The 136,945-nt window shown below is 49.1% G+C and overlaps 2 protein-coding genes across 2 annotated transcripts; both read left to right on the top strand.

Moving 5' to 3' along the window:
• The first annotated feature begins 22,519 nt into the window (after positions 1 to 22,519).
• PADI1 (peptidyl arginine deiminase 1) lies at positions 22,520 to 62,823 on the top strand. Its single transcript, XM_003413135.4, has 16 exons — positions 22,520 to 22,974; positions 38,447 to 38,627; positions 40,069 to 40,141; positions 40,840 to 40,901; positions 42,163 to 42,280; positions 42,382 to 42,507; positions 44,633 to 44,805; positions 44,925 to 45,028; positions 46,134 to 46,257; positions 46,664 to 46,771; positions 48,742 to 48,893; positions 55,454 to 55,598; positions 56,544 to 56,637; positions 57,883 to 57,962; positions 58,743 to 58,868; positions 62,146 to 62,823. The coding sequence occupies exons 1-16, from the start codon at positions 22,883 to 22,885 to the stop codon at positions 62,377 to 62,379; spliced, it is 1,992 nt and encodes a 663-aa protein (XP_003413183.2). The 5' UTR covers positions 22,520 to 22,882; the 3' UTR covers positions 62,380 to 62,823.
• Positions 62,824 to 63,673: 850 nt separating this feature from the next.
• Positions 63,674 to 103,274, top strand: PADI3 (peptidyl arginine deiminase 3). The gene is made up of 16 exons (XM_003413443.4): positions 63,674 to 66,769; positions 76,799 to 76,979; positions 79,446 to 79,518; positions 82,603 to 82,664; positions 84,311 to 84,428; positions 85,734 to 85,859; positions 88,672 to 88,850; positions 89,082 to 89,185; positions 89,283 to 89,394; positions 92,121 to 92,228; positions 93,343 to 93,494; positions 96,209 to 96,353; positions 96,467 to 96,569; positions 98,726 to 98,805; positions 99,737 to 99,862; positions 101,859 to 103,274. The coding sequence occupies exons 1-16, from the start codon at positions 66,678 to 66,680 to the stop codon at positions 102,090 to 102,092; spliced, it is 1,995 nt and encodes a 664-aa protein (XP_003413491.1). The 5' UTR covers positions 63,674 to 66,677; the 3' UTR covers positions 102,093 to 103,274.
• The last annotated feature ends 33,671 nt before the right edge of the window (positions 103,275 to 136,945 follow it).

Below are 136,945 nucleotides of genomic sequence, written 5' to 3' on the forward strand. Positions count from 1 at the left end.
GTTCATTAGATAATTCTAGCCGGTTCAAATGTTTTAAGAATTAACGCCAATTCTACACAATCTCTTTCAAAAAACAGAAAAGAACATTTCTCAATTCATTTTTTAAAGTCAGTATTACCCTGCTATAAAAAAATATAAGGCTAACATTGGTTGAACTCAGAGAATCCAACACATCTACTATTACAGTGGGAGGTTTTAGCACATTTCAGTAATTGATAGCTACATCCGGCCAAAAAAATTGGTAATCAATGGAAGATTTGACAGATACAAGTAATTCTATCTGATCAACATATACGTGACACTGCACACATGTCCTGTTCAATCACGTGGATCATGTATGGAAACCGACTGTGTGGGTACTGGGCATAAAGCAGGTCTCAACAAGATTGAAAGCAACCGTATATCCAGACCGCATCCTCTGACTCTAACACAATTAACTTAGAACTCAGTAAGGATTACAAGAAAAATTCATTCATTCGGAAGTTTAAAAACAGTCTTTAAACAACTCATCGGCCAAAGAAGACATTTTGTGATAGAAATTATGAACTGAAAAATAGTAAAAAGACAACATGAGAAAACTCGTGGGCTCGGCTAAAGTGGCACGGAGAACAAAAACATTCTAACCTAAATGTTTAGGTTAGAAAAGAAGAAAGGCAGAAAATTAATGAGCTAAGCACATAACTTGTGAAACTAGAAAATTACAACAAAGTAAACCCAAAGAAAGGAAAGATAAATATAAAAATGGAAAGGGTAAAAAAAAAAAAAAAGATAGGATAATAACTTTAGAAAAGCTAAAAGTTGGTTCTTGGAAAGGACTAATTAAATTGATAAACTCTGGCAATATTATTTGGGAAAAAAGAGAGAAGATATAAATGAAGGGATTTAGAGATGCAGTGAGATTATAAAGACATGTAATAGGAAACGGAGGGAAACCAGCTTCGTGCCTGGAGGGGTCAGGTGCCATCTCAGGTCTGTTGGCCTTTGAGGGGACACCCACTGTCGTGGATTAAATTGTGTCCCCCCAAAATATGTGTCAATCTGGTTGTCCTCCATTTTGTGATTGTAATTTTACGTGAAAGAGGATTAGGGTAGGACCGTAACACCCTTACCCAGGTCACATCCCTGATCCCTTGTAAAGGGAGTTTCCCTGGGGTGTGGCCTGCACCACCTTTTATCTGTCAAGAGATAAAAAAGAAAGGGAAGCAAGCAGAAAGGGGGGACCTCATACCACCAAGAAAGCAGTGCCGGGAGCAGAGTATGTCCTTTGGACTTGGGGTTCCTGCACGGAGAAGCTCCTAGTCCAGGGGAAGATTGATGACAAGAACCCTCCTCCACTGCCAACAGAGAAACCTTCCCCTGGAGCTGACACCCTGAATTCGGACTTCTAGCCTACTAGACTGTGAGGACATAAATTTCACTTTGTTAAAGCCATCCACTTGTGGTATTTCTGTTATAGCAGCACTAGATGACTAAGACACCCACCTCCTTCCATCTTTATGGGGACTAAGCTTGTGTCTCTGGGAGCTCCAGGTTCCTACCTGCAATACGCAGAAGCCTAGGTCTCCGAAAACTCCCCAAAGAGGCAGCCTCTTCCTTCTGCACCTCCTCCCGCTGCACCCTTCTGTCCTGACAGGGCGTAGACTACAGAGGCTCATTGTCAGTTAAACATTTTGCGAGCAGCATGGGGTATTATTATAATCAGAGGAAACAGGTGACTTCCCATAAAAATATAAAAATAAAATTTAATTGATTTTATTTTTTATTGAGGTATAATTCACATACCATAAAAATCACCCTTTTACAATCCAATGTCTTTCAGTATATTTACAGGTAGTGTGTATCTATCACCACTACCTAACTCTAGGACATTTTCACCACTCCAGAAAGAAACCTTGGACGTATTAGCAATTACTCTTCATTTATCTACCCTACCCCTTAACTGGGTTTGGGTTTACCCCTGTGTCTATGGATTTGTCTATTCTAGACATTTTATATAAATGAAATCATGCAATATGTGGCCGTTTGTTTCTGCTTTCTTTCACTTAGCATAATGTTTTCAAGGTTCATCCATGTTGTAGCATGTATCAGTACTTCATTTCTTCTTTATGGTTGAATAATATTCCATCATATGGCTATACCACATTTTGTTTATCCATTCTTCTGCTGATGTTGATGGACATTTGGGTTGTTTCTACTTTTTGGCTATTATGAATAATGTTGCTATGGACACTTATGTATAAGTTTTTGTGTGGCCATATGTTTTCAATTCTCTTGGGTATATACCTAAGAGTGGAATTCCTGGGTCATATCGGCAGTCTGAACCCACCAACTGCTCCATGAGAGATAGATGTGGCAATCTGCTTCCATAAAGATTACAGCCTTGGAAACCCTGTGGGACAGTTCTACTCTGTCCTGCAGGGTAGCTATCAGTTGGAATAGACTCGATGGCAATCAGTTTTGGTATGTGTAACTTGAGGAACTGTCAAACTCTTTTCCGAAGTGACTGCACCATTTTACATTCCCACCAGCAATGTATAGGGGCTACAATTTCTCCACAACCTTGTCAATACTTATTATTGCCTGTCTTTGGTTATAACCATCCTAGTGGGTGTGAAGTGGTATCTCATTATGGTATTGATTTGCATTTCCCTGTTGACTAATGATGTTGAGCATCTTTTCATTTGCTTAATGGCCATTTGTATATTTTCTTTGGAGAAATGTCTATTTAAATCATTTGCTCATTTTTTATTTGGGTTGTTTGTCTTTTTATTGTTGAGTTGTAGAGTTATATATTCTGGACACTAGATCCTCATCAGATATATGATCTGAAAATTTTTCTCCTATCCTGTGGGTTTTATGTTACACTTGTTCTTTGAGGCACAAGAGTTTTAAATTTTGATGAAGTCCAATTTAAAGAAAATATACGCCAACAAATGTGAAAACTTGGATAAAATGGACAAAATCCTACAAATATAACCTTCCCATACAACCAGTGGTATGCTTTTAAATGTTTAACAACTGATTTTCCAAACCAAACAGATACACAAATAACCCCCCCACTCCCCACCCCCCCAGTTTGTAGCATTTACCAATTTCCATGGTGTAAATACTCCCATCATGGTCAGTTTCAAGCTACCAAACATGAAATTGTTGAACGTAGAGTTGGGCTCTCCTGAGCCTGCTCCCGCTGACTGCTGAGCTGTAATACAAGAAAAAGAAAACCCAAATAGTTCTATAACCATAAAATAAGCTGAATCAGTGGTCTAGCCCTCTTGTTCTGTACCCCATAAACTCCAGAACCTGCTGTATCTTCCTGTAAATGAGGCCCCACCAAGCACCTTCTGCCGTGATAGAGTTGCTGATGCTGCAGGTTGTGAAGGATGACATCGGCAGAGTTCTACAGAGAGAGGTGGCCTAGCTCACACCTACTCTTGGCCTGGCTGCTTCACCCCTACCCCCAGTTCCCCTTCCTGAGCAATGGTCCTCTCTGAACCTCTGAACCTATGCAGGTGTGTGGAGACTCATGGTCTCACAGAATGTCAGAGACCAGAGAGGGCCAGCACCATGCCCAAGGTCAAACAGCAAGACATGGTAGAGTTTGACAGAAAGCCAAGCCCCTGCACTCCCATCCCAGCCTTGGAACTGTGCACGCTTGAGTCTTGGCCCAAGGACTCTCTTTTGCTGAGTCCCCGAGCTCTTCAAGCTGGCTGGAGGATGGGGTCGAGTATACCCCAAGGCCCAGGGGATCCCAATGGGTCAAGTGTACCCCAAGGCCCAGGGGATCCCAATGGGTCAAGTGTACCCCAAGGCCCAGGTCTGACTCTGCCCACCCTATTTTTCTTCCTTCAAGGAGTTGAGACCCCAAGGCCAAGGCTACAGCTGGGGAGCTGGGGGCAGCAAGGCCAGCTTTGAGCCATAAGCAGAGCCCATCTCCCCTCTCTGCCCACTGCCAGCAGCACCAACTGAATCAGTGGGATGAGGTTGACAGGTTGCTCTGGGCACTCCCTGGAGGAGGTAGGCATCCCCTGGGGGCCCTTCCAGAGGCTGCAGGCACAGTGGAGAAATGCAGCATGGACTTCGGAAGCAGACAGAGCTGGACTGGCATGCCAGCTCCCCTCGTAGGTGCTGTGTGACCTTGGGCAAAGTGTTTCAACGTCTTCGAACCTTCATTTCCTCTTGTGTAAAGTGGGCAATAATAGAGGTCTTCATCTCACAACAGTTTATGGCTCGAATGAGGTAATGTTGTGTTCAAGTGCCCTGTGCTGGGCTGGGTGCTCAACAGATAGGAAGGTCCCCTCCTTGCCCAGCCACAGCAGCTCAGCTACTGCAGCAGGGCCCCTTCCTCTGCTTAGGTTGACTAGAGGGATGTGATCTTACCCCCTTCACTGAACCACCATCTGGACAAATTCCCACCATGGTCAGGTCTTGGGCCTGCCTCCTCTGGGGATGTTATGGGGTGGGCAGAGCCAGGAGTGGAATCCAGCCTCACGAAAGACGAGTCCCCAGATACGTCCTCCAGTGCAGAATGTCCTTCTGACAGCCTGAGCTGACCCCACCAGGGCAGCTTAAGGGGAAAAGCTGCTACATCTGGCCCCAGAGAGGAGGCGAGTGGTGGGAATGCTTGTGAGAGCCCTGGCTGCGGGTCAGGAGGCCGTGTCAGAGCCCAGCTCTGCTGCCGATGTGCTGTGTGGCCTTGGGCAAGTCATTGCCCTTCTCTGGTCCTCATGGCTCCCTTCTGTAAAAGGCAGGGCCTGGGCCAGCTTGTCCCTGGGGTCCTCTGGCCCTGACCATTGGAATTCCCAGCTCGCACCAGCCCTGACCTTCAGAGAAGCTGTGGCAGGGCCAGGGCTGAGCCCAAATGCGCGTTTCCTTGGCTCACACAGAAGCTGTGCCTCAGGCTCCCTGGTCCAGACCAATAAACCTAGCTCATAAACACCTGGTGGGGCAGCAGGCCTCCCTCAAATAAAAAAATGTTTTCTAAACAAGATTGAGAGAGTCTGGCTCCAGGCAGCCCTGAGGCAGGCCGTCATCACAGAGGCACTGGGGCATGGGGAGCCTGACTGCTGAACCTTTCTGGGCTGAGGGTGTGGGGAACGAATTCCCTTAGTCTTCCTCCCTCTTTCCCTGCCTCTCTCATTCCCTCCTTCCCTCTGGAGATCAACCTGGGTTCTTGTCCTACCTCACAGGGTCATCTCGGCTCAGTCACTTCTCCCTCTGGGCCTCAGTTTCCCTATCTGTAAACAGGAAGGCTATATATATATACAGCCTTCCTGTTTACACACACACCCACACACATTGGACTAAACCTTATTTAACTTCAAGACTAAACTTTCTTAAATTTGGACCTTGTCTTGTGAGTAGAAGGATAAAGAACCTCCTAGAACATCATGATTTTTTATCTGCGAAAACATTTTCAACTTGACAACCTGCACACACACACACACACACACACACACACATGCAGCATGGAAGTCAGTCCTGGCTGGCCTCACTCCTGGACTGTGATGAGTCTCAAGGGAGGCAGTGCATGAAAGCTCTTTTCAAGAACTGAGCAAGCCTCCAGTCTGAGAGTGACCTTCAGCTCCCTAAGGTGACCCCCAAGTGCATACCGTGCCCCTCCCCCAAACCTCTCATCTTGGCTCTAATCTCCCACCCTGGCCCAGAACCATGTGCCCAGAGGAGCCCTACACACATGGGCAGGGAGGGGAGGCCTTGGGACCTGGTCACTGCCTGTCACCCTGCTAGGTGTGCTGCCTCTTCCATTAGAAAGGGTCTCTGAGGGCAGGGGCTGTGTCCCCAGAATCGGGCTGGAGGCTTCCCAAGGACTGGAGCTGTGGGCAGAGCGGCTCTGGCTCCACCATCAGGAAGAGGTGGGTCTTGAGAGCAGTGGTGAGCCCCTTCCACTGACAGGAGGAGATTTTCCTGAGGGCTCCTCTATTCAACTGGAGACTGCTCCAGAACAGGGGCTGTGTCTCCCCCATTAGATTAGAAGGTTCTCAAAAGTGGGATGTGGCTCCCCCATCAAATGGAAGTTCCTGAGGGCAGGGATTGTGTCTTCTCCATCAGACAGGAAGATTTTGGGGAGAAGGGCTTTGCCAGCCCCTCAGATTGGGGCTGGTGTAAGATAGGGGCCATGTTTCTCCCATCAGGCTAGATGATTCATGTGGTAAGGGACTGTGCCTCTCCCATCAGACTGGAAACTTCCCAAGGGCAGAGGCTGTGCCTCCCCCATCAAAGGGGAAGCTCTTGAAAGAAAGGCAGTTTGCCTCTACCCTCAGTTGGGCGGGGGCGGGGGGGGGTCCCCACAGAGCATGGGCTGCGCCTTCCACTTCAGATTGGGGCCTTCACTATTCGCCATCTTTCTTCTTCACAGCCAGCACCCAGGAGACCTTGTGTGGTGGGCAGCTGCTGGCCACACATTGGCCCTCGGGGATCAGCACTGGGTATCTGGGGAGAAAGAAGGCCACACGTGTCAGGAGGAAGTGGAACAGGAAACACGTATTAAGGCAAAGCAGTGGCTCGAAACTGCTAGGCCGAGCTGGCACTGCTGAGCTCCCGGGGCACAGAGCCAGGGTCAGGCAGGTGATTCAGGCCTGGGTTGGGACTGGTTGGCTCTCAGATGCAGCCCAACCCCACTGGCCTCACTGTAAGCCACTTGGGGAGCACGAGGTTGGGGGCACTGAGATGCTGTGGGGCAGAAGGTGGCGGAAGGGGCAGCAGGAGGTAGAGGTGTAGGCCTTGCTCAGGTTCACTGAGTCACAGCTGGACTGGGATCAGCTACTGAACTCCTGAAACCACAGAGGGGGCAGGGACTTGCCTAAGGTCGCCCAGCCAGTTTGCAAGGTGTTAGCCCTGGAACCCAGGGCCCCTGACTCCTGGCCCAGTGCTCTTTCCATTCTGCCTGCTTACTTCTTGAGGAGACCCAGCCTGTGCCATTAGGGATCCCCCTATCTGAGGTTGGATATAACCCCTCACCCCAGTGGTAGCACCGAGCTTGGATGTCCCAGGGGGCAGGTCTGGGACCTGTCTGGGATTCTTCTGGTATCATTCATCTTTCTCCTTCCCCCTTACCATTCCCCTCTGGCCCCATGATCCAGCTACTCTTACCAAGAACACTTTACATGAGGCTTTTCAAAATTTATCCCAATAAAGGTACAGGTGGATACATGCCCTGGAGAAGCCCTGGGGTTGCACCCAGGAAAGCTGGCTGTGAGCACAGAATCTCCTGGAAGCCTCCCATTTCATAAAGATCTCATGTGAATTTTGAGTTCTACTCCATGAAACAGGGCTGCTGTGAACGGTTGGACAGGTTGTTCTCTGTACACAGACACACACTCGAGGGAAAGCTGGGGCTGATATCCTGAGTTCTGCCAGCCAAGCTGTGTGCCTGGTGTGGGGCTGTCTGTCCTAAAGAAAGGCCACTTCTTTCCCTACTTTGCACAAAGGTACCATATGAGCTGGTAGTGGCCCCGCCATGACACAGCCGTAGTCAACATTTTAAATACATTTTAAAATACTTTTTTCCTCCCAGATTGTTGAGTAAATTGATGTTGCTGCTTGAGAAACTCAAATTGATTCCAGATGGAAGCTTCCTGCTTGGTAAATTAAAGAGAATGGATTGGCTTAATCTGTAAATATTTTTCGTTAAACTGTACCTTTAAAAGGAGCCCTGGTGGTACAGTGGTTAAAGCAATTGACTGCTGACTGAAAGGTTGGTGGTTTGAAATCAGCAGCTCCATGGGAGAAGGATGTGCAGTCTGCTTCTGTGGAGATTTACAGCCTTGGAAACCCTGTGGGGCCCCTGTGAGTTGGAATCGACGTGATGGCAGTGGGTTGGTACCTTTAAATCCCTTTCAGTGAGTGTTGCTTCTGGAAGCTTCCTTGATGCTACAAGCCCCACCGGCTGGACATGTGAGTACCTGTTGATGTTTCCTCCAGTATCCACCCAGATTTTGAGTTTTCACTATGTGGGAAAAAATTTTCAATTGTTTATTTAAGTATCATGTACTTAAAGTGCATAAATGTTAAGTGTATAGCTCAGTGCATGTTTACATATAATTATGTCTGTGTAACCACCACCCAGATCAAGGTACAAAATATTTCCAAAACCTAAAAGGCTCCTTCATGCCTGCTGACAGTCAATACCCTCCCTACAAAGTAACCACTTTTCTGACCAACCATCAAGGATTGGTTTTGCCTGTTCTTGAACTTCATATAAATGGAATCCTATAGTATTTAGTCTTTTGTGTCCAGATTCTTTCACTCGCCATTATGTCTACGAGATTTATTTGTGTTGTTGCATGGAGCTGTAGCGTGTTTGTTCTTCTTCATCACTGCATGGTATTTCGTCGTGTAAACATACTACAATCTATTTATCTATTCTTCTGTTGATAAGCATTTGGGTTATTTCCAGTTTGGGGTTATGAGAAAGAAAGCTGATACAAACATTCTCGTACACCTATCTTTTGATGGAAAATGCTCCTATTTCCCTTTGGTGTCTAGGAGTTGAATTGCTGGGTCACAGAAAAGGCATATGTTTAGCTCTAACAGATACTGCTAAACAGTTTTCTAAAGTGGTTCTACCAATTCACACTTTCATGAGGAGCGTCTTAAAGCCCTAGTTGCTCCACATCCCTGCCAACACTTGGTATTATCAGTCTTTTTAACTTTAGATATTATGGTAGGAATGTAGTGGAATTTCCTTGCAGTTTTTTGTATATCCCTGGTGGCTAAGGAAGTTGAGCATCTTTTCATATGCTCATTGTCCATCGGAATGTCTTCTTTTTTAATGAAGTGCATGTTCAAATGTTTTGCTCATTTAAAAAAATCAGGCGATTTATCTTTTTAGATGTGAGTGTGTCTTGGTTTCTTAGTGTTGCTATGGTAGAAATACCACAAGTGGGTGGCTTTAATGAACAGAAATTTACTTTCTCAAAGTTCAGGGCACTGGCTCTAGGGGAAGTCTCTCTGTCTGTTCAGGTAAGAAATCCTTGTCTCAGCTTCTGTAGCCCCAGTGTTCCTCAGTTCCTTGGCGATATCCACATGACATCTATCTCTCCCCTATTTGTGCTTACTTGTCTCTCTGCCTAATCTGCTTTTTTTTTTATATCTCAAACACGATTAAGTTTAAGACACACTTTACACTGAAATGGCCTTTATTAATACAACAAAGAAAATCCTATTCCCAAATGGGATTACAACCACAAGTACAGGGGTTAGAATTCCCCTGTTGGGGGAACACAATTCAATCCATAACAGAATAAATTTCTCAGAGATATGGATTGTGAGTATACGGAAATGTAACCCACTCCTCTAGTCATCAAATCATTTCAGGTGCATCAGTAACGAACGGGCCAGGCCACTGTGCTAGGAGCTGAGGGTATCAAAATACATACGACGTGATCTCTGGCCTTGAAGAGAGCTCACCTCTGTCGGAGGAGACAAACTTAACAGACAGACATTTAGAAAGAGAAGGAAATGAAGGACGTTGTTGAAGGGCCAGCTTCCCTCACTCAGCTATTTGCTTTACAAAAGTTTCATTCAGGAGAACCTCTTCAAAACCCAGGTGAGGTGAAAAGAAATGTTTCTGTGTTTGTTTTCTGGGCTGAGTCCTTAAATCCCTTGCAGTAAGTATTACTTCTAGAAGTTTCCTTGACTCTACAAGCCACACTGGCTGAATGTGTGCTCACCTGCTGACTGCTCCCCTGGTTTCCACCCTGGTTTTGGGTACACTGCAGCTGGACCCACCAGGACGTGGTCTAATTCTCTCTGCCAGGAACCTGGTTCCTGGTTCTCAGGAAAGATGAGTCAGACTAAGCCAGAGAGGTGAAGGCTTTGGCAGAAGTGTGGGTGGGGTCAGGCCTGGTGGGTGCTCTGAAAAGCTGGGTCTAGTTTAGAAGTCCTCACCTGACCTCCCCACCCTGAGTTACCCAGGATAGGAACTGTCCTGGTGTCAGTGGTACTATGTCAGGCAAAACCAGGCTCCCATCCCACCATGAAGGGCTGCCCACCCTGAAGGGGACTCAGGAGCCTGTGAGCAGGACAGAAGGACAGAGGTCGACGTGTTGGAGCAAAGGAGCCGGGCTGAGGCCAGATGCGATGGGTATGGCATGGAAGCCTGGCCCAGGCCTCAGAAGAAAGGCTCAGTTAGGAAGAGCACAGATGGGGGGTGCTTGGCAGACTGGAGGACAGTGTGCCCAGGAGTCTGGCAGTGGGCAGAGAAGGGCAATGCAGAGGGTCCTGGGCAGGGAGCCAGGCACCTGGATTATAGCCCTGGGCCCCATTCCTGGCTCAAGCCCTAACCAACTCCTCTCCCAGGGCCTCAGTTTTCCTGTCCGTGCAACACAGCATGTGTCATTTAAGGCTGCTGCCCGATCTGCCATGCTCTGATGTTTGTCTGAGGAGGCGTTGTGAACACCTTGGAGCAGGTCGTGGGGGCCCCACTTTGGGGTATGGCAGAGGCCCAGAGGAATGACAGGGAACCAAGGGCATGCTTGACTCAGGGCCAAAGACCCAGTCCTGAGACATGAGCTCTTGTGCCTTTGTGCTACCACCCCAGCGTCGCTTCCTATAGGCAGCCTTCCAACCCCAGACTGGACCGAGGGCCCGTGTTATTGGGGGTCTCTCTTTATTTATCCTTGCTTTGTAATGAGTTGAGTAGTAATCTCTGCATCTGTGTTAGACTTCCCCACCCCCACCCCCACCCTCACACCCTGGGAGCTCAGCGAGGGCACAGACCCTGTCCCACCCCCAGCCCTGCACAGCGTGGGAGGCAGCGATAGAGGGACGCATGGTACATCCATAAGCATTCTGCAGGCTGACTGACTCTGCGCCAGCCCCTCGCTCTCAACCCCTCACCTTCTGACTCCCTCTGTTAGGAAGCTTAAGTTTCCAATGGGGCTGGGGTAGGGGGGTGGGCAGACCACGACACTCATGTCTAGATGCCCCCTACCCCCATGCCCCTGGGCTCTGTCTCCTAAAGTCCCTAAAATCCCAGGATCAGCCTGTAAGGCATCATTGCCACCTTGGAAGGTGGAAACAAGAACCCTGGGTCCCAGAGGGCATGTGGACAAGGTGAGGCTCAGAGAGGCAAACCTGTGCCCCACCCCCTACTGTGATGCAGATAGGACAACTGTGGCTCAGAGAGAGGCTCTGACTGCTCTGAGGCCCCACAGCCAGGGCGTGTCTACCTCTTTGCAGCCCATCTTTCTGACTGCCATCACCATAGATTAGTTTTGCCTGTTGCTGAGCTTCATATCAATGGAATCCTACAGTGTTTAGTCTTTTCTGTCTGGATTCTTTCACTCATCACTGTGTCTGTGAGATTAATTCCTGTTGTTGCCTGAAGCTGTAATGTGTCCTTTTTCCTTGCTGTATAGTATTTCATTGTGTGACTGTGCTATGACATACTGCAGAGGTGCCTGTTGTTTCCCAGGGCACAGGGTTTGTGTGCACAGGGGCAGGGGGTATGGGGCCAGGAGGCCCACACTTCGGATGTGGATGGGACGGGTGCAGAGTGCATGACAGCTGCACCCTGGGTCATGGCAGGAGAATGGGCTTTCGGCTGGATGGCTGTCCCCAATCAACGGTGTGACCCTGGGCTGGTGGTGTCTCTTTTCTGAGCCATACTTTGTCCGTCTATACTCAAAGGAGCCTTGAATTTAATCATTAGGCTCTTAGGTCTGGTTACCAAAAGATGTGATGAGTCTTTTTAGTAATTTTTTCAAATTCTGTTCATATTTTTAAGGATCCTTGGTGGCCAGTTGATTGGACTGATTTGCCTTTCAAAACAATTTGCACGTCTGTGTTTCCAATGCTGTGTCTCCTTTGTGTTTGTTCTTGGTCTGGTGACATTTCTGAAGGCTTGAATTCTTTTTTTTATAATTCGCCTTTTGCAGGGAGGTCACACTCAGAGGACTACACATTTGCCTCTGCCATCCTGATCCTCCATTTCATCACTGACTTCCTTTGTGGCTTTTTATCTGGAAACCAGCATTTGTCCAGGTTAGAGATTTGAACCTGCCCTGAGGTGACTCGGTAGATACCCCCGATGATGTGCTTCTGAAAGGTCACAGCCTTGAAAACCCTATGGGGCAGTTCTACTGTGAAACACATCGGGTTGCCAGGAGTTGGAATCGACTCCATGGCTAGTAATGATAAGACTACAACTTTATTAAAGAATCCTAATCAGAAGGGGGGAAAATGCAGAACAGAATTTCAATTTCTGATGGACTTCAGACTCTCTGGAGCCATGGAGGCTGGATGAGCACCAGAAACTATTGCCCTGAGATAGTCTCTAAACCTTATACCAAAAATATCCCTTGACATCTTCTTAAAACCAAACAATAGTTTAGTTTAACTAGTGAAAAATGTCTGCCTTGAGCATTAGGCTCTTTTAAAACTATCTATATGGGATCAGTGGAAACCCTGGTGGCGTAGTAGTTAAGTGCTACGGCTGCTAACCAAAGGGTCAGCAGTTCAAATCTGCCAGGCGCTCCTTGGAAACTCTATGGGGCAGTTCTACTCTGTCCTGTAGGGTCGCTATGAGTCAGAATCGACTTGACGACACTGGGTTTTGGTTCTGGATATGGAATCAAAGTGACAATGGCAACTTGAAGGATTAGATAGGAACCTTAGGGGCAGGGAGTTTATGGTAATGGGGGACGAACAACTCAGAAAAGGAGGGTGAGAATGGTAGCACAACTCAAACAATGTAATAATTGTCACTGAATTGTACAAATAGAAGCTGTTGAATTGGTTTATGTTTTGCTGTGTATATTCTCAACAAAAACAAAAAAACCCAACTGCAACAGTCTACCTTGCCGGGCTGCAAGAGGCTACCATTAGCAGAAGCTCGGTGCTTTTCAGCACGTTGGTCCTGTCTCCCTTCCTCCAGGGGGCCTAGGACTTTGTGGAGAGACTGAGCAGACACTTTGCTGATGTCACAGTTGGGGCGGGGGGTGGTGCATAAATGTAGAGGGTAAACAGTCACCTGCCTCTCATAGTTCTGCAGGGGAGTATGGGTTGCAGCTCAGGTGGTGGGGGAATGGAGATGCCCTTGGCTCTCTCCTGGTTCTGAGGAAAGAGGGCAAATTTGGGCAACCCCAGAGTTGTCCTTTCTGGGAAACGGAGCGAAGGTGGGCGGGTGAGCGAGGGAGCAGGCAGGTAAGGATGATGGGGCAGCCATGAATAAGACCTGGAGCCTCCTTGCCAAAGACTTAATGAGATTGATTCTGTTTTCTTTGGAGCTAGGCAAGATGCCAGGGAGCTGGCTTCCAGCCTCTGCTTTGCTGCTGGCTGCTGTATGTCCCGGAGCCAGGCACTGGCCCTCTCTGGTCCTCAGTCTCCCTATCCACAGCTTTCCCACCTGCACCCTAGCAGTGGTGGATCCAGTTCAGTGGTTGAGTCACTTGATTACTCCCAGCCTCAGTTTCTTCTTCTGCACAGTGAGACCAGCAGAGCCATCACCTGGGAGACGCCAAGGAGGGTGGGTCCCTGGAGCCTCAGCACCTGGGCCAGTGCACAGTAGGTGATCATTGCATGTAGGGAGCAGGAGGGGGAGGAGATACCCTTCCATAGGCCCCAAGCAGGGAGTTGAGAGGGGACCATCCAGCTCTGGGGACTCAGGGAGCTCCCAGGTTCTGTGCCGCCTCATTCATCCGGCTCTCTCCTCCTCCCCACACAATGTATCTCTCTGTTCTCTTCCTTTCTGTCCCTCTGCCTGTCTTTCAGCTTGTCTCTTTCCATCTGAGTCTCTGGCTGTCTCTGTCTCTCTCACCTCCCTGTCTCTCTGTCCTAGTCTCTCTCTGTCTCTGCTTGCCTTTCTTTCTCATGCTCTCTCTTAATCTCTGTTTCGGGCTCTCTTTGCTGCAGTCTTTCTCTATTTTTCAGTCTCTTTTGTTCTGTCTCTATTTCTCTGTGTTTCCCTCTCTCCTCACTCTCTGTCCTCTCTAGAGACCCCTCTAGTTCCATCGAGCCACAAGGTCAGGTGGGAAGGGGGAAACAGAGCCTGCATCCAGCAATGCTGGGCTCCCTGAGGCCGCCAGCCAGGCTCCAGGGCCAGGGGTACGGAGGCGGGGCATCCCAAGGGACAGCCCAAGAGCTCTGTCAAGGGGTGGCTGAAACCTTTCACTGGAGAACATGGAAACTGTTGGCTGGCATGGGACTGGTGGCCGAGAACTCTCTGTCCCACTGCAAGTCTAGATTTTTTCACCTAAGCCACATCTTTATCCCCAGCACTGAAGGCCTGGCTGGTCCTGTCCCTCGGGAATGTGCGGTCTTGCCAGAGTAATGAGGGGAATGGGGCTGAAGCAGGCAGTTTCCCGGGGCTGAGCCTGTGGGACTACTAGACCCAGAGCATCAGTGGGGGCTTCATGGGGAAGAATCAGGAGGGGGATGGATATGTGCTGAGTGCTACCAGGTGCCTGGCCTGTGCTGGGTACTTTATAAAATTTGACTCACGTGGTCTTCACCATGAGCCCATTTCACAGATGAGGCAAAAGCAGCCACAGAAGGGTGAAAGGGCTGCAGCGGTCACACAGCCAGTGAGTGGTGGAGCAGGGTTTGGCCTGCTCCCTGGTTGGGACAGCCTGCTGAAACACAGACCATTGTTCCACCTCCCACTCCCATCTGCCCTTCTGGGGTATGGTGGAAACAATGTGCTGTGTGGCCTCAGACCAGCTGCTTGCCCTCTCTGGGCTTCCTCATCAGAGACAAATCAGGCCAGTGGCTTTCTGAGAGGTTCTTTGAAGCCCCAGGCTCCTACACAAGGGCTACAGGAGCTGCTAGAGGGGGAAGAGGTGAGGAGGCACTGAGCTGGTGGGCTTTGAACCCCACTCTGCTTGGCCCTGAGCATCTCTTCTTTTATCTGTTTTATATGCGTAGCTCTTTGACCTCCCCCTCCAGGACTTTCTGGGAGTCTGTGACCCCCATTCCCACACTCCAGCCGATAGGGTCCTCTCTGAAGTGGGCATTTTTCTTGCCCCCAGGCTATCGCCTGAGCCCCAGGACTCAGGCCAGACCAAGGCTAGCGGGGGCCAGATCACCCACACCCATGTCCTGGGAGGCTCCAGAGCTAGAGGGGGATCTGAAGAGATGGGATCAGGCAGTCAGTCCCCTGAGGGACCTGATCCTCCTGCCTTCAGGCCTCCTTGCAGAGGGGCTTCCTGGGACCAGCAGGCCAGACACAGGACAGCCACACCTTTCCCAGGGCTAAAGCTGGGGTGCATGTGAGGTAACAGGAGGAGCTGAGGCCAGCGCCCCCTGCAGCCTATAAATGCCAACAGTACATGAGGTGCAGCAAGAGCTCTGTGGCTTCACTCTTCCAGGAGGCAGTTGAGCAATTAAAATTCATGTTCTGGAGCCCATGGACTTGGGCAACCTTGGACATGCTGCTGAGCCCCTGAGAGACCAGGGTTTCCTCCTTTGCAAAGTGGAGACAATAGCAGTGCCCTCCTCCTAGGATCAAAGACAATGCCTGCAAAGTGCTTAGCCTAGAGCTGGCATGCTGTAAGTGCTTGATAAATTCCCCTTAGCATCATTCCTTCCCTCCATGCATATGTCCCCGGCCATCAACACACCCCTTCATTATGGCTCTCACAAAACTCCCTCCTAACGATGTATTCACACTTCTACCTAGACTCTGCCCTCCCCTCAGGCATGCAGGGACCAGGTCTTACTCACCTTCTCTGCTTTCTGCCAACTTGTGGCCTGGCCCATTGCGATGCCCAAGAAATGTTTGTTGAATAAATGAGTGAGTGATTTTGGGAAAGTTGCTGAGCCCTTTTGTACAGTTTCTCCATTGGGAGTCTTGGGAGATGACGGCTTGTCAGCAACATAGATTGTGAGAACCGCTGGAGAAGCCAGATCTAGATAGGGTTTCTATATTGGCCAGAGCAGCCTCTGCAAAAAGAAAAGAGTTTTTTGAGGAACCATGGGAGACAGCCAGAGAATCCAAGTTTCTAACATTAGGGTTAATTCTCTCTCTTTTACCCACTGTTGCCTGTGTATTTTGAGGGAAGTTGCTTCCCGTCTGTGGGCCTGCATGTCCCCACCTGCTCAGTGAGGCAAGTGGACCAGGTTTTACAGAAGGACCTGCCCTGATGTGAAGTCTGCTTTAGGCGATGCCTGGCAGAGGTTCTTCCTCTCACCCCCTTTTCCAGACTTGTTCCCTAGTTCCAAGGGAGTCAATAGAAGGTTCTGGAACCAGGCTCTCAAAATGGGACCTCAACCCCAGGTTAGCTGACCGTGGAAGATGTTGGAGCTCCCCTCCAGCTGTTGAAAGGAAGAGCCATCATTAGGGAAGGAAATCCCAAATTCCTTGCCACTCCCTGTTTAATCAAAGATTTGGGTAAAACTTAAGAATACTCATGGAGGAGAGTCTGAAAGACACTCCACCCCAAAATATACCTGTGGATCAAGCCAGACTTGACTACGGGATGCTGTGGATTACATAGTTCAATATTCCACACTTGCCTCAATTATTAAACCCCACCCAGAGGGGTGGGCACAGATGGGAATTTTCTCTCAGATCTTAGGGCAAGGAAGAGCTGGGCTTCTCTTCCTCAACTGGTTTAGTTTTACTTTGTGAGTACCATGATTCATGTTATCTATGATGTAAAAAAAAAAAAAAAATTTTTTTTTTTATGATGTTTCCTTTTTTTTGCCTTGGCCACTAGGGAACTCACATCTAAATCTACCAACCAGACAGGATGAACTCAGAGAAGTTAAACCATTTGCTCAGAGTCCTGAAAACTAAGAAATGGTTGAGCCCAGACTGGAACCTCAGATGGTAAGGCCCCAGAGTCTTGCCTTTTTTCACTTGGTCACCCCCCTTTACCCTGGGCAGGGGAATGAGGCCATCAGATGCTACTGCCTGCGGCATGGAATGCAGTGGCCCTGGGGCTGGGAGACCAGGAGGCTCTTGAGGTCACCAGCCAGAGATGGTGGTAGTTGGGACTAGGGTGGTGAGGCTGGGGGTGAAGAAGAAAGGATGGAGCCAAGAGATGCTTCAGAAGTAGAGCTGTCAGGTCACGTGGGGTGACTGGATGCTGGAGTGAGGGAGGGGGAGGACCAAAGAGGTTGCCTGAGTTTCTGGCTTGGGCAGTGGGGCGGAGGCAGCACTGTGTGCTGAGAGGGGAAAAAGCCAGTTGGGGGCAGGAAAGGAGGTGATGTGCTTCTAGGGAGGCTGCTGAGTCGGCCACCCATGGGGCTGATGAGGCCTGATTACAGCCCCCAGGGCAGAGTCTACCACCTGCTCAGTGGGGCCTGCACCGTGCCCAGCCCTGCCACGCACACGGTGTCATTAGCTCTGCTGATGTTGGCACGTGAAGCCTTGGATGTCCCCAGAGACCAGGAGGGAGGCGGTGATTCCTGAAGGTCCACGGTGCCCAACAAAGACCTGAGCCTAGGTTTCAGGCTCCAAGGGGACAGTGCAGGCTGAGCTAGGTGACTCATGGCCCTCGCCACTTCCTGCTATTAGAGCCACCAGTAGCCCCAGGCCACCTAGCCTGTGGGAATTGGTGGGTGCCCTAATTTCTCACAGTGGCCCAGTCAGGTCTCCCAAGATTCCTCCCCCACCCACCAGGGGGTCCAGGATCCTGCCCTGGGTGCCAGGGGAATAGGGAGATGTCTGGGGTCACCTGGGGAGACTCCAGAGGGATGAGCCAATACAAACAGCCCAGAGAACTCAATTGGTGGGGAGAACTCTGACTTCTAGAACCACACCTGTATACAAATAATGGTAAATAGATATTTGTTGAATGAATGAATGAGTGAAAACCTTGGATCCAGACTTTTCTCCCTGTAACTTTATTGTGTCACCGTGGAGCCTTGGTTTACCCAGTTGGAAGATAAAGGAGCTGGACTGACGGCCGCCAGGGGCCCTTCCAACTTGAAGCTGGAGATTCTGGAGGGCAGGTGGAACTGTCCTTGTAGTGCTCAGAGGTTCTGGGGTAGACAAAGGCCACAGGGCAGGGTATCCTGAGAACTGGGCTCTGTTAGCTCCCTAGCTCCCTCCACGGCTGTCCTGGGTAAGCTCAGGCAGAGGCAGTGGAAAGAGCCTGGTGCTGGCGTCAGTGATCACAGGAACAGCCCAAAACACCCTCTGACTGGTCAGAAGGTATGAAGCAGGTATGCTTCTTGCCCTGGTGCCAAAGCTCACCTGAGCCCAGGTACCTTAGCATCCTTCACGGGCATCACATGACCCCCCAAAAGGGTTAACTACCTCTCTTCACCTTTAAACCAAAAAACCAAACCCACCACCATTGAGTTGATTCTGACTCATGGTGACCTCATGTGTTACAGAGTGGAACTGCTCCATGGGGTTTTCTCGGCTCTAATCTTTTATGGAAAAAGATCATCAGACCTTTCTCCCGCAGAGCTGCTGGGCGGGCTCAAACTGCCAGCCTTTAGGTTAGTAGCTGTGTGCAAACCGTTTGCAAACCCAGGTGGCCTTTGTCAATCCATAAATAGTCAATGATGGGGTCTCACACTAATGGCCCACAGGTCCCCAACCCAGTGCCGTCGAGTCGATTCTGACTCATAACAACTCTATAGGACAGAGTAGAACTGCCCCATAGAGTTTCCAAGGAGCGCCTGGTAGATTCGAACTGCCAACCTTTGGTTAGCAGCTGTAGCACTTAACAACTATGCCACCGGGGTTTCTGCCCAAGGGCCAGGTCTGGCTTAAAGATGGATTTTGTTTGACCCCACAATGTTCTGTTTTTCAGAAATGTTGAAATTTAATGTGTTAGCCAGTGCAAACTCTATTCCCTTTGCCACAGTTGCCACCTCTTCCTAGTGCCTTGCACCTGGCAGCTTTGCACAATTATGTTACCTGCCTGACCCCTGAAGGTGTTTGAGTTTGAAATTCTGATCTAGCATAATAGCCCCATTTTACAAATAAGGAGACTGAGGCAGATGGGAGACATACCTAGGCTAATGGAATCCTAGATTATCTAAGGTTGGAAAAGCCCCTAAGATCACCAAGGCCTCGTTTTCAGATCTCTGCTCCAATATTGTTTTAGATAGGCCTTCTCTGATCACCTTACCCAAAACAGCACCCCCTGTCGCCCTCTCTCCCTTTACCCTGCTTTGTTTGTCCCCATCACTTCCTGACATCGCAGTCTCTCTCCTGTCCGACCTATCGCCTGTCTCCTTTGCTGCTCTGTATACCCCCTGCGAACTGGTTCTTTGTCTTGTTCACTGTTGTATCCCTGGTGCCAAGAACAGTGCCTGGCACGTGGTAGGTGCTCAAAAAACTGTTATAGTATGAGGAAAGTGAGGCTCTGGACATCAAAGGCCCAGCGCCAGATACCATCCCTGGTATAGCTTCCGTGGATTGTTTCAGAGACACCCTGGAGCCTTCCGAGAGCCCCACGGTCACCCAGCAGCTAGTAGGCCTCTTCTCCATGCACGGGGCTGCGTCGTAGGCTAATTCCTGTGGGCCATCCCAGTGGTATGTTCTACCTACAGGTGAGGGGTTGGGGGTAGAGTGAATGAGGGTGGAGGAGAGATGATGTCACACAGCTCCCCCACCCCTGCTCCTTATCCGAAATCTGACCCTTCAAGCCTGGAATCTCAAGTTCAAACAGACCTCAGCAGAATTGAGTCGGATATGCTGTTTGTGGGTTGTGGGCAGGGCAGGGGCCCCAGCAGCTCACGGTGTCTTAAAAGAAATGTTCTTAGAATTTAAGGGAAGAGGAAGGAAGGGAAGGAATAGCAGGGGTGGGTAGAGAGGCCAAGAGAAGGGAACTTTTATTATTTTTCCTCAGAGGCAGAATAATGAAGGCTGCATAATCTTTTTTCAATAGTAAAAATATAATTTTCTCACTGACCCTATTCAAACTATAAACAAAAGCATGAGGATGAAGGTGCAAAGGATCCAATATTCTACCTCCCAGGGATCTAGTACCAGTGACAAACCCACCTAGGTCCAGATGGACTGAACTCAACTCCTGGCTTAGCCACTTCCCAGCTCTGGAGCTTGGGAGAGTCCCCTAACACCTCTGTGACTCAGTTTCCTTGTCTGTAAAATGGAGATAGCGGCAGTACCTGCCGCCTGGGACTGTTGAGGGCATTAGATAGGTCAGTATACGCAAGGGCTTAGAACAGTGCCTGGTGCACGGCGAGAACTAGCATCATCGCCATTGCTATCATCATCATCATCACATCATCATCTTCATCTTTGCAGATGCTCTTTATGCACCAACCCCCTTCCTACCTTTTCCCAGTCAGTTCACCCATCCACCCACCCCTCCACCCCCCCATCCACCCACCCATCCATCCATCCATCCATCCATCCATCCATCCATCCATCCATCCATCCATCCATCCATCCATCCAGTCTTTTCCAGTGGGAACATACTCAAGTGCTCTTCAGAAACCTACTTTTTCCACTCCACATTATATCGTTATGCAAAATGGCCCAGGTCCTGGTTAACAGGGGAGGTAGGTGGTGGAAACCATTGCCATCCCTGAAGTGCTGTTTTGCTGGGCTCCGTATCCATGGGGTAAACCTAGATTCAGCCTTGATGTCTTTAGGTGTAATGAACTTTACAGATCAAGAGCATTTGCAATCAGATGCGTTACCAATATAAGAAAAGGACCTCATTCCAGAAAAAGCTTTGAAATAAGAAATAACCAAATAGATGTCTATGCCATTTTTGTTTCCTGTCTCCCTAAGCAGGCTGGGGGCTCCCGGAGGCAGGGATTGTGTCCTCTGCACCAGACTGAAAGTTCTCCAGGCAGGAAGTGTTCTTCTCTCTCCATCTCTCTCACTGCAGCCTTCCTACCCCAGACCTGTGGACAGGGACGTTCTGGTTTGTGTGTCCTTTACCCCGCTTTCTATGATGGCCTCCTGGACTAAAAGAACCCCATGACTGAGGAGGCATGCCCTGTGATTTCTGGAGGACACACCTCTTCATCACCCCCAAGGCCCATTTTAGAGGGGACATGTCACCTACAATTTGTCATCTCTACTCAAACGTCAAACGTCTAGTAGACATTTCACATTTAACAGGTCCAACATGGCCCACCTCTGGTCTTTTCCACCTCACTTGATGACAACCCCATCCTTTCAGTTCCTCCCACCAAAAACTCCAGTAGTCCTTGACTCCTCTCTTTCTCTCACAGCCACATCCAATTCCTCAGCAGAACTTGTCAGCTCTACCTTCAAAATATGTTCAGAATCCCTGGGACTCTCACCACCCTCCCTGAGACCAAGCCACCGTCATCTTTCTCCCAGATGATGAAAGAGCCTTGTTGCACCATCTAACCTGATGCACGTTTTACTTATTTACCTGTTTGTTGTCGGTCTCCCACCAGAATATAAATGCCAGCAGAGCAGGGATGTGGTCTGTTTTAGCCATAGCTGTATCCGCCTTGCCAAAAAGAGTGTCTAATGCGCAACAACATTTTTCAAATGAATGAATGAAAATCTACAAACACCCTCAGAACAGGCTGGAGCCAGAGCTTTCGGTTTTGAGTTGAAAGGAAGGGGATTCTAGAAACAGATCTGCCCTCCCTGGCCCACTGATCTGAGCTCCTTTTCAAGTTGCCTCCTCTCTGGTTGGCCAAGGATGCTCACCTGGGATGGCTTCTGCCATCTCTGGAGTCAGGGCACCTTTTGGGGCGTGGCAAAGTGTGGTGGGTCAGGTGGATGGGTTCAAGTTCTACCTCTATCACTTACTAGCAGTGTAATCTTGAGCCATGCTTCTCTTACCTAAAAAGTAAAGATACTAGTAATGGTTGCTCCACTGCTCGTTTGTCAGTTTGTCGTACTGTGGTGGCTTGCATATTGCTATGATACTGGAAACTATACCACCAATATTTCAAATACCAACAGGGTCACCCATGGTGGACAGGTTTCAGCAGAGCTTCAAGACTGAGACGGAGTAGGAAGAAAGGCCTAGTGATTTACTTCTGAAAATCAGCCAGTGAAAACCTTATGGATCACAACAGAATATTATCTGATAAAGTGCTGGAAGGCACTCAAACTATACTGTGGCTGCAACAATGGACTCGGGCATACCAGTGATCATGAAGATGGTGCAGAACAACGTTTTGTTCTATTGTCCAAGGGGTTCACGAGCCAGAGCTGCCTAGCAACTAACAACAGTAATGGTTGCTATCATTTCTCATGGTGGATACTAGGTGCCAGGCACCGTGCTAATCGCCTTACACTTATCTCATGTAATCCTTACATCAACCCAGTGGAACGGGCACTATTGTTACAACCACTGTTTTGCATATGAGGAAACTGAGCCACAGAAAGGTTAAGTAACTTGTGCAAGGTCACACAGATTGTAAGAGGCAGAGCCAGGATTTGAACTCAGGCAGTGAGTCCACTGTAATTTATAGGCTCCCTGACATGTTAGCATATGAGATAAAATCTTTAAACTGCCTAGCTGGTGCCTGGCACATAGTCAGCCCCCAGGAAATGCTGATGATTGTCATTATGCTGTGGATTCAGGCTCACCCACTGCTCAGCCTGAAAAAAAAAAAAGAAGAGTGAGGATAGATAGAGGCAAAGCTGGAGAAGAAGGAGCTGGGTGTTGCAGGGGAGCTCCTGCTCCACTGGGGGACCCTAGATGAAGTAGCCCCTTTTCCCCATTCCCCAGAGAGGCCTCGGACTGGTGGATGGGTGGATGCCTTCTCCCGGGCCTCCCAGATTGACAGGCTTGAAGAGGGCCAGGCATGGAGCCAGGAGGTGGGGACTCTAGGTCACAGGGTGAAATTAAAAGGGAGGAGGAGAGCATCAGCCCATTAGAACTCACATATCTTCCTGGTGAAAAGGTGCCCAGGAGAGGAGCTTGGGGCCAGGGTGTGCGGCCAGGGAGTCAGGGCCGGAGCTCATCTTGGAGGTCGGTGGCTGGGAGACAAGATGGCTGCACAGAGAGCTGTGGAGCTGTCCCTGAAGAAGCCTACCTATGCCGTGTGTGTGGTGGGAGTTGAGACGCTTGTGGACATTCACAGGTGAGAGCTAGGAGGTGCCCACCTGACTGCAGAGGACTGGGCTAGAATGGAGGTCTCTGAGGCAATGGGGTGGGCATCCGTAGATGAATCAAGCCTGTTGGAGGATGCTGGCAGGAGGCTGGTTGTTTCGATAGCAAAAAAGATGGAGTTGGCTGTGGAGCCTGAGAGGGAGGGGTAGGGTGCCAGGTCTGCACCTGGGCTCCGGCTCCTGGGCACTGTGGTTAGGATTTTAACCTTGGGCCCCCGGATCTGGGATCTGGCCTCAGGTTTCTATCTCTGAGCCCTGGGCTCCAGGCTCTGGTCCTTGGGACCAGGCTTTGGGGGTCTGGGCTCTGGGTGCAGATGTCTGAGTGGAACTTGTCATTTGTCTCACCTGGGGTGTCAGAATGAGTCGTTGCTCAGGAATTGAACAGGAGTGGGCCTCCCCTCCTCTTCTTCAATGTCTTGCCTCAACTCTGAGGCTGGGTGGGAGCTGAATCCTTGGAGACCAGCCAGGGGCAATGAGGGTGATTGGGATGAGGAGGGAGTGGTTAGGGGACTAATCCCTCATATGGGCTCATACAGGAAGAAAACTTGGAGCGAGGCCTGGCACTTGCTGTGATCAGAGACGGATTACCCAATAAGCAAGGTACGCACGGGCTTACCTGTGCTTACTCACTAATCTGTAGTGCGTAATTTCACCCATTTTTTTTGCCGTATCAAGGATGTAGTGAAACCCTTGTGAAATTGTGCACTACAGATTAGTAAGTAAAAACAATTAAGCCTGTGGGTACCTTGCTTACTGTAATCCAGCGCACACCCTGCCTACTGGTTAATCCACTCCTGGCCATGATGGTGATGACGATGGCAGTGGTGGGGGCAATGATGACCTCTGAAGGGACAGCAGAAGCATCAGTTTCTGTTGGCCCAAGTTCTTCTGTCTTGGCTGAGCCTCAGTTTCCCCACCTGGCCACTGGAGAGTTGAACTTGGTGATCTCTGGGGGCCTTTATAGCTCTGAAAGACTGTCTATGGCTTCCATCTCTGCTGGACCAGATGGGGCTGGGCCCCTGTGGGTGGTGGCCTAGATGGGCCCCACTCCAAGAGGAGCTGGGGGTTCCGCAATGAGTCGTCAGAGCTGTAAGCACCTCCGATTTCTGGGGCACCCACCATGAAAGACCCTTTACAGACATGGTCTCATTGATGCTCCTTCAAATCCTATAAGATTGGTGCTATTGTTTTCCCATTTGTCAGATGAGGAAACTGAGGCTCAGCCCCATAGCTTTTAGACCTGTGCTCTCCGAGTTGGTTAAGTTACGTTGGGCCCTGCTCCTTACCTGCCCTCAGATCAGCCTCTTTGGGGAGTTGCTCTGCCCCAGAAGTCTTTCCTGCCCCTCTCAGGAAGTGGCCTGAGGTCCCAGTGGCAGGGCTGGAGAGAAAAGTCAGGAGTCCTGGAGACCAGACCTTGACTTTAAGTCGCTGGTGGGATCCCTACTATGTGGGCTGATTCTCTAGGACCAGAGGAGATTCCATTTTCTCCTGCCCTTTTAACATAGCAGATTTAGAAAAACAAAAAACCAGGATGCCCAGTTCAATTTGAATTTCAGATAAACAACAACAAAATTTTAGAATAAGTATATCCCAAACATTGCATGGGACATACTTATGCTTAAAAAAATTTTATTGTCTATCTGAAATGCCAGTTTAACTAAGCATCTTGTATTTTATCTAGCAACCTCACTTTAACACCAGGAGCAAAGAAGGGCATCTCTCATCTGAGGGGATGGCTGTTTCTGGAAGGTAATTTCAGAACCTCAGGCAGGCCCTCCATGGTGCTGCTGTCTAAGGCCAGAAGCATTTGGCTGGGAGCCAGGACACCTGGGTTCTGGTCGCAGCTCTGCCATTGACTTACTCTCTGACTTGGAGCAAGTCACTGGCTCTCTCTGGATCTCATTTCCTCAACTGAGCTCAGACAAGAGCTGAGTTCCCTTTGTAGTTCAGCTTAGAGGTAAAGAGAGTAGATTCTGGAGTTGGACAGATGTGGGTTCTAATCCTGGCTCTGTTTGTGGCTGTATGACCTTGGGACAAGTTGCTGTACTTCTCTGAGCCTCAGTTTCCTCATCTAACAAATGAGGGAACAAAAGCACTGATCTTAGTGGGCTTGGGGGAGCAAAAATGAGACAGTGTGTGTATAAGACCTTGCATGGTGGGTGCCCCATAGCTCTGATGGCTCTGTGGTCCCGTTTTCCTCCACTATCTGTTATTCCCACTGCACCTCAGAGGACTGAAGGAGCAGATGAGAGATCAGGATGTCTGTGGTGGGAGCACAGGGCAGGGCTGTCTATAAAGATACTTTGGAATTGCTAAGCCCTTTAGCACCCTCATATGTGGGGCCCTGACTCAGCCGAGGGGCGAGAGGAAGCTGCCTGGGTTGTTCATCACTGCTGTCCCTTGGCTGCCAGATTTAGCAAGGAAAAATACAGGACACCCAGTTAAATTTGAATTTCAGATAAACGACAAAAAATTTTAATATAAGTATATCCCAAACATTGTATGGGATATACTTACGCTAAAAAAACTTATTGTTTACCTGAAATTCCAGTTTAACTAATCATCTTGTATTTTGTCTAACGCCTTACTTTAATACAAGTAGCAGAGAGAGACGTCTCGCATCTGAGAGGATAGCTGGGAGAGGGGTGAGGAGAGGGGTGACTGCTTCAGGGTCCTGAGTTGAGTACTATGAGGAACTTCTACCCAAAAGCCCTTCAGGAAGCTTTGCCCTGGGTGTTGGTGATGAGTAGGGTCATAGCCACTGAGAGTCTCTAAACTAGAAACAGGAGCTTATTCTGCAGCAAGTTGGTTTAAGATTAGACTTAAGGAAGAACTTCCTGCCAGTGAGGCCGGGATAGGTGGAGGAAGAGGTCATGGAATTGTCAACCTGGGAGGGATTTAAAGAGGAGGCTGCAGCTCACTCCAGGAGGAAGGGGATACATTGATGATGAACTTGGGGCTCCCTCACCTGTGTTGCCAGGTGCCTGGCTCACGGTGAGGCCAGGCAAGGGGTTTCTAATAGCCTTGCTGCTAGGTGAGGGGAAGGCCTCAGACGAGGGGTGTGCCAGTCACCTGAGCTGCCCGAGTCTGAGCCCTCTGGGAGAGCCGGTGGAGATGGGAGTGGGGTGACATCACGGGAAGTGATCAATTCCCTGGGGTGCTGCATCAACTGGTTATTTGGAGAAATATTTGTTTTCGGGGTGGTTGTGCACCTCAAGGTGTCCCAACTTGAGGAACCTTTAGGAACCCCCTGACTCAAAATGTGTTGCAGATTGCACTCCCACACCCCAGAGGGCTAACTCCCTGCACTGGACTCTGGACCTCAGCGGGCTAGCACCACACCCTGACCCCACGGTGCAGTGAGCTAGCTCCCCACCCTGACCCCACACTCCAGCTAGCTAGCTTCCCATCCTGACCCCAAGCCTCAGCGGATTAGCTCCCTACCCTGACCCTACACCCCAGCAGGTTAGCTCCCCACCCTGACCCTACATTCCAGTGAATGAGCGCCCCATCCTGACCCTCATGTCTCAGCAGGCTTGCTTCCTACCCTTACCCCACATCCCAGGGGGTTAGCTCCCCACCTTGACTCTATACCCCTATGGGTCAGTTCCCTACCTTGACCCCCACACTTCAGCGAGCTAGCTCCCCACCCTGATCCTCACACTCCAGCAGGTTAGCTCCCTACCCTGACCCCACACCCCGACCCCACACCCCGGGGGGTTATATTCCCACCCTGAGCCCCTGGGTCTGGTCAGACTGCCCTGGAAGTCCCTTTGCTTGGAAGCTTTGAGGTGGCCCCAGAGGGCTCATGCCAACAGAAAGAGGGGACAGCATAAGGACCTCTCAGCAGTCTATCCTGTCCCTCCTTGTCCATCCAGAGGCCACAATGATGGGCATGGAGGAGAAGGCTGGCTGGGCAGGGCATGGGCATAGTCTCCTGGACTCTTCCCAAGCTTCCCATCCCAATAAAGCACCAAAAACTTGGAGAAGTACAGGGCGGATGGACTTTGCAGGGCCAGAGAGAGCCCCAGGCTGCTTCCACTTGCTTAGACTCCCGGTATTTCAAAAAACAAAAATGCCAAAACAGAGTTATAAAACTTGTGGTATATAAATTTTTAATGTTACACTGAGTAAATGAATGCTTTGAACTCACACAGAAGGACAATGAAGCATAATTGTGCTCCACACAGGATGATTACAGGATTGATGCCAGCAATAACTCACAGTGACTGACAGGCTCCAAGTACCGGGTTGGGACACGGGGTTAGAGCTGGGTGAGCACCTCTCTTCCTTGTGCCATCCTGTTGCGGCGTCTCTGCGACAGGAATGACACCCTTATTTGGAGGTAATGTTCAAAGTTTAAATTTGAGGGTTCCTGGAGAATATGAGGCCGGAGTCTCGCATAAGTTCCCTGAGCTTGTGAAAGCCCCAGGAGTTGTAGACTCTGGACTTGGAGTGGTGGAGTGCACCATTTTTGAATCCTACAAGATTGGTGGCATAGTAGCTAAGAGCTCAGCTGCTAACCAAAAGGTTGGCCATTCAAATTCACCAGCCGCTCCTTGGAAACCCTATGGGGGCGGTTCTACTCTGTCCTATAGGGTTGGTAAGAGTCAGAACCGACTCCACGGCACTTAACAACAAGATTGGTACCAAGAAGGGCCTCAGAGGTCAGCCACCCCTTAGTTCTGCACATGTCCTACTTCCCTGGGTCCCAGCTGCTCCCCGCCGTTTTAAGAGCATCTCTGATCCAGCTCAGAGCCCCTTGTCTTCACTCCATCCTTCCCTCTCCAGCCCCCTTGTCCCATCCCCCCCTCTTCCCATCATTTCTTGGATTCCAGTCCTGGAATCTGTCCTTATTCCTTCCCTTCTCCTCTTGCCTTCTCAGCTCCCATCACTTCAAAGCCCCAGTTCTCTCTTGGCCTCCCTAGCCCCTACCCTTCCTTTCACGAGGGGTCAGGGGCCAGCTAGGACCGGAGGGGCCCGAGATAAGCCAGACACAGACCCTGCTTTCCTGACCTGTGGACCCTGAGAGAAGATTCCAGATGGGAGGAATGGAGGGGGTGGTCGCTCACTTGTGATTTTATAGATTCTTTCCTAAATATTTTCCCTGAGATACTATTCTTTCCTTTGCTGTCTAAAGAAGCTCCCAGTCTCTTCTATATGGATTTGAGCAGCTTCCCACGTCTGCCAAGTGGTTCCACCCTTTAAAGATGTGGGGTGTGGGATGTGGGGTGGGAACAAATGGGAAAATCTGCACTTGGCTGAAGACAACAGCACCTAGTGAGGCCTGGGAGGTGGGCCCAGCTTTGAGCTGGGGGATTCCAAAACTCCATCCAGGTAGAGTGCCGGCACCTGGGCCCTTGGAGCTGGACTGCGGCTCAGGAAGCTGGGATTTGCTGGGTCCCCTTAGGGGCCTGGCCTCTCAGGCAGTACAGTACATTACCCCCACTCTCATGCCCTCCCCAGTCTCTGTCAGCCACAACCGGCCCCCAGGGGGAACAAAGGGAAAACCAAGCCAAAAGCAGGGTCAGGAGCTGGGGGACAGGGAGCAGATGACTGGGTATCTGAGCCACCCCCTCCCATTGCCCAGCCTCCAAATGCCCCCAGGCCCCAGAAGAGAGAACCAGAGGCCACTCACACTGCATTTGAGTCTAAGGTCCTCGAAGCCCTGCCAAGCCCTTCTCCATCACACCTTCCCAACCATGTTCATAAACACCCTCCTCCCCACGCCCCTGCCTGGGTCTCCAGCTCTGTACTTACTGGTAGGGGTGGGTGGGGGTAAGACCACAAACTCTGCAGTAGGATCCTGCAGAGGGTGCAGCTGGTGTGGTCTGAGCCCAGGCTGGGTGCCAAGGCTGCTGGACATAAGGGAAGGTGAGCTGGGGCTTTGACTTGGGCAAGGAGGAAGGAAGGCCGTTCCTTTCCCAAATCCACAGGCACCATCCTGACTGGTTCCATAGAAGGAAGCCCGTGGTGGAAGATCTGAGAGTTCAGTTCACTAACAGGATGGCCTCAGGCTAGGGGGTCAGCCTGGTTCTTACAAACTGTGTGGCCTTGGACCATTCACTTCACCTCTCTGAGCCTTTCTGCTACCTTAACCCACCAGTTGCCATTGAGTCGATTCTAACTTATGGCTGCCTCATGTGTGTCAGAGTAGAACTCCCCTCCATAGGGTTTTCAATGGCTGATTTTTTGAAAGTAGATCATGCCAGGCCTTTCTTCTGAGGTGCCTCTAGGTAGACTTGAACCACCAACCTTTCAGTTCATTAACTGTTTGTACCAGCCAGGGACTCCTCCCATGGTGGGTAGAGATAATATCATTTGTTGTTTGTACTATTAAAAGCTGGCATCTTTGTTTCCTTCATTGTATAGATGAGGAAACTGAGGAGTTTTGTAATTCACAGAGCACAGGCATGCTTTTCTCCACTTTACAGATGGGGAAACCAAGGCTGAGAGAAGTCACTCCTGATTCTGACTCTAAATTCAGGATCCTTTCAGAAAAGTTCTGTTCTTCAGCTCCCATCTACACCTTTTGGGGAGGCCAGTGGGTGGAAGCTGCCCACCATCCCTCCCCTCCAGCCTTCCTTCCTAGGTCTCTGGGTGTGTCCCTCCCAGAGCAATTAATGGGTCATAATGCACCCATGATGGTTATCTCTGAGAAGGAGGCAAGGAGGGAGCAGACATAGCCACACCCTGTGTGAGTCTAGCCTTTGGAGAAAATACCTGCCCATATCTATGGGGTGTCAGCCATAGTTCTCCCCGGCCTCTGTCAGCCATGCCAGCCCCTGGGGTGGACCAAAGGGAAAGCCAAAGCCAGGGTCAGGAGCTGGGGGGTAGACGATGGGGTGTCTGAGCCACTCCTCCCACTGCCCAGCACCCATGATTCCCATTACATATAACCTTCTGTGGCCTTTGCCCTATTGCAGTCATTTAACAAACCTGGGCAACTGCTGTGTGCCAGGTGCTGTGTTGGGCTCCAGCACTTGGAGATTAATGAAGCCTATGCCTGCCCGCGAAGGCTCCCATCTTAGTCAGGGAGATGAGAAAGATGCTGACGGTCAAAGCACACAGGGTGAGTGATATATGTGAAGAAATGCCAGGCGTTAGGGTCCCCCTCCCTTGGGGAAGAGGTGTCTCGGTCACCCAGGGCAGAAGAATGAATGGATGTACAGGAACCGGCCAGGACAAGAGGAGAGAGGTGGCCCCTGGCAGGGGGAATGGTGTATGCACCATCATCTGGGATTCTACTATGTTTCTGGGTCAGCACTGCAGGTGAGCTTTGGAGTTAGAGACAAGTGGGGCTAAACCCCAGCTCTGCCACTTACCCTCTGTGTGATCTCTGAATGTCAGTTCATTTTCTGTAAAGTGGAGAAAAGGATAATAACGTCCCTGCTCAGAAGCCAGGGGCCGTGAGGATGGAATCAGAATGGATTCTGTAGACTGTGATGTACCTGCCCTGTGTGAACCCCACAGGGGCAGGGGTGATTCAGCTCCGTTTTCCCAGTGCCCAGCACCGTGCCTGACACATAGCAGGTGCTCAGGGTGTGTGTTGAGGTAGAGCAGCTAGCAACACAAATGGAAGCCCCAGGTGCTCCTGGGGAGCTGCAGTCCTTTAGAACCGGAGTCCAAGGGGGGCTGGACCAGCACAGGGTAGAGAGGAACAAGTGAGGGAGTGAACTGAAAGAGAAGAGAGAGGAAGGGGTATTAGCAGATAAAGAGCTGTCTGCGAAGTTGAAGATGGTGATGGTGACAGTGATGATGCTAAAAAACACATATGTAGCCCTGACCATGTGCTAGGCTCTGTTCTAAACCTTGTATACGCTGACCTATCTAATCGTCACAACAGTCCTAGGTGGCAAGTACTGCTACCATCCCTGTTTTACAGATAAGAAAACTGAGACCCAGAGGAATTAAGGGACCCTCTCAGGTCCAGAGCTGGTAAGTGGCTGAGCCAGGATTTGCGCTCAGTCCATCTGGTCTTAGGTGGGTTTGTGATTGCTCACTAGATCCCTGGGAGATAGACTATGGGGACTTGGCTCTCCAGCCAGACCCTCAGCTCCCAGCAGAATGACTCATGGAGCTGGCTGAACTAGAAAGAGCTTGCCAGCCCTCCCCTCTTGCTCATGGGAGGCACCTCCGGGGCTTATGGCAGGTGGAGGCTGGCAGGTGTGCCAAGAAGCCATGGTGGTGGCTGGCCTGGTCTGCCCCAGGGTCACCCATTGGCTTGGTCTTTGGCCTTTCTGTCGGTTCTGCATTATGTTCTGGGTTATTCTCCCCTTGCACCCCTCCACTCCCTAAGCACAATGCCCTAAACACCCATCAAGGGCACACTGGTCCTCTGCCAACCCCACCCACCCAGCTGGAGGCTGGTAGCACCATTCTGCCCTCCCCGTCCCCAACCCTAGGCTTTGCTACCAAGGGCTGGTGAGGTCCAAGCTGCAGGGCAAGATGAAAGGCGTGGAAAGAACTTCCCTGAGACTGCTGTGTTTCTCCTTTCCGCAGGAAAAAAACCAGGTGGTAAATTTCCAAGTAGTTGAGATAAGGTGTGGCCTGCATAGCCCCAGAGGGTAGAAGCTTCTCGGGGGCAGGCTGCTACCGGGCAAAAGGGAACACTTTATACTTACCTGAGCTGTCAAAGCACAGGTGTGAGGTAGTGAGCTGTCTGTCACCAGAAGTGTTCAAGCAAGGAGTGCTGCACTGGGCTGGGGGCTGGGCAAGATGACCTGCGAGGCCCCTCTCTGACTCAAGGCTTAGAGCAGATGTACCAGTCTTGTCATCCTAGGAGGGGCAGGGGCCAGAAGATCATGGGTGCCATCCTCCTGACCTTTGCCAACCTCTCCCAAGGCCCCTGCAAGGTGTGGGGGTGGGGCAGGGTATGGTTTCCTGCTTGAGGCCTCACCTGCCTCTTCTGAGGAACCACACCGAAGGGCTTGTTTAGCAAAGTTTCAGCATTTTCCTCTTTCTTCCTCACACCCTCCCTGACTCCTTCTGCCCTCCAGTCCCCCACAGGAGCTTGCCAGGGCACACACATTCATTTTAATGTCCACTGGGACAGCAAAAAGATAGAAGACAAAACTGCTGCTCCTTCCTCCCTTTGCCAGCTGTGTGACCCTAGGAAAGTTGCTTAACTTCTCAGAGAAGATATCTTCATCTGTTACATGGAAACACTAACACCTACCTGGCTGGGTTGCTGTGAGGTTTGGGTGAGATCTTGGGTATCAAAAGCCCAGCAGGTGCCTGGCACATAGTTTAAAAAAAAAAAAAGCAAAAAACCTTTGCCATTGAGTTGATTGCAACTCATGATGACCTGATGTGTAGCAGAATAGAACCGCTCCATAGGGTTTTCTTGGCTGTAAATCGTTACAGAAGCAGATTGCCAGGCCTTTCTTTCTAGGTGCCACTGGGTGGGTTCGAACCGACAACCTTTAGGTTAGTAGTCAAGTACAAACTGTTTGCACTACCCAGGGGCTCTTGGCACATAGTAGGCTCTTGAAAATGTGGGCCCTTCCTCCACCCCAATATTACTGATGCTATCCTTATGCCGAAACTGGTGAGGGACACATACCTTGCCAAACCAAGTGGAGATGGCTGGAAACATACCACTGATTTTCAAATCCCTCATCCCACTCTCTGTGCCTCTTTTTGTGAGATTCTCTAAGAATTTACTCCATTCTCCCTGTAGCCTCTTTACCAAACCTGGTGTAGCCGGCCCTGAACTGGGAGGGGGTGCAGGGACATTGCAGGGTGAGTCAGGCAGGCTGCCGCTCTGGGTGGCACAGGCTGACTGGGAATGGGCCTCAAGAAAGGTCTGACCAAGTGTGCGGGGACACAGAGGGGAGCACATGGAATTTTGGCAGAGTGGGTGTTGGGGGTCTCTGGGAAGAGTAACTGTAACAGCAATGGTGTATTTAACATTTATTAAGCACCTACTGTGTACCAAATGGAGTCCCTGGGCGGTGTAAATGGTTTAACTCACTAGGCTGCTAATTGAAAGGTTGGAGGTTAGAGTCCTCCAAGAAGCGCCTTGGAAGGAAGGCGTGGTGATCTGCTCCTGAAAAATCAACCATTGAAAACCCTGTGGAGCACAGTTCTACTTTGACGCGCATGGAGTTACCGTAAGTTGGAGTCAACTCGACGGCAACTGTTTTGTGTGTGTGTGTGTGTGTGTGCACCAAACCTTTGAATGCATCAAAAAAAAAAAACCAGTAGCAGTCGAATGAATTCTGACTCAGAGCGCCCTATAGGGCAGAGTAGAACTGTCCCATAGGGTTTCCAAGGAGCGGCTGTTGGATTTGAACTGCTGACCTTTTGGGTAATCACTTTGCTACCAGGGCATTCTCTTATACAATCCCCCCAACAGCCCTAGGAAGTAGCTCTTTGAATTACATCTAGAGCAGGTGAGAACTGGATCTGAGGCCACCCTCCATGTAGAGCTCACGCTCCATGTAGAGCTCGCACTCCACTGCACGGAGGAGGTGGTGTTGGAGATGGGTCTCAAAGAATGCAAAGATTCCCCCAGCAGAGACAGGGGAAGGGTGCTGGCTCATCAGCAGAACAACGGATGGTGCTAGAGACGGTAATGATTACAAGCCTGGGCGACCCACTCCTGTAATGGTCATAGTTAGAGTCCCTTTCATTTAAAAGAAGCCCTGATGGCACAGTGGTTAAAGCGCTCAGACGCCAACCGAAAAGTAGGCGGTTTGAACCCACCAGCTGCTCCTTGGGAGAACGATGTGGCAGGCTGCTTCCATAAAGATTACAGCCTTGGAAACCCTGTGGGGCAGTGCTACTCTGTCCTATAGGGTCGCGGTGAGTCGGAATTGACTCAAGGGCAGAGGGTTTCTTTTTTGTTTTTGCTTTTTTCCATTTAAAGGGGCTCTTTCAAATCTGTAATCTCACTTGACTGTGGCTTTGAGGGTGTTCCAGGGCTGCACGCTTGGAGCTCGGCCAGGTCTGGGGGCTGCACCAGGACGCAGAAGCCAAGGGAAGCAACTGGGGAGGGCTAGCTTGAGAGGAGTCTGCAGGGCAGCTCCAGAGAGTTGGTGGAGCGGACTCCACTGTGGGCAGCCTGGGACTCACCCCAACTCCCATCCTTGCCGGTTATACCCCCTAGGGCAGCCCTTAATCCAAGGTCCCACCTGCAGATCTGGGGACCTCAGAGATGGGGGAAAGCAGTGTGAACCCCATTGCTGAGGTGGGGCTAGGATGCCAGCTTCTCTGGTGAGAAGCATCAGCTTCCTCCCTCCCATCCCCCTCCCTCACTGTCTTCGCATCTTCTGCTGGGATAACCGGAAGCTCTCCTGCACATTTTTCACTGTGAGAGGAAGCACGGTGAAGTTGACGTGGATGTGGCGATGGTGGTGAGCCTCCAAGGCAGAGGAATGATGAAGCTAGGACTAGGTCAGGCCCCTCCCAGAGAGCAGGTGAGACCTTCAGAGCAGGGACCTTGGCCCCGCCCATCAAGTGCCTCCTTCAAGAAGCCACCTTCCCCCAATGCCACCTAATGCAGGTGCTACCCACTCACCTGGCACCTCAGGGGAGAGAGAACAGAGACCATGAACCCAGCACCCCAGAGAGGGTGAAGTGAGTCATGAGCTACTGAGCAAGCTGGGGGAGCGGATCCAGCCTGCAGAAAGCTGTTCTGGGCTCGGAGGCCCCAACAGCCTTAGAGGAATTGCGTCGTTTCTTTTCTTTCCTCTTCGTTTATTTATTGGTTGATTGATTGATTGATTTGTCATTGTTGTTAGCTGCCATCATGCTGCTCCTGACTCATGGTGACCCATGCACAGTGGAACATAATTCTTCCTGGTCCTGCGCCATCTCCACGATCAGTCGCAGATCAGGCTGTTGTGATCCATTGGTTTTCAGAAGTAGATCACCAGGCCTTTCTTCCTGGTCCATCTTAGTCTAGAACTTTCTGGACTGCTGCCTCCAAGGATGTTGATCGTTGATCCAAGTAGAATGAAATTGTTGAGAACTTCGGTTTTTCTTCAAGATCAGATTTAATGGCAATACATTTATTGGGGAAAGAATTAACAGATTGGGATGCAAGCTCATTTGTTGAACCGTGGTTGAATTGTAGCCATAATTTGGCTATGGTTACACAAGAAGGCATTCTGTATGATCAATTGACTACAAAATTTACAGTAAAGAATGAACATATTGTCTTGGTTATCTAGTGCTGCTATAACAGAAATACCACAAGTGGATGGCTTCAACAAAGAAAAATTTATTTTCTCAGAGTCTAGGAGGCTAGAAGTCCAAATTCAGGGCATCAGCTCCAGGGGAAGGCTTTCTCTCTTTGTCGGCTCTGGAGGAAGGTCTTTCTTGTCAATCTTTCCCTAGATTAGGAGCTCCTCTGTGCAGGAACCCTGGGTCTAAAGGATGCGCTCTGCTCCCAGTGCTTCTTTCTTGGTGGTATGAGGTGCCCCCTCTCTGCTTGCTTCCCTTTCCTTTTATCTCTTGAGAGATATAAGGTGGTGCAGACCACACCCCGGGGAAACTCCCTTTACATTGGATCAGGGAAGTGACCTGGGTAAGGGCGTTACAATCCCTCCCTAATCATCTTTAACATAAAATTATAATCACAAAATGGAGGACAACCACAGAATATTAGGAATCGTGGCCTAACCAAGTTAATACACACATTTTTTGGGGGGATATAATTCAGTCCATGACACATATAGTGTATCATTACTGGTCTATTGTGTGCTACACGTCATTCGTATCTTTAACAGTTGTAATAAGCTTATGTATGGCACTGGGTGGGTGGGTTATGTATGTATGTATATGCACACATTTCCCAGTCAGAGAGCTGGTTGTTAAACCTGGGCTGGCACCCCTCTGCCTGGGCACCCCAGAGCTTGGAGGTCAGGGTGGGCCATGAGAAGGAGGCAGGAAAGGAGACAGGGAAGGAGAGGCCAGTGAGGTAAGCGGAGAGCAAGGAGAGGCTTGTGTCCCAGGGGCCAGGTGGCAAGAGTGTTTCAAGGAGGACAGACGATCACCTGGGACCAATGCCTCTGACAGGTCAAGCAAGAGGAGAGGACCATTTGCTTTGGCAATAGGGCAGTTTTGATGGCATGGCAGGGAGGAAGTCCGATTACAGGCAGGTTACAGAGCCATTGGGAAGGCCGAGCTGGACACTCAACTCCCAAGGAGTGTTCCTGTAAAGGGAGTCGAAGAAATGAGGGGATGGGCAGTCAGGAGAGAATTGGTTTTTTAGGATGGATGCAGTGTGTGCTCCATAAGGAGCCCTGGTGGCACAATTGTTGTGTTCTGCTGCTAACCAAAAGTCAGCGGTTTGAAACCACCACCACCAGCTGCTCTGAGAAGAGACCTGGCCATCTACTCCTGTAAATATTTCACTCTAGAAACCCTATGGGGGTAGTTCTACTCTGTCCTATAGGGTCCAACTCAACTGCACATAACAACAACGTACTCGATGAGAGAACGAGAAGGGACAAAGCTGGGATGATGCCCTTGAGTGGAGGTTAGGGGATGGGTCCAGAGCACCCAGGGAGGGTGAGAGCCCAGACAGTTCATCCACTGTCCCAAAAGGGCAGGCAGCAGCTGCTGGCTCAGCAGCAGGTGGGCTGGGAGATGAGGTGGGGGGACGAGGGAAGTGACCAGCTATGAGTGAGGGCAGGGTGGAGGTGAGCGAGGTTTCTAGAGGGAAGAGAAGGGATGGAATGGTTTTCTAGGGCACTGAAAGTGTGAATGGCCTGGGAAAGTGTTATGGGACTGCCGGATAGTGGCAAGGGCCACATGAGGTCAGTGGACACAAAGCTCAGTGAGCCGCCGTCAGCTGCGGGGGTACAAGTGCAGTGTAGGTGGGAGGTTGGATTTGTTTGTGGCTGGGTCTGGGACTTTGCCAGGCGGTATGACAGAGGGAGGAGTCCCTGGGTAGTGCCAGCGGTTAATGTGCTCGGCTGCTAAACGAAAAGATGGAGGTTCAACTTCACCTAGAGGTGCCTCAGAAGAAAGGCCTGGTGTTCTACTTCTGGAAAATCAGCCATTGGAAACCTTATGGAGCACAGTTCCACTCTGACACACACGGGGTCACCATGAGTCAGAGTTGACTTGATGGCAACTGGTCCTGATTTATGATGGAGGAAACGATGAGCAAGAGTTTAGGGTGGAGCAAGGGAGTGACTGCAAGGAGGGAACAGGGCATCTCGGCTGGCGGGGGGGAAAGAGAGAACATGAAGGAGTGAATGGGTGGGGAAAGGGGGTAGACAGTGTTCAGCCTTTGATGGGTGCAGGTCACAGTAAAGCTGAGAGATTGGTGGAGTCAGAGTATCAGAAGAAGTAAGGTAAAAGTTGAGGAGGTGGTGTCTGCGGCTTGTTTGTAGTGGGTGCAGTTCTCAGTGATCACCAAGTCTAGGGTACACGCGTGGGAGTGAGCGGCTGAGTCCAGGGAGGACAGGATCATTAAGAGAAAAGAGGTCAAGGGATTGAGGAGACAGAGCACCTCATCCCATCATCCACATGGTGACTAAACTAAAACGTGATGCCAGCAGCACTGGAGACAGTGGGCAGGACCTGCCACCCTCAAGGACTGAGGACAAAGTGACACAGGCTTTTCTGTAGATAGATGGTGGTAAAATTCACTTCAAAGCTGGGGGCTTATGGAGTAAAGGAAGGCAATGATCTGGAAGTGATGGTAAGGAGCAAGGGGGACCCCTGCGCACCTCTTGGCCCAGTGGTAGGAGAGAGTGGGGCAGAAACAGACAGCACTGAGGGGCCTGTCGGGAAGACCATGACTGCCGTGAGGGGCAGGTTTCTGCATGTAGGCCGAGGAAACACTTGCGTAAATGATGGAGAGTCGGGGGGATAGGACACGGAGTTGGATGAGAGGATGTGAGATGGGTGGTGATGGTGGCTCCAACTGCAATGACAGCAGTGGGAGTGGTGACAGGTGGTTGGCCAAGTACATTTCCTATTGGATTGGAAAGTGTGCAAGGGTCAGAGCAGAAAGAGACTTGGGGATAGGGGTAAGTGTGTGCACCAGTCTGGAGGTTTGCCATCTATGCTCTCTGGAGCCCTGGGATCCTGGGAGGTGCCTTAGAGGCTGCAGTGGGAGTGAAGGGATTAAACCACTGGGGTTCTGCCCATTCCCTCTCCCACCTAGCTTCCACAGGGCAGCACCCCTTTTGTCTGTCCCGGGTCCCACATGAGATTTCCTTTGACAAAAGGGCTCTGTGGCTTAAAGCTTAAGAACCATTGTGCTGATCCAACCTATTATGTTACAGATGGGGAGACTGAGGCCTGAGGGGAGTGGAGTGCCCAGGGTGGGTCACACAAGGAATCAGTGGAGAGCTGGGCTGGAGCCCGGGCTGCCTGAAGCCCAGCCAGGGTGGGTCTCCTGGCCAGCATCCACCAACACGGCTAGGGCTGCTGTCTGAATAGCCTGGCACCCAACCCCACCTCTCTCCCTCTCTGCAGGGATGTGCCCAAGGGTGCCAAGACCTTCGAGGTCACTGGGAGCTCCCAGGTGGAGGTCTTTGTGGTCTATGACCCGGCACGGGTGACGGAGCCCACGGGCAAGGCCCGCTGGCCCCTGGATACTAACGTGGATGTGATTGTGTCTGTGGACACAGCCAGTAAGGACTTAAATGATCTCAAGGTAAGAGGCCACTTCCTCACAGTAAGGGGCTAGATCTCCCACTCTACCCGCCATAGCACACCCCCATACACACATCACCCACTCAGCAAAACCCCACAAAGCTTCTCACACTTACATCCACATAACACATGCTAATACAGCCTCACAGATGCCAAAACACACAAACCGACCCACAGCCACAATGTCACATACACATATATACACAGGAATGTTGTTCGTTGCCAGTGAGTCAGCCCAGGAATCATAGCGATCCCATGCACAATGGAATGAAGCGCCGCCTGGTCCTGAGCCATCTCCACAATTGGTTGCGGATCAGATTGTTGTGATCCACAGGGTTTCCATTGGTGGATTTTTTGAAGTAGATCACCAGGCCTTTCTTTCTAGTCCTTCTTGGTCTGGGAGCTCTGCTGAAACCTGCTTACCACCATAGCAACACACAAGCCTCTGCTGACAGATGAATGGTGACTGCACATGAGGTGTGCATTGGCCAGGAATCGAACCCAGGTCTCTAGAATGGAAGATGAGAATTCTACCACTGAACCACCACTATCTGTATTCAGCCTACACACAGGCCCCCCAAAACAAGCACCTCCATATAGGCAGGACTCCATATCAACACCCTGTTCACACATATGCACAGACACATGTACATACCTTTACGTGTGCATGTCTCTCACACCTAAGCAAACCTTCTTTTATGCAGACAGCCCTAAGCATGGATGGTAGTCCGCACTCGGCCCAGCCCCAGGTACACACTCAGTGACCCAGTGAATCACTGATACAACCTTTTTCCTGACAGAGCAAAGGCCGGACCGTGCAATTGAGAACAGGGGCTCTGGAGTCTGCAGTGGGCTCAAGTCCCATCCCCCGTGTATTGGTTGCATGATTGCAGGCAGAGCCCTAGCGACCTCAGTACGAATGTGCTCTGTCTACTGGGGCCACCCTGAGGGCTAGTTTAGAGAACCTGGGTAGAGCACTTGGCTTGGGTGCTGGACCATGGTAAAGTTCAGTGACCATTGGCTGTTATTATGGGGTTGGGGCTATTGTTTCCATTTTACAGATGAAGAAACCGAGGCCTAGAGAAGTTGAGTAACTTATCTAAGACAAGATGACAGCTGCCTCTTCCCTGGTTCTCTCTGTCTGACATCCCCCAAAGGTCTAGCTGCTCCCCCTGGCATCTGCTCAACCCTCATTTCTCCACCCTGTCCCTGCCCCCTTGCTCCTCACACCAGCTCTGGAAACAGAAAGTGTCCACAGCCTCTCTTGTTGGAGCAGACAGCTCTGACTCCACACTGGGAGCCCACAAGTCTTGGTACCTCAGAGCCTGGGGGCTCCCACGCCTCCTCTCCTCTAAGAAGGGCTGCTGGAGTGTATCCCTCACCCCATCACCGCCTCTGAAGGTGATGGCCATGCTGGCTTAGGGTTGACCATCTCCCCACAGGTGAAGGTCTCCTACTTTGGGCAGCATGAAGACAGTGCCTTGGGCCATGGGGTGCTCTACGTCACTGGCGTTTGTAAGTACTACCTCTTCATATATCCCATCACCCCTCTAGGCTGGCTGTTTGAGGGTCTGAAGAGAGCCCTCTCCTTCTCTCGAGTGGAAGGCCCATGGCCAGCTTCTTCCACCATTGATGGAGCTTGGCTTCTACAGGAATCTTCAATCCACTCTAGAACCATGAGAATTGAGACCCAGTGATACATAGGGCTGCAAGAATCTAGAAACATCACTGCCCTTGGGCCAACAGTCGGACCCACAATAGACCTCCTCCACCCAGAGGTCCTTATATCATCCTTAATGGAACTCCAGGATCCTGCTCTGCAACTCTGGAGAGCCATGTGCGTCCCCCAGCCAGAACCCAGCCAGCTCCAGAACTGCAGTGTCTAGTTCTTTAGGGTATAATCACGAATCACCAGAGTCAAGGACCACCAACATATGATCTAGAAGTCTCAAGGCCACCAACAATTCAACCCCCACAGAGTAATTCAAAAGCCAAAGACTTGGGTCCCACCACACCCAGACCTATGAATGTCATCCACACCCTGAACCTCAGGGGGCTGCCACAAGGGTCTCCAGCTCTGGGTATTGTCCCCAGAGCAGGGCTTCCTGGTTCTCATGGGCTAGGAAGGCAGAGAAGCTTGCCCTGGCTAGACATTACGGGTATGAAGACAGGGCTGGGGGATCTACTGGCAGTCCATTTGCATCCCCTTCCAGACATCTCCCTCGATGTGGACACAGGCCGCACGGGCAAGGTGAAAAGAAGCCGAGGCAACAAGGTAAGACTCTCCTGGCTACCTCAAGACTGCAGAGGTGACAAGCTAACCTGCAGCTGGTCCTGGGACGCGGCAGGCCTTGTGGTATGCAACAGTAGCTTAGGATACCCATCCAGGGGCTGCCAAATTGCTGTAAGTGGGCATTAATCCATGCTGTGTGACTGGCATGCTATGTGGCTCCTAGAAAATAGCTTACATTCTCTGGTCTCCCTTGTGCCACCTTGGAATTGGGATTGGTTCTTTGGCTTGCTACCTTTTCTATTTTCTGATCTGTATTTGGACCTCTAAACATGGTAGATGTTTCGTAAATGGTTGTTGGATGACTGAATGAAGGCAAAAGAAGGCAAGGCTATTTCTAGGGGCTTGGTTGGAGGATGGCTGAGGCTTTTGGTAGAAGAGGCCGTGATGGTCAGCTCCAGCCAGACCCTGAAGATACTACCCTATGGGAAGTATCTAGAAGCTGTCCCGGGAGGAGTACAAGTTGTAGGGAAAGACCCTAGAGAGGCAGCCTGAATCATGAGACCTTATGGACAAGGTGGGCAGGGCTGCCATGGACGGCTGTGCAGGTTGTTCATTGCACAAGGCTAGCAGTAGTCCTGTGCTGCCCCACAGACCTAGGTTTGAATCTCATCTATGCAACTGGGCGCTAATCTCCTGGAGTTTCTCTTCTGTCTTCTATAAAATGGGGACGTGACCCCCACCTTGCAGGGTCTGGCAGGGGGATAAAGTGGAGGTGTGCCGGGGACAGTGTTGAACAGAGGCTGGTTCCAGCCATTTTTCCCACCTCAGCTTGGACCTCCTTACAGGGCCTATAGGACCACGGGTGGACATTAACTGGTCCTTGCAGGGGCCTCTGTAGGATGGGCCCCAGGAAAGTGCTGGGCATGAGGCAGGTCTCCCAGAGATTCTTCAGCCTCTCACTCCCATCAAGGTCAAGGTGGGGAGCCTCTGTCCCCCAGGCAGGGCCAAGTTCAGCAGGCTGGGGAGGGCCATTAATGGGAACGGTGACATCACCCTGGCTCCTCCAGTCTGAAGGCCAGGCAGGGCCACTGTGTATGGTTGGGCAGGTTGTTCACTGCATAAGGATGCAGTGGCTCTGGGTTTAGAGCCCTGGAGCTCCAGTTCCCAATCGATGATCTGTCTTTAAATCTTTAAACAAACCCAGATTATGAAAGTCCTCAAGCTAATAAAGCAGCCAGTTCCTGGCCAAGTTCAGAGTCCCCTCCAGTGTCCCACTGACCCTGAGCATTTTGTTTGGCCACAGAAAACCTGGCGCTGGGGCCCCGAGGGCTATGGGGCTGTCCTGCTGGTGAACTGTGACCGGGACAGTCTTACATCCACGGAGCCTGACTGTGCCGACAACCAGCTGGTGTCGCTGGCAGGTGAGTGACAGAGGGGTTGTATGGGGTGTTGAGGGTGGGGGATGAGAGGCGAGCCTGTGGGTGGGGTTGGGGGTTTTGTCTCAAGTGATCATTCTCCTCAGACCTGCAGGACATGTCCCCAATGGTGTTGAGCTGTGAGGGTCCCGACAAGCTCTTTGACAACCACAAGCTGATCTTGAACATGTCCTGGTCTGATTCCAAAAGATTGAGGGTCTTCTGTGCTCGAGGTGAGTGGCCTGGTGAGGCCTCTTCCCTCCTTGCACCATCTTCTGCTTCTCAACCCTTTCTTCCTCCATCTTATTCCTCACACCACCTTTTTGTAACTCTGCCTACAGCTTACAAACACAACATAAAAATCCCAAAACTAAGCCCATTGCTGTGAGTTGATTCTGACTCGTGGAAATCCCATGTGTTACAGAGGAGAATGTCTCCATAGGGTTTTCTTGGCTTTATGGAAGCAGATCTCCAGACCTTTTCTCCGTGGCACTGCTGAGTATGCTCAAACCTCCAACCTTTAGGTTAGTTGTTGTTGTTGTATGCTGTGCAGTCGATTCTGACTCATGGTGACCCTATAGGACAGAGTAGAAATGTCCCATAGAGTTTCCCAGGCTGTAATCTTTGTGGGAGCAGATCACCAGAGCTTTTCTCCCGTGGAGAAGCTGGTGGGTTTGAACAGCTGACCTTTAGGTTAGCAGCTGAGTGCTTAATCATTGCACCACTAGGGCTCCTTTTAGGTTAGTAGTACAGCACAAACCATTTGTGCCCCAGGGACCATAGTATATAACATAGTACCTTAGAAAGAGGTTCAACTATTAGCCCCATTTTACAGACAGGGGAAACTGAGGCTCAGATGCATGAATTCATTGTCTCAAGGCCACACATCTAGTTGGGGGTGGAGCAGACTTTTTTTTTTTTTTAATTAATTTTTATTGTGCTTTAAGTGAAAGTTTACAAATCAGGTCAGTCTCTCATATAAAAATTTACGTACACCTGCTATACATTCCTAATTGATCTCCCCGCTAATGAGACAGCACACTCCTTCCCTCCACTCTCTCTCCTTGTGTCCATTCGGGCAGCTTCTAGCCCCCTCTGACCTCTCATCTCCCCTCCGGACAGGAGATGCCAACATAGTCTTATGTGTCTACTTGATCCAAGAAGCCCATTCTTCACCAGTATCATTTTTCATCCCATATTCTAGTCCAATCCCTTTCTGAAGAGTTGGCCCCAGGCATGGTTCCTGTCTTGGGCTAACAGAAGGTCTGGGGACCATGACCTCCGGGGTCTTTCCAATTCCAGTCTGACCATTAAGTCTGGTCTTTTTATGAGAATTTGGGGTCTGGATCCCACTACTCTCCTGCTCCCTCAGGGGTTCTCTGTTATGTTCCCTGTCAGGGCAGTCATCGGTTGTAGCTGGGCACCATCTAGTTCTTCTGGTCTCAGGTTGATGTAGTCTCTGGTTTACATGGCCCTTTCTGTCTCTTGGGCTCATAATTACCTTTTGTCTTTGGTGTTCTTCCTTCTTCCTTGTGGAGCAGACATTTGAACACAGGTCTCTTGGACACCAAAGCCCTCCTCTTTCCACTGCCTCGACCCTGTCCCCTCCTCTGGTCATTCAGCATGGACTGCCTGTCACTGCGTGTCAGGCACTGTCCATGCAGGTTGAATGGGGCAGGAACCAACGAAGCTACGGCCAGGTCCTGCCTCAGAGAGCCCAGCTTGTCTAAACCCAGACATTCTGTCAGCATTTTTATTAATCAAAGTGTATGGGTTAAAAACAAAACAAAACACCCATCAATCCCTAACACTGAGGTGCACTTACGTATTTTTATAAATAGAAAGAAGCCTGCCCTGTCCCTTCCTTCTTCCCCTTCACCCTCCTCAGTTCAAATTGACCCAGAACTTGTTGTTCCGGCTAAAGGAGCCTGGCAGGAACTGGAATGTTCGTTCCTGTGTACCAGTGGTGGACGGTTAGGCAGAGGCCCCAACTTGGAAACACTTAACAGAATAAGCAAAGCCTCAACAAGTGAACTGACAGCCTTCCTTTAATGAACATGAGCTTAAGAGGGTGACCTTTCCCAGACAACCCTCAGGGGGAGGAGAAAGGAGCAGAGGCAGAACTACCACGTTCCAGGGCCTTTTATCTGTTTCCTGGTTTAAAGGGTACATCAACCCCATGGGAAACACAATAAACTGGCCCATTTTACAGGTGAGGAACTGAGGCTCAGAGAGGTCTAGCACTGAGCCAAGGTCACACTGCTCACGTGTGGGCAGAGCTGGAGAGCAACCCCAGTAGATCTCACCACAAAGATGGCTCTGCCCCCTGTTTCCTGGTTATGACTCTGGTTCTCCTAGGTGGGAATTCCCTCTCAAACTACAAGCAGGTGCTGGGACCCTACCACCTATCCTATGAGATTAAGCGGCAGCCAGGGGAGCGGGAGATCAGCTTCTACGTGGAGGGGCTTGCCTTCCCGGACACTGATTTCCTCGGGCTGGTCTCCCTCAGCGTCAGCCTGGTGAACACGGGGGTGTGTATAACATCAGGCAATGGGATGGGGCTGAGGGGCTCGGGGGTCCAGTGTGGAGCTCTGGGGCTAGGCAGCCTGGGGCTCCCTGCAGGGTCCATGAATCCTCCTTTACCCCTCAGACCCTGCCTGAGGTACCGCTCTTCACAGACACCGTGGCCTTCCGCCTGGCCCCCTGGATCATGACTCCCAACACCCAGCCCCCACTGGAGCTGTATGTGTGCAGGTGAGCCCCCCAACACCAGCCTCCCATCCTAAATTCCCTATACCAGACCCCACTGTGGACTTGCAGAGATATGAAGGTGAATGCTGGGTCTGAGGGTTCTGTCCTGCACACAGACTGGATGGATCCATGGAGGGCACCCTTGGTGCAGAGCTGGGCACAGTACAGCAGTGGGCAGGCTTGGGCTGTCAGTGCCTCCCTCCCCCCCGCCCCCATGCCCTGAGCTCTAAGGCCAAGGCCAAGCTCACCAGCTCTAGCTCTAGCACCAGTACCCCTGATTCTACTCTGTCTACCCTGAAGCAGCTGTGATCATCTTGGATTTAGTCTGGGCAGTGGGGCCAGGCCCTGGTGGCTGCTGGTGGCCTCAGGACACCGAGCCCTCACTCTGAGGTGGGTTAGCTCCTATGCCTGCTGAGGACATGGGAACCTGCCTCCGGAATCCACCGTGAGCCCTGGCCAAACTGGGTGCCTAGTCCTGCTGCCATCTCTGAGAATCCTTGTCAGGCCCTGGTGAGGGAGGGCTCAGCCTCAGTTGGCAAGGTCGTTTCAGGCCTCTGCGTCAGAGGTCAGAGCAGTGAAAAAGGCCACAGTGTAGTTGGACGTAAGTCAGAGGTCCGAGAAGGATGTGGCCAGACAGGTTTGTTCCACTCACCTGGGTCCATGTGTGTGCAGGTGTGTCCTTCCGTTTGCTTGCCAATCCACCCTGACCCCTTTGCTTAGCCTGGCTGGGTGAAACACAGGTAGATGGGGCTACCTGCCCCACCTCTACCACCTCAACCAGTGAGATTCAGTCCCCAGGTTACCTCCTCCAGTGTCTCCTCCCTGACTGTCCACTTAGGCATCCCACTGCTGGGCTTCACACCCCTGGGCTTATCCCTTGCATTGTCCCTATCACCTGATGTGATCTGGGGACACTACTTGTGTCCCCCATTAGCTCGTGGGCCGTTCCAGGGCAGGGACTGTGTCTGAACCCCACTGCCCTGGAGCCACACAGAGCCTAGCACAGACTGAATCGAGGTCACCCTGTCTACCCCTGACTCCAGGCCCCAAGGCCAAGGCCACAGCCAGAGGTCATTATTCTACTCTCTGCTCTCTGTCTTCTGCACAGTGTGATGGATGCTCATGGCTCCAATGAGAAATTTCTGGATGACATGTCTTACCTGGCATTGAAAGCCAACTGCAAGCTGGTCATCTGTCCTCAGATTGAAAACCGAAATGACCGCTGGATCCAGGTTGGGGCAAGAGCAGAGCCCAGGCCAGATGGGGGCTGCCTGGCGAGGCCTGAGCCCCAGTCCTTTCCCAAGCTATGGAACAGGTTCCTAACCAGCCTTAGTCTCCCTGGAGAAGCCAGGCCAGCCTGGGTGCCAGGACTCAGGGCATGTATCTTGGGGAAGGCCTTCCTGCTGCCCACAGCACCCCCGCCTCTCCTGCTTTCCTCTACATGCTCTGGTTCCAGCCCAGAGTCTCTCCTGACTAGAGTCCCAAGAGGCTTTGCTTCCGCCTCTTGCCCTTCACCCCACCGCCCAGGTCATGGGGAGGATCTGTCCCCCAGCCCCCCTGCCCTAGGCCTGGCGGGATCACTGTGTCTATAACCGCCCCCTGAGAAGGTCACCGTGGGCTTTCTTTCCCCCCTCCCAGGATGAGATGGAGTTTGGCTACAGCGAAGCCCCCCACAAATCCTTACCTGTGGTATTTGACTCCCCCCGAAACAGAGGCCTGAAGGATTTCCCCTATAAGAAGATTCTGGTATGTGGAAGAGGGCAGAGTGGGGAACTCTTGGGGGACCTTCCTATAATAGGACACCCACCAATGAGTCTTGCCTAACCAGTTGCCATCGAGTCAATCCCAGCTCAGGCCAACCCCAGGTGTGTCAGAGTAGAATTATGTTTTATAGGGTTTTCAGTGGCTCATTTTTCAGAAGTAGATTTTCAGACCTTCCCTCCAAGGCACCCCTGGGTGGATTTGAACCTCCTACCTTCAGTTAGCAGCTGAGTTCATTAACCGTTTGCACCACCTAGGGACTCCCAGTCTCGCCTGGGCCTGGTCTTTTTGGGCTGGGGACCAGGGTGCAGAAAGAAAGGACATAAACTGTCAGCAAACTGGAGAGCCACTGGGAGGTTTAGGCAGAAGATGCAAATGATATGGAAATAGCATGCAAATAGGCAACTACCCAGATTGGCTCTGGAAAGGCCAGGGCAACAAAGATCCCCTAGACAAGGGGCCTGTGGGCCCCAGGGGAAGTCGCCAGAGGAGTCAGTTCTGGGGAGACCAGCCTTGGGTAGACTAGTCTGCCTTTGCGGGGAATGTACCCTTGCTCAGTCTCACATTCTTTTGTTTTTAAGATGAAGGGGCCTCTATTTATGTAACAAATGTTTCCTGAACACCTACTGTGTGCCAGGCACTGTGCTACCTACTGCGCACACAGAGGCAAGAAAGAGCAGTACCAGTAACTGTGTACCGTGTCCCAGGCACTCTCCTCTGGCTGTATATGAGCTAACTCATTTAATCTACCAGACACTCCTGTGGCTAAATGCTATCATTATGCCCTCTTTACAGATGAGGAAACCAAGGCTCAGAGAGGTTACATAACTTGCCCAAGGCCACACAGCTAGTCACTGGTGGTACCAAGATGCACTTAACTGAGTGGTTAAACTGCCTCTCGAGGTGGCCGGGGGCCTGGAGGACACTGTCACAGAGCCCACAGTCAGCCTGTTTACCTGCCCTACTCCCCCACTGCCGGGGCAATGCCATGGGTAGGAGCTGTGACAGGGAAGTCTGGGAGCTTGTGGGCACACAGAGCAGGGACTTTCAACCAGGAGGGTCAGGGACCAGTCCCAGAGGAGGTGACAATGAGTGCTGCATGGTGAGTCTGCGCTAACCAGGGGCTAACCAGGGGTGGAGCGGTGCTGGGGAGGTGGGATGGGCCTGACCCCAAGCTCCGGTCTTCACCTAGTAGAACCAGGGGCATTTTCCACTGATTTTTGCTCTTATCTGCTTTATTTCCTTTCTTCAGCTTTCTTTGGGTTTAATTGGCTGTTCTTTTTCTAGCTTAACATGGAAGCTAAACGGTTTCAATCCTTTTTTTCTCTTTGTAATATATGTGTTTAAAAGGAGCCCTGATGGTGCACACAGTTAAACGCTCGGCTGCTAACCGAAAGGTGGGTAGTTTGAATCTACCCAGCAGCACCATGGGAGAAAGCCCTGGCAATGTGCTCCCGTAAAGATTATAGCTTAAAAAACCCTGTGGGCCAGTTCTGCTCTGTCATATGGGGTCCCTAGGAGTCAGAATAGACTAACTAGCACCCAACAATAATAACGACCTGTGTGTTTGAAGTTACAGTGATTCCCTAGAAGTGTGTTTCTTCAACCTCCCATTTTCTTGTGTTGTATTTTCATTAGCTTTCACTTCAAAATACTGTCTAATTTCACCACTTGGATTTCTCCTTTGACCCCAGGCTCTTCAAAAGAACGTTGCATAATTTCCAATCATATGGGCATTTTCTTGTCTTTCTGTTACTGACTTTTACTTTAATTGCTCAGTGGTCCAAGAACAGGGGAATTGCTAAAAAGTAGATACAAGTTGTTTTTCAGGAATGAAGAGTCGGGGCGGGGGATGCGTCGTTCAGCATCACTCCCCTCCCCACACCAAGACCTGCCTCTTCCTGTCCTAACTGACTCCTCCTTCTGGTGGGGGGGTCTTGCTGGTCCTCCCCTAGGGCCCTGACTTTGGGTACGTAACTCGGGAGATCCAGTTCAGTAGAGCCTCCAGCCTCGACTCCTTCGGCAATCTGGACGTCAGCCCTCCCGTCACGGTGGGCGGCAAGGAATACCCGCTGGGCCGGATCCTCATTGGCAGCAGCTACCCCAAGTGAGAGGCCCGGGCAGGAGGGGGCGGGCGGGCAGGAGGACCTACTACTGCATCCAACCCCACTTCCCCTCAGCAGAGCACCCTTCCCCAGTCTGCATGGAATTTTAGGATGGAAGACTCAGTTCTAGAATCTTAGATTTCAAAGGCCGCAGAATCTTAAGGAAAAATTCACAACACATGAAAATGGGACACTGAAAAAACAGCACTTCTAGGGAATCACTATAACTTCAAACGCACAGGTCGTTATTATAGTTGGGTGCTGTTAAGTCGATTCTGACTCCTAGGGACCCAGTATGACAGAGTAGAACTGCCCATAGAGTTTTTTAGGCTATAATCTTTATGGGAACAGATTGCCAGGGCTTTCTCCCATGGTGCTGCTGGGTAGGTTCAAACTACCCACCTTTTGGTTAAAAACCGAGTGTTTAACCATAATTTGCACTCAAGTGCTAACCTAAAAGTTGGCAGTTCAAACCCACCCAGCAGTACCTTGGAAGAAAGGTCGGGCAATCTGCTCCAATAAAGATTATAGCCAAGAACATCCTATGAAGCAGTTCTACTTTGTAATCCACGGGACCACTGTGAGTTGGATGTGACACGATGGCAGTGGGTTTTTAGTGACACGCAGTGTTTTGGCCTGCCTAGTATTTTACGTTAATTAGTCACTGACATTAAAAAGTATATATCCAGAGGCCTCATATAAAAAGCCAGGTTTCCAGCTTCTCCTGAGAAATCAGAAGAGCTGGGGAGGTGACTTGCAATCTGGCACAGAGGCAGGGAATGGACCTGTTGACCTCTCCAGTTAGGAGGTCAAATGGCTGCTGTGTTAGTGGTGGTTTGAAAGTGCCCAGGGCAGGTGGCTGCAGCTGAGTGAGTGGTTGGTCAGGATACCAGGGTGACAGAAGTGACCAAGTGAGTTCCACCCTGGGCAGGTGTGATTAGGCAGGAAACAAGGTGTTTGGGGCTTAGTGCTAGACAGGTGACAGTGTTTACTAAATTCTACAGAATGGGTCCCCGCCCCCCCCTGCTGGGACCTGAGGAATAGGGTGTGCAGTGTGGGATCCTGGTGGGGTCCCCTGCTTCTTGCCCGGAGACCATGCCCACAACAGGCCCTGGAGACCACCCTCCCATTTGTGCAGGGTCGGCATGAAGCCCAGCCCTGCCCCAGCTTGCCCCCCAGGCCCTGACCGACTGTCTGGTCTTGGCACAGAGGAGGTACTGGGCAGGCCACACAGCCCCAAGTGGTGAGCCTGGCAGCCTCGGTGCTCTGCATCAGAGGAGGTGAGGCTTCCTGGCACCAATCCCAGGCGTGTAACCTGGGTGCCAAGGCTGGGTGCCCAGGGCTAAGGTTGGCCAGGGCAAGAGGAGTGTGTTCACCCTGCTGGTGACTCATGCCCAGGCACTACTCAGGGGTTGGGTCCTGCCCACACCCCTAGGGCTGAAGGGCCTGGAGACTTCCGGGCAGCTTTCTGTGACTGCAGGGAACGACTCCAGGGGACGGAGCGCTGGCTTTGGAATCAGATAGACTTGGGTTCAAGTCTTGGCTCTGCCACTTACGAGCCATGTGATTTTCGGTACATCACCTAACCAGCGCTCACCCCAGTACCTAGCACATAGGAAGCCTCCCCAAAACCAAACCTGTTGTCGTTGAATCAATTCTGACTCATAGCGACCCTATAAAACTGTCCCATAGAGTTTCCAAGAAGTGGCTGGTGGATTCGAACTGCAGACCTTTTTGGTTAGCAGCTGAGCTCTTAACCACTGTGCCACCAGAGCACACAGTAGGTGCTCAATTAATTAATTTAAAAATATTTATTGCACATTGCTATGGCAGGCACAGCTGAAGGTATGGGGATATAACTGTGAGCAAAACAGATTTAAAAAACTCTCCATTTGTTGAATGAACAAATTATTTTATACTCCAAGCCTCAGTTTTCTCATCTGTAAAATGAGATGAGAAAACTGCCCTGGCTGTATAATCAGTGTTACTGGGAGTAAAGAACTCCTGTAAACCACCTTCCTAATGCTTCGGTATTGTTCAGCTGGCCCTCCTGGAAGTGGATCTGCTTTGAAGCAGGTCGGAACTCATTTAATAAAATGTATTGACCACCTATTGTGTGCCGTGCACATAGTGCTTTGTCCAGGTTACCTCATTTAAATCTTACAACAGCCTTAAGAGGTTAGGACTATTATTTTCCCCATTTTACAGGTGAGTACGCTGAGGTTCAGAAAAGTCAAGGTACATCCATTCATCCATGCATTTGTTCACCAATTCAATAAATACTGATTGAGACCTCTTGTATGCCAGGCCTGGGGCCCAGCGCTGGGGATATGGAAATGACCAAGACAGACAAGGAACTAGCTCTTGAGAGAGTTTAGTGAGGGAGACAAGTAAGTAAGTAAGCAATTACACCCCAGTGGGGTCAGGCGGGGGGATCACATATAATCCAATGTGGGTCTCAAGGAAGGCTTCTTAGAGGGTGCAACAATATTGAGGAGCAATGATAAAGGGTGGGAAGATGCTAGGCGGGTGAAGAAAGGAGCAAAGCTGGGTGGAATGGAGAAGTTTGCCAGGCAGAGGGAACTGCATGGCCTGGAGGCCAGAGAAAGCATGGCTCAACGGAAAGAGCTTGATGGGGACAGGGGTTAGATCGGTAGACAAGGACCAGTCAGATTTCAGGTGGGAGGGGGCTCAGAAAGGCCCAGGTATGTGGGAGAGGAAGGGGGTGGGAGGCTGGACCCATTCTGCTCAGATGCCTGATGAGGTTGTCCTCCCCTCCATCAGCCTGGGGACCTGATCTCAGGGGCAAAGAGCTCAAAGAAGTAGGCTCAGGGAGGGAAGGGGCTCTCTGCATGGCCCCCAAGAACTTTGCCCTTTTTTCTGGCCTTGGGCTTCTGTCCCACAATACATGTACACCCTTACCTGCACCCCATCCACAGCCCCACTAGCCAGTGAGCTGAGTTGGAGCCTTCTCTCAGCTCAAGGCCACAGGGATTTGCTCAGGGATCCCAGAGGGGAAGGTAAAGGGTCACTAGTATGGCCATGGCCCACCCCACTGGATGCTGTGTTGAAAATCAGGAACAAGGCCCTTGGTGGACAGATGGGGTTTTGAGGTTCAGAGACGGACATCTACTTGCCTAGGACTGCACAGCAAGCTAGTGGTACAGTCACTGGTCTCCTTCTCCTTGGAACCCAAAATAAAATTTAACACCCCAGGCTGCTGTCCTGTGTTCCTGCCTTAGCTTCTGACCTCAGCAGTGAACAAAATAGACAGCTTACATACATTCTAGCAGGCAGAAACAGACAAAAATTAAACACGATAGATAAGCAAATCATATAGTGTGTAAGATAAGGGAAGCCCCAGTGAGAAGCTGACATTTAAGCAAAGCCTTGAGAGAGATGAGGGAGTTAACAACGTAGCTATTTGGGAGGAGAATATCCCAGGCAGTGGGAACAGCCAGTGTAAAGGCCCTGAGGCAGAAATGTGCCTGAGACATTAGAACAGCAAGGAGGCCAGTGGGGCTGGAACGGAGTGAGAAAGGAGGGGTTTGATGGGGGACAAAGTCAGAGAGCTTGACAGAGCAGAGTTCAGGTCATAACCTGGAGCTGATATTTGTACGTATGTCATAGTCTTATCACGAAGATTAAACGAGATACTTAGCGTGAGGAGCCTAAGGCAGGCACAGAGTTGGTGTTCAACAAACACTCTGTCCACGCTCTGCTCTTGTACACTTTCCACGCTCTGCTCCAGCCATTCAAAACTTCTTCGAGCAATTCTGCCTCCTGGTGGCATTTTCAATAATGACTCAGAGACTAGGCCTGACGCCTCGCAAGCTGTAGTCAATTTTATCCACCGCTGCCTCCAAGAAAGCATCCGAAGGGGCATTCTACCCCTTCCGCAACGTTACTGCTTCTGGTTTCTGTCACTTTCTACTTGGGAACAATTTCTTTTTCTTAAGCCTAGCTCTTCTTCTCACTGTATTTTTTTTTTAATCTTTAAAAAGCACATTATTAAAATAACAGAAAAGCAAGAAAAATATTTCCCTTGATCCCACCCCGAAAACAAAATCAGCATGTTCATTTATTACTGTCGGCCATATCTCCTTCTAGTCTTTGTCTTTGGAATTTTCTATTTTATACAGACCATGGACACTGCTGTTTAAAAGCATTCTTATCCCAGCAAATATTTATGGAATGTCTGTTATGTGTGTGAGGTTGTAGATACAGTAGAGAGCAACGTAGACAAAATCCCTGCCTGTGTTCTAGTGAGATGTCAGACAATAAACAAGGTAAATAAGATGTCAGGTTTGTAGCACATGGGTGGTACCAAGTGCTACAGTGAAAAACTGTGCTGGGAAGGGGGATGAAGGGTTGTTGTACTTCTCAAAGGCCTCCTAGAGAAAGAAGGTGACATTTGAATTAAATCTGAAGGAGATGAAGGAGTGAGTCATGGGGATATGGGGCTGGTTCCTGGTAGAGAAAACAGCAAGTGCAAAGGCCCTGAGGCAGAGAGCGGCAGGTGCATTCAAGACACAGCAGGAGGCCAGCATGGCTGGAGCTGAGCAAATGAAGTGTTTAGAGGCAGGAGGGGAGTCATAAGGGTTGGAAGGGGCCAGACTATACAGTCATTGTAAAGCCTTGGCTATTACTGTGAGTGAGCTGGGAGCGTGAGGAAGGACGTGATCTGACATATTAGAAAACCTCCTTCTGGGTAGACTGTACGGGAACAAGAATGAAAGCAGAGAGACCAGAGAAATGGAGAGGCTACTGAGATGATCCAGGTGCGGGAGCTGCCCGCTGGCCAGGTGCTGGCAGAGGAGAGGAGGAGGGGCTGGCTTCTGTTCCTTAAGATAAAGCATGTCTGTGATACGTTCTTAAGCCGGACAAGTAAGGGCAAGAAATGCAACCCCTTTTTTTTGTAAGGAGCCCTGGTGGCGCAGTGGTTAAGTATTTGGCTACTAACCAAAAGGTTGCCAGTTTGAATCCACCAGCTGCTCCTTAGAAACCCTATGGGGCAGTTCTACTCTGTCCTATAGAGTTGCTATGAGTCAGAATCAACTTGAGGGCAATGGGTTTCGTTGTTGTAAAATATATTGGGGAAAAAAACCTCTATAGAGAGTATGCATTTGTGTGATTGTATATGGCTATGTGTCCAGGGAAAAGTGGAAAATGCCAAGTATAATAAATTATTCTGATGTTTGATGAGTCACGCTTTAACTTCCCAGGCCTCAGCTGCCTCATCTGTGAAATGGGGGCATTGCCCTCACCTAAGGTATCAGAGCCCTGGTGGCGTAGTGGTTAAGAGCTACGTCTGCTAATCAAAATGTTGGCAGTTGGAATCCACCAGCCACTCCTTGGAAACCCTATGGGGCAGTTCTACTTTGTCCTACAGGGTTGCTAGAGTCAGAATAAACCCAATGGGTTTGGTTTTGTTTAAGGTACCATCAGAGGGTCCCTTCCATGCACGAGTGGCTTTTCATAGTGCCTTCTCCCACAGCTCAGGGACTCCAGCTTCTGCTCCCCTGTTCCCTGCCCTAGGCGCCCTCAGCACCACCACCCGCACCCCCCCGCCCCGCCCCAGCTTTCCACACCAGTCCCTCCCTCTGCTACCCAAGGGTGGTTTGAAGATGCCCAGGCCTCATTGCAGGAACTAATGCGGATTAGAGAGTCAGCGTTTCAAGCTAAACGACTGTGACAAGTGGCTCTCAAATTTTGCCACATTCAAGAATCAGCTGAGATTCTTAACAAAATGCAGATTTGGGTGGGGAATAAGCCTCCCAAAAGAGGATTCCTGGGCCACGCCCACAAAGACTCTGAGATATGCAGCGGCTGGGGGGCAGGAATCCTCGGTTTAAACAAGCACCACCCCCTGCGGAATCTGACCCCCAGGTGGTCCAGCCACCACGTTTTGGGAAATACTGGACTGAGGGAGGGGAAGGCTAGGTCTCCTCTTGGGTTCTGAGCACAAGGCTGTGTGTCTCTTGGGTAAGGGGTCAACCTCTCTGAATCCCAGGCTGTGAAATGAGGGTCTCAGTTCCCTTTGGCAGATGGAGCTCCCTCCTTTGACTCGTTTCCCGGGACAGGTGGAGGTAGGGGTGGACACAGGACCTTTGGGCCTTGGGGAGGGTGTTCTGGGATGAGGGAGTCCGTACACTCTGGGATGATGGTGAGGATGGAGAGCATTTTCCTGGGAGCACCTGGAGACTGCACCTGGGGTACCCCACCTGCCGTCCCTTGCCTTGGGTAGCTGGTGGCAGCGGACACTACGGGCAGAGGGCACCATCTCCTCCTGGGGCATTTTCCCACCATGCTCCTGGCCTTGGATTGTGCTTGGAACTGCTGGGATTGGAATCAGGGCAGCCTGGCCCTGTCACTTTTAAGCTGCGTGGTCTAGGCTAAGTCATTACAGCTCTCTGAGCCTCAGTTTCCCCCTCTGGGAAATGGGGACAAAAGAAGACCTATTCATGAGGCTTGGATGGGGGGTGCACACAAAGCGCCTGCGTGGTGCCAGCACGCGGTAGGCATGTAGTTAGTGACAGCGGCTCTCTCTTTCCCTGGCCAGGTCCAGTGGTCGAAGGATGACCAAGGTGGTGCACAACTTCCTACAGGCCCAGCAGGTACAGGCGCCTGTGGAGCTCTACTCGGATTGGCTCTCTGTGGGCCATGTGGATGAGTTCCTGAGCTTTGTGCCCACCTCGGACCAAAAGGTGCGTCCCCTCCCCTCCTGGCTGAGCCACCTCTGCTCCTGCCTGACCTGATGGAATGGGATGGGATAGGGCAAAGCCACCTGGAACCAACTCAGCCCCTGGGTCCAGAGTTAGCTTAGGGTCAGGGCAGCCTTGAGGCCAGGCAGTGTTAATCCAGGAAGCCTTCCTGGAGGAGGTGAGAGCCTCAGATCAGGAGGACACTCATTCTCACACTGATTGGCAGTTTGCTTGGACCCAAACCCCTCAGCCAAGAGCCAGGAATGGTGCTGATAACAACTGGTAATGTTTAGTGAATACCTACTATGTACCACATGTTTTAATTCATTTAGTCCTCCAATAAGCCCATGAGGTAGGTACTATTATCGTTGTCCCCATTTTACAGATAAGGAAGCCGAGGCTCAGAAAGACAATTAACTTCCAAGGTCACACAGCCTGTAGGTGGCAGGGTAGGATTCAAACTCAGACAGTGGACCCACATTAACCACTAGGCTCTATTGCCTTGAAGGGGTGACTGGGGAGGGCATGGCTCTTGGGGAGCAGTGGCCTGGTAGGGGAGGCCTCCCAGTGAGTAATTACAACCCAGTGTGGTGAGGGATCCGACAGAGGTGGACACGGTGCAGCTGGGCCAGAAGCAAAGGAGCTATCTCCTCTGCCTGGGAAGGAGGAGACCCCTGAATTGGTCTTGAAGGGAGAAATCAGAGTTCCCTGGTGGTCAAAGCGATGAAGGGCCCTCATGCAGGGACAGCGTGAACAAAGGCCTGGAGGTGTGAGCCAGTCTAGAGCACTGGGGGAGTTGGGGGCACTCTGCATGGCTGGTGGGCAGGACTGGGCATGGGGGTATCCCTTGAGCAGCCTGGCTTCTGAATTCAGACCCTCCTTCGCTTGGGGTCTCCTTTGTCTGGGGAGAACCTGTCCCTGAGCCAATTCTCCCTCCCTCTGTGCCAGGGCTTCCGGTTGCTCCTGGCTAGCCCCAGCGCCTGCCTCAAACTGTTCCAGGAGAAGAGAGAGGAGGGCTACGGGGAGGCAGCCCAGTTTGATGGTGAGTGCCAATGACTGCGTCACCTGCTGCGTGGACCCTATTCACTTGCTTGCTCGTCACCAACCTGGGCACCATGACGCCTTTCCTCACTGAGTCTTTGTTCACAGGCCCTTTGTCTGCAGATCTCACGCCTCTTGGCCAGCTATCACTGACTCTCCTGACAGTCACCCTAATGTGGGAGCTAAGGGATGGGAAGCCTAGAGGCCAGGGGACAGCCCCAGGCACATAGCAAGGGGATGGCACCCTCTGCACGGGCCACACCCCAGGAGAGGAAAGAAACAGGAAGAAAGGAGCACTCTGGGTGGGGTGCTGGGTCTGTGCCATGCACTTTCTTGTTCTCGCCCCTATCTGATCTTGTCGCCACCCTCTTATCCCTTTTCACAAAGGAGGAAACTGAGGCTCAGAGAAGTGGCTTGCCCAGGGCTACACAGCCAGGAAGCAGCAGAGCTGGGGGCTCAAGAGTTGGAAAGGGCGAGAAGCCAGGCTTCGTGGTCAGGGAACCCCCTTTCCCCCATGGAGCCTCCTCTAAGGACTTCCAAGAATGGTACCCACCACAGACCTTAGTGTTCTGACCTGAAGAACTAGCACTGGAAGGTCATGGCACAGCCTTTGGAATCCATAGTCCTAGGTTCAAATCCTGGTCCTGCCATTAATGGCTGTGGCATAGTGTGTGTGTTCTGAACCTCTCAGTGCCTCAGTTTCCCTTCTCTGAATCTAGGGCAATAATTAGCTCCTCCTACAACTGTTTTAAAGATTAATACTAAATTAAATAAAGTGCCCAGAGCATGGTGGCATTCAATAATGGCTGTACTGTGATTATTGGGCCCTGAGTCTGGGAGTTCCTTCCCAAGGCAGGGGCGGGGCTGGCCTCTAAACCATTACCAGGTTTTACTTGCAACCAGAACCTGTTCCCTTGAGGCTTCCCTGTCTCTGGCTTTCTCTATCCTGACTGAAAAACAAAACAAACAAACAAAAAAACGAATGCACTGCCACCGAGTTGATTCCGACTCATAGTGACCCTATAGGACAGAGTAGAACTACCCCATAGGGTTTCATGGAGCACTTGGTGGATTTGAACTGCCAAACATTTGGTTAGCAGCCACACACTTACCCACTGCACCACCAGGATTTCCCTTGGCACTAAGGTGGGAGGGAAATCCTGGTCTGGATTATGCAGCCCCCAAGTCTGAGTTCTCCTGGGGCGGTACTCCCTGACTCCACATAATCTCTTTCTTTCTCTTTCAGAGTTGAAATATCAGAGCAAGAGAAGCATTAATGAGATGCTGGCGGACAGAAGCCTCCGGAGTGACAGTCTCTATGTACAGGTGAGGGCAGGACCATCAGCTACTCTTGGGGCTCCACCCACTGTAGGGAGAAGCAGGCCCAGGAACTACTGGAGTGGTGGGGAGGGACTGTGGGCCTCTGGAGGGCTGGGGAACTTGTGGGTAGAGTAGGGGCTCTGCCCTCGGAATCCTCGGTCTGATGGAAGAGACACAGCCGTGCCCTCAGGAACTCCCAGTCTAATGAGGGAGGCTCTGGTCCTGCTCTGAGGAATGATTGATTTCCGTGGAACAACACGGAATTCTCACGATGACAGAGCTGTGGTGAAGAAACCGGGCCTTTGGGGGTGGGGGGGATGGAGAGTCAATTCTCCTGTGAGGAGAATGGGTGGAACAAAGGTGTCATTAAGGGGCAGGATATGCTTGCTGCATGCCTGGTACAGGGTGGCTGCTCAGTAAGTGAGAGGGGGACCCTTCATTCCCTCCCCCAGCAGTGCTGGCACTTTCTCCTAGACTGGTGAGATGGAGCAGGAACATAGACCATGCTGTGTCTGTGGCTGGGACAGTGGGGTATAGGGACAAGGGAACCAGAAACTGCCTGGGTCCAAACCCAGCTCTGTACTTCCTAGCTTTGTACCCTTGGGCAAGTCCCTTGAGCCTCAGTTTCCCCATCTGGAGATAGCAATGGCTTTTATTGCACAAGGCTGTTGTGAGGGTCAAAGGCGCGAGAAGGTGTGGAGGGCTCTGCACAGGCCTGGCGCACAGTAGGTGCCTTTCTTTTCGGTCTCCCCGGTGGGCTCCGGCTGCCTCTTCTCCTGTCCCTAGAAATGTATTGACTGGAACCGTGAGGTGCTGAAGCGGGAGCTGGGCCTGACGGAGCGTGACATCATCGACATCCCCCAGCTCTTCTCTCTGAAGGGCTCCTACGCAGAAGCCTTCTTCCCCGACATGGTGAGAGCCTGCTCCCTGTCCCTGGGAGTCAGCTGGGATTCTAGAGGAGAGCCACTCCCTGTCCAAGGGCAGGCTGGACCTGCTGAGCTCCCCAGTGTTTTTTGTTGTTTGATTTTTACACAGATATAGAACATTTCCAAGGGTGGCGCAAACAGTTTGCACCCCACTGCTAACCTAAAGGTTGGCAGTTTGAACCCACCCAGCTTCGCCACGTAAGAAAGGCCTGGAGATCTACCTCCATAAAGATCACAGCCAAGAAAACCTTATGGAGCACAGCTCTACTCTGTAACACACGGGGTTGCCATGAGTCGGAGTCGACCCCACAGCAGCTAACAACCACAACAGAACATTTCCGTCATCACAGAAAGCTCTAATGGACACTGTCGCCTTACAGCAGTCGTTCACAGCCAAGGGCGATTCCCGCCCCCTGCTCCAGGGCATTTTTGATTGTTACAGTGAGGGGCATACTACTGGCATTTAGTGGGTAGAGGCCAGGGATGCTGTTAAACATCCTATAATGCACAGGATGACTCCCTTACGACAAAGCGTCCCTCCCCCCAGTAGAAAAAGAAAGCGTGATTTGGTCCCAAATGTTTCAACGTCTGTTTCTGGGTCTCACCCGCCTTCTCTGCTCCTGAGCTGGGGCAGGTGGGGCAGGTGGCGTTGCCTGCTGGCTCTCATTAACTCGGGGCAGCTGACTCGCAGATGAGCAGATGTGATCTCACCTGGGAGGGGCCTGAGTGATGCTATCAGCACGGTCCTGGCCAAAGTGCCCCTTAAGCCCATGGAAAAGGATGTTGGGGTGTTGGCAGCTGTGGGGGGTGGTCCCCCAGGATGGAAGAGAGACCCTCCCTCTTCAGGTTGGGGCCTTTAGCTTGAATACTTCTTGCTGGGCGGGCCGAGGGTTTGGAATGGATGCTTACTAACTGGTGGAAGGGGAGGTGGCGCACTTCCCCACAGGACCTGCTTCCATTCCAACTCCTCACTGTGGGCTTGAACCGCCAGGTCCTGGCAGAGACCTCTAACGCTGGGCTTCTCAGCCTGGGCACCATTGACATTTGGGGCTAAATGATTCTCTGTTGTATGTGGGGGCGCTGTCTGTGCATTGTATGATATTGAGCACCATCCCTACCCTCTACTAACTAGGTTGTCACAGTCAACAATGCCCTGGGGGCAAAACTGCCCCTGGTTTAGGCCCATTGCTTTAAGGTAATGATGTCTGTTAGAGCTTCTGTGATGATAGAATGGTCTACCTGTGCAGTACAGTATGGTAGCTGCGGAGCCACGATTGGTTCCTAAGCACTTGAAATGTGACTAGTGCAGCTGAGGAATAAAAAGCTTAATTTTATTTAGTTTAAATTTTGAGTCACATGTGGCTAGTGATGGCTGTATTAGACAGGGCTACCTGGCTCTGGTTCTGGTTGAAGGGTGAGGGGAGGTCTAGGCCACAGCCCATGACTTCAGTCAGCTCTCTTTGGGATGCGGCCTTGCCCCCACCTTCTGGAAGTCCCCTCCTCAATAGATACCCTGTCTGTCTGTGGGACTCTCTTTCAGCCTAAAAAACCAAACCAAACCTATAGCTGTCAAGTCGATTCTGACTCATAGCAACCCTATAGAAGACAGTAGAACTGCCCCATAGGGTTGCCAAGGAGCGGCTGGTGGATTTGAACTGTCTACCTTTTGGTTAGCAGCTGAGCTCTCAACCACTGTGCTACTAGCTCCCTTTTCAGTCTAGGCGCTGCTAAATGCTCTCAGCGTGTTCTCACTGGAAGGGGGCTCTTAGGGAGCACTCGGCTAACCCCTTGTTTGACAGATAGGGAAAGTGAGGCCCACAGAAAGAGAGTGGGTGACTTGCTTGAGGTGGAGCTAGGACTGGCCCCCGATCTCCCAATCTCTCTACCTCCCTCATTGAGGAGGAAGCAGAGACTGGGCTGGCTATGGTCCTGAGTCCTTGATCGTCTCCCCCCTTGTCTTTCCGCTGATGCCCCTCCCCCTAGCATGTTCTGGCCTATCAGTGGGCAGCCAGGTAGCTCAGGCCAAGGCAACGAGGCTGACCCCATGGGACCCTCCAGTTTTATGTTGGTCCCAGGCATAGGGGCAGGGCACAGAAAGTATAGGGGCACAGGGTTTGGAACAACTCACCACACCCCAAGAGAACCCAAGACTGCCATCTGTACAGTGAGTCCAGGGAGTCCCCTTTGAGCCCGAAGGGCAACTCCTTATGTCCTCTGGCCATCAAGCTGGGGCCGAGACTTCCTCCAAGAAACCTCCATGCCCTGACATTGAGGAGATTTCCCTTCCTCAGGGTTAGGACCCCAAGCCAGGCCCATAATTGTGGAAGGCAGAGGTGCCACCAAAGGTCAACTCAGGTGCCGGGGCTCCCAGCCTCTTGCACCAACTCCTCAGCCTCCCAAGAGGCCCCAGTGCCAGATTTGGGAAGAGTGTAAAGAGCATGGGTGTTGGCATGAGTCAGATCCAAGTTCTAAATTTCATCTCGCCGCTCTCTGGCTGGTGGCCTTGATTACGTTACTTGCCCTGTCTGAGCCACAGCCTCAGAGGGAGGCTGGGAGATTTAGTGATGATATGGCTGGCATGGAAAAGATGCTCAATGAAAGGTAACAATGATCAGGGCTGCCAAGGACTGCTGAGCAAGGTGTATACTGCACAAGGGCATACACCTACGAAGATATTCACACTGTAGACCTTGAAGATGTGTGTATTCTACAAGTTTCTGGCAGGTGACAGTAAACTCTTGTTCTAAAAAGGTTATCATATGAAAATTCTGAGAGATGGAAGAAAGTATTGGAGGAAGGGGTGGTTTGATTCACGCAAAGTTACCACGTGGATTACTGGCAGCCCTGGTTTTTATTAATCCTCTCTTCCAACCATGAATCCATTTCTTCTCTGCTTCTCTAGATCCTTAGTTCTTTTTTTTTTGGCTTTAACAAAGAGAAATTTATTTCCTCACAGTAAGGTAGGCTAAAAGTCCAAATTCAAGTTGTCAGCTCCAGGGAAGGTTTTCTCTCTCTGTCAGGTTTTGAAGAAGGTCCTTGTCCACAGTCTTTCCACAGTCGATGAGCTTCTCAGGCGCAGGGACCCTGGGTCCAAATGACGGGCTCTGCTCCTGTAGGCCCTTAGTTCTTGAGGTGGCCCAGGATGCTGGCGAGGATAGGCGAGACTCCTGGATGGTTAGCCAGAGTCAGAAGTCCAGAAAGGGCCCCAAGTGTAGAGTGTCCCCAACCAGCTGAGCCTCCCTCTTGCCTCCTCTCTTCTACAGGTCAACATGGTGGTCTTAGGCAAGTACTTGGGCATCCCCAAGCCCTTTGGGCCCATCATCAATGGCCACTGCTGCCTGGAGGAGAAAGTGCGGTCCCTGCTGGAGCCACTGGGCCTCCATTGCATCTTCATTGACGACTACTTGTCCTATCACAAGCTGTCTGGGGAGATCCACTGTGGCACCAATGTGCGTCGGAAGCCCTTTCCCTTCAAGTGGTGGAACATGGTGCTCTGAACCTACTCCCCACCAGCCATCCTCTCTGCCCACCTCCTGGCGAACCCCATCAGGGTGAAGGCAAGGCATGTCCACCTGGCCCCCATCCTCTTGCGGGAGACTGGGGCACCTCCCCCTGAGTGCCTGCAGATGTGCCGGCCACTGTGGGCACTGGGGTACAGGGATGGAAAGCCCACGTCTCTGCCTCTAGTGTGGCTTACCCAATCCAGGAAGGACTGCCCTCACTCTCCCCTTGCCTGGTCCTCGCCCATGGCCCCTAGAGGTGCTGGGAAAGATCAAAAGCCTTAGCCCATTCAAGGATGGCCATGAGTGGCCTCAGCCGGGGAACCTTACTTTGGATTGTTGCTGTTAGCTGCCATCTAGTTGTCTCCGACTCATGGCCACCTTGTATATGACAGAATGAAATGTGGCCCAGTCCTGTTCCATCTTCATGATCGTTGTATGTTTGAGTCCATTGTTGTGACTATTGAGTCAATCCATCTCATTGAGGGTTTCCTTATTTTTGCTGACCCTCCACTTTAGCAAACATGATGTCCTTCTCCAGCGATTGGGCCCTCCTGATGACGGGTCCAAAGTAAATAAGTTGAAGCTGCACCATCCTCGCTTCTAAGGAGCATTCTGGTTGTATTTTTTCTAAAACTGATTTGTTTGTTCTTCTTGCGGTATATTCAATATTCTTCACCAACACCACAGTTCAAAGGCATCATTTCTTCTTCTGTCTTCCTTTTTCATTGCCCAGTTTTTGCATGCATAAGAGGTGATGAAAAAGACCACGGCTTGGGTCAGACATGCCTTAGTCATCAAGGCGACATCCACTTTGGACTGCTCCTTCTATTCTGATGCCTTCCTTGGGCCTGAAGACTTTGTGCTCGCACCAGGAATGGGACCCAGAGGGCCTCGTTCTGGGTGAGCGGCCTCAGTTCCAGGCCACCTCTGGCTCTTGTAAGACGAGGAAGGGAGATCCAAGGCATCCTCTTTCCTCTACGAGTTGTCTTCTCCCCAAAGGGACCCCAGGCTATGACCACACAGCACCCCTCAGCCATACACAGGCCAACACGGACAGGAAAATGCAGTATCTCATGGCCTGTTTTTTTTTTTCTTTTTTTTTTTAAAGCAACAGAAACCCTTTAATACCTGACTCCATCCTCAAAAGGGTGCTTGTTACCTGTTGGGAAAGCTTTTAATTATAACTGCTGGCTGCTTCAGCCTCAAAAAATGCTGAGAGGCCAGCATGAGGCCGGTGGAGGAAACACAAAGGAAGACCGGTCACAAGGTCATGAGACCAGATGGCAAAGAAGACTGAAGGCCAGATGATGGAACTTGGGGCCAGGAGGCCTCTGTGTCCTGGGGCTCTTGGACTCTGGATTCGAAGGGAGCTGACCATTCCAGTTGTAGCGGGGGTGGGGGCCTAGGTGTTAGAAGAGGGTGGGGGGAGCCATTAGGTTATCTCTGAAGGTGGGGTTTAATTTCCTCTAATAGTCCTTAATTATTTCCCTTCTTCTGCAGGCTGTGGGAGGGGAAGGCAGCTCCCCAGGGACCCTGCACATAGCTTGGGTTTTACCTGTGAGTAAGCCCCTATGGTGGGCCAGTGTCCCCCCGCCCCCACAGCAGGAGAGATGGAGCTGGCATGGAGGGGGGTTTTAATAGCGTGACCCCAGGTGAGGTCACGAGGATGTGTGTTGGCAGGCTTGGCTGGGCTGCAGGGTGATAGGTGGCCCTGGCCTGAGACAATCATGGAGGGCTGTGGGGCCAGCCTGCCCTCCTCCCCAGCTGCCCCTGGACTGTCAGCCCCTAAGCCTCTGCCTATCTCAGTTTTTGGCGGCCCCAGCTAGTGTGGTTCTGGCAAGACCTCAGACTGAGCCAGCTGCTGCCAAACTCATGGAAAACTTAGCAAACAAAGGCTCTACAGAAGACACTGGAATGAGCAGGGCTGCTCTGATGAAGTCCGGAGGGGTTAACTAGAGCTGCTTCTTCCAGAGGGCTCTGGGGAACCCTCTTTGCAAGCTCGTTGCCTAACCTGTACAACCCCTGGTTATGATCATGACGCGGTCCAGCCTGAGCCAAGGAGAAGGAGACTCTTCTGGGGCTGAGGGTGTGAGGCCGGGGTCGGGATCCTGAGGGCAAGGGCTGTGGGTGGGAGAGGGGTGGGTATTTTGTAGAGATGGCGGAAGGTGGGGAGATGCTTTCCAGAGTGGCTTTGAGTGTGGGAAGCTCTGGAGTTGCAGCTGGGACTGTTGGGGAGCCCTCGTGCCCCTCTGAGAATGTTCTGGGTGACCAGTCTCCTCCTTTCTGATTAATAAAAATACTAGCATGCATTTCTTCCAGCGGCTGCCTCCTTAAGCTCCTGTGTCGGGAGGCGTGAAGGAAAGTGAGGGGGCCCTACTTCCGGTTCCACTGTGCAATGCCGCCACCTCCTTGGCCCAACTTCTCTTGGCCACGGGCGGCCCTCCACTGCCACAGCCAGTGCTAGGCAGGCAGGCTGATTCAGCAGAATGGCGGAGGGGGTGCACATGCCCATTGCCCTAGGGCCAGACTGCCCTGCTGAGATGGATATCTTGGTAGGGGTGGGTCCTATCTCCTCATCTAAGGCTGTCAACTTACCCAGCCTTAGTGGTTTGATTTCATGGGTCTGAAAATATCACCCCTCTCACCTTACACACTTGCTGCTGCCTCAGATTGCAACATTGGACCCTCGTCCACTCACTTTAATTTTTGTTGTAGATTAAGGAGCAAAAATTTGATGCCCATCAGTCATTGACAATTTAGTCTAAATGAACCGTAGACCTGTTTCTAAAACAGCTGGTATTAATGGGATAGAGGTATGAAAGCATGTGGGTAAGGCAGCTACAGGGCTGTGAGTGGGAGGATGACCCCGCCCCCAGCACAGTGGGCCAGTGCCCCAGGAGGGGGAGCCCACAGTTTCGGCATCTACTCCCAAGCTGTGTTACGAGAAAGCTAGGGAAGCTGTCCGGGACTTCCTCCTGAGCTCTAACTCTTAGCCAGAGCTGAGTCAGCCACTAAGCCATTTTATGGCTGAAATACAGAGGCTGTCATTGGACCCAGCAGCCCAGCAGTTCTCCTTGAGACAGAACATCCAGCCCAGAGCTGGGGATGCAGGACTCTGGGGTCCTGGCTGAGGTCATTGCACTGGTGCAAAGGCCCTGGCTGGGGGCTCAAGGGAGTGGGTGCTGGTCCCCATCCTGCCTTAGACTGTCAGCGCTGCCAGGGAGAAGGACGGAAAGCTCCACTCAGCACCTTTGGAACCTCCGCTGGTCAAGGGTGTGTCCCACCATTACCTCTGCGGGGCACGGTGATTATCCACATTTTCAACGGATGAGGACACAGAGGCCCCGAGAGAGGACAGAACCCCCAAGGCCATATAGTGGAGCCTAGAACCCAAGACTCTTCTTTCCAGAGCACTGGCTCCTGCTGTTCCAAGTACGCTAATGCCCCCTCTGGCCTCAGTTTCCCCACCTGTCAGAGAGCCTTCCTCTGACCAGGGACAGTTTTCATCCTCAATACTTAACCCCTTCCAGAGGCTTTTAGCACCTAATAATAATAACGGCAACATCAATAAGACAACACCAGGCTCCGCACTAGGGCTCTGCTTAATCCTCACAACAACCCTCCTTCAGATGGGAAAAGTGAGGCACAGAGAAATCATGTGACTTGCTCAAGGTTACCCAGCCAGGAAGTGGCAGACGCACAGCTGGAACCTCTAAAATCCATGCTCCAAGCCAAAAAGACTCCTCAGAATGCTCCAGAGTGCATGTAAGATACCCAGATGCCGGGCTGCCCCCTGACCTGCTGCACCAGACTGGGGGCTGGCCTGGGGATCTGCATTGTCACCGGCTCCCCGGCAGGGTTGAGATGCCCGCCACTAAACCACGTTATCTCTGAAACTGAAGGAAAAGGGGTGAGGAGGTTGAGTGTGGAAAGTCAGGAAAAGCTCTGGGTCAGCACCACACATTCCTGCCCCTCCAACCCCCACAAACTGGCACCCTGGTCAGGTACCTGTGGGGACTTGCTCCCTCTGGGGAGAAATTAAGTTCCTGGGTGCCGGGAGCGGGGGAGTGGATGTGGGGGTGAGTAAGGGCAACAGGTTCATATGCAAATATTGGGTTCCTTGCAGCCAATCCTGAGCTCTTGGCCCCCAAAAGGGGCTGGGCTTCTAAGAGTGGAGTCAATGAGCCAGCACCCCGAGCTGGAGAGGCGGGGCCAGGGTCTTTTAAACCACATCCCAAGGGTCTTCTGGGGCAGTGTTGGGTTTGGTGGCCACAGCCCAGCCCAAGGCCAGCATGTCGCTGCAGAGAATCGTGCGTGTGTCCCTGGAGCATCCCACCAGCGCCGTGTGTGTGGCTGGTATGGAGACCCTCGTGGACATTTATGGGTAAGAGCCTGGCTTGGCTGCTCTCCCCCGAGTCTTGGCCTTAGAACAGTGGTCAGTCCTGAAAGCTTTGATCCTTTCCTTTCTCAGCTTTGTTCCTTGAAGACCCCAGCCAAGGGACTTGAGGTGTTGCAGGCTGAAAGTGGGTTGGAAGAGGCTTGTAGTGTTTGAGTTCTGGGCCGGCGACTTGAAGCTTGCTGCTGTCACAGGGGCTGGGCATTTGCCTTTGTCCAAAGTGTCCTGCAGGCTGGGCTGAGGGTCTGGCTGGGGCACACAAGAATAGGAAGAGGTGTTCACACCCCCAGCCTACAGACCCTGAACACAGAGCAGTGATAATTTTTACAAAAATCACTTATACTGCACAGCACTTCCTATGTGCCAGGCACTATTCTAAGACCCTGATAAGTTTTCAGGAATTTAACCCTCCCAACAAGCTTAGGAGCTAGAGTTTATTATTAGTACCACCTCTTTTGACAGATGGAGTCCCTGGGTGGTGCAATAAGTTAAGCACTTTGCTGCTGATTGGTTGGAGGTTCGAGTCCATCCAGAGGCATGTAGGAAGAAAGGTCCAGTGATCTACTTCAGGAAATCAGCCACTGTAAACCCTATGTAGCACAGTTCTACTCTGACACACATGGGGTCGCTTGACAGGCAACCAGTTATTGACAGATGAGATAATGAGGCACAGAGAGGGCAAGTCATTTCCTCAAAGTCACACAGTTACTAAGTAGCAAAGCCAGGATTTCAACCCACTCACAGTCCTACTCAAGAGTCTATGCCTTTAGCTGCTCTGCCACTGGCTGAGGAGAGATTTCTAACCTGGTTTCCTCTGGCATTATGCGCCTACTGTGTGCCATGACCATGCCTGTAAGAACAGTGGTTGGAAGTGAGATGCCATTTTCTCTCTCTCCTGGGAAGAAAAGGAGAGTTTTGGTAGGGTTCAGGAGTGGGGTGCTGGGAACCACCAGGAAGCTGGCTTCTTAGCCTTTTGAGGAGTCTCTGGGGCTCCCAGCTCCAAGGCTGAGCTGAGGAGACAGGTAATCAGGATCCTGGGAAGGGAGAAGGCAGAACTTCTCAGGTTTCCAACCCCTACCCCCAGACCAGGGTTTCTCAACTGCACAGTGTTAACACAATGATTCTTTGTTGTCGGGGCTGCCCTGTGCATTATAGGATATTTAGCAGCATGTCTGGTCGCTACCTACTAGATATCAGTAGCACACCCCCCAAAATGTCTTCAGACATTGCCAAATGAACTCTGGGAGACAAAATTGTCCCCAGTTGAGAGCCACTATCTCAGACCAAGACTTTAACAATTGGAGGGAACTCAGTCAGAAGCATAGATGGAGTCCGTCCCGTGGACATTGGATGAGGGGGGTGAGGAACTGGTCAGAGGAAGGAACCAAGTCTAGAGGAGCCCCAACCAAGCTAGGTAGCAGAAGCTAAAGCCTGGTTACGGGTGGGTGGGTGGGCAGTGAGAGTGGGAAGGGGATTTGGGGCTCCTGAAGGAGTGGGCAGCCGCAGAGGCTGTGCCAGGAGAGGTGATGAGGGAGGAGGGTACCTGTGCCACCTGGCACCACTGCCTCCTCCAGGACTGCGAGCTCATGGGAGTGACTCACCTGCCCTGGCTACCTGGTGCCCCTCAGGCAGATGTGTCTCCTGTTTGAGCTGCCTCAGGAAGCTGGGGCCAGCCCCTCCCCTGCAGAGCTTCCTTGAAGGTTGGGGAAGGGACTGGGGCAACAAGAGGCAGAGGAAGCAACTCTGGGTGGTGTGAATGGGATGGGCCACGCTGGGGATTCACAGAGCGGAGGTAACCCAAGCAGTCTGGCCTTTACTTCAGAGGGCTGTTGGGAGGAGTAAATGAGATTGTGTGTGTAAAGCATGTAGACAGTTCCTGGTTTGTGGCAAATGTACACTTCTGGTAACTGTCACTATTACTAACGCCATCACCATCCTTTGAAGGCTCCACCCTGGGCCTGTGGACAACTTCAAGCGGCCCCAAACCTGTTGCACACAAGATGGCTGGGGAACAACCTCTAAGCCATACTGGGAGAAGGAGGAGTGGAGAGAAGAGAAAGTAGTGTAGGCTGAGCAGTCAGGGCAGGCTTCCTGGAGGAGAGGCACTGGTTAGAGTCTTGAAGGATGAGCATAGGCAAGACCACTGAGCCTCTGGGCCTCTCTATCTGTGGTAGCTGATTAAACTCTATCTTCCTGCCTTTGAATGAGTTGGAAATGGCCCAGACTTTGGGACTAGGGCTTTTCATTTTCTGAGCAGGGAATCTTAGGGTAGGGGAAGGGGAAGGAAGAGTAATTCACGTGTACACCCAACCAGGCACCGGGCACCTGTGTCTCATTAACTCCTCACTGCAAACAGAGGTAGGTATTATAGTCTCCATTTTACAGATGCAAAAACAGAGGCTTAGAGGGATGGTGGCCTGCCAAGTTCCCTCTTCCAAGGCGAAACTGGGACTTGAACCCAGATCTCACCAAGGTCCAAAGCCTGGGGGTTTCTTCCCTCTCGCTAGCTCTTTCTTGATGCACAAACATCAACGTGATGAGTGGTTTTCAAACTTTAGTGCAAAGTCTCAGAGTAAGAGGAAAGCTGACTTGGTTCTTACCAACAAAAATCAAAACCACAGGATGACTTCTGGTGTTGGGGTTCACCCCCAGGGCCAGAGTCATTAGCCAAGTGGTAAGAACGGTAAATGGATGGGAACCAAGTGCACAAGACATTCCCTAACATTTGGAAATACTTCCTCGAGTCTGTCAGGCTGTGGCTGCCCTCAGCTCGTATGGCTAAGGGGGCCCTTAGAGCCAGGCATCTTTGGGATTTGTCACAAGATGGGCTTGGAGAGCAGTCCCCACAGGGGTTAAGTGGTGGCATCTGTGGGACCTTGAATAACAACACTAGGTCATATCCAAAAATCAGTTAACCAGGTGCCATCGAGTCAGCTCTGACTCACAGCGACCCCTCACGTGCCGGAGGAGAACTGGATTCTGTTCTGTATTCTAAATAGGCTTTTCAGTGACTGATTTTTTGGAAGTAGATCTCCAGGGCTTTCTTCCAAGGTACCTCCAGGTGGGCTTGAGCCTGCAACCCTTTAACAGCAGAGAGTGTTTACAGGATCTCCAGGACACGCCCACCTTCTTTATATCCAGATGGGGAAGCCGAGGTCAGAGCATAAAGTGATTTGCCCAGGGAAACACAACATGTTAGGGACAGAACTAAAGCTGGAAACCAGGTCTTCCAATGTCAATAAATGTTCCCTGAGTATTCGTGAAGGGGAAACTGAGTCCCAGAAGGTGCTGACTTATCTGGATTATGGGGCCCGGTGGGGGTGGTGGAGACTGGCTTCTAAGGCCCCCCGACGCTCCAGGTGTTCACGGATGTACAGCTATGTGGGCCCACTTTCAGGAGACCCCCTAGAAGGTAGCTTTCTGCCCAGAAGTGAAAGGGTCCTGATGTTTCGCTGCAGGGCAGCCGACACACGTAGCAGCCCTGAGGGTGGCTGAGTCTTCCCAAGCCCCTTTCTGAGGGCAGCAAAGACGCGGCCAATGTCAACCTTGATCTTAACATTGGAATGGCCCCAAGTAGCAGCACTTACCAGAGATAGAAGACAGAAAGTCCCATCATGAAGCCATGTTGGGCAGGTCTTGGTGCCGGGGGAGGGATGCCACCAGCTCCCTTTGATGAGGACCCGTCCTTTAGTAGATGTATTTCAAGGGACACACCTGACAACGAGCTGTCAGGTTCTTCTTTTCTCCAGTTCCAAGATTTCCAACCCTGGGAATTTTTCAAAAATATATTGATGCCTGGGCTCTACCTCCGGGGAGTCTGATAAAGTTGGCCTGCTATGGGGCCCCAGCATGGCTGTTTTTTCATGTTCCACAGGGGATGAGTGAGCACCCGGGGTTGAGATCGCTGCTCTAATTGGAAGGGCAAGCATCCACGTCATCCCTTGCTTAGCAGAGGCTGCCCGATGGAGTGGAAAGTCACACCACACCTGGGAGCCCCAGGTCTTGGTCCTGGCTCTGCCACCATTAACTCTGTCATTTTGGGCAACTTCTACCCCTCCCTGGGCCTCAGTTTCCCCATATGTTCCCTGAAGGGACTGGCAGAGGCCAGTGGGCTTCACACTCTGTTCATGGAGGCCTCTGAGCCCCTCCCTGATTGGACAAAGCAGCTCCCTTTCTTCTGTCTGCCTGGATTTTGTTTGAAGCAAAGGCTCTGATCACTTGTGCAGAGAACTGGGCCCTGGGAGGCTGATGCATCTTCAACTATCTTAACCATTTGAGGTTGGATAAGCAGTTGGTATGGCCGCCATTTTTTCAGGGTCAGGGGAACACAGGGCTAAAGAGGTGCAGTGATTTGCTCAGCCTGGTTCTGTCGGTAAGGTCGGCAGAGGTGAGGGATCTGGTAGCCTTGCTGAGTGGGAGGCCAGCAGGATTTTCCACAGAGAACCCTCCGGGCCCTGGTTTCTGCTGCTCCTGTGGGCCAACTCAGCAGGGACCCTGGGAGCCATCTGGTCAACCTTTCTGTTTTCAGCCACGGGGAATTTCCCAGCTCCTGAAATGCCTGCTTTCTTCCTCCCAGGGGCAAAGGCACTGAGCCAATGAAGGAAGAGGATGGGTTTGGGTTTGTAGGGGTTGGACACAGACCTGGCTTCAATCTTGGCTCTGTCACTCACCAGCAGTGTGACTTTGGGCATGTCATTTTTGAGCCTGTTTGCTCGTCTGTCACCACTGTCACCATCACCTTCCTCACCATTGAAGAGGAAGATATAAGAGCATTAAAAAAAAAAAGAAAATTTTTTTAAGGTCTAATTTGTCTTAGATCCCAAGAGGGGGTGGGCTTGCACTGAGTCACCCCCTCACTTGCTGGGGGACCAATGTCCAGTATGTCTATGAGAGTCCACCCTTAGACCTGGTTCTCAGACTTCAGTGGACATCAGAATGGCTTCAAATGCGTTTCTGGTTCTGGGAATTTGCATTTTCAACACGGTGGGTCTGAGGCCAGGGCCACTTTTAGGGGTATCAGCTTGTCCCTGTTTGCCTGAGACTTTGCAGAATTGAGTACGTAAAGCTCCACATCCCAGGAAACCCCTCAGTCCCAGGAAAACCAGAATGGCTTGTCCCCCTACCACATTTTACTACCACTCACTGACCACCTCCTAGGCTGGGGGAGTAGTAGACTGGGCTCTTGGGTTGGCTGAAGGATGGGGTGCTAGCAAGAGCTTTAGACGGTCCAGTAGGTAGACAGCCTCAGCTAGGGAGAGCCCAAGGCCCCAGGCCACATGCTCCCCCAAGGGTTGGGCAGGGAGCCCTGTTTAGAGCAGCCTAGAAGCCAGGGTGTGGGGAATTGGTCATCATGGCCATGCTGGCAGGTTGAGGTGGCTCTGGCCAGATGAAGAGGTTTGTCTAGATGAGGCTTCGGCTGCTTCCTCCAGGAATTAGGCCATCCTGGTCCTCCCGAACCTGACACAGATGCTCCTTCCTCCAGCCATCCTTTTGATCTTCTTAAGACAAAGCTTCCATTGCAGGGGTGTGAGCACTGGACAGAGTCTGGAGTCCTGGCTTTAGTCTCCACTTTTCTCCTAACATGTGACCATGGACTGTTCCTTTTCCTCTTGGCCTCAGTTTCCCCAGCAGTGAAATGAAGGTGTGGGCTAAGGTGCTTTTGCCTTTCACTTCTCCTTTTATTGAGTAGCCATTTCCACTTTATAGACGTGGACATTGAAGCTGAGGAAAGCTAAGTCACTCCTCCAAGGTCACACACCTAGTGAGTAGTAGAGCTGGGACTTGAACCCAGGTAGTCCAGCCCCCGAGTCCACACGCTTCACCACCTTACCAGAGAGACATTCCACTGCTCCACTGTGTTGCCCCAACTGTTCAAGAACCATCGATGACCTCTTATTAAATACGGAGTGAAATGAAAAGGAGCTCCTTACAGTCTGAGTCTAAATCTGACTTTCTAAGGCTCTGAGGTGAAAACTTCTTCCCCTCTAACATGTCTCCCTCTTGTCCTTGGAATGGTTCACCTACTTTCTTCCAGAAGCCCTCCCCAGCCTCCCAACTCACTCTTTCAACCTGCTTCCATCCTCCGGTTCCCTGCACCCTAATTAGCTTAATAACCCCTTTTCCTCCCTAGGTGGTGGTTTTCCAAGCCTGTCCTAGGTATGATCACATTTGAGCCCGTGAACTTGGCTGAGTGGGTGTTATTATCCCCACTTTATAGATGAGGATACTGAGGCCCAGGAAGCCTGCATGATTTCTTCAAGGTCATGTGGTTGATGTGTGACCCAGCCCGGTCCGGAGCCTGGCTCTTGACTCTGGTTCTAGCACTACCTGAGCCTTTGCCTTGTGCGGTCCCTCCCTTCCCCTGGGGTGGGTAGTAGCTGGTTCACCTTCTCTGTGTGACGCTCTTGTTTGGGCTACTATCCTGGGGCCTCACCTGGGCAGGGACGCTTCTGTCTTTATCAGGATTTTCCAGCACCTCATATAGGGCCTGGCCCTGGGAGGTGCTGGCGAGCTGGGCTGAAATATCCCAAACCCTGGGGCTAGGTGCTGTGTGGGGTTTTCAGTCTAAAAGACTGTCAGGGGCTCTTAGCCCTGGCACCTGGTCACCTGGTGCCCAAGAAACAGTTTGGGGCTGGTGGGGGTGGGGGGGTTCATAAAGAGTTTACAAGCATCCTTGGGGAGCTGGAGGTAGGGCCTTGGGAAGCTGGGCTGAGGAGGGAGCTGAGGGTACCCCTGGGGGCATGAGAGGGTGCTCCTCCAACACAGGCCTGTCTTTCCATGTCCCTGTCTTTCTGACTTCTTGGTCCTGATTCTCCATCTCTTTGGGCCTCTCCATGTCTCTGCCTCTGGCTGTCTCCTTTCCTCTTTATCTGGCTCCTTCATGTCCCCTGACAGGCCTGGCCCCACACCCAGGGTAAAACAGGCCAGAAGCAGCATCAACCTAGAAATTCCAGGCTTCGAGAGCAGCGCCACCAGATAAAATTCAGGAGGCCCAGTTAAAAATACATCTCAGAGAAACAACGAATGCATTTTTAGTATAAGTATATCCCAAATGGGGCACGGGATATACTTATACTAGAAGAAGTATTTGCTTTTTTTTTTTAATCTGAAATTCAAATCCCACTGGACATTTGTATTTTTATTTGCCAAATCTGGCAACCCTACCTGGGAGGAGAAACAGCCGTGTCAGTCCCTTTCCCTAGGTGAGGGCACCTGGCAGCCAGCACTGGAGGGGGCCCCGCCTGATGGAGCACAGCTTGGGGGCTGGGGCTAGTTCCCTTTTGATAAGCCACTTTGAGAAGCACCAGAATCCTGCTGGTGGAGGCATGAAGAGGGTGTTTGGGGGAAGTCTGCCTTCTTCTGAGGGAGGCAGGTATTGGAAAGGGGCTGAGTGGAATGCCCAGCTGTGCAAACTTGGGTGAGCCACTTGCCCACCCTGAGCCTCAGTTTCCCTATGTGGAATTGCAGTAATAATCCCCTCCTCTGGTACTGCAGTGAGGATTAGATAAGCTGATGTACAGAAAGGCTTAGCTAGGGCCTGACGTGGTAAGAGAGCAGTAGATGGGGGTCTTTGGGGCTACAATGACTGTTGTTATTATTACCCTTGAGGAGGAGGTGGGTAAGAGTGTGGACTTGGGAGTCAGGCACTCTGGGTTTGGATCCCAGCTCTACCACTTATTAGCTATGTGACCTTGGATAGATTATTTAACCTCAGTTTCCTCATCTGTAAAATGGGGGACACTAATAGGACCTGAAGCTGTGCCACCAGTATTTCATGTATCAGCAGGGACACCCATGGTGGACAGGTTTCAGCAGAGCTTCCAGATTAGGACAAACCAGGAGGAAGTGCCTGGCAAACTACTTCCAAAAATTTGCCAGTGAAAACTCTGTGTGTAATACCAATGATCATGAAGATGGCACAGGGCTGGACAATGTTTCTTTCTGTTATACATGGGGTTGCTGTAAGTTGGATCTGACTCAATGGCAACAAAAACAACAGCCACCTGGGGTTATTGAGAGGATTCAGTGAGATAATACACGCAGAGAAACTCAAACAGGGCTGGTATACAGTACGAGCTTAACAAGCATTGGCTACTGGTATCCCCCAGGGTCCTATGTGTGCGACTTCCTCCAGGAAGCCTTCAGACCCCTCCAGCTCACAGTGTCCTCACCTTACATGGGATCCTATTGACCCCTGGCACCATGACCCTGAGCCCTGTCTGGCTGTTCTGGGCAGTGCTTGGTCCTCAGCCACCATGGGGGATTGAAGGCTCTAGGGCAGTGAGGAAAGTGGTGGGCATATCCGCCCCAGGCATTGCCTGTGTGCACAGTGGGCTCTCCACAGACAGTCAGGGGATGGACAGACTGGTGGACTAGCAGGAATGAGGGAAGCACAGACCTACGGGGCAGGTGACATCATAGACTTTCTAACCTACAACTTTCTAACCTGGTTGTGTGACTGAATCTGGCCAAGTTTCTCAGGCAACACTGCAGTGCTGTGGGGAAACACTGGCTGGGTGTCAGAGAGACCTGAATGCAAACGTGGCTCTGCCGTTCACTGCTGTGTGACCTTGAGTTTGTTACTTGACCTCTCTGAGCCTGTTTTCTCATCTGTCTAATGGGGATGATACTGCTAACCTTGCAGACTTGTAATGATAAAAGGAACTAATAAATGTAAGGTATTTGGCACACAGTGAGCATTCACCCTAGGGGAGATTCCAAGGAAATCTTACCACCTGCTAAGCAGGGATGCAAGGGACTTGGAACGAGAACTGCTCTTTCTAAAGATACAGTCTGAGAACTGCGAGGTGAACCACCTGCTGGCTGTTGACTGGTTTTCATTGAGCTCTTGTCTTCGGCTCTGCACGGCAGTCTTACAAAGCTGGAAGCTGGGTCCTGTTATAAGGGAAAAAGATCCCAGACTCAAACTGAATCAAAAGAGATTTTTATTAAGCCACGCCAAAGACAAAGGCAATCATTGCAATGAGGGGTCTGCCAGTGTGCACCAGGCACAAGAGACAAGCAGAATCCACTGAGTTACAATCAAGGAGACTCTAATAGACTGTGACAGAAGGAAGTACATTCTGATTGGTTATTCACTAGTACATCATTGTCAAAGGCAGGAAACATAACCTATGGGAATACATGATTGGTTTAAAGAGTCTTGGTTGGCTAGATACCATTCAGTTACTGTGGGGGAGGTTTCCTTGGGAACAACCTGGCAACATTTGTTCTTGGCTTCCTGACTTGCAGGTTCTCAGGCCAGTCACAGGAGATGGCGTTACTGTCCTTTGTGAGAGCGTAACTTCCCTGTAGCACGGCCTCTTTTTTGGTTAAGATAAAGTACCTTTCATGGGACATTCCTCCCCTAGGTAGGGGCAATGACGAAACAGTGGGTTTCAGCTCCTACTCTCATTTCTTCCTGGAAATTTTCATAGTGATTAAGGATAATTTTTAACCACTGCTCACACAAAATGGAATCTAGCATTAACCAAAACCTTAAACAAATTCTCACATAAAAGGATTCTAGGCCTGAACCCTCCTTTAGTTTCTCTAACTGTGGTCAAGACCTCATATAATTTTGGGATTATATTAATCCTGGGAGCCCTAGTTAAGAGTTTGGGCTACTAACCCAAATGTTGGCAGTTTGAATCCACCAGCCACTTCTTGAAAACCCTATGGGGCAGTTCTGCTCTGTTCTATAGGGTTGCCGCTGTGATTTGGGATCAACTTGAAGGCAGTGGGTTTTGGTTTATATCAGTCCTGACCCCACAGAGCTTACAGCTCTGTTGGGCGGTAAGGAAACTCACAAGGGGAATGTTCATGAACACAGAATGTGAGACTGTATATAATTTGTGTGGGGTTCAGGCTCAACTCCCAGGGGCTTACTGTGAGGATCTGTGGGGCCTGGGGTGGTTAGGGAAGGGTTCCTGGAAGAAACAACGTTTGACTCAGAGCTGAAGCATCTGAACAGGGGCTGCCCCTTCAGCACTTCCCATGGCTCCCTGTTCTTCCCAGGTCGGTACCTGAGGGCACGGAGATGTTTGAGGTCTACGGGACTCCTGGCGTGGACATCTATATCTCCCCTGACATGGACAGGGGCAGGGTGCGTGCTGACACCAGGCGGTGGCACTTTGATGTGGGGACAGAGATCATCGTGGTCATGAACTCCCCCAGCAACGACCTCAACGACAGTCATGTGAGCTAGTTCCCCGGTCTGGGGGTGGAGGGAGGATGGAAGGCAGTGATCTAGCTCCATGAGGGCCTAACCTCTTGCTTTACCCGGAGTGCAGAGTAACGCAATGGGTAAGCACCTGGCCCTGAAGCCAGACTTATAGGGTTGAACTCCAGCTCTGCAACTTACAGATACAAGCTGTATGTTCTTGGGCAAGTCAAGTAACTTCACTGGGCCTCAGTTTCGCCATCTGTAAAATGGGGACAGCAATAGCGCTGATGTGGGAACGGAACATGAGCCAGTGTTTGCTCCATCTCTTGCTTCCCAAGACCCCTTGTGAAGGAAGGAGTTGTCCCAGTTCTGCTGTGTTGGAAAGTGTCCCCATCTGGAGGCTGAGGGGTGACAGAGTGGTCTCTGCCATTCTGAATGAAGGAGAGAAAGCAGGGACAGAAGAGGGAGGGAGGCTGTGGCCTGGGGAGACCCCCTTCACAGGTGGCATTTTCCCACGGTGCCTCACTTCCCCTATTCTTGACCCCATTCTCGGAACAGGGTGACATCTACAGAGTGGGAGAAATGGGGGTGGCCTTTGAGCTTGGCACAGATGATGTCCCCATGAAGGGCTGATGGGGACCAGGACTTGATGTGTCAGGAGGGATATTTCAGGAAACTGGCCCTTCAAGCAGCATTGACCATGTGCCAGAGGAGCCCTGGTGGCTCAGTAGTTTAGCATTTGGCTATTAACTGAAAGATTACAGCCACTCTGTGGGAGAAAGATGTGGCAGTCTGCTTCTGTAAAGATTACAGTTTTGAAGCCCTATGGGGTGGTTCTACTCTGACCTATAGGGTCACCATGAGTCAGAATTGACTCAATGGCAGTGGGTTTGGTTTGAGTTGGGACCATGAGGCAGGCGCTGGGCAGCCATGACCTTCTCCAACCCTCACAACAGCTTGAAAGGCAGGGGTTCTGATCCACATTTCACAAGTGGAACAACCGAGGTTCAGAGTAACTTTCCTGGGGCCACGAAGTTAATGGGCCGCAGAGCTAGGATTCAACACAGACCTGCCTGATGCCTGGGGACAGGCTCCCTCCACCATCCCTACCTCTGTGACCGCCTCTGAACTGATCCTCTCCACAGCTTTTCGAGGCATATGGGTCAGGACTCATAATGAACTCATTGTACAGACTTTACAGACAAGGAAACTGAGACCAAGAATGAGCATGCTTTACCTGAAGGCACATGATCTAGTGAGTGGCAGAGTTGGTAAGGATCAGGGGTAAGTCCCCAGGGGAGGGCAAGAGAACCAAATGGCCTGTGAGGAGCGACCCTCTGGGTGCCCTGCCTAACTGGGGGCTTTGTGGGTGCCTTTCCACCCTGAGTTCCGTGGCAGCAATGGCTGGTGGGCTTGAGGAGGGTCAGGGCCTCCCCACCCCTGCCTCCTCTTTGTCTACTCTCTGGGTAATTGTATGTCTGAGAAGAGCATCATTGCTGGGGCCTGACACTCGGGTATCAGTAATTGCAGGATTTAGGGGCTCCCAGGACTGAAGGGTGAGTGGCCTATGTAAGATCCCAAACCCCCTGACTGAGAAGAGGTGTCAGATCCAGACAGCAGAGGGACCCACGTCAGGAGGGAACAGTCAAGGGGAGGGCTGTGGTCAAAGAGGACTTTGATGCAGCCACCTGCATCATCTTGGCTTTCATCCTCGTCCTTTAACAGTTATGTTGCTCGCAAAGTGGCAGGCACAGTGCTAAGCATGTCATGTGTCACATCAGGAGGTCCGATGAGGCAGGAACTATTATTACCCTCACTTTACAGTTGAGGAAACTGAGGACAAGAGAGGATGAATCATTTTTCCCAGGGTATTCAGAAATGGTGTCTAGAATCTGGGCCCAGACCATCAGAGTGCAGAGCTCTGAACCTCACCTTTGCACGTTGGCACCTGCCCACCAGTAACAATGGCTGGTATTCTTGGGCACGTCCTACAAGCTCAGTCCTTCCCGTGTATTGTTTCTAAGCTGCACTACCATCTTCTGAGGTAGGGAGCTGTATTGTCCCCATTTTGCAGATGAGGAAACTGAGGCAGCTCAGAGAAGTGTAGGGCCTTGGTCAAGGTCACAGAAACAAGAAGTCTGGACTTGAGCCCAGGCCTGTCTAAGTTCCACTGATAAGAACATCAGCTTGGAGAGGGTCCCTAAGCCCAGCGCACTCCTGACTTCTCCTTTGCAAATGGGAAAACTGAAACCCAGAGTACAACTGGGGCCTACCAAACTCACACAGCAGGTCACTGGCAGTGCTGGGATCCAGGTCTCCATAGAATCCCTCACAAATAGTTCCCATTTCACAGGTGGACCAACTGAGGCATGGAAATGTAAATGGCACAGGGAATACTAAAGGGAGAGCTGGGTTGATAAACTCAACCTTAAAGCACAGTCTTTTCGGGTAGGGGCTCTTGGCTTCAGCCTGCATGAACCTGGGGTCATCTCTCCGCAGGTTCAGATTTCCTACCACTCCAGCTGTGAGTCCTTGCCCCTGGCCTATGCGGTGCTCTACCTCACTTGTGTTGGTGAGTTGGGGGCCATGCTAAAGGTGTGGCCAGAAAGGCCTTGGCTAATGGCTGGGGAGGTTGGTGGTTGGGAATGATACTTTTTACAAAAATCGACTAGTTTTATTATTTTAAGTTAAAGTAAGAAGTGCACACTTTAAAAATACAAACAATACAAAAGAGTATACATTGAAAAGTAAACCTCCCTCCTCCCTCCAACTCAAGACTTCCTGTTCGCGAAACCCAGCCTCCTTCTAGAGATGTGCTGGACTTATACTAGTATACGTATACATACCTATGTATACCCACTCTTTGTGCAAGCAAATAGAATCATACTATATACGCAGACCTTTTTTTTCCAACTTAATTTTTTTTTCTGCCAATTCTTCACAAATCAGTAAACTCCATGTAAGTTGACTCAGATGTTGGAACTATCAGACTGGGAATGTAAAGCAGCTATGATTAATATGTTATAGGCTCTCGTGGAAAAGGTGGACAACATGCATGAATAGATTGGGAATTTCATTAGAGAGCTGAAAAGTGTAAGAGTCAAATGGAAATGCTAGACATAAAAGTCATGGTAACGGAGATGAAGGATGCCTTTGGTGGGTTTGTCAGAAGACTTGGCGCAGCCAAAGAAAGAATCAGTGAACTCGAAGATAGGTCAATAGAAGTTACCCAAACTGAAAGACAAGGGAAAAAGGAGTGAAAAGAACAAACAAAACCCCCCAAATGAACAAACAAAAAAAAACTGAAAGAACAGAGATTCAAGAGCTGTGGAATAGTATTAAATGGTCTAAACTCGACAAAATCCCCATCAAAATTCCAGTATGGCTTTTTAAATAGAACTTTGAAGAGCTAATCCTAAAACACTAAGGAAGAGTGAAGGCAAAGGATAGACAAGGCAATTTTGAAGAATAACAAAGTAGAGGGATTCAATGTACCAGACAGCAAGAGTACAAGCAACAGTACTTGAAAAAAATACAAATCTGTAGCTGTCAAGTCGATTTCGACTCATAACGACCCCATAGGACAGACTAGAACTGCCCCATAGGGTTTCCAAGGAGCAGCTGGTGGATTCACACTGCTGACCTTTTGGCTGGCAGCTGAATTCTTAACCACTACACCAACCAGGACAGTGAGATATTGGTTCAGGGCTAAAAAATAGACCAATGGAACAAAGAGAGAACCCACAGGAAATAGATCCATTCTCGTGTGGTTATCACATGGGGAAAAAATGAGCTTAGAACTCTACCTTATACTCAAAAATAAATTCTAGATGGGCTAACACTCTTAAGGTGAAAATAAAAAATTTAAGGCTTTATACTATCTTTGTAACCTCAAGGTAGTAAAGGTTTTCTTTAACAAGACATATGAAAGCACGAACCATGAGAAGGCAGGTAAAAACTTTAGGCTATCTTAAAATTAAAAACTTCTATACAACAAAGGACAAGTGAAAAGTCAAACTATTGACTAGAAGAATAAATTTGCAATGTATATGGCTGACTTGGTGCATGTAGAGTGTATGGAGAACTTCAGACAATAAGAAGAAAGACAAATTATTAGAAATGGGTAAAAAATATGAACAGGCAACTCAAAGAAGAAGAAGCCCAATGATCAAACCCTAAATGAAAAGATGCTTAACTAAGTTAGTGCTGCCAAGATGTAGCACCAGGTGTGGCCCTTATGCAGTGGTGGGTGTTGACATTGGTATAACCACTTGGAGAGCAATTATTGAGAAAGCCGAAAGTGCTTTATCTGCAGGATATGTTTTTGCAAGCTGGGTTATAGGGAATGTACATTCTGAATTTTGATAGATATTGCCAAATTGCTCTCCATAAAAACCATACCACTTTATACACTTTATACACCTTCCAACACTGTGCAGTATCAACCTTTTCCATTTTTTCGATATGATGGGTTAGCATTTCATTGTTGTTTTAATTTGCCTTTGTTTTTTAGTTAGGAGTAAATACTGTACCCTCATCCCTACATACATTTTCGCTAGAAAATACACTTAGAGAAAAGTGCACAAAGCTTTATTGTATATATACACATATATATTCACAAATAATTATAAAGCAAACACTTGAGTAGCCATCACCCAGATAAAAAAAAAGAACATCACCAGCACCCAAAAGTCCCCCCACCCCATATCTCTCTCGTCATGACTCCCTCCCTTCCCCTAGAGGTAAAGATTATCTTGTGATAAGTATTTCCTGGCTTTTCTTTATGGTTTTACTCCCTGATTTTGCATACTTAAATAATATACTCTAGTTTTGTCTGCCTTTGAACTTTCTGTGGATAAAATTATGTCATATATATGTACATATATGTGTTGGGCTTCTTTTGCCCCATATTATGTTTGTGAGATTTATTCATTTGCTCTATGATGGTTGGATATCTTTCCACACGTTTAAATATAATTTCAAATTCTTCCTCCCTCCCACCCTCCTTCCCTTCTTTCTTTCCTTCCATTTTTACTTTAGAACTAAGAAGAACACTTTTTTTTTTTTTTTTAAAGCACAGGAAGATTCCATTTGTGTTGTAAAAACTCCTTTGATTTCTAGGGAGAAATGTTGAGAAGGTGGGATGGGGCAGGCATTACAGGAGCATGAGTAGTTGATGAAGCTGAAGCCCGGAGAGGCTAGGTGACTTGTCCAAGGTCACACAGCCAGTAGGTGGCAGAATCTGGATCCACGTTCAGGTCTGTGTGACGCCAAAGCCCAGGCTCACTGCCACATTCCAAGCAGAAAGGCAGCTTTATACGGAACAAGATGGTCCAGGGCACCCTGGGCTCAGTGCAGGGTGTGTCCAGACAAAAAGGGTGTTTTTGGAAGCTGGGATGCAGAGGAGGGAGCAATCAGGGAACGCTTTCTGGAGGGGGCATCATTTGACCTGGGCCTTTGCTCTGACCCTGCTTCCATGCCCCCTCCACCTTCCCCAAGGCTTGTTTCTCCAGCCTGAGGAAGGAAGCTCCAGATTCCCCCACTACTGGGCAGTGTCTTCTGGGAAGTGACTTACATTTGCCTAGCCCCAAACAGGTGCTGAGACGGAGGCTGAAAGGGACCCTCCACTGACTCTACCTCTGCCTCCCCCCTGCAGACATCACCCTGGATTGCGATCTGAACTGTGAGGACAGAGGGGACAGAAACTTTGTGGACAAGGTAGTGTATCTCTGGCTGGGCCCAGAAAGGATGAGTAGAGTTTGGAGCTGCTCTCAGCCCAAGTTAAGAAGAAACAAGAACATTACAAGCACCCCCTGGCTCCTACATGATGCCTACTTCAGGGGAGGCGACTGGAAACCAGACATGGTTAGGGGTCTTCTTTCACCAGGAGGAAATCCATCATCCAGAATTATCATGTGCAGATGTGCCTAGCCCTGGGCTAGGCCTTGGTTTGTGGGGGAAAGCTCTTCCAGACTCACAATCTAGGTCAGGGGTCGGCAAGGTTTTTTCTATAAAAGCCAGATAGTAATAGGGCATAGCAAGGGTAATGAGTGCCCAGGGGCAATCTCTAAGTTGTGCCCTTCCCCCTAAATTCCAAGATGAATAGACCTTGATAGCGGCAACGAAAAGGAGAAGCTGCACGCTCCCTTGGCCCGAGAGTGATTTCCTGCTGCACCAGCATTCCGGGTGGTTGGCAGGCTGACAGGCAGCTCTGGGGACACTCGGGCTACAGCTGCAGCAGAGATGCCAGAGGTACACCTCAGGTCAGGTGAATCATCCCAGCAAACACCAACAGCAGCAGAGGGCAGGGCCGAACACAGCTAAAGCAGGTGTGGGCTTTCTGGAGCAGCTCGAGTGCTGCATAGTTTGGTCTTGGATGTATCTCTGGACCATGTGGTATCACCCCCTCTGGCAGTGTCACCCGGTGCAGTCCATACCCCCTGTGCACCCTGAGTGATGCCACTGGCGTTCCCTTGGACTTGGTGCCCAGGAACAAATGCCCTCTTTTATACCCCCCTCGCTACGCCTCTGGATAGTAAACATCTTAAGTTTTGCCAGACATGATTTCTGTCACTATTACTCAATGCTGCCATTGTGGTACAGAAGCAGCCATAAAAAAACTCAAAAAAACTCAGTGCCATCGAGTCGATTCTGACTCATAGCGACCCCTAGAGTACAGAGTAGAACTGCCCCATAGAGTTTCCAAGAAGCACCTGGCGGATTTGAACTGCCTACCCTACAGACCTATAGCAGCCATAGACGATACATAAACAAATTGGTGTGCCTGTTCCAATAAAACTTTATTTATAAAAACAAGCAGTGGGCCATAGTGAGCTGACTTCCTGATCTAGGTGAAATGGGAAATCTATGGCAAGGTTTGGCTTTTGCTTTTGACAAGCATGAAACCACTAAAGAACTTCAGGCTGAATTGTGGTGTTACTTCATGCATTGGGAGCTCAGAGGAGAGAAAGGTCAAGGTGGGCTGGGTGAGTTAGGAAGAGTTCCTGGAAAGAAGTGCACACGAGCTGGGCTCTAAAGTGATGCAGGAGAGAGGGTATTCCAGGTGGAGTGAACGGCAGGAACAAAGGCAGGGAGGAAAGAATGGAGAAATAAAGTGGTTTGAGGTGTGTGATCATATAACCAAGAAGCTGTCTATTGAGAGAGAGAATGTTGTCTGGAGACACAGCTGTGTAGTTTGGACTTGATGGTGTGGGCAAAAGGGAGCCATTGCCAGTTCTTCAGCAGGAGGTGCTTCAATGAAAGGGGGTGATATGAGATTAGGAGACTGGCCAGGAGCTGCTGGGGAAGGGAAGGTACAGGTCTGGCCACAGCCCGTATCACCCACTATGCTTTTCCATCTGCAGCGAGAGTGGGTCTGGGGGCCCAGTGGGCATGGAGCTATCCTGCTGGTGAACTGTGACCGGGATGATCCCAGCTGTGGCAAGCGGGACAACAGTGACCAGCATGTGCGCTGCCTACAAGGTGAGGGGGCGGGGCAGCCCATGCCCTTGGTGTCCAAGGTCGCTGCTCAGTTACCCTGCAGGGGTCCCAACCCAGGCAGGGACTTGAAGGCAGAGCTGGGGGCCAGAGCCCCAGCCCTAGGGATACCTCAATGTCCCTCAAGTCCCATCATAGGCACTGTCCTTCTCTAGCACCCCTAGTGCCAGCAAGCACCTACATGCCCTGCGGGAGCGGAGGAACATTATTCAAGCACCTACTGTGTGCTAGGCCCTTTTCCAAAACTCTCCTTTAATCCTCAAAGACTTATGACAAAGACACACACATGAAGATGCATACTAAGATGTATGTAACACAGAAGGGTGTAATCGTTCCGGAGTCCCTGGGTGGTACAAACAGTTAACGCGCTCGGCTGCTAGGCAAAAAGTTAGAAGTGCAAGTCTCCCCAGAGGCACCTCAGAAGAAAGGCCTGGTGATTTCCTTCCAAAAAATCAGCCACCGGAAAACCCTATGGAGCACACTTTTACTCTGACACACATGGGGTCGCCATGAGTGGGAGTCCACTTGACGGCAGCTAGGTAAACTGTATCATCACCCCAATTTAGATGTGAGGATGCTGAAGCTCAGAGATCAGGAAACTTCCACAAAGTCACACAGCAAGTCTATGGCAGACCCCAGCCCTCCTCTTCTGACTTCAAATCCCACCTCCTCCCCGCCACGCCCCCCGCCCCCCCACATCTCTGGCCTCGGCTTTGGTGATGCTTCACATTCTTCCAAGTCCATCTGCACCTCGGTTAACGGCCCCCTGAGAACGATGCAACAGCGCCTGTGGTGTGTGCCAGGTGCTCCGTACCTGTGACTTTCACAGCCACGTTCAAATGTGGGCTTTACTGTCCCTCATTTCACAAGTGGAAAAGCTGAGACCTGGGGGTGGGAAACGGCTTGCTCAGTGTCACACGATGAGTGAGCGCTGTACTTAGACCGGGACCATCACTGCCTGACACCCAAGCACCTGTCACGTGCCAGGCACTGGGTTGGCCGTTCTGCTCTTCGTGTTTCTCTGGGCAGGTGAGGAAACGGAGGCCCAGAGGGATATGAAGTAGCTCAACTGGTGACAAGTTTCCATATCCCTTTGTGGCTTGCTCTTGATAACTTCCAATGTTTCCTTTGACTGGGCAGAGTTGGGGCTGGAAGACCCAGGTCTTGGGGCTCCCTATTCTGGGGAGGGAGGTGGGCAGGAGGAACAGGTGATGGTGTCAGAGGACTGGATGGACCAGCGGCCAGGACCAAGGGGCCCCTGACCTGTCACCCCTCTGTCCGTTTTCACAGACCTGGAAGACATGTCCATCATGGTCCTGCGGACCCAGGGACCTGTTGCCCTCTTTGATGACCACAGACTCGTCCTCCATACCTCCAGCTACGATGCCCAGCGGGTGCATGTTTTCCATGTCTGCGGTGAGTTCATGCTCACCCCTTTGCTGTTGGGGAGCCTCAGGTCCTCTGTATGGGGCTAGTGGGTAGGCTCTACCAGGGCTCACGGAAGATGCCTTGGTGGCCAGAGGAAGGATGATCAGATGTGGGAAGTTGGGGCTGATCAGCTGGTATCTCGGCACAGAGCCCAACCCGAGGTCTTTTTATAGGATGAATGAATTTTTAAATTTTATTTTAGGCACCTTTAGAAGTTTGTATTATGAAAAAATTCACACATGCACAAAAGTAGAGAATAGTGTGATAAACTCCCTATGCCCGTGGCCAGGTTCAGCTCTCTTTTTTTCTTTGCTGAAGTACTTTAAAGCTAATCCCAGACATGATGGATTTTGCCCCTGCAGAATTCAGCCTTCATTCCTTGAAAAAATGCTTTACATAGCCACAGTGCCATCATTACAACTAATACAAATAAGGATACAAAACACCTTTTAAAAATACAAACGTATACAAGCAATGGAAACCCTGGTGGTGCAGTGGTTAAGTGCTGTGGCTGCTAACCAAAAGGTCGGCAGTTCAAATCCACCAGGTGCTCCTTGGAAACGCTATGGGACAGTTCTAATCTGATCTGTAGGGTCGCTATGAGTCGGAATCGACTCGACGGCAATGGGTTTGGTTTGGGTTGATTATACAAGTAATAAGACACTCGTTTTTAAAAGATCAAACAGTGTAGAAGTTGTTATTATTAGTTGCCACCAAGTTGGCTCTGACTCACGTATAAGAGAACGAAACGTTGCCTAGTCCAGCGTCATCTTCGTGATTGTTGATATGTTTGAGTCCATTGTCGCAGTTATTTTGTCAGTCCTTCTCGAGGGTTTCCCTCGTCTTCGTTGCCCCTCCGCTTTATCAACCATGATGTCTTTTTCCAGAGATTGGCCTTTCTCGATAACAGAGTCAAAGTCGCACCATCCTTGCTTCCAAAGAGCATTCTGGTGGTATTTTTTCTAAGACTGATTTGTTCATTTGTTTGGTGGTCAACATTCTCCACCAATAACGCCGTTCAAACGCGTCAATTCTTCTTCTGTCTTCCTTTTTCACTACCAACTTTTGTATGCATATGAGGCGATTGAAAAGACCATGGCTTGGGTCAGGTGCACCTTAGCCATCATATTTAAAAACCAATAGTGTCTGGAGCCCTGGTGGCACAGTGGTTAAGACCTTGGCTGCTAACCAAATGGTTGGCAGTTAGAATCCACCGGCTGCTACTTGGAAGCTCTATGGGGCAGTTCTACTCTGTCCTATAGGGTTGCTAGGAGTTGGAATAAACTCGACAGCAATGAGTTTGTTTTTTTGGTTTCTAAAAGTATATAAAGTAGAAGATGAGATTTCTTTACACTTGTCCCCTAAAATTGACTCTCCAAATGTATGCACTGTTAACAGCTTGATATGTGTTCTGCACTTTTTTCTCTATGTGCACTCAAATGTGTGTGTGTGCGCAAGAGTGTGTGTAGGTATATGTGTACATATTCTACTTTCCAACCTGTTTCTTTCACACAGTAATATATCCTACGCATCACCCTGTGTATTTATATATTTTTAAAATAGTTTATTTTATTTCGTTGTTGTTGAAAATACACACAGCAGAACATACAATTCAGCCATTTCTACATGCACAATTGATTACGTTCTCCAAGTTGTATAACCATTCTCACCCTCTTTTTCCAAGTTGTTCTTCCCCCATTAACATAAATACACTGCCCCCCTAAATTTCCTACTTAATCTTTTGCATTGTGGTTGTCAGTTTGATCCCATGTAGATAGAGATAAAAGAACACAATGCTCGAGGCAGACCCTGTGTATTTATTCAGATCTGCTTCGTCCTTTGCCACAGCTCTACAGTGCTCCAAAACAGGGAACCGCTGTAATTTATCCACCCCAGGAATATACAGCTGTTTGCAGGACTTTGATTTTAATACAAGTTCCCTGAAAGCAGGGACCTTGCTCTTGATGTACCCCAAGTCCAGAGCTGTGCCTCAAGTCAGGTAGATGCATGGTAGGTTCTTGGTAAATATTTTTTAAAGGAATGAATGGCCGACCTTCACACCACCTTGTACAGATACTTTGTGAACTTGAACATGTATTCCTGTAGGAAAGATTCCTAGACGTGAAATCGCTGGGTTAGGGCTAAACATGCTACTTGGTTGTTTTTATTGGTATTGGTGGTTGCCCTTGAGTCAGTCTGGACTCACGGTGATCCCATGTGTGCTGAGTAGAACTGTTCTCTAGGATTTTCAAGGCTATGACCTTTTGGAAGCAGATTCCCAGGCCTGTCTTCTGAGGTGCCTCTGGCTGGGTTTGAACCACTAACCTTTTGACTAGTAGTTGAGCACTTAGCTGTTTGCACCACCCAGGGTTGTTGTTGTTAGGTGCTGTGGAGTTGGTTGCAACTCATAGCCACCCTATGTACAACAGAACAAAACACTGCACCATCCTCACAATCGTTATGCTCGAGCCCATTGTTGCAGCCACTGTGTCAATTCATCTCGTTGAGGCCTTCCTCTTTTTCGCTGACCCTCACCCAAGGTTAGATTCTACCAAATTGCCCTCCAAAAAAGACCTGAACAGCTGTCTCAAAAGAGAATGCCTTCTCCCCCCAGCCTTGTCTGCACTGGGTGTTTTCCATCCTTTTCACCTGTACCAGTATGAAGTGAAAGGCGAGGGTTGTCTGACCTGCATTTCTCTGGTTGGTGAAGGCGCACTTTTCTTATGTATGTTGCGGCACCCCCAGCACTCTACAGGCCCACCAGGACTCATGGCCGCCGGTCCCTTCCCCCCACCGCCAGGTCCCGAGGACTCGTGTGAGGCCTACCTGCATGTGCTGGGCCAGGACAAGGTGTCGTATGAGGTGCCCCGCTTCCATGGGGACGAGGAGCGCTTCTTCGTGGAGGGCCTCTGCTTCCCTGACGCCGGCTTCTCTGGTCTTATCTCCCTCCATGTCACTCTGCTGGATAACTCCAATGAGGTATTGGGTGGCCAGGCAGGGAGGGTCAGGAAAGGGCTCCATTCTTGGGAAGCAGGCACCACTAGCACTGAAGACCGCAGACTTCTCTACCGCCCCACTGGTTCCTTTCCAGAAACTCAGACTCAGGGAAGCAAGCCACCTGCTCAAGAACAACAGTAGTGGAGCTGGAACTCCCACCCAGGCCTCTGGACTCCAAGTCCAGTGCTCTTTCCCCTCTGGTCCCTCCTGCAGGATTTCTCAGAGACCCCGATATTCACTGACACCGTGGTATTCCGTGTGGCACCCTGGATCATGACACCCAGCACCCTGCCTCCACTGGAGGTGTACGTGTGCCGGTGAGTCTCAGGGGTGCTGGGCGTCCTCTGTTCTGGAGGCCCCTGTGGCCCCTGACCCTGCTCTGTCCTGAGCCACTCTCCCTGGGCTTGTCCGCAGCGTGAGGAACAACAAGTGTTTTGTGGACGCGGTGGCGGAGCTAGCTGAGAAGGCCGGCTGCAAGCTGACCATCTGCCTGCAGAATGAGAACCGCAACGACCGCTGGATCCAGGTAACCACAGCCACCCAGCAGGGCCTAGCCAGGACGCTGCCCTGTTAGGAAAGGCTGCCCTGCCCCAACCAGGCAGGGGTGTAGTGAGGACAACAAGTGCCCAGGTGCAATCTCTAAGTTGCACTCCCCCCACCCCCATTTCAAGATGAATAGATGTTGATAGTGGCAATGCCTTCCCCCATTTTGTCTGTCTGCCTCAGTCAGGTGCCTTTTATATTTGTGGTGCCTTGGAATGTCTTTCTGTTCTTTGTCTGGCACACATTTGGACTTGTGCCTGGAGGCAAACGTCCCTCTCTGCCACGTACCCCTTGCTACGCCTCAGTAACCAGGGGCCTCTGGGAAATATCCAGGATAGTCTGCCACTGTGATCTTCATCCCTAGCTCACTGCTAACTCTACACCCAGAGCCCCCCATCCCCAGAACTTTCTGGAGATCCAGGCACACACTGCCACTGAATTCAACACCCATTCACCCACTGGATCAGGACTAGGCATGGGGCTGGGCCTAAGGGGAAGGGCAGAGGTGCAGGCACCCACTCCCTGCGCTCAATAACCTAGACCAGTGGTTTGCAATGGAGGTGATTTTGTCCCACAGGGGACATGCAGCAATGTCTGGGGACCTTTATTGTTGTCATACTGGTGGGAGGGGTGCTACTGCCATCTAGTGAGTAGAGACCAGGGATGATGCTGAACATCCCACGCTGCACAGGAGAGCCCTGTGACAATTGTGCTGAGGCCAAGAAGCCCTGGGCTGGTGACTGTGACAAAACCCCCGTTCACGCACTCTAAGATGGAACAGGGGTGGGCAGAGCGCCAGTGGAGCTTGAAGGAGGCATCACCTCTGTCTGGAGGACTGGGGAGGCCCTCTGGAGAAGGGGGCCTCTAGCTGACCAGATTTTACGGGTACACTGATAATGATTTCTACTCTTTATCAGGGGCTTACTGAGGGCCATGTGTATGTCATTTCTCATTTCATCTTCTTAAATTACCCCTAGAGTTCCTGGGTGGTGCAAGCATTTAACATGGTTGGCTGCTAACCCAAAGGCTCGAGGTTTGAGTCCACCCAGAGGAGCTTTGGAAGCCTGGCTATCTACTTCCAAAAAAAAAAAAAAATCAGCCTTTGAAAACCCTGTGGAACACAGTTCTGCTTGGACACACATGGGGTTACCATGAGTTGAAATCAACTAGATGTCAATTGTTCTTTTTTTATAAATACATTCACCCCCATAATAAATGAGCTCTTGGGGAGTTGCAAATGCCTGGGGCCACAGAGCTGTCAGGGCAGTGCTGGGACTCAAGCTTCCCCCACCAGGCTGTACATGAAGGTGATCCCGGCAGACGGCTAGCGTGTACAAAGGCCCAGAGGTAGGAGGCACGAGACTGAACGTCACGTGTTCTGTCTGGCCAGGACAGAGGTTCTGCAAAGGGCAAGAGCTGAGGTTGGGAGACCTTGAATGCTGAGCTCAGGAACTTTCATTTTGACTGGAGGTTAGTACAGTGAGGGGGTCAGGGCAGGACTCTGGACCTAGATGGACTGGTTTAGATCCACTGACCAGCCGTGTATCTTTGGACGAGTAACTAGACCTCTCTGTTCCTCACTTTCCTCATCTGTAATGTGGGGTAGTTAGCAGTCTGCTTCCATAAAATCTTCGAAACTCTATGGGGCAGTTCTACTACGTCCTATGCAGTCATTATGAGTTGGAATCAACCTGATGGCAATGAGTTTATTTTGGAATAGTTCCTCCTGAATAGGGGGTCACGTGATTAAGGGAGTTACCATTTATAAAGAGCTTAGGGCCAGATCGCCCTGAGATCATCTTTAAACCTGAAACCAAAAATAGCCCCTAAAATCTTCTTAAAACCAAACGATAGTTTAGCTTAACTAGTAAGGAATATCTGCCTTGAGCATTGTGCTCTTTTAAGATCTGTCTATACGGGATCAAATTGACAGTAGCAACTCGAAAGATTAGATAGGAAACTTAAGGGGCAGTGAGTTTATGTTAATGGGGGAGGAACAACTCAGAAGGGGAGGGTGAGAACGGTTGCACAACTAGAAGAATATAATCAGGGTCACTGAATTGTACATGGAGAAACTGTTGAGTCGATATGTGTTCTGCTGTATATATTCTCAACAACAAAAATAATAAAAATAAACTATTCTTAAAAATAAACACACAAAAAGTGGCATTTCAGGCTGGGCCAGGCACACAGTAAGTGAGCTTCTTGTTGGATGTGTAGTTCAGCAACGCTGGGCCATCTTGGCCTCTAGAACCAAAGAGGCCGCATGGACCTGGGTGTGTCTGTGGGTCTGAGAAGGAAGCAATCTGCACCCCCTCAGGTCCCCTCAGCCCTGTCTAGCCATCAACCCATCAAGACCTTGTGTGGACTCCAGAGGTGTCAGCTGATGACCAGCTGGCCTGACTTGTCCATGTTGGGCCACTGAGCAGCTCTCTGTGTCCACCCCTCCCTGGCCCAGCACAGGATCACCCCCAAAGACACATCCATGTCCTTGTCCACTCCCTACGTCTGCTTTACTGGGTGACCCTAGGCCAGTGCACACCCTCTCTGGGCCTCTAACCACTGCTCTGCCCAGCAGGCATCGTGACCCTGGTGACCCAGGCCTGAGACAGAGAACTCATGGGAATGGTCTTCCCCAAAGTGCCAAGTGTGAGCCAGCAAGCAAAGTTGCTGACTGTTGACAGCTGACGTCTTTCTCCCCATTCGCAGGATGAGATGGAGCTGGGCTACGTTCAGGCGCCACACAAGACCTTCCCGGTGGTGTTTGACTCCCCGAGGAATGGAGAACTGCAGGACTTCCCTTACAAACGAATCCTGGTGAGTGGTCCCAGCCACTGCCCAGCCATGAGGGCTGAGAGGCCATTATCCCGAGAGGCACAACAGGGTGTGGAACACAGGGTCCAACACTGGGGATAGGGATGGGGATAGGCTTGCCAGATAAAATACAGGACATCAGATAAGCAACAAATAACTTTGTGGGGCGTATTTATACTAAAAAATATTGTTGTTTATCTGAAATTCAGAATTAACCGGTCTTCCTTATTTGTATTTGCTAAATCTGGCAGCCCTAGATAGGGGAGGTGGGACAGTGCAGTTGTTAAGAACACGGGCTTTGAGGTTGGAACAACCTGGCTCTGCTGCTTACATGCTGTGTGACCTTGCATGAGTCGCTTCCCCTCTCTGATCCTCAGTTTCCTCATTCGTGAAAGTGATATTTTAGCCCCAGCCTCATAGGATGTTGGTAAGTCTTTAATAAGATCACTGCCTGCCACAGAGGGAGCACACAACACTGTTAGCTGCTGTTATTATTGGTAATAATAACGAGAACAGTGAAGGTGATGATGCCTACCAGGATCCTTTTGAGGAAAGAGGGGAGACTCCCTTGGTGCCATAGAGGACAGAGGCCCCTTCAAATCCCTGCTGGGACCACACAGGTGTTAGGAGCTCTTAGCTGGCCCTTGACATTGGCTAAGTTCTTCTAGGAGGTAGTCCTAGGGAGTTATCCCCTCTTCTAGAGTTGGAAGACTGAGGCTCAGAGGGGCCTTACCAGAGTCTTGGCCCCAGGGACAGGCCACTCTAGAGCAAACAGATAACTGCCCTTGTGCTGGATGTGGCAGGAAGGCAGTGCAGAGGGTAAGGGCATGAGGCTGGTGAGGCCATGCCCTTGGGCTCTGAGTTTAACAGGGAGTGCAGGGCCAACCAGAGCCTTCCTGCTGTCTCCTAGTGACCTTGGAGAATAATGCTGTCCTACTAAGGCAGCAGTGTCTGAGCACTTCCCAACTTTGACCCCTGGAGCATGTATGAAATATTGACTCAGTTTCCCTATCTGAAAAATGGGTAGGCTGTCCCCTACCCTGTCTTTAAGGAGATCAGCAAGTTGGTTCATGCTCTTCCTGGTTCGAACTTCAGCCTGACTCAGCTCTCCCACCAGGGTCCAGATTTTGGCTATGTGACTCGGGAGCCACGAGACAAGTCTGTGAGTGGGCTGGACTCTTTCGGGAACCTGGAGGTCAGCCCCCCGGTGGTGGCAAACGGAAAAGAGTACCCCTTGGGGAGGATCCTCATTGGGGGCAACCTGCCTGGGTGAGAGAGGAGCAGGAGAAGCTCTCCTGGGATGGAAGCTGAGGGTGGGGGCAGCCATGGAGGCTGAGGGTGAGGGACCACTACACCCCTCCCCCTGAATGTGGGGGGAGGGGAGGAACTATTCACCAGGCACTTGTCCACACTTGCCTAAGGGAGTTCGAGAAACCCAAAGTAACAGAGACCTGAGAGACCATGCAGTTCAACTTTTCATCTTACAGTGGGCCCAGAGAGAAGGAGTGAGACGGTGAAGGTCATGCAGAGAGCAAACCTATGACTAGACTCAGGCCTCCTGGTTCTGAAAATAAATAGATGTTGCTAATAACAAAGTCTATCAATTAGCAATCATAGCTGCAAGTCTCAACAGCTCTGGGAGAAATGACATTTAAGTCAAAGCTTGTTCATACTACAATGTGAATGACTAATATCAGATTGTTTCCTGAAAGCAGAAGGAAAGTAAAAGGCGTAAAAAGTATAATAAAAGTACATAAAAAGTAACACAGAAAGAGGAATGAATTATGTGTTATTCAACATGTGACACAGGGACACTGATGGAAAAGAAAGGGAATTATATTGTTATGTTATTTGCTGTGGAATAGGCCAAGAAACAGAGCCAACCAAATTCAACCAAGCTGTTAGAACAGATTTAAGGTCAAATAATAAACAAATCAAGAGTCAAGCTTTGGAGGGGTTTAACTGACATCGAATACATGATCCCGCAGAAAGGGGAAATGTGGGCCATGCCATTAGATACTTTTCCAGAAGGTAAACGAGGAAGGGAGTTTAAATTCAGAAACATAAAATTCCGGGGCTGTGGGGCCCCTCTGGAGTGATCCTGCACACTTCTCTCCCCACTGATGTCCAAAGAGGTGAGGCTGCAGCAAGAGGAATTAAACTAAACTCGGGGAAGAACTGCCCAGCCCCAAGGGATTGTATGTGGGAGTGAAATCAGTCTCCTGGAAAAGGTGAGGACAATTCTGAGGATTCACCTGTCTGATGGGACTCAGTGGGTCATTGCCCCGGCTTGATGGACATGTCCTGTGTCTGCCTCCCTGAGAACTCACCTGCGTGTAATTATACATACATACATATATATACCAAAAAAAAAAAACCCATTGCCGTCTAGTTGATTCCAACTCATAGCGACCCTATAGGACAGAGTAGAACTGCCACATAGAGTTTCTGAGGAGCACCTAGTGGATTCAAACTGCCAACCTTTTGGTTAGCAGGCATAGCTCTTTACTATGCCACCAGGGTTTCCATATATATATATAAAACACAAAAATATACATACATATATATATTGCATGCAAAAGCTGGACAATGAATAAGGAAGACCGAAGAAGAGTTGACATCTTTGAATTGTGGTGTTGGCGAAGAATATTGAATATACCATGGACTGCCAAAAGAATGAACAAATCTGTCTTGGAAGAAGTGCGGCCAGAATGCTCCTTAGAGGCAAGGATGGCGAGACTGCGTCTTACATACTTTGGACATGTTGTCAGGAGGGATCAGTCCCTGGAGAAGGACATCATGCTTGGCAGAGTACAGGGTCAGCGGAAAAGAGGGAGACCCTCAATGAGGTGGATTGACACAGTGGCTGCAACAATGAGCTCAAGCATAACGACGATTGTAAGGATGGCGCAGGACCGGGCAGTGTTTCCTTCTGTTGTGCACTGGGTCGCTATGAGTCGGAACCGACTCATATATATACATATATATATATATAGTTAGGTGCCAGCGAGTCGATTCTGACTTGTGGCAACCTAACATGCGCAGAGTAGAACTGTGATCTGTAGGACTTTCAAGGATGTAACATATATATAATTTAATTAATTTATTTTTTAATACATGTTTTTGTATTAAACATCTTAAACTCTCTTCATTTAATTTCTGCATAGACTTTTTTTTTATTGAACTTTAGATGAAGGTTTACAGAACAAACTAGTTTCTTATCAAACAGTACACACATTGTTCTACGACGTTGGTTAACAACCCCATGACATGTCAACACTCTCCCTTCTCAACCCTGGGTTCCCTATTACTAGCTTTCCTGTTCTCTCCAACTTTTCAGTCCCCGCCCCAGGGCTGGTGTGCCCCTTTAGTCTTGTTTTGTTCCATGGGCCTGTTCAATCTTTGGCTGAAGAGTGAACCTCAGGAGTGGCCTCATTACTGAGCTGAAAGGGTGTCAGGGGCCATACTCTCAGGGTTTCTTCAGTCTCTATCAGGCCAGCAAGTGTGGTCCTTTTTGGGAGGGTTAGAATTTTGTTCTACATGTTTATCCAGCTCTGTCCAGGACCCTCTATTGTGACCCCCGTCAGAGCAGCCAGTGGTGGTAGCTGGGCACCATTTAGTTGTACTGAACTCAGTCTGGTGGAGGCTGTGGTAGTTGTGGTCCATTAGTCCTTTGGACTCATCTTTCTCTTATATCTTTAGTTTTCTTCATTCTTCCTTGCTCCCGAAGGGGTGAGACCAGTGGAGTATCCTAGATGGCCGCTCTTCAGGCTTTTAAGACCCCAGACACTACTCACCACAGTAAAACGTAGAACATTTTCTTTATAAACTCTGTTATGCCAATTGAGGTAGATGTTCCCTGAGACCATGGTCCCCACAGCCCTCAGCCAGCAATTTGGTCCCTCTGGGAGTTTGGATGTTTCTTTTGCACAGACTTTTTAGTCACCTGACTTTTTTTTTCTTTTTAACCCTGTGGACCCCAGGTCGAGAGGCCGCAGGGTCACTCAGGTGGTGCGGGACTTCCTCCACGCCCAGAGGGTACAGCCACCAGTGGAGCTCTTTGTGGACTGGTTGGCCGTGGGCCATGTGGATGAGTTTCTGAGCTTCGTCCCTGCCCCCGACGGGAAGGTAAGGAAGCCAGTGACCTGACCAGCCCAGCATCTGGGTTTGACAGAGCAGGGTTGAGCCCCAGAGGGCCATGTGAGTCAGGGGTCTCAGCCGGGTCTGTTCTCTCCACACAGGGCTTCCGGCTGCTGCTGGCCAGCCCTGGCGCCTGTTTCAAACTCTTCCAGGAAAAGCAGAAGTGGGGCCACGGCAGGGCTCTCCTGTTCCAAGGGGTTGTCGGTGGGTAACAGCCCCCACCCTTCACCACAGCTTTCTGGCCTATCCTCACCTAACTCAAGCCGTGACTTGAAAAAGTCATGGCAAATGTTAAAGCCAGGCTATCGCCCTAAATGTGGGTCGCCCTACTCCTGCCACTGCACACCCTGCCCCCTTTCCCAACTACCAAAGCCCCTGGGAGGCCTGCAAATCTGAGGCAGGAAGTACAGGGAGGGCAATGGGGGCGGGGGGGTGTGGCCAGCTCCAAGGACGCGTCACCAGTGCCACTCACCGGGGACGCTCAGAAGGGCCCTGCGTTTGGGGTTTAATGCTCCGTGAAATTCTTAATAATCTGGGATTTGTGATTTGTAAGTGAAGTCCAACAGATCAGTAGAGTGTGTATTGGGGGGCTGGAGTCAGTTCTTGAACAGTCACCCTCCTGCCCTCTCCCTGCCTCCCTGGGATGCCTGCTTCTCAGCCCCTGGAGCCTGAGGCTCCGCCCAGCAACCACAGCCGCAGGCCACCCCCAGCAGGAGCCTGGGCATGGGGAGGGCTGGAGTTAGGCGCAGGGTCCCTCAGCAGCATCTCAGGGTGGGGCGTGACAGCGATCATCCCTGCCCTGGGCTGGCAGCACCTGGATGCATTCCGTGGGCAATATGGTAGGGGTGAGCCTCTCGCCAACCCCAATCCAAGGACCTAGCACATCCGGGCATGGAGGTTGCAGTACCCTTACACAGCATCAGGGTGGTGACCATGGCCTCATGCAGCCACGGGGCCAGCGCACCTGATTAGGCCAGACCCCGTGCTTTGTGCCTCACGCACATTATCCTGTGTGATCTTCACAGAGCCTGTGAGGGGGCCATTGTATCACCCCCTTTTATTCACCCCAAGAATGCGAGGCTCAGAGAGGGGAAGTTGCTGGCCCAGAGGCTTCAGCAAGAACACCATGGAGCTAAGACTCAGTCCCAACTGTGACTTCAAGTGGGCTAGAAGGAGATGTGGAGCCCCCAGATGTGGGCATGGATTAGGGGAGCCCTCTCCTTTCTCTTGGTCTTGACTTGGGGCTCTTTGTTGAGCCTGGGGCCTTCAGTTGGAATCACAAGCCCCCAACTTCCTAACTGTATGACCTTGGGCAAGTCATTTTACCTCTCTGAGTCTCAATTTTCTCATCTGTTGTTGTGAGCTCCTGTTGAGTCAGCCCCTGACTCATGATGACCCCATGCACGAGGAACGGAACAAAACACCGCCTGGCTTGTGCCATCCCCGTGATTGGTTTCTGATGGGACTGTTGTGATCTATAGGATTTTCTTTGACTGGTTTTTGAAAGTAGATTGCCAGGTCTTTCTTCCTAGCCCATTTTAGTCTGGAAGCTCTGCTGAAGCCTGTTCAGCATCATAGCAACATGCAGACCTTCACTGACAGACAGGTGATGGCTGCACATGAGGTGCATTGACTGGGAATCAAACCCGGGTCTCCCACATAGAAGGTGAGAATTCTACCACCGAGCCACCACTGCTCCTTCCTCATCATAGAGCAGAGGTAATAACGTATACCTTGTGTGCTGACAGTGAGGGTTAAAGGAGATGCTGAATGATGAGCTCTTAGCTCAGGGCCTGCGCACAGTGAATGTTTGCAAATGGCAGCCATGAGGGTTATGAGCTGTTGGCTTTAACCTTCCCTTCCTTGTCCAGCCCCATCTCCATGGGCACCCCATCAAGAAGGCAAGGAAAGCTGGGCCTCTGGGGAGCCCCTTTGCCATGCACTCATTTACTGGATGGCAGAGACAGGGCCCGATGGTGTCCAACTCCCAGACTGGGTAGCCAGGGCTGGCACTGGTGAGCAGGCAGCAACTGACTCAGCTCCCCCATTAGCCGGAGGACCAGGAATCCCCATCACCCAATCCCCTGAGGTGCTTATAAATTTCCAGTGAACTCAAGTGAAGGTCTAAAGTTCACAGTACTGTGGCAACCTGACCCTGCCACTCCTCACATACCCAGACTTGCACAGTGGCCAAGCCAAGCTCTGTCGAGCAGTGCCCCCAACACCCAGAAAAGAAGAGCTCCTGACTCGGCCAGGCAGTTGCTGCAAAATTGGCCTTGGCCTGCCTGCGTCCCAGAGCAGGTGGCGCTCACTGTTGGCTTACTTCCTGTCCCTCCCCCATGTCTCTCTCCCGTTCACAGGCGATGGACGGGTCAAGACTGTGTCAATCAACCAGGTCCTCTCCAATGGAAAACTCATCAGCTACAATAAGTTTGTGCAGGTACAAATTCAAGTGGTTTATAGGTATCGGGTAGGTGTGGTTGGGGACACAGCTGGGGGTGGAAGTCTAAGGCTCACAGACTCATGGAAGCTCAGGCTGGTACAGGCCCAGAGAGGGGGAATCGTGTGTGTGTGAGAGGATACGCATTCCAGGCAGAGGGAACAGCATAGGTGATGGCCCTGAGGCCTGAAGTGGAACACACAGGCCTGGAGTGTTTGAGGACAAGCCAGAAGGCTGAAGTGGAGTGAGGAGAGGCCAGAACGCGTGAAGCCTTGAGGACCATTGCCAGGACTTTGGCTGTGACTCTGAGTGAGATGCTAGGCCCTTGGAGGGCTCTGAGAAGGGACCTGCTTTTACGTATGATTGAAAACTGCCCCTCTGCTTGCTGTGTTGAGAATATATCATTGGATGGGAGGAAGGGGGCGGTGGCAGTAGGTCCCAGCAGGAAACAGATGGCACCTCAAGCTGGGTAACTGGAGAAGAGTTTAATAAAGGGTTTTTCTTTGGACACATTTCGTTTGATGTGCCTATTAGACATCCAAGTAAAGATGCAGAGTCGGTGGTCATAGTTACAAGTCTGGAGCTCAAGAAGGAGGCTGGGCCAGAGAGAGAAATTTGTGAGTGGTCAGTGAATACAAGGTGTTTTAAGCCTTTCAACTGAATGAGACCCCCTAAGGGGTGAGAAATCTAGAGAAGGGGAGAGGGTCAAGGATGGAGCCCTGGACCAACCTAATTTTTAGCCAGGCTGGAGGGCTAGGACTGAGGGGATGGGACACAGACAGATTTTAATGAAAGGCACAAAGATAAGGTTTGCTTGGACAGTTAATCTATGGATGCCTGAACATTTCCTGCTTCTCAACCAGACTTGAGCCTTTGGGTCCCCACACCACACACTGGCCAGGTGTCCCCCAACTCTGCCTCTCCCTCACAGAGCTGCATCGACTGGAACCGCGAGGTGCTGAAGCGGGAGCTGGGCTTGGCTGACCGCGACATCATCGACATCCCCCAACTCTTCAAGACGGAGAAGAGAAAGGCGGTGGCCTTCTTCCCTGACTTGGTGAGGTGTGGGTGGAGGAGGTACCCAGCAGTACTCCACCATCCAGGACTTAATGTTGGGCTCCATGCCTTCACTCCTCAGAGGGGCAAGATATTTGGTCTCACGCATGTCTGAGATTGTGGCTGCAGGTGGGGTGGCGGGAGATCAGAGATCCCATTATGGTCACCGCGGAATACTCATTGGTCATGACCTCAATCAAGGGCCATCAGGGAAGGGCCCTTCTCTCCTCCCAGGGACCCACGTGATATTCGTGGAGGGAACGAATGATTGCATGAGGTTGTGTGTAAAGTGCACAGTGTGAACTGGGAGCTCCAATACCCATCCTGCTCTCTTTCTCATGAATCATGGCTGCTCATCCATTCCACACTTATTGAGGGTGCCTGTGGGGGACAGAGATGATTAAGACTTGTCGTTGTTCTCAAAGGGCTTCCAGTCTGATCTGGTAAGGGGAAACTCTCTTCACCTCAATGAAAGCCTGTCCTAATATTTTGTTTAGTATGATAAAGCAGGGACAGATTACTCAATAAGCAAGGTAAGCACGGGCTTACTTGTGCTTACTTACTAATCTGTAGTGAACAGTTTCATGTGGAGTTTCAAGTGAAACTCTTCACTACAGATTAGTAAGCACAAGTAAGCCTGTGCTTACCTTACTTACTGGATACTCTGTCCCTGTTAGGGATTGTAAATTTGAAAAGAGGTTTTGATTCTGTAGGAAGCAGCTGTGGGACTGGGAGAGAGACAGATGCCAGCCGTACCTAGAAGCTGAATCTTTGATGTGGTGAAAAAAATGTGAAATTGTTCACTATGGATTAGTAAGTAAGCACAAGTAAGCCTGTGCTTACCTGGCTTATTGGGTAATCCGGCACTGTGATAAAGTGATATGGAACTTCAGAGGCGGGACAAAGCACTTCTAGCTTAAGAGGTAGGACTGGAGACCTGAGAAGACTTCATGGAAGAAGTGTCCTTGAATTGAGTGAGCCTTGTGGGCTTTGCCTCTGGTGCTTCTAAAGCTTGAGTAGGCATCCAAATCGCCTGTATAGCTGGGGGCCCCACCCCAGGGTTCTGGGTCAGCAGGTCTGGGGTAGGGCCTGAGATGCTGCTGCCTTTCTAACAAGCATGTGGGTGGCCCCGATGCTCATCTGAGGACCACACTGAGTTGCGCTGCTCTATGTCCCACCCACATCCTCTGAAGAATGCAACTCACCCATCTTCAGAGCCTTGCAGGGAGGCTGCCCATACCTCTATTGCTTCATCCCTGGCCTTTTCCTTTCCTTTTTGGCTAACTTTTGGCCCCCCTTGATTTCCCCGATTGCATCAATGCCTCGTCACTTCTCTTTCTTCCTTCATGTTTAAGGCAGCCTTGCGGTTATGTCTGTGCCCCTAGAAGCTGTGCATTTGTCCAGGATCCTGTGCTTTCAAGGAACAGAGGACCACTCAAGTTTGCTTAGCCAGAGAGGGAGACATCAGGATATAAGGATGCTGTGAAACCCAAGGGCAGGGATGTCTGTCAGTCTCTCTCCACCTTAGCTTCCATTGCTTCTCTGTCCCTAGAGAAGAATATGAATAGGACCATCCATTATCGATACAGACATAGGCAGAGACTGACTAGACTCTCCCACAATGTCAACTACAAATACCTAGGAGAGAGAATCTGACAGGTCCAGTGTGGGTCAGATGTATATCCAGGTCCAATCAGCTATAGCCCAGGAATTTGGCTTCTGTAGCACAAACGTGAGAGCTACCACAACCCACTAACCAAGAGAGCAGTTATCAGGGAAGTTGTCATTGTGAGCTCTGTAGATGCTCCCAAAAGCATTCATAGTGGCTAAAGAGATCTTACTAGCCCAAGTTCTCTTTCCACTCCACATGAAAGGGTGAGTAGCTATTTTCAAGGCTTCGCAAAAACAGCCGTAGAGCTCTAGGTCCTGACAGGTAGAGTGGGGGTGTTGGAGATGGGAGCCTGATCATAAAGTACTGCCTCTTCTCCGGATTACAGGTGAACATGCTGGTGCTGGGCAAGTACCTGGGCATCCCCAAGCCCTTCGGGCCCATCATCAATGGTTGCTGCTGCCTGGAGGAGAGGGTGCGGTCTCTGCTGGAGCCACTGGGCCTGCACTGCACCTTCATTGACGACTTCACTCCGTACCACATGCTGCACGGGGAGGTGCACTGTGGCACCAACGTGCGCCGGCAGCCCTTCCCCTTCAAGTGGTGGAACATGGTGCCCTGAGCCCGGCCCCTCCCAGCATCCTCTCCCCCTGGCATAGGGCATTGGTCCAGGTGATGGAGACTGAGACAAGCCCCTGAACTAAAGCATCAAGAGAGCTCAAGGCTCCAGCTGGAATGCTGAGGGTGATTTGTCCCTCTCAGAAGTCTTTTCCCTAGAACTTTCCACACCTTACTTGACACCCATTTGTTTCTCAGACTTGAGTTCTCTTGACCTTCCAAGAAGAAGGGCCTCATTTCTTGTGGTTTTTTTTTTTCTCATTTGGATCAGTGTGACCCATGGGGACTCCCCTGAACTTCCCTTTTCCCCATCTTCAAATCCTCCATTTGGGGGCAAATTCACTTTGGGGTCCAGAAACATCCATGTATCTCATCTGTCATCTTGGCCCATGCGTCCTCATGGAGGAAGAACCCAGGATTCTGCTTTGGTCTGATTGCTTCCTGCTCTGCCAGGAGAGAGTCCTAAAGCTATATCATTCTACACAGGATGGGAGAGAGCCTTTCCAAAGCCTCAGCCCTGGGGAAGGAGCTGGGCCTGTTTCTGTCAAGGTGGGACCATCCTTTCAACTCCCAAGCTCCTGACCAGATACTGAGATCCATTCCCTGCCCAGCACCCAGCTTCCACATAGTAGGTGCTTCTCAGATATGTGCCAAAAGAATGATACGTGTCCCCTCATCTGACATTCAGAAATCTGACTTTGTCCAAAAACCTGAAATTTCTTGGAGATGAAAGTATATGGGGAATTCCTGGAGATTGGCTGCGAGGGTGAAGAACGTCCATCATGTACAGGGATGACCCTGTTGATCCTGCCTTCTGGAGAAAGATGCTTCACTGGCCCTGGGACCTCTATCTGGGGGAGGGGGATCTGGCTGAATTGGTCTAGACCTTCTGTTGACCTCTGGTCAATATTTCCATATCCCGTTGTGCCGCAGGAGAGGGGGTCTAGAGGGGCCACATCTACTGAGTCAGCTCACAGCTCTGGGGCCGTGAACCTCTCCAAGTGTAGCGAGGGTGGGGGTGGGGATTGGCTTGGTTTTCTTCAGAAGCCTGTCGGTGACATGTGTGTTCTGTGTGGGTCCAGCTGTGTTTCCATCACGGGCTAATAAATCAACAGAAACAAATGGTTTGGATCTAACTATGGCTTTTCTTGGGGTTTGAACAAGACAGCAAAGAGAGAGGAGCTTCCTGCAGCTGAAGCACTGGCTGACCTGCTCCCCCAGGAATTTGGGGCTGAAAGGTCAACTGCACAAGCCCCAATGTGCATAAGGCTGTGGGTTTGCCCCATCTTGGCTATGGGATGAGTTAGGGCTCCCATGGGTAGTGCACTGATCAAAGCAAGCCCTGGGTAAAATGCCAGGCTGCCAGAGCCAAGTCAGCAGGCAGGGCAGGGCCAGGGTCAGGGCTGGGGCCGGAAGGTTGCACTGCGGAGTGTGGCAATGGCAGAAGCCACAGTCTGTGGAGCATGTGGAAACCTGCTGCTGGCTCTTAGCAGCAACCTCCTTCCTGCCCACAGGGAGACCACAGGTGCCCCATAAAAGCCTAGGTGGCCCCACTGCTCAGCACCCGGAAATCAGTCCATCGGCCTGGCCTCCTCCCATCTGCTTACTCTTGTCAGAGGTGCAAACACAAACACACTCAAGTTGGTCCCCTTCCTCGCTGAGGCTTACTTGGAGTCTCTGGGATTGACTCCTAATGTTTCTAACATGCCTAGGTTTTTCTTTTTTTTTGTCAGCTGATTTTTAAATTGTGGTATATTTTTTATACATATAGGTATATTAAATAATAGTCCCTGGGCAGCACAAATTCTTTGCACTTTACTACTAATCTAAAGATTGATGATTTGAACCTACCCAGCGGTGCCATGAAAGGAATACCTATCAATCTGCTTCCGTAAAGATCACAGCCAAGAAAAACTTTTGGAGTAGCTCTACTCTGTAACACGTGGGGTCACCATAAGCTGGCATTGATTTGATGGCAATGAATTTGTTTGTTTGTTTTTTAAAATATGTATATGGAGCCCTGGTGGAGCAGGACTACAGGAAGACCAAGGCATGATGGGGAGGAGTGGAAGAGGTTATTTTCCCATAGCTTGATTTCACCTACCTCAAGGCATGCTGCCCCTCTCCTCTCCCCTCCCCAGGGTCTGTTTCGGGGGTTGTCTCAGTCATCTAGTGCTGCTATAACAGAAATACCAGAAGTGGATGGCTTTAACAAAGACAAGTTTGTTCTCTCACAGTCGAGTAGGCTAGAAGTCCAAATTCAGGGCACCGGCTCCAGGGGAAGTCTTTCTCTCTCTGTCAGCTCTGAAGGAAGGTCGTTGTCATCTGTCTTCCCTTGGTCTGGGAGCATCTCAGGGCAGGAACCTCAGATCCAAAGGACGAGCTCTGTTCCAGGCGCTGTTTCTTGGTGGTTGAGGTCTCCCTGTCTCTCTGCTCTCCTCTCTCTTTTATATCTCAAAAGAGATTGGCTTAAGACACTACCTAATCTTGTAGACCTCATCAATATAACTGCCGCTAATCCATCTTATTACATCATAATGATAGGATTTTCAACACATAGGAAAATCACAGCAGATGGTAAAATGGCAGACAATTACACAATCATACAAGGGAATCATGACCTAGCCAAGCTGACAGACATTTTGGGGGGACACAATTCAATCCATGACAGGGGTGAAAAGTTGAGGGTAGTTCACACCCCACAATCCCTGGGAGAAGCAGCATGTCACAGTGGAAAGCCACCTGCCTTGGAGCTGAGCTGTTGGATGCTGAACTGGTACTTCCCAGTTGTGCACTTAACCTCTCTGAGCCTCAGTTTCCTCCTCTGTAAAATGGGCAGAATCATCGTGCCTGTCTCATAGAGCTTGCCTGGGGATTAAGTGAAATAACACACTTGAAATGCTTAGTAGCACAGTGCCTGGCACATATTAAATGTTTAATCGATGGTGGCTTTTGATGCGTGATGTGATATCCCCCAACCTCTCCTCAGGCAACTGCTGTGTAGATACTGTCTAAATTCCTACATTCTGGTAGGGAACAGAGGACCCTTTGAGACCCAGAGGTTGAACTGGGGAGAAGGCAATGGAAGGAGAGGGGAGAAAAAACCATCCCGGCAACTCTCAGATCATACCTGTTGGTCTCAGCCGCATGGGCTGACACTGGGAGGAGGTTCCAGGCCCAGACATGGAGCAAGGACCGGTCTTTCTCATGGGGATTTACAACTCTGGGAAGCACTGTGCCACCTGACTCACTCCGTTCTCCAGAATTAGGAATAAATAACCACTGGGCTTAAGCAGGAGGTTGGCCAAACCCGTGGTCTCCTGCCACTTCGTGGACAGTTCCTGGGGAAAGGAGTGTCGGGGCTAGGGTGTGGGCTCCAGGTAAGGTGGCCGAAAGAAATTCTGGAATGTTAGACAGCCAGTGGAGTCCCTGGGTGGCGCGAATGGTTACATAATCAACTACTAACTGAAAGGTTGGCAGTTCAAATCCACCCAGAGGCACTTTGATAGAAAGATCTGGTAATCTGCTTCTGAAAGGTCACAACTTTGAAGACCCTATGTTTTATAGCTCCCCAGATTGTCCTGATGCACACCTTGGCTAAAAATCCCAACTATTGCTTGTACATTGTGGCAAAAACACTGGGAACAAAGTGAATGTTTATCAAGAGGGTGTGTTTGGATACGTTATTGTCTAGTCCACACCTTAGAATATCTTACCACTCTTTAAACGGAATGAATGGGAAATATTCCAGTTGACTTGAGGGATTGCCACAGGTATTTCTGACTCAGAAAGACCAGATGCAAAATAGTGTGTGGGATATGACATCAACATGGCCACAGTGACCTCATCCCCCCTCCACCGCGTATGTGTATTACTTTATGATTATATGACCGTGGAGAAAAAAGCAGAGAGGTTCACACTTGATTGTTAGCATAGGTATGGCAGGCAGGAGGAAGAAGCCAAGCAGCAAAGAAAGGGTCAAACACACACACACACACACACACACACACCTAAAGAAGAGTATGATTTGGTCACATGTGTGATTTATTTTTTACAATTATATATGTTGTTGTCAGGTGCCATGGAGTCGGTTCAGACTCACAGCGACCCTATGTACAACAGAACGAAACGCTGCCTGGTCCTGTGCCATCCTCATAATAGTTGCTGTGCTTGAGCCCACTGTTGCAGCCACTGTGTCGCTCCATCTCTTTGAGGGTCTTCCTCTCTTTCGCTGACCCTCTACTTTGCCAAACGTGATGTTCTTCTCCAGACGCTGATCCCTTCTGATAACATGTCCAAAGGATGTGAGACGAAGTCTCACCATCTTTGCGTCTAAGGAGTATTCTAGCTGTATTTCTTCCAAGACAGATTTGTTCATTAGCCTGGCAGTTCATGGTGTATTCGATATTCTTCACCAACACCATAATTCAAAACCATCAGTACTTCTTCCATCTTCCTTATTCATTGTCCAGCTTCCACATGCATGAAGCTATTGAAAACACCGTAACTTGGGTCAGGCACACCTTAGTCCTTAAAGTGGCTTATTTGTTTTTTAACACTCTAAAGAGGTCTTTTGCAGCAGATTTGCCCAATGAAATATGTTGTTTGATTTCTTGACTGCTGCTTCCATAGGCATTAGTTGTGCATCCAAGTAACATGAAATCCTTGACAACTGCAATCTTTTTTCTGTTTACCATATTGCCTATTGGTCCAGTCTTGAGGATTTTTGTTTTCTTTATATTGAGGTGTAATCCTACCGAAGGCTGTGGTCATTCGTCTTCATCAGTAAGTGCTTCAAGTCCTCTTCACTTCCAGCAAGCAAGGTTGTGTCATCTGCATATAGCAGGCTGTTAATGAGTCTTCCTCCAATCCTGATGCCATGTTCTTCTTCATATAGTCCAGCTTCTTGGATTATTTGCTCAGCATACAGATCGAATAGGTGTGGGGAAAGGATACAACCCTGATGTACACTTTTCCTGACTTTGAACCACGCAATATTCCCTTGTTCTGTTCAAATGACTGCCTCTTGGTCAATGTACAGGTTCCTCACGAGCACAATTAAGTGTTCTGGAATTCATTCTTCACAATGTCATCCGTAATTTGCTATGATTCACACAGTGAAGGTCTTTGCGTAGTCAGTTAAACACAGGTAAACATCTTTCTGGTATTTTCTGCTTTTAGTCAAGATCCATCTGACGTTAGCAATGATATCGCTGGTTCCACGTCCTCTTCTGAATCAGGTATGAACTTCTGGCAGTTCCCCCTTCATGTACGGCTGTGACTGCTTTTGAATGATCTTGTAGCAAAAAAAAAAAAAAATTTTTTTAATGATATTAATGACATTGCTCGATAATTTCCACATTCGGTTGAATCACCTTTCTTTGGAATATGCATAAATATGGATCTCTTCTAGCTGGTTGGCCAGGTAGCTGTCTTCCAAATTTCTTGGCATAGATGTTGAATCATATTGATTGTATTATTTTGTGACTTACCTTTTTCACTAAACACTGTTGGTAAGATTCATTCGTGTTGCTATAATTTATTCTTTTTCACTGCTACATAGCATATGAATGAATATATTTTTGGGTTATATATACATATGCGTGCATGTGTGTGTGTATACCAGTTTATTTACATGTTTTCTGTGAACAGATACTGGGGTTGTTTCCATTTTTTTCTACAGCAAACAGTACTGCTATCAATGTTCTTGAGCATGTTCCCTGGTGTACACGGTCATGAGTCTTTCAGAAGTACGTATCTAGAAGCTTTCTGGCATTATTAACTGGGAGAATGGTGGTGCCATGGAGAAAAGGGAAATGACCAATGTGGGAGAAATTATTCATTAGTGTAGTCTGACTGCTATAAAAAATAGATTAAAATTATATAATGTCTCAGATGCGATAAGCACTTATTTTTTGTTCATGTCAGTAGTCCAACATAGGTTGGGTCAGAATGGTGAGTGTGTGTGTGTGAGAGAGAGAGAGAGAGAAAGAGGGTGCGACAGGGAGCTCTGCTCCACACAGTCATTCAGGGACCCAGGGTAATGAAGGCTCCACGTTCCAACATGGCTCCGAGTTTCCCCTGGGCTTTAACCTCAAGCCAACAGAAAGAAGACCAAGGGTAGAGAATGCACGCCTGCTTCTTACCACCTTGGCCTGGAAGTCACACGTGACACTTCCACTTATAGTCCGTTGGTGAGAACATCTGGCCACACCTGGGTGCACGGGGTTTGGGAAATGTGGTCCTTGGCTGGGCAGGTGCTTCCCAGAGTCTAATCCACACTATAGAAGAGGGGGCAAGCATTTTTTGCTGACCATCAGTCACCTCAGGCCTAAGGAGAAAAAGAGAAGTGATCTTCTAAAAACCAGCCAATGAAAACCCTATGAATCACAATGGTCTGATCCTGTTGTGCTTGGGGTCCCCATGAGTTGGGGACCAACTCAACACAGCTAACAACAACAGCTTGCTTGAAGAGGTTAAGAAAACAGAGTGTTTGGTTCTGAAGGCTTAAATTTTTCAGGAAACAAAGAGCTCTTTCATTGAGGATCCCCAGCCTTCAGTTCTCAGCTCAAGTTTCGTTTATCTTCGCTTCATGTTATCCTACCGATAGGGATTTCTAGCCGGCCTTCCCCTCATAGCTGCACCAAGCAGCACCGGCACAGACCGGGAGGCTCCCTCTGTCTGCTCCCTCACCGCTCCCAGGTCCATCCATGCTACGGTCCCACGTCTCGCTGCTCATCAAGAGCTGCAGCAAGTGGAGCTTCCAGGAGACAGATTGATGAGTCAAGAGGGGCTTCTTCAGAAAACAGGCTCCCATTAAGGGCCTGGTGACTGATGAGGGTGTTTGGGGAAGTGTCTATTTGTGTTTTTCCTACTTCCCTGTTTGTGGTGATGGAGCAACTGGTGAGCCAACACGGAAGTAGGTGGAGGTTTATTTGCCAACCTCATGAGTGAGAACCCCGAAGATGGGGAAAGGAACCAGAAATCAACTCTTAAACACACTCCCATTTAGTTCAATAAATATTGAGCACATACTATGTACCAGGCAAGAAGCAGCAATGGCTACAAGCATAGGTAAGAGTATGGGCTCTGGGGCCAGGCCACCAAGGCGTGCTTCCTGGCTTTGCTACTTGCCAACTGTGTGAGCTTAGGCAGCTTACTTAACCTCTCTGAACTTTACTTTCCTGATTGGTAAAATAGAGATAGTAACAGTACCTATCTCAGGAGGTTGTTGTGAGAAGTGCAAGAGATCATCTGGGTAGGGTGCTTAGCATAACTCCCAGCACTCAGTAAACTGCCAAATCCGTTACCATAGAGTTGATTCCGACTCATAGCAATCCTATCGGACAGAGCAGAACTGCCCCACAGGGTTTCCAAGACTATGATCTTTATGGAAGTAGATCGCCACATCTTTCTCCTATGGAGCAGCTGGTGGGTTTGAAATGCTGACATTTCGGTTAGCAGCAGAGCGCTTAACCACTGTGCCACCAGGGCTCCTTGCAGCTATGTGACAGAGGAGGAAAGAACTTGAAGTAACTTGCTCGAGGAGGGCAGTAGTGGTTCAGTGGTAGGATTCTCTCCCTCCATGCGGAAACCCCCAGTTTAATTCTAGCCAAGGCACCTCATGTACCGTCACCGCCTGCCTGACAGTGGAGACTTGCATTGCTATGATGCTGATGAAGTTTCAGCGGAGCTTCTAGACTAAAACAGACTAAGAAGAAAGGCCTGGAGACCTCCTTTCAAAAATCAGTCAAATCCCCATGGATCACAATGGTCTCTGATCCTGTTGTGCATGGGGTCCTTATGAGTTGACGGCTGACTCAACAGCAGCGAACAACAACTTGCTCAAGGAGGTTAAGACAGGTGCATCTAGTCCTGAAGACTTAATTTTTCTGTACTGCCACCCAACGAGTCTTACCGATAAGATTTCCTCATAATAAACACATTTTAATGATATAGCTGGGCATATAAAGGACCTGGTTACAGGAAAGCCTGGATTCACAAAGCAGGTACCCGCCTTTCCCACCAGTGGGGAGTTGGGCTGTGGTGTTTCTCCTTGCCATTCACAACGTGCTTGCCACTGGGACTCGAGGGTGAGATGAACAGTGAGCAGTTTTCATGAGGCTCAGGCTGGACCGGTGGCTGAGAGCCCTCTTCTCATAGCTGTGCCGCTCCAGTTCTGGGCACCTCCCAGCCATCTTCTCATTCTGTAGGTGAGTCTGAGATGGTTCCTGATAGGTATGTCAGCAGGCAAGCGTCACCCTTGAAGTTTCTAGAAAGGAAATCAGGCCTGGAAACCCAGGGCAAGTGTTGTTTTCGGTGGGTGACCAACAGACGTGCCAGCAGGGACCAGCGATGAAAAACAACTGCTGCTAAGCCGAGTCTAAGGATGAGGCCTTTGAAGAGTTGAAGGCCAGCATCACAAGCTAGTTCCACATGTTCTTTTTTTGAAGTCTTCCTAGGTATTTAAATGAATCTCAAGCATCCTTAGAAACTGCACCTCACTGTTAATTATGTTAATCTGAAACATCTCAATCACAGAAATCACATCCGCCCGCAGCATTTCCCAGGGCTCCAGCAAGCAGGGCCCTGAGCACGGCTGGGCAATCATTCTTCAGAAGTAAGTTTTCATGGGAGAAAACTACCCAAGAGGGGGCTACCTACCTAACTATCCATTCATTTCCTTGACTTATTCCTCAAGGGATTTGGGGCCAGAATGAGAGTCCTTGGGTGATGCAAATGGTTAGTGCAGTCAACTGTTAAATGAAACACTGGAAGTTTGAGTACACCTAGAGGCACCTTGGAAGAAAGGCCTGGTGATCTGCTTTGGAAAAATCAGCCATTGAAAACTCTATGGAGCATAGTTCTACTCTGACACACATGAGGTCGCCATGAGTCAGAATCAATTCTACATCGCCTGGTGGTAATAAGTGCGCATTCAGCAAATTGATGATTAAAAAAAAAAAAAAGAAAACTAAAGACCTCAAATCAGGAAAAATCCAGGAAATAGGGGCTATGGGAAAGGATGAACAAATATATGACCATGAGGACCAATCTAGGGAGTATGATTAAGCTCAAAATTAGGGTCTAAGCTTCCTAGAGGCCAATATAAAAAGGGAACCAGAGTTAGAGACCTAATTCTTAGTTTCAGAAGGAAGGAATCATACCAAAGCGATTCCTACCCCACATGGGCCTTTATAAAAGGACATGGAGTGGTCAGTGTCCTCAATCCTCTTGTAGCAGCAAATTTGATGAGAGATTTCTCATCTGTAAAATGTGAACAATACCTACTGTCATGAATTGAATCATGTCCTCCCAAGATATCTGTCAACTTGGCTAGGTAGGTCATGATTCCCACTATTGTATGATTGTCTACCACTTTGTCATCCGATATGATTTCCCTACGTGTTGTAAATCCTATGACTATGATGTAATGAGATGGATTAGCGGCAGTTATATTGATGAGATCTACAAGATTACATAGTGTCTTAAACCAATATCTTCTGAGATATAAAAGATAGAAGCAAGCAGAGAGACATGGGAGATCTCACATCACTAAGAAAGAAGCACCAGGAGCAGAGCACGTCCTTTGGACCCTGCGTCCCTGAAAGAACATTAGCTCATCCAGTGTTCTAGCTCCAGAAGCACAATTATCCTTATAGGCACAATTATCCCCACTATGTGGTGGACTCTGGAGATAGAACAGTGAATGAGCAAACATCCATTTATAGACTCTGCCCGTATGCCACTCATAGATTAACAGAGAAGCAAGGCAAACAGGGAGTCCCAGGGTGGTGCTATATTACTAGCCAAAAGATTGCAGTACAAATCCATCCTGAGATGCCTCGGGAGACAGACCTGGTGATCTGCTTCCAAAAGTTCACAGCCTTGAAAACCTTATGGAGCACAGTTCTACTCTGCACACATGGGGTCGCCATGAATCGGAATGGACTAGACAACAACAACAAGGCAAACAGACAATGGCATCATGGTACAAGTGCAATTATTAAAGCATAATAACAACTACAGTAGCTTTAAGTGCTTTTTTAAGTGCATTTTTTAGTGCTTAATCTGAGCTAGGTACTATAGCTGACAAGAACATGAGAAAAGGAAGCCTATAGGCACAGTAATGAACCTATAAACACAAAATTTCTAGGCAAAGCTATTAGCAAAGTAAATCTAAAAGAGATACACTATCAGACCAAAATCAATTGATCCCAGGAATGCAAGTTTTACCACAGAAAACCAATTAATATAACTCAGTAGATTATAATACAATCAACACCCATGGAAGCAGCAGTCAAGAAATCAAAAGACTCATTGCGTTGGGCAAAGCTGCTGCAAAAGACCTCTTCAAAATGTTGAAAAGCAAAGATGTCACCTTGAAGACTAAGGTGGTACTGACCCAAGCCATGGTGTTTTCAGACACCTCATACGCCTGTGAAAGGTGGACAATGAATAAGGAAAACCAAAGAAGAAATGACTCCCTTAAGTTGTGGTGTTGGTGAAGAATATTGAATATACTATGGACTGCCAAAAGAACGAACAAATCTGTCTTAGAAGAAGTAGGACCAGAATGCTCCTTAGAAGCAAGGATGGCAAGACTACGTCTCACATACTTTGGATATGTTATCAGGAGGGACCAATCCCTGAAGAACATCATGCTTGCTAAAGTAGAGGGTCAGCAAAAAAGAGAAAGACCCTCGATGAGAGGATTGACACAGTGGCTTCAACAATTGTCTCAAGCATAGCAACAATTGTGAGGATGGCGCAGGACCAGGCAGTGTTTCCTTCTGTTGTGCATAGAGTCGCTATGAATTGGAATCAACTTGACGGCACCTAGCAACAACAGTAGATTAATAGATCAAAGAAAAAAAATCATATGATCATTTCAATAAATTAGGATAAAAAACAAACTGTTGACTAAATTGCATTTTATGATTTCAAAAGAAAACCTAAGCTAAGAATGGAAAGGAACTTCTTTAACCTGATAAAGAATACTTACAAAGTGGTTCTCAAAGTGTGTTCCCCAGACCAGCAGCATCAGCATTGCCAGGGAAGTTGTCAGAAATGTAAATTCTCAGGCCCTGCCCCCGACCTAATGAATCAAAAAGTCTGGGAGTGGGGACCAGTTTTAACAAGTCCTCCAGGCGATGCTAATACTGCTAAAGTTTGAGAACTACTGATCTTCAAGAAACTCAGAGCAAAAAAAAAAGAAAATGATGAAATGTTGAAACCACTCCTTCTAGGATCAGAACAAGACAAGAATGCTCACTGTCATCACTTCTATTCCGCACTGAACAGAAAGTCCAAGCCAGTGCAATAAGGCAAGAAAAACAAATGATAAAAGCTTTAAGGATTGGAAAGAAATGATTATATACGTAGAAAATCCAAAAGACTTTACGAACTACTAGAATTAATAGGAGGGTTTTGGTGGCTAACCCAAAGGCTGGCAGTTTGAATCTACCAGCTGCTCCTTGGAAACCCTTTGGGGCAGTTCTACTCTGCCCTATACGGTCGCTATGAGTCAGAATCGACTCATGGCAATTTTTTTTTTAAGTGAGGTTATCAATATAAAAGCAAAATACAAAAATCGAATGTATTTTCATATACCAACAACATATGGCAAGTGGAAAATTTAGAATATAATACTGATACTGCTGTTAGCTGCCATTCTGTTAGCCCCTGGAACGTGTGCGATGGAACATGAGGTCCTCTGTCGTCCCCATGATCCATTGCAGATTGGACCATTCAGCAGTAGATCACTAGGCCTTTCTTCCTCGCCTGTCTTAGTCTGGCAGCTCCACTGAAACCTGTTCAGCATTGTAGCAATATGCAAACCTCCAATGACAGACAGGTGGTGGCTGCACATGACGTGCATTGGCCTGGAATCAAACCCAAGTCTCCTACATGGAAGGCAAAATTATACCACTGAACCATTAATGCCTCTAGATAACATTTATAATAGCATCAAAAAGTCAAAACCTAAAGAATAAATTTAGCAAAGAAAATGTGCAAAATCTTTATGGAGTATATTATAAAACCGTATTGAAAGAACATTAGAGAAGACCTAAATTAATGGAGCGATAGGCCATGGTCATGGGTTGGAAAGCTTAATACTGAAAATATGTCAACTCTCCCTAAGATCTATAAACTAGTGCATACCCAACCGAATGCATACAGGGTTTTGTGTACGCGAGTGCGCGCGCGCGCGTGTGTGTGTGTGTGTGTGTAGAACTTGATAAGCTGATTCTAAAATTTCTATAGAAGTAAGAAGACCCAAGAATAGCAAAGCCACTCTTTAAAAAAAAAAAAAAATTGTATTATGTTTAAGGTGAGGGTTTACACAGCAGATTAGGGTCCCATTTAACAATTTCTACACAACTCGTTCAGTGGTCTTTGTTACATTTTTCACAATGTGCCGTTATTCTCGTTCATTCTGTTCTGGTTGTGCCACTTCCAATACTCTAGTTTTCCTGCCCCCTTACCCTCTCATCTTTGCTTTAGAGTAATTTTTGACCATTTGGTCTCAGCTGCTATTTAGAAATCCTGTGGGGAAGTTCTACTCTGCCCTACAAGGTCACTATGGGTTGGAATCGACCCGATGGCAATGGATTAGGTCTCCTATAGATGATTTTGTAACGGAGCTCATTATTCACGGTGATATTCTTTATTTTTAGATCCAATCTGTTGTTTAGCTAATAGGTGACGTCAAGGGATAATGACAGTTTAAGGTTTGAAGTGTATCTCAGGGAGATAGCCTTGGGGAGTCCTCTAGCCTCAACTGGTCCAGTAAGTCTGAATTTTTTAAAGAATTTGACTGCTGTTCCACATTTTTCTCCCATTCTATAGGGATCCATCTGATGTGGCTCTGATCAGGATGGTTGGTAATGGTAGCCAGCCACCATCTAGTTCTTTTGGTCTCAGGGTAGATGAGACCATGGTCTGCGTTGACTATTAGTCCTGTAGACGAGTTTCTTCCTGGAGTCTTTGTCTTCCTTCTTTGCCTTTTGTTCCAGACAGGTAGAAACTAACAGTTGTATCTTAGATGGGTGATTGCAAGCTTTTAAGACCCCAGACACTAATCATCACACTGGGATGTAGAACATACATTTTATGAACTATGTTATGCCGATTAACTGAGTTGTCCCATGAGACTATGGTTCTATGTCTTCAAATCCCAAAAACTAATCTCCTGACATGTTTGGTTTTGTCTAAGAAGTATCTTTACCTGTGTCCCCTATGTGGTTTGTTACGTATAGGGATATACGTGCATCACACACATACCTGTATGTACATATGTCTATAGATACTTCTGTCTGTGCATACATATGTACCCAGATATTCATACTCATATACTTATATGTCTATATACATATTTGTGTAACCATACTTATATATTTTTCGTTGGTGTTGGTGTTTCCAAATTAGATTTGACATATCCTTTACCAAAGGCATCCTGTTCTCTCGTGCACTTTGTAGTGACCTCATTTATCTTGGTCAAGCTGTGCACACTTCACCCAGTACTGCACGATTGTCCACCATTTTATGTCCTTTCCCCACGTGTTGTCAATCCTATCACTATGATGAGATGAGATGAGTTAGTGGCAGTTACACTGATGAGATATACAAGATTAGTGTCTTAAGCCAATCTCTCTGAGATATATAAAAGCGAGAAGCAAGCAGAGAGACAAGGGGACCTCACACCACCAAGAAAGCAGTCCTGGGAGCACAGTGCATACTTTGGACCTGAGGTTCCTGTGCCGAGATGCTCCCAGCCAAGGGAATACTGATGACGAGGACCTTCCCCCAGAGCTGACAGAGAGAGAAAGCCTTTCCCTGGAGCCAGCACACTCAGTTCAGGCTTCCAGCTTACTGTACCGTAGGAGAATAAACTTCTCTCTGTCAAAGCCATCCACCTGTGGTATTTTTGTTATAGCAGCACTATATGACTAAGACAGATATGGAAAAACTGGAATCCGTGGAAATTGTTTTGGGGAGTGAAAATTGGTAGAATTCCTTTGAAAAACAGTTTGTTTTATCCAGTAGAGTTGAAAATGTCCATACCCTTGTCCAGCACTTCTACTTCTAGTGTACACCTAGAAAAACTCCTATAAATGTGCTCCAGGAGATAGGAATATTCTAGAAGTACTAGCCATGTTATCCAAAAACAGGAAATAATGCCACGACCATCTGCAGTAGAATGGATAACTGAATTGTATATTTCCTGATGGAATAGTAGACAGCAATAAAGAGGAATGTTCTAAAGCTCATACATCAACCTGGTTAAATTTCACAAAAGTGATGTTGAGCAAAGAAAGCAAGTCACAAAAGAATAACTGTGCTTCCATTTACATAAAGTCCAAGAACAAGCAAATTAAACAATAAAGCAGAAACCATAAAGAAAGCAAGGGGGGATGATCATAAAGTCTGCATAATTGTTAGCTCGGGGGGAAAGTGAGAGATGCAGTTAAGAGGGGATTCTCAAATGACTTCAAAGGCACTAAAGATTTTCTATTTCTTGAACATGGGCATTTACTTTATTATTATCCCTTAAAATGTGCAGTGGTATGGTGCCCGGCCACAACGGATGACTGCCCTGACAGGGAGCACAACAGAGAACCCCTGAGGGAGCGGGAGAGAAGTGGGATGCAGACCCCAAATTCTCATAAAAAGACCAGACTTAATGGTCTGACATGAGACTAGAGGAATCCCGGTGGTCACGGCCCCCAAACCTTCTGTTGACCCAGGACAGGAACCATTCCTGAAGACAACTCATCAGACATTGATTGGACTGGACAATGGGTTGGAGAGAGATGCTGATGAAGAGTGAGCTACCTGTATCAGGTGGACACTTGAGACTGTGTTGGCATCTCCTGTCTGGAGGGGAGATAGGAGGGTAGAGAGGGTTGGAAGCTGGCAAAATTGCCACGAAAGGAGAGACTGGAAGGGCTGACTCATTAGGGGGAGAGTAAGTGGGAGTAAGGAGTAAGGTGTATATAAGCGTATATGTGACAGACTGACTTGATTTGTAAATGTTCACTTAAAGCTCAATAAAAATTATTTTAAAAAAATGTGCAGTGGTGGTTCGGTGGTAGAATTTTTGCCTTCCATGGCAGGAGACCCAGGTTCGAATCCCAGCCAATGCACCCCATGGGCAGCCACCGCCCTTCCATCAGTTGCTGTGGTGCTGAACATTGTGCCTGTTCCTATCCCACTGTGTGTGAGGTCGTCATGAATTGGGGCCCACTCAAAGACAGCTAACAACAACAACACCAAAACGAACACATGCTTACCTACCCCTCCATATGAATGATATATTTCACAATTTTAAGAAATGCACACAGACCTAAACAAAAACCAAAACCAAACCCATTGCCGTCGAGTCGATTCCGACTCATAGCGACCCTATAGGACAGAGTAGAACTGCCTGATAGTGTTTCCAAGGAGCGCCTGGCGGATTTGAACTGCCGACCTCTTGGTTAGCAGCCATAGCACTTAACCACTACACCACCGGGGTTTCCACACAGACGTAAAGGGAACCACAAATGCATCTGAGACTGGAATCAAGTTGATCAACACAGCTCACACTGGCCAGAACAAAGGGAGATTGGGCCTGCAGTGGACAGACAGCAGAGGGACTGTGCAGCCCCATGTGGAGGGCTTCTGGGGGTGGGCTGTCAGGGGCCAGCTGCTCCAGAGCGCAGAAGCTCAGCAAACAGGAGGTGCCTACACACTGGTGACCAGACCATGATGTCAGACCGTGTCACCTTTCTCTGGAAAGGTCTCCAGAAAAAAAAAAAGCAGGTGTGGGTTGAGGACAGCTGTGTCAACAAAGCCTAGTTTCTTTCCTAATGAGGATGGGTGGGCTGGTATGGAAGGAAGAGGAAGAGCCATTGGAAGAAAATTAGAGCCAGAGCTCTTAAACCAGTGGCACCAGATAGGCTCCAGGGGTTCATGAACCCATCTAGATAGATATAGATGGATGGATGGTTGCACGGTTGGACAGTTGGATGGTTGGATGGATGGATGGATGGATGGATGGATGGATGGACGGATGAGTGGTTGGGTGGATGGGTGGATGGTTGGATGGGTAGATGGATGGATAGGTGGATGGATAGATGTTGTGGCTGTTAGGTGCTGCCGAGTTGGTTCCAATTCATAGTGACCCTACATACAACAGAACAAAACACTGCCTGGTCCTGCACCATCCTCACAATCGTTGCTATGCTTGAGCCCATTGTTGCAGCCACTATGTCAGTCCATCTCATTGGGGGTCTCTTGCTGACATTCTACCAAGCATGATGTCCTTCTCTAGGGACTGGTCCCTACTGATAACATGTCCAAAGTATGTGAGAGAAAGCCTCGCCATCTTTGCTTCTAAGGAGCATTCTGGCTGTACTTCTTCCAAGACAGATTTTTTTCTTCTTCTGGAAGTCCATGGTATATTCAACATTCTTTGCCAACACCATAATTCAAAGGCATCAATTCCTCAGTCTTCCTTATTCATTGTCCGGCTTTAGCATGCATTAGAAGCAACTGAAAATACCATGGCTTGGGTCAGGCACACCTTCATCCTCAAAGTGACATCTTTGCTTTTTTGCAGCAGATCTTCCCAGTCCAGTACTTCATTTGATTTCTTGACTGCTGCTTCCATGAGAGTTGATTGTGGATCCAAATAAAATGAAATCCTTGACAACTTCATTAGTTTCTCCATTTATCATGGTGTTGCTTATTGGTCCAGTTGTGAGGATCTTTGTTTTCTTTATGTTGAGGTAGGAAGCCCTGGTGGCACAGTGGTTGAAGTGCTCAGCTACTAACCAAAAAGGTTCGTGGTTGAAATTCACCAGCTGCTCCATGGGAGAAAGATGTGACAGTCTGCTTTTGTAAAGATTACAGCCTTGGAAACCTAGGGCAGCTGTACTCTGTCCTATAAGGTCGCTATGAGTCACAATTGACTCAATGGCAGTGGGTTTGTTTTGTTTTTATTTTTTTACGTTGAGGTGTAATCCATCCTGAAGGCTATAGTCTTTCATCTTCATCAGCTAGTGTGTTAAGTCCTCTTCATTTTCAGCAAGCAAGGTTGTGTTATCTGCATAACTCAGGTTGTTAATGAGTCTTCCTCCAATCCTGATGCCCAGTTCTTCATATAGTCCAGCTTCTTGAATTGTTTGCTGAGCACACAGATTAAGTATGGTGAAAGGATAAACCCCGACACACACCTTTCCTGATTTTAAACCAAGCAGTATCTCCTTGTTCTATTCTAATGTATGCCTCTTCATCTATGTACAGGTTCCTCATGAGCACAATTAAGTGTTCTGGAATTCTCATTTTTCGTGATGTTATTCATAACTTCTTATGATCCACACAGTCAAATGCCTTTGCATAGTCAATAAAACACAGGTAAACATACTTCTGTTATTCTCTGCTTCAGCCAGGATCCATCTGATATCAACAATGATTTCCTTTGTTCCACTTTCTCTTCTGAATCCGATTAGATAGATAGATAGATAGATAGATAGATAGATCTCCACCATCAAGTTGACTTCAACTCATGGTGACCTTATGTACAACAGAACAAAATGTTGCCCCATCCTGCACCATCCTCACAATCGCTCGTGTGCTGGAGCCCATCATTGCAGTCGTTGTGGCAATTCATCTCACCGAGGGCCTCCCTCACCCTGTTGGCCCTCTACTTCACTAAACATGGTGACTTCCTCTAGTGATTGATTCCTCCTCATGACGTGTCCAAAGCAAATAAGGTGGACGATGTTCCCTTATGATCCATAAGGTTTTTTCATTGGCTAATTTTCAGAAGATGGTCAGGCCTTTCTTCCTAGTCTGTCTTTGTCTGAAAACTCTGTTGAAAGCTGTTCACCATGGGTTACCCTGGTGGTATTTGAAATACTGGTGGCATAGCTTCCAGCATTACAGCAACATGCAAGCCACCGCAGTAAAACAAACTGACAGATGGGTGAACCCATCAAACTGTATGCAAAATGTTCCACATGCATTTTTTCAGGGAAGTGTGTTCCCAGCTGTCTTCTGCTTCTTGAAGGCATTATGATGCCCCTCCCCTCCCACAGCAGGTACTGCCAGTGCTCACCCATGTCCCCTCACTCTTCAATCTCCAGCAGCTGCTCTTTTTGCCTGAAACCTTTCTCTGGCCCCCAGAGCCCACTAACCTAAGTGCCAGGGAATTAATGCCCCCCGCAGCAGGCAACCAATGACTGATGTGAGTTGGCAACCCCACCTGTAATATCACTATCATTATTGCTTCTTGGCCCACTTATAGGGCCAAAAGGCATGTTCATTCTAAACCCACAGGGTCCCTGAATGGGAGCTGAAGACGCCAGGCAACCATCCTGAGTGAGGAGGGAAGCATAGTGAGGCCTGGAGCACACTGGGAGGAGAGCTCCAGCAAAGCCAACCACCAAACCAAGACAGGGCGGGCTCTGTCAACGCCTGTGCAACGGGCTTACTCAGCCCTGCTTTCTGTTTCCTGGCTGGGCGTGAATCCTCTGCACAAATAAATCCCAGAAGACATGATCACGCACGCTTGGCTGAGGACAAGAGAGGTGTCAGTGTTATTTTAAACCAGTGCTAAGTTCAACCTTGCATGACAATGTGATTTTAACGCAGCACCAGGTTCGAAGCTCAAGGCGCTTTTGCAGAGATGCAGTGAGGATCCTGGCCAGAAAAGCAATTTTTTTTTTTTTTGCTTTTGTGAAATAATGACGAATTGGTGAGATGACAAATTGCCTGCAGGATCCCAGACCCCTGGCTCTGGCCCTTTCCCTCCCTGACATCTCTCCTGATTAAAATTGCTCTAAAAAAATGCAAAATGTTGTTGTTGTTAGTTGATGTAGAGTCAGTTCTGACTCGTGGTGACCCCACGTCTTGCAGCGTAGACCTGCACTCCATAGAGTTTCCAAGGCTGTGACCTTTCGGAAGCAGGTGGCCAAGCTTGTCTTCTGAGGTGTCTCTGAGTGGGTTCAACTCGCCAAACTTCTGAGCACTTAACCATTTGTGCCACCCAGGACTCCAGACACAAAATACCAGCACTAAAATGGTGGAAACAAAAACCAAAAATCAAGTTGCTAGGAAAGCCATGGAGAAATGAGCAGCTTTGTGAATTGCATACGTAGGTGTGATTTGATCTAATTCTTTGGAAAGCAATTTCAAATATCTGGAATTCTGCCTTAGGAAAATAATCCTATTCAGAGACAAATCTTTATATGGGATTCATAACAGAAAAAAAAAATCAGAATCATGCTTGATCAAAATATCAATGCAAATGGTAACGCACAGGAAAATCGTGGTACCTCCAATTTGATGCAATATATGAAAATTCCAAGGTTTTAATGATAATATTACAAATACACCTAACGTTAAGGGAAAAATTCTGAGTACAAAGGAAGTGCTGATGGAATGACAAAGTAAATGAGTAGATGGGGGTAGTCCAAGTGGGGTGGTTGTAGTAATCATTACCTGTGGAAATGGACTAAATTTGGCATGGTTCGCTTCGAATACATCTTTGAAAATTTAAATGTGTGGAAAAAAGAGAGGAAAATTAGAGAGATTTATATATAGGGTCACTATGAGTTGGAATCAACTCGACGGCAGCGGGTGTATATAGGACACAGAGAATTGTCTAAGACCTATAAAGTAAAAAAGTTATGAAACAGTAGGTTATCCAATACCATCATCTCTAAAGATCTAGAAGAAATTCTAGAAGGATCTACATTTAATTGAAAACAGAGGTTACCAGTGGGGAGCAGAATGAAGGGGTCTGGGTGGGAGAAGCTTATTTTTCTACATTTTAATAAAACCTCATTTAAAAAATAATAACTGAAAAAAATTAAATAAAGGTTATACAAGAGCAGAAAAGAATCTGTAAGATATAAAACCAAACATTCTATACATCTTAAAAATGGAAAGAAATAAAGTTCTTTGCTAGATGTGACTGTTAGAATCAGGAAATTTTTTTCTTTGTGTTTCCTCCAACTAGTACTTTTTTTATTCCCTGAATTTTTTTTTTAATTATTATTACTCCCTAAAATAAAGAGGGAGAAACATCTCATTAATTTTTTTTTATGGTTTAAAAAAATTTTTATTTATTTTGTTCTTGTTGAGAATATACACAGCAAAACATACAAATTCAACAGTTTCTACATGTACCATTTAGTAACATTTTTTACATTCTTCGAGTTGTGCAACCATTCTTACCCTCCTTTTCTGAGTTGTTTCTCCCCCGTTAACATAAATTCAGTGCCCTCTAAGGTTCCTATCTAATCTTTTGAGTTGCTGTTATCAGTTTTATCCCACGTAGATAGTTCTTAAAAGAGCATAATGTTCAAGGCAGATATTTTGACTAGTTAAGCTGAGCTATTGTTTGATTTTCAGAAGACTTGAGGGGATATTTTTGGTTTAAGTTTTAAAGGTTATCTCAGGGCAATAGTTTCAGCCTTCATGGCTCTAGGAAGTCTGGAGTCTATGAGAATTTGAAATTCTGTTCTGCATTTTCCCCCTTTTGATTAGGATTCTTCTATAGAATCTTTGATCAAAATGTTCGGTAATGGTAGCTGGGCACCTTCTGGTTCTTCTGGTCTTGTGGCAAAGGAGGCAGTTGTTCATGGAGGCAATTAGCCACACATTCCATATCACTCTCCTATTTCTGACTCTCCTTCTTCCTCTGTTGCTCCAGGTGAATAGAGACCAATTCTTGTGCCTTGGATAGCTGCTTGTAAGCTTTTAAGACCCCAGACACTACACAATGAAATAGGAAGTAGAACATAAGCACTAAACATGTTATTAGGCCAATTAACTGGGCTGTCCCATGAAACTATGACCCTAAGCTCCCAAATCAAGGAACCAAATCCTTTGAGGTTTTTGGTTGTACATAAGCAGCCACCGCAGCCTGACCAGCTACTCTTTTTGTTTTGGTCATTGTTGTAAACATATCTGTCCTAGTCATCTAGTGCTGCTATAACAGAAATACCACAAGTGAATGGTTTTAGCAAAGAGAAGTTTATTCTCTCACAGTTCATTTGGCTAGAAGTCCAAATTCAGGGCACCAGCTCCAGGGGAAGGCTTTCTCTCTCTGTTGGCTCTGGAGCAAGGTCCTTGTCATCAGTCTTCCCCTGGTCTGGGAGCATCTCAGCAGAGGAACCTCAGGTCCAAAGGATGCACTCTGCTCCCAGTGCTGCTTTCTTGGTGGTATGAGGTCCCCATGTCTCTCTGCTCCTTTATCTCTTTTATATCTCAAAAGAGGTTGGCCTAAGACACTACCTAATCCTTTAGACCTCATCAATATAATTGCCGCTAATCCATCTTATTATATCACAGTGATAGGATTTAAAACATATAGGGAAATCACATCAGAAGATAAAATGATAGACAATCATACAAGGGAATCATGACCTAGCCAAGCTGACAGATATTTTGGGGGACACAATTCAATCCATGATAATATCTATCACACAACTTTTGCCAATCAGCTTTTTACAGGAGTACCACTTATTGACAGCAAATACAATAATGGGCTGTGCAACCCTACCCTTAATCAATGCAACATTTCCATCACTGTTAACCCTCCTTCCCCCCTCCTTTCCGCCTCTGGTAATCAAAAGCCAAACCCATTGCCCCAGGGTTGATTCTGACTCATAGCAACCCCATAGGACAGAGTAGAACTGCCCCATAGGGTTTCCAAAGTTATGATCTCTGTGGAAGCGGACTGCCCCATCTTTCTCCCGGGGAGTAACAGGTGGGTTTGAACAACCAATCTTTCAGTTAGCAGAAGAGCGTTTAGCCTTTCAGTTAGCAGGCAAGCACCACAAGGACTCCTCCGGCCTCTGTTAACCACTAATAAACTTTGTTCTCTGTACATTGTCTTTTTATATAAGTGAAGTTATACGTACAATATTTATCCTTTCGTGGTTGACTTATTTCATTCAACTTAATGTCTTCCAGCTCCATCCAAACTGCAGCATGAATCAAGACTTCATTTCTCCTACAGGCTGAGTAGTACTCTGCTGTATATATGCACTACATTTTCTTTATCCATTCATCTATTGATGGGCATTTAGGTCATTTCCACCTCTTGGCTACTGTGACTAGTGGTCCAATGAGCATTGGTATACATGTCCCTTTTTGAGTCTCTGCTTTAAAAGTTTTTCGGCTATATACCTAGGAATGGAATTGCTGGGTCATATGTAGTTCTGTTTTTAGTTTTTTGAGGAACTACCACAATGTTTTCCACAATGACTGTACCATTTTTCATTCCCATCAGCAATGGGTAAGTGTTCCAATGTCCCTGCATCCTCATCAATATTTGTTATTTATTTATTTTTTAATTTTAGCTATCCTAGTGGGATCATAAACTTTTTAAAAGAAACTATGAAGCTCACTAATCCTACCATGTAAAATTCCAGGTCTCCTCTGGGGGTTTCTGTCAACAGGAAGTGAAGCTCCAATAACGTTCAGTCTTTTCCAGCAGCAAGGTCAACTCTTCAGCCATGGTGCAGGAGGAGGGGGGTAGGATTTCCATTAACTCCCAAATAACAAGTTGGCTGGTTTCTTCAAAGATGAAATATATTTCTCATTTAACTGAATCCCTGCCAAAGTGGATATACCTCCTCTTCCCAAGGAGGGAAGCAGATCCTGGGCCCTCATTTTTCATTAGCCAGGCCAGGTGTTCAGCTGTTGGCATGTGATCAAGAACTGATGGTATCGAAAGAAGTCCAAGGTACACTGATGGCATTGGTGAAAAACAAGGCTCCAGGAATTGATGGAATATCGATTGAGATGTTTCAATAAATGGATGCAATGCTGGAGGCACTCACTTGTTTATGCCAAGCTACCTAGCCAGCCAGCTGGAAGAGATCCATATTTGTGCCCAGCCCAAATCAAAGTGATCCAACAGAATGCAGAAATTACAGAACAATATCAGTAGCACCACACACAAGTAAAATTTTGCTGAAGATAATTCAAAAGCAGCTGCAGCAGTGCATTGACAGGGAATCGCCAGAAATTCAAGCCGGATTCAGAAGAGGATGTGACACCAGGGATATCATTGCTGACGTCAGATGGATCTTGGCTGAAAGTAGAGAATACCAGAAAGATGTTTACCTGTGTTTTATTGACTATGCAAAGACATTCAACTGTGTGGATCATAGCCAATTATGGATAACATTGTGAAGAATGGGAATTCCACTACACTTAATTGTGTTGTTGAAGAATCTGTATGTAGACCAAGAGGCAGTCGTTCGAACAGAACAAGGGGATGTTGTGTGGTTTAAAGTCTGGAAAGATCTGCTGTATCAGGGCTGTATCCTTTCACCATACTTATTCAATCTGTATGCTGAGCAAATAATCCGAGAAGATGGACTACATGAAGAAGAATGTGGCATCAGGATTGGAGGAAGACTCATTAACGACCTGCGATATGCAGATGACAAAGCCTTGCTTGAAAAGGACTTGAAGCACTTACTAATGAAGATCAAAGACCACAGCCTTCAGCACGGATTACACCTCAACATATGGAAAACAAAAATCCTCACAACTGGACCAATAATCAACATCATGATAAACGGAGAAAAGATTGAAGGTATCAGGAATTTCATTTTACTTGGCTTCACAATCAACCCCCATGGAAGCAGCAGTCAAGAAATCAAACGTCCAGTGTCAGGTTACCCAATAAACAATGTAAGCAGAGGCTTATTTACTAATCTGTAGTGAACACTTTCACATTTTTTCACCACATTAAAGATTCTACTTCTAGGTATGGCTGGCATCTGTCTCTCTCCTAACCTCACAGTATCTTCCTACAGAATCAAAGCCTCTTTTCAATTTTGCAATCCCTGACAGGGACTATGTGAGACTGCTCACTACAGATGAGTAAGTAATCACAAGCAAACTAATAGTTACCTTGTTTATTCTGTGCGTGAAACCCATGTACAATTATTCACTACAGATTAGTAAGTAAGCACAAGGAAGCCTGTGCTTACCTTGCTTATTGGGTAATCCACCCCTGCAATCTGCTGCAAAAGACCTCTTTAAAGTGTTAAAAAGCAAAGATGTCACCTTGAGGACTAAGGTGTGCCTGACCGAAGCCATGGTATTTTTAATCACCTCATATGCATGGGAAAGCTGGACAATGAAGAAGGGAGACCGGAGGAGAATTGATGCCTTTGAATTACGGTGTTGGCAAAGAATATTGAATATATTGTGGACTGCCAGAAGAAGGGAAAAAATCTGTCTTGGGAGAAGTACAGCCAGAATGCTCCTTAGAAGCAAGGGTGGCAAGGCTGCTTCTTACATACTTTGGACATGCTGTCAGGAGGGACCAGTCCCTGGAGAAGGACATCATGCTTGGTAAGGTAGAGGGTCTTCGAAAAAGAGGAAGACCCTCAATGAGATCCATTGACACAGTGGCTGCAACAATGGGCTGAAATGTAGCAATGATTGTTAAGATGGTGCAGGACTGGGCAGTGTTTCATTCTGTTGTACGTGGGGTCTCCATCAGTGGGAACCAGCTGGAAGGCACCTAACAACAACATACCTCTGGTTATAATTCCTTTTGCAAATGGGTTTTCTTTTTTACATTAATGAGGCAGTATTAGTATAGGATATACCTTAAGTCACCGTTTTTTGAGATACAGAATAGCAGTTTAAGCAAGGAAGCAAGCAGAGGGGGTGGAAGATAGATGCCATAGAAGATTAGAAGTTGAAAAGAGACGAGAACTTCCCCCTAGAACCCACAGAGAGAGAAAGCCTTCCCCTAGAGCTGGCACCCTGAATTCAGACTTCTAGCCTCCTAAACTGTGAGAAAATAAATTACTGTTTGTTAAAGCCGCTCACTCGTGGTATTTCTGTTATAGCAGCACTAGATAACTAAGACAGAGGGAACTACCTCAACTTGATAAAGAATGTCTACCAAAAAAATCTACAGCTAACAACATACTTAAAGATGGAGGACTGAGTGCTTTCCCCCTAAGACTGGGAATAAGACAAGCATGTCCGCTCTCATAACTACTATTCAACACGGCACTGAAAGTCCTAGTCAGTGCATTAAGGCAAGAAAAGAAATGAAAGGCACATAGATCAGAAGGAATAAATAAAACTGTCTCTATTTGCAGGGAACTTGATGGTATACATGGAAAAATCCCAAGGAATCTAAAATATCTATATCTATCTGTATACATCTATACATACATAAAAAAAAAAATACATACATATATATATATATATTTCTTGCACTAATTAATGAGTTCAGCAAGGTCACAGAATACAAGATCAACACACAAAAATCAATTACATTTCTATATAATAGCGACGAACACATGGACACTGAAATGAAAAATACCATTTACACTCGCTCAGAAAATGAAACAGTTAGGTGTAAATCTAACAAAACATGTGCAGCACTTGTATGCTGAAAGCTACAAAACGCTGATGGAAGAAATCGAATATCAGAATAAGTGGGGGGACATACCATGTTCATGGGTTAGAAGACTCAATATTGTAAAGATATCAATTCTCCCCAAACTAATATTAATATAATGCAACTCCTCTCAAAATCCCAGAAAGATATTTTATAGATAAAGACAAAATTATTCTAGAATATATGTGAAAAGATAAAGGAAGTTGAATAGCTAAAGCTATTTTGAAAAAAAAAAAAGAATACAGTGGGAGCAATTAGCCTACCCTTTTCAAGACTCACAGAGCTTCGGTAACCAGGCCTGCATGGTATTGAAGGGATAGACATAGATCAGTGGAACAGAATGGAAAGCCCAGAAACAGCCACACGAGTATGGCCAACTAATTTTTGACTAACAGGCAAAAGTAATTCAATGAAGGTAGAATAATCTTTTTAACAAATGAAGCTGAAGCAAGGGATGTATATTAAAATAAATGGTATCTTTGATTCAATAAAATACAGTACTTTTTGTCACCTTGAAGACTAAGGTGTGCCTGACCGAAGCCATGGTGTTTTCAATCCCTCATATGCATGTGAAAGCTGGACGATAAATAAAGAAGACTGAAGAAGAATTGATGCCTTTGCACTGTGGTATTGGTGAACAATACTGAATTTACCATGGACTGCCAAAAAAGAACAAACAAATCTGTCTTGGAAGGTCAACCAGAATGCTCCTTAGAAGTGAGGATGGTGAGATTATGTCTTACATACTTTGGACATGTTATCAGGAGGGATCAATCCCTGGAGAAGGACATCACGCTTGGTAAAGTAGAGGGTCAGAGAAAAAGAGGAAGACCCTCAATGAGATGGATTGACACAGTGGCTGCAACAATGGGCTCAAGCATGCCAACTGTAGTGAGGGTGGTGCAGGACTGGGCAGTGTTTCATTCTGTTATACACAGGGTCGCTATAAATCAGAACTGACTCGACAGCACCTAACAACAACAACAATTATGTGCTAGACACTGTTCTAGGCAGTCGGGATATTTTGCTGTTGTAAGCTGATGTTGAGTTGACCCCAATTCTCGATGGCCTCATGTATAACAGAACAGAACCTTGTCCAGTTCTGTGCCATTTTCATGATTATTGATATGTTTGAGTTCCTGGTTTTGGCCATTGTGTCAGTCCGTCTCATTGAGGAACAGTGAACAGAGCCGAGTCCCTGCTTTTCTGGTGCTGGCATTCTTGTGGCTGTGATCCCTCGGAGGAGCCCCGGGTGCTGAAGAAGGAATGTGGGCACCTAAGGTCAAAGATGGAGTGGAAGTCAGTGCCAGAAAAGGAATGCAGGGGCATCAACCTTCACTCTGGCTGGGTCCCCTTCCTTTTCTCAAAGACAGCCTGGTGGAAGGTCACAGGCTTTCACTGCAGACAGACCTGTGTTCCATTTCCCATCTCTGTCCCCAACTGGCTGCTCATCCATCAACGATCAATGTCAAGATCAATATGTCCTCCCTTCGGCAGGTTGTCGTGAGGTTCATGTGAGTGGGTACATGTAAAATGGCTCAGGGTGGGGCCTGGCACATGTTAGAGTCATGATTCCGCTCCCTGGTGGAAGCATGAAAGGATTCTGGGAAGAAGGACAGAGAGGTGCTGGGGGCAGGACAGGGCTGAACGAGCAGAGAAGGAAAGAGCCCTTACTCCATCCCAGCAGGCAGGGGGGCACCTGGACCAACACCTTAGGAGATGGGGGAGGTTGGCCGGTTTCTGCCAGCCTGCATGACACATTCCTAGTTTTATGCTTGAAGTGATAGAGGCAGAGAGGCCAAGAGCCGGAGTCTTTGTGCTGGAAGGGCCTTGAGAGCTCCTTGGCCAAGGCCCCTGGTCTGCAGGGGGCTGCATGACCAGCAGAGCAGGGCAAGAACGCAGAGCCTTGGGAGTCAGGCCAAGCAAAGATAAAGCCAGGCATCACCACTTCCTGCCTTTGTAACCTTGGTAAGATTGCCTAACCTTCCTGAGGCCCAGTTTCCTCACCTGGAAAATGGGAAGAGTGTAGGTCAGACATCAAGGTTGCTGCGAGGATTAGGGGTGATGCAAATCAGGGCCTGGCACAGTAAGGGCTGCACAGAAAGTGAAATGTGTCAGATGCAGATGGTTAGAAACCTGTGGCCTTGAGCACAGTGCCTCACCACTCTGCAGAAATGAGATCATAATTCCTGGCCCACTGAGTCATGGGGAGAATTAGAAATAATACAGCTAAAGGACTAGTGACAGGTATGGCACATACCAGTTGCCATCCGGTCAATTCCAATTCATGGCAGAGTAGAACTGTGTTCCACAGGGTTTTCAATGGCTGATTTTTTGGAAAGTTGTCATGGATTGAATTGTGTCCCCCCAAAATATGTGTCAATTTGGTTAGACCGTGATTCCCAGTATTATGTGGTTGTCCTCTATGTTATGATTGATGTAATTTTCCTATGTATTGTAAATCCAGTGTCGTTAATATCACATGCAAACAAAATTTTGCTGAAGATCATTCAAAAGCGGCTGCAGCAGTATATCAACAGAGAACTGCCAGAAACTCAGGCCAGTTTCAGAAGAGGATGTGGAACCAGGGATATCATTGCTGATGTCAGAGGGATCCTGGCTGAAAGCAGAGAATACCAGAAGGATGTTTACCTGCGTTTTATTGACTATGCAAAGGCATTCAACTGTGTGGATCATAACAAATTATGGATAACATTGCGAAGAATGGAAATTCCAGAGCACTGAAATGTACTCATGAGAAAACTGCACACAGATCAAGAAGCAGTTGTTCGGGCAGAACATGGGGAATTTGAGTGAAGGCAGTGGTTTTGGTGGGTAGAGTCAGGAAAGGTGTGCGTCAGGGTTGTATTCTTTCACCATACCTATTTAACCTGTATGCTGAGCAAATAATCCGAGAAGCGGGACTATATGAAGCAGGACGGGGCATCAGGATTGGAGGAAGACTCATTAACAACCTGCGTTATGCAGATGACACAAACTGGCTTGCTGAAAGTGAAGAGGACTTGAAGCACTTACTGATGAAGATCAAAGACCACAGCCTTCAGTATGGATTGCGCCTCAACATAAAGAAAACAAAAATCCTTACAACTGGACCAATATGTAACATCATGATAAACAGAGAAAAGATTGAAGTTGTCAAGGACTTCATTTTACTTGGATCCACAATCAACACCCATGGAAGCAGCAGTCAAGAAATGAAAAGACGCATTGCCTTAGGCAAATCTGCCACAAAGAACATCTTTAAAGTGTTGGAAAGCAAAGATGTCACTTTGAAGACTAAGTCGCCCCTGACCCAACCTATGGCCTTTTCACTCACATCATATGCATGTGAAAGCTGGACAGTTAATAAGAAAGACGGAAGAAGAATTGATGCCTTTGAATTGTGCTGTTGGCGAAGAATATTGACTATACCATGGACTGCCAAAACAATGAACAAATCTGTCTTGGAAGAAGTAAAACAGAATGCTCCTTAGAAGCAAGGATGGCGAGACTGCAACTTACATACTTTGGACATGTTGTCAGGAGGGATCAGTCCCTGGAGAAGGACATCATGCTTGGCAGAGAACAGGGTCAGCGGAAAAGAGGAAGACCCTCAGTGAGGTGGATGGACTCAGTGGCTGGAACAATGGGCTCAAGCATAACAACGATTGTGAGGATGGAGCAGGACCAGGCAGTGTTTCGTTCTGTTATGTACGGGGTGGCTATGAATCGGAACCGACTAGATGGGACCTAATGACAACAACAATTGTAAATCCTAATCTCTAACTGTGGTTCAGGAGGCAAGACTAGATTATGTTGTAGAGGATTAGGGTGGGATGTAATACCCTTGCTCAGGTCACATCCCTGATCCAATGTAAAGGGAGTTTCCCTGGGGTGTGGCCTGAACCACTTTTTATCTTACAGGAGATAAAGGAAAGGGAAGTGAGCAGAGAATTGGGGACCTCATACCACCAAGAAAGCAGCGCTATGAGCAGGCTGTGTCCTTTGGGCCTGGAATTCCTGTGTGGAGAAGCTCCTAGTCCAGGGGAAGATCGATGACAAGGACCTTCCTCCGGAGCTGACAGAGAAGGAATGCCTTCCTCTGGAGCTGACACCCTGAATTTGGACTTGTAGCCTACTAGACTGTGAGAGAATAAACTTCAGTTTGTCGAAGCCTTCCACTTGTGGTCCTTCTGTTATTTCAGCAGGAGCTAAGACAGAAGTAGATCACCAGGTTTTTTTCCCGAGGCACCTCTGGGTGAACTCGAACCTCCAACCTCTTAGTTAGCAGCAAAGCATATTAACCATTGTGCCACCTGGGTGTTTAATAACAAACCAAAAAACCAAACCCATTGCTGTTGAGTTGATTCCAACTCATGGAAACCCCACATGTTACAGAGTAGAACTGTTCCATGGGGTGTTCTTTGCAGTAATCTTTATGAAAGCAGATCACTAGGCCTTTCTTCTGCAGAGACACAGGGTGGATTTGAACCGCCAACTTTTAGATTATCAGCTGAGTGCAAACCGTCTGTGCCACCCAGAGACTTCGTTTAATAATCAAAAACCTAGCCAAATCTGTTGCCATCAAGCCAATTTCAACTCCTAGTGACCCTATACGGCAGAGTAGAAATGCCCCATAAATTTTCCAAAGAGTGGCTGGTGAATTCGAACTGCCGACCTTTTGGTTAGCAGCTGAGCTTTTAACCCCTGTGCCACCAGGTCTCTGTTTAATAACGAACCCCCCCAAAACCCAAACCTGTTGCTGTCGATTCTGACTCATAGTGACGTTATAGGACAGAGTAGAACTGCCGCTTAGGGTTTCCAAGGAACGGCTGTGGATTTGAATTGCCAACCTTTTGGTTAGCAGCCAAACACTTAACCACTGCACCACCAGGACTCCCTGATAACCAGGGGGTGTTTAATAGACAGTGCCAGGCACTTAGTAGGCATTCGGTTTGCTGATGAACAGCTAAATGAATGAATCTTACTGAAGGAATGGCTAGGCCATCTATTCTTAACACAACCGCACTACCTTCATTCTTAGAGTCTCTGGGAGTGTTTACGGACCCTGATTTCTTTCCCCAGGATGATACTGGGCCAGTCACGGTGCCTGGACATTAGCTCAGTGCTCAGTGGCCTGGCCCTAAATGCCCAGAGGGCATTGAGCAACCCTCAAAACACCTTCACTTCCTCCTGGTGAGGGGCTGGGCTGGTAGTTCTGCATTTGGCAGGAAAAGGGGCCCCTTCCTCCAGGTTCTGACTTGGGTTCTCAGCCAGTTGCGCACATGGACAGGAGAGGGTCCCCAGCCCCAAGGCCCCCTTGAGGCTCTGAAAGGGTTAATGCCTCCTGAAAGGTAACAGCCATGCTGGGCTCTCAAGGATCCTCTCAGGAGGCTGCCCTCAGAGGACGCACCCATAGGTCAAATGCTGAGCTGCAAACAGCCATGATATTCAGTCACAAGTGTTTAGTGAACACCTACTATGTACCAAGCACTGTTCCAGGCCCTGGGGTGCAACCAAGACACGGAGAATCCAGACTAGCCAGGAGACAGACATTTATATACACACATAGTGACAAACTGGCAAATTTCAAGGGCAAAACCCAAAATGCTCTGTGGGAGAATAGGAGCACCTTTTAGAAGGAGGAATCAGGCACGTCCACTGGAGGAAGCTATGTTGAAGCCGAAATACTTAAATTCGCACTGACAAGCCACTTATCCTTCGCCAGGCACTGTTCAGAAAGCTTTACATGTGTTAGGTCATATAATCCTCATACCAATCCCATGAGGTAAGTATGGTTATCATCTTCATATCACAGACGAGGAAACTGAGGCACGAAGATGAAGGAACTCATCCAGGGTTGCACAACTAGGTGTGCGGAGCCAAGATTTGAACGCAGGCCATCTGGCTACACAGTCTTTGCTCTTAGGCACCATCCCTGCTACCGAGGCATCTCCCAGGACAGGATGGGGGTCATAATGGGGAGACAATACCAGAGAGGGGAGCTGCCCAGGGAGATTCTAAGACCCAGAAGTTCCTGAGCCTTTTCTAGGAACTGAAAGAAGACCTGGTGGTCTGCTGTAAGGGGAGTTAGGGGAGAGAAGGCCCAGGTGAGGATGGAGGCGTCAGCAGCAACGAGATTATGCAAAGATAAATCCACAAAGTCTCTGCAAATAGCCACAGACGTGCATGGTTTGTTAATACATTGCAGCATCGTTTATGATGCTGAAAATTTGCAAACAGGCCCCACATCCAACAGTAGGGAGTATCTGTGTGATGATGAAGTCATCGGAGATGCTGGAGTGGGTGGTACCCCTGCCCACCCCAGAGCCCACTGCCCCTGCCCTGCCCTGCATGGCTGAGTGCAGGTCTGCAGAGAGGCTCTGCCTCAGAAATGCAGCTGCTTCCCCCAAGACTATGGGTGTGCATGTGTGCATGTATGTGTGTGCGTGTGTGTGTGTGTGTGTGCAGAAAGAGGACAGAGGCTCCCCCATGTTATACTTAAAGAAATGTTTATAAACCTGGCTTTCATTGGCTCCTATGGAATAGCAAATAACAAGACCTTGCTCTCTGGGTCCTCCTCTGTCTGGTCACTCCTGCTTGGTCTCTGGTGGAGCACACCAGGGCTCATTCCTTGGACTTCTCTCTTCTCCATCCACACTCATCCCTAGGCGACTTCTCCATGCCGACATCTCAGAGGTTTCGTTTCCAGCATGGTCTTCTGTCTCGAACTCCAGAATCATAGGTCCAATCCCTCTACAGAATGTCTCTGCACTACTCGAATGAACATTTCCCAGTGGACATGGCCAGGACCAACTCCTGATCTCCCCACTGCCCTCAGCCTGCCCTCTGCCAGCCTCCCCCAGCCCAGGTGATGGCAGTTCCATCCTTCCAGGTGCTCAGGCCCTGAACTTTGGAGTCGCCCTGGCTCCTCTCTTTTGCTTTCGCCCACATCCAACCCCTGGAGAAGGACATCATGCTGGGTAAAGTAGAGGGTCAGCGAGAAAGAGGAAGACCCTCAATGAGATGGATTGACACAGTGGCTGCAACAATGGGCTCAAGCATAGCAACAGTTGTGAGGATGGTGCAGGACCAGGCAGTGTTTCGTTCTGTTGTGCACGGGGTCGCTATCAGTGGGAACTGACTTGATGGCACCTAACAACAACAGCAACACCCAACTCACCTGCGAACGCTATTGTCTGTACCTTCACGATATGTCCAGAATCTGACCACTTCTCTTCCTTCCCTGCCACCACCCTGGCCTGAGCCGCTATCATCTCTCCCTGGTCTCCCCACTTCCTCCTCTGCCCCCTATGGTCTACTCTCACACAGCAACCAGAGTGATTGTGTTTAAAGAGGCCAGATCATGTTCTTCCTCTGAACAAAACCCCCCCAAGGCTCCCCATGTCACTTCAAGTAGAAGCCAAAGTCCTTACAAGGCCCCCAAGGCCCTATATGATCTGTTCCCTCATCTGTTCCTGCTGCTCACCCCTCCCTCATCCTCATTCCCCCCCAGTCACAGTGACCTTCTTACTCTTCCTGGAACCCACCAGACATGTCCTTGTCTCAGGACACGCACTGGTTGCACTGGCTGTTCCCTCTACCTGGAACATTCTTTCCCAAATATTCACATTGTCACCTCCCTCAAGTCTTTGCTCAAATGTCACCTACCCTGACCACCCTATTTAAAATTGCAGTCTCCCCTTTACCGTGCATCCCTGATAACCCTAACTCTGCTCCATTTTTCCTTAACTGTGACCTCCTAACATAATGTATAACCCACGTATTATATTTATTGCCTACTGACTGTCTCTTTGCATTAGAAAATAAACTCCATGAAGACAAGGATCTTTGTTTTATTTATTTAATTTGCTGTGTATCCCCAGCACCTGAGAGGGTGCCTGGCAAACAGCAAAAACAAACAAACCCATTGCTGTCAAGTCGATTCCAACTCATGGTGACCTTATAGGACAGAGTAGGACTGCCCCACAGAGCTTCCAAGGAGCTCCTGGTGGCTTCAAACTGCTAGACTTTACCAGGGTTTCCTGGCAAAGAGTAGGTACTCAATAAATATTTGTTGGATTAACAAAATTGCTTTTGGTTTGTCCTCCTTGTGGCTTATCCACGGCCGATGTAAACCCCAAACTGCCATAGGAAAAAAATAAACTACCCAGGAGACCTAAGACTTGGTGGCATTTAAGCCGTCCCCCTTGCTGTGTTACCACGGGAATGTCAAGGCTCCTCTCTGTGCCTGGGTCTCCCCATCTAGAGAATGAGGACTGGATTTGGCGTTCCCTGAGGGTCCTCTTAACTCTGACAATTGACAGCTCCCTCCAGCCACCTTCCATTAGAAGCTCAAACTACCTTGAATTCTATGGCCAGCCAAAGAACTTTCCTTTATTAAGATTTCCTGTGTGCAAGCAGTTGTGTGGACACATCAGGGCAGGAGGTCTGGCCGCATTATCTCTTGGTAAAGAAAATGGGCTTCAAGCGTCGAGAAGGGGGTTTGGAAGCTGGACCCTGCACTTTCTGGGCTGTGGAAACTTAGAGACTTATTTAGCCTCTCTGAGCCTTTATGGCTCGTCTATAAAGTGAGCTTCATGATAGGACCTGCCTCAGAGGCACGTTAGCGTGAAGCTGGATTTGAAATCAGACTTGCCCATTCCCAAAGTCAGACTCTTCTTCACTAAGGCAAACTCTCTGCTTTGAAGCCAAAGCAAACAAAATACAACATCCCCAACCCTCAGAACACTCTACGCCCCTTCCAGGTCCCCGAATACACCCCCCACTGAGTGCTCCCTGTTGGGGCCTGTCCAGCCCTCCTCACCCAACACCCCATTGGCAGACAGAGCCCGACACCAAAGGCCCAGGTGCAACCACAACTCTGTGGCTGAGTGAGTGTTCCCATGGCAGGCGTGATCCCCTCCTGTTCTGTCTAGTCTGACACCCAGAGGCCCCAGCAAGAGGCAGGCATCCTGGAGTGTGCAGGCCAGCTCTCCCATGCACTGGCCATGGAATCTTGGGCAAGCAGTTTTCCTCTCTGAGCCTCAATTTTTCCTTCTGTAAAATGGGTGATAATAATACGTACATATATACTTTGTGCTGCAGTGAGGAGTAGATACAATAAAGTCTGAAAAGCACTCTCGACATGAACCGGCAGCTGAAAAATCTCACACTCTAGAGCCAGACGTCTTTAGTTGAAATCCTGGCTCTAGGGCTTTCTAGCTATGTAGTGTCTCCACACCTCAGTTTCTTCTTCTGTGAAGTGGGAATAATAATGGCACTTGCCTCAGAGAGTTGCTGTGAGGATGAAACAAAGGGATAATAACCGTGCCTACTTCATAAGCTTGTTGTAACGAGTTATTCCAGGCAAAGTGCACAGACAGCTGCCTGGCACATGGGACACACTCAAG

Source organism: Loxodonta africana, chromosome 3 (genome assembly GCF_030014295.1).
Source record: "Loxodonta africana isolate mLoxAfr1 chromosome 3, mLoxAfr1.hap2, whole genome shotgun sequence".
Taxonomy (NCBI): domain Eukaryota; kingdom Metazoa; phylum Chordata; class Mammalia; order Proboscidea; family Elephantidae; genus Loxodonta; species Loxodonta africana.

Coding starts and splice junctions, on each gene's coding strand:
- PADI1 (XM_003413135.4), top strand. CDS start 22,883: ATGGCTGCACAGAGAGCTGTGGAGCTGTCCCTGAAGAAGCCTACCTAT. Junction 45,029..46,133: donor CTGGAGCTGTATGTGTGCAG/GTGAGCCCCCCA, acceptor TCTTCTGCACAG/TGTGATGGATGCTCATGGCT. Junction 48,894..55,453: donor ATTGGCAGCAGCTACCCCAA/GTGAGAGGCCCG, acceptor TTCCCTGGCCAG/GTCCAGTGGTCGAAGGATGA.
- PADI3 (XM_003413443.4), top strand. CDS start 66,678: ATGTCGCTGCAGAGAATCGTGCGTGTGTCCCTGGAGCATCCCACCAGC. Junction 85,860..88,671: donor GCATGTTTTCCATGTCTGCG/GTGAGTTCATGC, acceptor CCCCACCGCCAG/GTCCCGAGGACTCGTGTGAG. Junction 99,863..101,858: donor TGGCCTTCTTCCCTGACTTG/GTGAGGTGTGGG, acceptor TCCGGATTACAG/GTGAACATGCTGGTGCTGGG.